We start from the raw sequence: 144,179 nt of genomic DNA, 5'->3' as shown, positions 1-144,179 counted from the left end.
CAAAATGTAATCTGTGGTACACAAAAATGCTGGAGAAACTCAGCGGGTGCAGCAGCGTCTATGGAGCGAAGGAAATAGGCAATGTTTCGGGCCGAAACGTTGCCTATTTCCTTCGCTCCATAGATGCTGCTGCACCCGCTGAGTTTCTCCAGCATTTTTATGTACCTTCGATTTTCCAGCATCTGCAGTTCATTCTTAAACAAAATGTAATCTGTTCTGAGTGCAGTTCCACTCCATACCAATGACATAATTGCTCTGCAGACAAGATTCACCAGGACTTTGCCTGGGATTGAACATTTCAGCTATGAGGAGGAACTATTTAAAAAAAAAAAGAGAAGTCTGAAGCTAACCTGAATGAGGTGTGCAAAATTATGGGACATCATAGGACAGATAATGAGAAACCTTTTCCTCTTAATAGAGGTGTCTATAACCTGAAGGGAATAGATTTGAAGGAGAAAAAGAAGTAGAGAGGACTTGAGGAAGGGTTTTTATCCCTCGGAGGGCGATTGCTGCCAGTTGGTTGAATGCTAGACTTGACAGTACTCTCACAACATTCTCAATGTATTTAGAGGAAATGCCACAGCAGAGAAGACTATCGGCAAAAGTATTAGAAGAATAGCTGCTCAATGCATGATGTACAATGTTCGATGCCCAACAGGCCGCATCTGGAGTAATGTGTCCACAGTAATTGGTCTCCTAATTTGAGGAAGGCCATTCTTGCTATTGAGGGAGTGCAGCGTAGGTTCACCAAGTTAATTCCCGGGATTGCGCGACAGACGTACGATGAAAGAATGGGTCGACTGGGCTTGTATTCACTGGAATTTAGAAGGATGAGAGGAACTGTCCCACTTGGTCGACCTAATTGGCGAGTTTAGGAGAGTTTGGAAAAATATCATGTTGAAGACCTCCTTCGAACATGTTGAAGACTAGCTACGGCTAACTTCGGGAAAATTGGACACCGAATAGTGGAGAGTGAAGGCGACCTCCTTCGATCTCCTTTGACCTCCCTTCGACTATGATGAAGACTATCTACCACTACCTTCGACTACCTTCGATTACCTTTGACTACCCTCGATTACCTATGACTAACATGCCGACCTACTAAGACCTACTATGACTAAACTTACCAGTAAAAAAAAGTATCGATTTTTTTCCATGACAACTTTTTTTTACTTGCGGGCATTTTTCAACATGTTGAAAAACACGCCGTGACCTAGCTGAGGCCTTGAGTACGCGGAGACCACTCTCGAGCATGAAGGAGAGTTACAAAGACCTCCTACGACCTTGTGTCGACCATGCTGCGAGTATGAGTCAAGGGCAAACTCGCCAGAACTCGCGGATTAGGAAGCCCAAGTGGGACAGCCCTTTTATAGAAAAATATAAAATTCTTAGAGGATCGGACAGGGTAGATGCAGGAAAAGTGTTCCAATGCTGCGGGAGTCCAGAACCACGGGTCACAGTTTAAGAATGAGGGGTAGGCCATTTAGGACTGAGATGAGGAAAAATGTTTTCACCCAGATAGTTGTGAATCTGAGGAATTCTCTGCCACAGAAGGCAGTGGAGGTCAATTCACTGGATGTTTTCAAGAGATAGTTAGATTTAGCTCTTAGGGCTAAGGGAATTAAGGGACATGGGGGAAAAGCCAGAATGGGGTACTGATTTTGGATGTTCAGCCATGATCATATTGAATAGTGGTGCTGGCTCAAAGGGCCGAATGGCCTACTGCACCTATTTCTTATGTTTCTAGGTACAGACAGTAGCCTGAATGGCCACTTTCTATCCAGAAGATCCTGCTAAGACTATAATTCCCACTATTTTCCACAAGGGTAATTTAAGATGTTGAAGCAAAAGGATTTAGGTTGGCCAATGGTTGTATGATGCACTGGCAGACTGAAAGATAGCGTTGTGGCACAGCCAGGAGACACTGCCTCACAGCTTTGACTATCCAGGTTCAACGTCCGGTGTTATCAGTGTGGAGTTTGCAAGTTCTCCCTCCAAAAAGCCTGCATCTCAAAGGTGTGAAATCGGTGGCTTAATGAACTACTGTAAATTGCACATAGAACATAGGTGAATGGTGCTGTCTGCAGGGGTGGAAAGGACAATCTATATAGAAACATAGAAACATAGAAAATAGGTGCAGGAGGAGGCCATTCGGCCCTTCGAGCCAGCACCGCCATTCATTGTGATCATGGCTGATCATCCCCGATCAATAACCCATGCCTGCCTTCTCCCCATATCCCTTGATTCCACTAGACACTAGACCCTAGAACTATCTAACTCTCTCTTAAATCCATCCAGTGATTTGGCCTCCACTGCCCTCTGTGGCAGGGAATTCCAAAACATTCACAGCTCTCTGGATGAAAATGTTTTTTCTCACCTCAGTCCTAAATGGCCTCCTCTTTTTTCCTAGACTGTGGCCCCTGGTTCTGGACTCATCCAACACTGGGAACATTTTTCCTGCATCTAGCCTGTCCAGTCCTTTTATAATTGTATATGTTTCTATAAGACCCCCCTCATCCTTCTAAACTCCAGTGAATACAAGCCTAGTATTTTCAATCTTTCCTCATATGACAGTTCCGCAATTCCAGAGATCAATCTCGTGAACCTACGCTGCACTGCCTCAATCACAAGAAAGTCCTTCCTCAAATTAGGAGACCAAAACTGTACACAATATTCCAGATGTGGTCTCACCAGAGCCCTATACAACTGCAGACGAACCTCTCTACTCCTATACTGAAATCCTCTTGTTATGAAGGCCAACATTCCATCAAGGACACCCAGCTGTCGCTGTAACTCCCCCTTACCTAACCTAACCCCATTGAGATAATAATCTGCCCCCTTGTTTTTGCCACCAAAGTGGATAACCTCACATTTATCTATATTATACTGCATCTGCCACGCATCTGCCCACTCACTCAACTTGTCCAGGTCACCCTGCAACCTCCTAACATCCTCTTCACAGTTCACACTGCCACCCAGCTTTGTGACATCCACAAACTTGCTAGTGTTGCTCCTAATTCCCTCTTCCAAATCATTAATATATATGGTAAACAGTTGCGGCCCCAACACCGAGCCTTGCGGCACTCCACTCGCCACTGCCTGCCATTCTGAAAAGGACCCGTTCACTCCTACTCTTTGCTTCATGTCTGCCAACCAATTTTCTATCCATGTCAACACCCTACCCCCAATACCATGTGCTCTAATTTTAGTCACCAGTCTTCCGTGCGGGACCTTATCAAAGGCTTTCTGAAAGTCTTGATACACTACATCCACTGGCTCCCCTTCATCCATTTTACTTGTCACATCCTCAAAAAATTCCAGAAGATTAGTCAAGTATAGAAACATAGAAACATAGAAATTAGGTGCAGGAATAGGCCATTCGGCCCTTCGAGCCTGCACCGCCATTCAATATGATCATGGCTGATCATCCAACTCAGTATCGCGTACCTGCCTTCTCTCCATACCCTCTGATCCCCTTAGCCACAAGGGCCACATCTAACTCCCTCTTAAATATAGCCAATGGACTGGCCTCGACTACCCTCTGTGGCAGGGAGTTCCAGAGATTCACCACTCTCTGTGTGAAAAAAGTTCTTCTCATCTCGGTTTTAAAGGATTTCCCCCTTATCCTTAAGCTGTGACCCCTTGTCCTGGACTTCCCCAACATCGGGAGCAATCTTCCGGCATCTAGCCTGTCCAACCCCTTAAGAATTTTGTAAGTTTCTATAAGATCCCCTCTCAATCTCCTAAATTCTAGAGAGTATAAACCAAGTCTATCCAGTCTTTCTTCATAAGACAGTCCTGACATCCCAGGAATCAGTCTGGTGAACCTTCTCTGCACTCCCTCTATGGCAATAATGTCCTTCCTCAGATTTGGAGACCAAAACTGTACGCAATACTCCAGGTGTGGTCTCACCAAGACCCTGTACAACTGCAGTAGAACCTCCCTGCTCCTATACTCAAATCCTTTTGCTATGAAAGCTAACATACCAATGATATGATATTCCATTCATAAATCCATGCTGACTTGGACTAATCCTTTTACTGCTATCCAAATGCCACATTATTACCTATTAAATAATTGACTTCAGCATCTTTCCCACCACCGGTCAGGCTAACTGGTCTGTAAATCCCCGTTTCCTCTCTCGCTCCTTTTTTGAAAAGTGGGATAACATTAGCTATCCTCCAATCCACAGGAACTGATTCTGAATCTATTGAACATTGGAAAATGATCACCAATGCGTCCACTATTTCTGGAGCCACCTCCCTGAGGACCCTGGGATGCAGACCATCAGGCCCAGGGGATTTATCATCCTTCAGTCCCATTAGCCTATCCAATAATATTTCTCGCCTAATGAAAGTTTATTTCAGTTCCTCTCCCCCTTAGATCCTCTGTCCTCCAGTACATCTGGGAGATTGTTTGTGTCTTCCTTAGTGAAGACAGATCCGAAGTACCTATTTAACTCTTCTGCCATTTCCTTGTTGCCCATAATAATTTCACGCGTATCTGCCTTCAAGGATCCCACATTTGACTTTGTTAGTCTTTTTCCCTTAACATATCTAAAGAAGCTTTTACTGTCCATCTTTATATTTCTGGCCAGTTTCCCCTCGTACTTCATCTTCTCACCCCGTATTGCCCATTTTATTTCCTTCTGTTGGCCTATGAAAGCTTCCCAATCCTCTGGCTTCTGACACTTCCGATTTATGAATATGGGCAGAGTAAAACTGGATTAATGTAACTGGGTGCATGATGGTTAACGCAGGGCCTGAAGGGCTTGTTTACTTGCTGTTTGAAGTGAACAAAATAGCATTCTTATTAAAAAAAAACAAATGTAATCTGCAACTCTAGTTCTTTATTTTATTTTACATTGAACTTGTTACTGCTAGTTCACAAGTTATAGGAGTAGAATTAGGCCATTTAGAAACATAGAAACATGGAAAATAGGTGCAGGATTAGGCCATTCGGCCTTTCGAGCCTGCACCACCATTCAATATGATCATGGCTGTTCATCCAACTCAGTATCCTGTACCTGTCTTTTCTCCATACCCCCTGATCCCTTTAGCCACAAGGGCCAATCCTAGCTCCCTCTTAAATATAGCCAATGAACTGTCCTCAACTACCTTCTGTGGCAGTGAATTCCAGAGATTCACCACTCTCTGTGTAAAAAATGATTTTCTCATCTCGGTCCTAAAAGATTTCCTCCTTATCCTTAAACTGTGACCCCTTGTTCTGGACTTCCCCAACATTGGGAACAATCTTCCTGCATCTAGCCTGTCCAACCCCTTAAGAATTTTGTAAGTTTCTATAAGATCCCCCCTCAATCGTCTAAATTCTAGCGAGTACAAGCCGAGTCTATCCAGTCTTTCTTCATATGAAAGTCCTGACATCCCAGGAATTAGTCTGGTGAACCTTCTCTGTACTCCCTCTATGGCAAGAATGTCTTTCCTCAGATTAGGAGACCAAAACTGTACTCAATACTCCAGGTGTGGTCTCACCAAGACCCTGTACAACTGCAGTTTGGTCCATCGAGTCCACTTCGCCATTCAATCATGGCTGATCTCTTCTTCTTAATCCCATTTTCCTGCCTTCTCCCCATAACCCATGACACCAGTTCTAATCAAGAATTTGTCTATCTCTGCCTTAAAAAAAATATTCACAGAATTGGCCTCCGAAGCCCTCTGTGGCAATGACCTACAGATTAACTACTGTCTGACTAAAGAAGTTCCTCCTCACATCCTTTCTAAAAGAGTGCTCTTTCATTCTGAGACTATGACCTCTGGTCCTAGACTCTCCCACCAGTGGAAACATCCTTACCACACCCACTCTATCTATGCCTTTCATTATTCTGTGAGTCTCAATGCCCCCCCTCGACCTACTAAACTCCAGCGAGTAGAGGCCCAATGCCATCAAATGCTCATCATATGCTAACCCACTCATTCCTGGAATTATTCCTGGAATCATTCTTGTAAACCTCCTCAGGACCCTCACCAGAGCCAGCACATCCTTCCTCAGATATGGGATCCACATTTCCTCACTGTAGATGGTTTATGCATGCAACCTATAATGTAGCTACCTCAATACCACTAACCACGCCCAGTCATCTCAGTATAACTGTGATATCCTCCCCTTGTTCCTCCCTGTTTGTTCCGGTACGCCTGAAGACTAGATGCAGTCAGTACTGGGACGTGTGTAACATGTGCCTTAATTAAAGACTCAGTAAAGATTACAGTGTGTCAGACTCCATGACCTTTACATGGTGTCAGAAGTGGTGTCAGCAAGTTAAACGCGCGCCTCCTGTTTATCGGGTTTTATTTGTCCCTAGTCCAACTAGTGTTTAATTCCCTATTCATCATGGCATCCTCATGCCGAAAGCCCTCTCCCCTTGTCTTTGACGCTGACATTGCGGAACGCTGGGCTATTTTCGTGATGGACTACAACCACTTCATCAACATCGTGCACCGAAATGACCCTGATGCGGTCAAAGCCTCGCTCCTGTTGAACCTTGCCGGTCCCGATGTTATGAAACGAGCCCAGGCTTTCAACTATAATCCAGCGGTCCTGGATGACAACGGCCAGGTCGTCGAGCTGGCGGAATCTGCAAATGACCCGGTATGTCTCTTACGCAAGTTTGTGGAGATTTGTGACTTGCCCTCCAACCGCATATTGGAGCGGGCTAGATTTTTCACACGGAAACAGCAGCCTGATGAGCCTGTTGAATGTTTTATCGCCGACCTGCGCAACCTTGCTCAGCGGTGCCGTTTCGAGACCATGCGTGATCAGCTCACCAGAGATATCCTTGTCACCGGCATGCTAGATCAGAAGCTACGTGCAGATCTGCTGCAGAGACCAGACCTCACCCTGACTCAGGCAATGCATGCATGCCGCATAGCTGAAGTAGTTGCCCTGCCACATGGGCAGAGGGGATCTGACAATCGGGCTATTAATCTGACTGGGGTTGCTATGCCCCGTCGCAAACAAGGCAACTTTCGCCCTACGCCACGGCCATGGAGCAACTGTTTGCTGGTCTGCCGTGTGCCATTATTGTGGATGATATCCTGGTCTATGGGAAAGATGCTGCTGAGCATGACCACCATCTCCGACGGATTCTAGACCGCGCTCGCCAGATCAACTTAAAGCTTAACCCGACAAAGTGCAGGTTCCGTGTAGCTGAAGTACCCTATGTTGGCCACATCTTCACGGCCCACGGGCTGAAACCTGATCCGCAGAAGACCAACGCTATCTCCGAGCTGCCTGCCCCGACAGATGTTGCCAGCCTGCAGCGCTTCCTGGGCATGGTCAACTATTTGGGGAAGTTTATCCCCGACCTCAGCGAGTTGAGCTCACCCGTGAGGCAACTGACGAATAAAGACATTGCCTGGTCCTGGTTTCCCCAACACCAGTAGGCTTTCGACTTCCTCAAAACAAAGCTGATCAGCACGCCGACTCTCAAGTTTTTCGATCTGCAGCGTCCAATTGTGGTAACGTGTGATGCTTCCCGTTTCGGGCTAGGTGCTGCTTGCCTGCAGCTCTATGATGATGGCTCGTTGCAGCCCGTTTCTTATCCCTCGCGAACCATGACGGACACTGAGCAGCGCTATGCACAAACCTCGAGAAGGAGCTTCTTGCGGTTGTATTCGCCTGCTCCAAGTTCAAGGACTTCCTTTTCGGTACCAAGTTCACCGTCGAGACGGATCACCAACCCTTGGTGACTATCCTCAATAAACCCGTCCACATCGCTCCAGCCAGACTACAGCGAATGATGCTACAGCTCCAGCGGTTCGACTTTCAGATCGTTTACAAGAGGGGCACTGAGATGCATGTGGCCGATGCGCTGTCCAGGGCCCCCCGGTCCTCCTGCGATAGACATCCCTACGAACAGGGGGATCTGCAGGTACTCAATGTCAACTTTGTTCCCTCTAAGCAGCTGCAGTGCCTGGTTGAGCACATTGCCAATGACCCAGACCTGCAACAGCTCGCAGCTGTCATCAAGCGGGGGTGGCCAAGCAAACGCACCTCGCTGCATGCTGGTGTCCACCCTTTCTTTCTGGTTCGAGATGAACTAGTGCTCCGGGACGGGATCATCATCAAGGGTCACAAGGTGGTCGTCCCTGCCTCCCATGTACGACTTGTACTACAACGCTGCCCACATGGGGCATCCCGGAGCCGATGCCACTGTCACACATGCCCAAGAACAATACTATTGGCCCGGCATGGCAAAGTACATTAAGGCCTGAGTAGCCTCCTGTCCTGATTGTAACACTCTTGCCCCACATCAGCAGCGCCAGCCACTTCTGCAGCAGCCTGCCCCTGCCATGCCCTGGTCATCGCTGGCTGCCGACATATTCGAATGGCGTGGAAAGCAATACCTAGTGTTGGTCGACTCTTACTCGAACTGGTTCGAGGTGGACCTTCTCCCTGCTATCACCTCTGAAATGGTCATCAGTAAGCTGCGCCGACACTTCGCCACTTTTGGGTCCCCGGTCCGCTTGCAGACCGACAACGGCCGTCAATTCACCAGTGCTGAATTTAAAGCTTTCGCTGTGAAGTGGAACTTCACTCACTACACCAGCAGCCCTGAATACCCGCAGAGCAATGGCCTGGCTGAACGTGCTGTCGGAAGTGCCAAGAATTTGCTCGAGCAGTCTCGTCTCTCCAATGGTGACTTCTACCAGGGTCTGTTAAACCTTCGTAACATTTCCAGGGACAATACCATGCGATCCCCTGCCCAGCGTCTGATGTCCCGCGTTCTTCGCACAGTACGCCAAATGCTGCCTGACCAATGCCTTATAAGCCTCTCTGTTATTTGTATTCCAGCCCTCTTGATATAAATGCTAGCATTGAATTTTCCTTCCTACTAGAAATGAACAATTTTGGGGAAAATGAAATTCAGCAAATGTGATAATTCATTGATCAAGTAGGAAATAATAAACTGATAATGACACAGAAGTTAAAAAAGTTAAGAGATATCCTGCTGCCCTAACAAGAAATAGGTTGGAACCTGCAAAGGGTTAATTCCTTCATCCACTCTTAATAGACAGTCAAGTTCATCAAATGATCAAGACTGCAGAGAGACGCACAACCCTTCGCCACTCTCCAATTTTACAAATTCATTTTCAGAGGAAGACAAGTCTTGACTTTCAGTACGCAATGTGTTTGCACACACAACAGTGGTTTTGCCGGTCTTGGTAATGAAAAAGGGAGACAGAACGAGGGACAGAGTGCAGACAGGCACATTGGCAGTAGACTGTTCGAATAACCAGCAGCTGACTGTGAAGCCTAGTAGAGCCTTCATGGATTATTCATGTGTAATTACAGATAGCTTTTGTGCAGGTTTAAATCTTCCCCTTGGCCCATTACAGCCCATAACAACTGAAATAGCAATTGTCATAGTGTGGTTTGAGTGTGCAGTCTGATCAATAATGATGAATGGTGAAATTTAGCGACAAGCAGCACAAATTCTTCTTGGCATGATCCATAAATCTGAACAAACAGAGAGTGCTTCAAATGTGCGTGGATTTCAGATGTGTTGGGACTCCTCCCCCACCCCTTCATGATCACTTCCCCCACCATTGCATAAAAAGTAGTCAAAGGAGAAAGCTCAATGTGTCAATTCCAATAATGCCAATGCTGGTTGGACGGCCTTTGTTTAAAAAAAAAAAAATGAGTATGAACTCTGGGTTGCTTTCAAGGTCAATTTCAGGTGAAAGGGAGGTCATGGAGGGGTCATTAGAGCTCCCAGGCAGGTCAATAACGCCTCCTAGCTTGCAAGGAAGACAGGACGTTCACTCCCAATCAATTCGCTGAGGCTGAAGAACCGACCGTAATGAGCGGTGAACAAATGTACACTATCTGCACAAAACATGCTTTTTCCAGTATCTTTCCCCTTTTCATGTAAAATCATGTGCTGTCAAGTCCGACATTCATCCAGCTGCCAGCAAACAGTAAGAGCAAGAAATCAGGTTCTTGTTGGGGTTGGCGAAAGGTCACAATTGACAGGCATGGAGGTTAAACTGTCGACAAAAAATACTGTTCTTCGTCGACTGCAGCCTTTTACCAAATTCACGCCTTTGTGTTAGTCAAGCAGTCCATCAATATGCTCCACCTTCTGTTTTATTATGAAATAATGTCATGGCCGGTAGCTTTTACTGGTTTAAAAACACATGCTCCCAGACCTTTTATTGATATGGAACTTGGATTATGCATTGCTTTCTTTAAATTAACTTCTATATTATAGCATCATTTGTATTAAAGCACAAATAAATGCTAATTTGTTCAGAAAAATTAAAAAAAAATTGGTTCAGAAATGTCTGACGTTTTAACTCTGAATCATTCTACCAATGTTAACTTCAGGGTTCTCTTTTATATACATATCTTGTCCTGTGCATATTGAAATATCTGTGCCTCATTGGGCAAAGGTTTTATTAAACTGTTAAAGGATTCTGTTGATGTTTGTCTGTCTCACCCACCAGGTTTAAAATACAATGTTCTGCTCCTTGTATGTATCATATCCAGTGGGCTCAAATAGGACAGTATTTGAGACTTTAGAAACAGTCTTACCACTTACCTGGTATTAGTGGTGGAAAGAAGTATGCGATCGCAATCCAGCAACTTTTGATAAATATTTGCCAATAACACAGTTTGGCATGGACTGCGACCTGCCTGATGGTGACAGCATTGTGAATTGAGTTTAACTGTTGAAGTACACTGACCAGACTCACAAACAAAGACTGGATTTTCCAGTGGCCGCAAAAAGCCTTCTACTACCTCATGGAGAAAGTAGTGAAATGACAAGAACGTTGTTTTGGAAATTATGTTATAGAAGTGAACAGTTCAGCTCAAGACCTACGCCCCATAATGTCTGTGCTGTCCATGATGTCAAATTAAACATATCCCATCTCCCTGCACATGATCCATATCCCTTCATCGCTACATATTCATGCAAATGCTCTTAAATGTCACTAATGTATCTGCATTCCAGGCACCTAATACTCAGTATAAAAGAATAAAAACACCTGAGTCTTTTAAACATTCCTCCACTCACCTTCAAGCTGAGCCCTCTCTTATTTGACATTTCCACACCCAGGAAGACTCTGACTATATATGCCCCACAGAAACTTTGATCAGGTCTCCTCGCAGTTTCTGACTCTCCAGAATGTTAATCCAAGCTTGTCCAACCATTCCTTGTACAGGTGCACAACCTTTTATCCGAAAGCCTTGGGACCAGACACTTTTCGTAATTCAGAATTTGTCGGTCTTCGGAATGGAATTTTTTTAGCGTAGATTTTAATGGCTGGCTCAGTGGTAGAGTGCTCGGCTCATATCCGCAAGGTCGCGAGTTTGCGCCTTGATCCCGGCAGTAAACTCGGTCGCGAGTTTGAGTCTTCAATGTAGTTTTTTCTTGCAGAATAAATGTTTGTATGAAATGCAGTGTAGGAGAGGTGTACTGACTGTGTGGGCAGAACTTTGGAAGTGATTGCCCACCAGTCTAAAAAGCCGCTGTGTCTCCCTGTCCCTGGGATAGCAGGGGGCGATCAAACAGCACAATACCTCCCTCCCCCTCCAACTCCAGAGGAATCCGCTCCCTAATGGGCTGCTACGGCGACAAGTGGCAGTATGCCCACAGCCCGAGCTGCGCCCCCTCATCCGCCACCCCAAGAACAAGACGTACCTTGCACACCATCAGCTTCTGCCCCTACGTGTTCCTCTGGAGTTGGAGCGGGGCTGGGCTGGAGTTGCTGCTGGCTGTGCGTCTCTGGGATCTCCGTGCTTGCAGTGGGCCTGGGGGTCGGTGTCCCGTTGGTCCTGACGTCTCCGGCCACCCCCCTGGACTGGAGCTGAGACTGGAAACTGTACCGCCCTTGCCCCCTCCCTCTGCAACTGCAAACAACCCCACTCTCCTGCAAGGGCGGTACGGTTCCCGGAGGATGGCAGGTGGCCGGAGACGTCAAGACCAACAGGAACCCGCTCCCCGATGGGCCCCTACGACGCCCCGAGCTGCGCCCCGTCATCCGCAACCCAGGTTCCTCTGTAGTTGGAGCGGGGCTGGGCTGCTGCTGGCTGTGGGTCTCTGAGATCTCCGTGCTTGCAGTGGGCCTGGGGGTCGGTGTCCCGTTGGTCCTGACGTCTCCGGTGACAGTGTAAAGCCCCCGCGCCGGTGCAATGGGCGGGGAGCTGGAGAGGGGAGGGAAGGGGTCACACACATGGCCGGGAAGCAGAGGGGTGTAGGTGGGGTGAAACTGAAGGGAGCGACAATCTGCTGCTGCCTGCCCCGCTGAGTTAAAAAGTTCCCACGCAAGACTCACGAAACACTGTGTATCGTGAGTCTACCGTGGGAACTTTTTAACTCAGCGGGCAGGCAGCAGCATATTGTCAATTATTAACCCTCCCGCGCAATATACCCTCACCTTCTCTTTTATGAATGGGGATTTAGTTCCCCTTTCTTCGAGGACCGACCGGAGGTTCCGCTGTCACCTCTGCGGGCCGCCCTCGGTGAACGTTTTCAAGGACCTTTCTTCAAGGACCGAAAAAATGGCCGCTATTCGGAGGTTTTCGTTATTTGGATCTTCGGATAAAAGGTTGTGCACCTGTAGCTAAAAGATAAACAAATCTTGCATTTACATAAGGTCTTTTGCATCTCTCTCTGGATGCCCCATACCACTATATACCTAATCAAATGTAGAGATTGAAGTGCAGTCACTTTTCTAATTTTGGGCTTGAGATATAATTACCTTCTTGAATAATATGTCCCCGATGTTAGGGGAGTCCAGAACCAGGGGCCACAGTTTAAGAATAAAGGGTAGGTCATTTAGGACGGAGATGAGGAACAACATTTTCACCCAGGGAGTTGTGAATCTGTGGAAGTCTCTGCCTCAGAAGGTAGTGGAGGTAAATTCTCTGGATGCTTTCAAGAGAGAGTTAGATAGAACTCTTAAAGATAGCAGAGTCAGGGGATATGGTGAGAAGGTAGGAACGGGGTACTGAATGTGGATGATCAGCCATGATTGCAGTGAATGGCGGTGCTGGCTCAAAGGGCTGACTGGCCTACTCCTGCACCTATTGTCTATTGTCTATTGTCATCCATTCCTTCTCTCCAGAGATGCTGCCTGTCTTGCTGACTTACTCCAGCATTTTGTGTCTATCTTTGACCTAGTCGAGAGGTACTTTTGCAGGGTCAGGTGGACCCTGCATTGAAGTTACTCTCCAGCCAATATCAAACTGAAGCATCATGCGGCTGCTCTCTCCGCGGAGTCTCACCCTGCTTCATTCCTGACCTGACTCTGGATTTATAACGCTGCATTAATGTCGATATGAAGCTGAAATCACTTTGCACTGATACTAAGCTTGCAGTGTAAATGCACCCTGAAAGGTTTCCTGCATGATAACATCATACTATACTGTATCAATGTCTCTATGGGACAACATATTTTACTGGAAATGAAATGTGCCATAAACCACAAGAGGCTGCGAACATTTATAGGGAAAAGGCGGCAGCAGTTTCAAGCCAATGAGTGATTAGGTTCAACTAAAATATCTCCATTTGGTCTGAATAAGGTGTATAAATAATTTACTGTAAATCCCTGTAGGTGGGAACAGGAATTGTAAATATATAGTACATCACAATGTCCCCAAACAACATCATTAGATCTCTTAAACATCTCATAACAGTCCACAGTATTGCTCCAATCCAGGATTTCCAAAAAATCATTAACTCTTGAAGAACCAGTAACCCATTGTATTTCATACCTTATGCAATGTTTTAATTTCAGCTGCAATAATGAAATATTATTTGATTTTCATTCCAGAAATGGTTATGATGATTGAAAAGTTACCAATCGCAATGATGATGACTTGCTAATGTTTCATTATGATCAACATTGGTTTACAAGACATTGTATGTGTGTATGGTTGATGACTAGCAGGGTTGAAAATAGCATCAGTGCATGTGGTATGGGGCATCCAGAGAGAGATGCAGTAAGAAGAGACTGGTCTAGCAGCTTCATTGTCCAAAGCAACATTACTGATACCAGCAGGGTACCATTTTTTAATCAGGAAACTGATTGCTGAAAGCAACCAGGTAGTCCCTGTCCTTTTCACTCCTTTCTCTGCATCTTACATCATATTTAATAACTCACCTTTTTCACTTTTACTGAAAGGTCATTAACCTGAAATGGCTTCGCAGATTCACACAAAGTGCTGGAGTAACTCAGCAGGTCAGGCAGCATCTCTGGAGAAAAGGGATAAGTTAAGTTTCGGGTCAGGACCCTGCTTCAGATCACAGATGCTGCCTGATTTGCTGAATGTTTCCAGCACATGAAGTGAGAAAATCGTATAGCAGAGTAACAGGCCCTTCAGCACACCATCTCCATGCCAAGCTTTTTGCCCATTTACATTGATCCTAATTCCTAATTCTTCTATGCCTTGACTATTTAGGTGCCTGTCAAAACTTCTCTTAAACATAGTGATTGTATCGGACATCTGCATTGCCTCTGGCAGCGACTTCCAGGTATCAACTCTGTGTTAAAAACATTCTCCGCACTCCTTTCTCTCACCTCAAACTAATGCCCCCTAGTTTTTGATACTCCGACTAGTAAAATAAGATTCCATTTACCCTATGTGTCATGTGTTTTATATATACTACCAGGTCATTCCTTATCCACCTTGTCGGGAACAAATCTGCACACTCTGTGGTCTAACCAGTGCTTTGTAAAGTTGCAAAATAATGTCCCGGTTTTCATACTCTAATGCTCCAACCTATGAAGCCCAGTATGCTATATATGACCACCTTCACCACTCCATCTACCAATATTGCCGCTTTCACGGAACTTTGCAGGGAATCCACGTCCTCTCCGATAATCCACATTCTTTAACATTCTACTCTGCCCTGTTCCTATTTGACTTCCCGAATGAATTGCCGTGTACTTGTTGGGATTAAATTTAACTGTCATTGTCCCACCCAATTTTCCTTCTGATCGATATCCTGCTTAGACATTGGCAAACTTCCATCAATATCCACAACATCGCCAACTCTTGTACCATCCACTAATCATATCACCTACATTCACATCCAACCCGTTAATGTATGAGTTCTATGTAATATGAGTTCTACCTCCGATCCCTGTGGCATACCACTGGTCACAGACTTCCGATCAGAGAAGTATCCTTCTACCACTACCCCTTGCCACTTATCAGCCACCATATTTTGGATCCTATTAGCCAGGTCACCTTGTCCTCATCCATGTGCCTTCTCCTTCAGCACCAGTCTGCCTAGCGGGACCTTGCCAATGGCCTTAGTGAAGTACATACAGACATCTACCAACTTGCTTCAATCAACCTTCTTTGTTACCTCCTCAACAAACATCACTCTAATTAGTGAGTCAGGATTTCTCCCAAACAGACCCTTGCTGACTCACTGTCTTTCCAAATATTCATAAATCTTATCACAATGAAGTTTCTCCAATCATTTAATTCTCGCAAAGTAAGGCTCACTGGCCTGCAGTTTTGTTTTACTTTGCGTACATATGTTGAACCATTTTTCTTAAACCTATAAGAATTTTTCAAAATGTGTTAAGATGTTCTCAGGCCATAGGATGTGGTAACATCCAAAGACACCTCGCAACACACATCTGGATGCTGGATCTGGGATTTCAATGAGACGGGGCAGTACGTAAAAATGAATGTGATCCTGCTTCACTCAACCATGACAGAGATTACCAACACAACCCGCATATCACCTGCAGCTAACATGACACCAAGCCAAACCTTGATAGAATGACCCCACTTACTTTAATGCTCTAACCCTCCCCCTATCCCTGCAGGCCTCTCTGTCTGCAGCAGCATATTTTGCCCTGTAACCCCAGCCTTTCTGCCTTCTTGTGCACATTTTGTCATTGCGTCTACTGACCACGTGAGGCACTTGGGACTTTGCGCTTTCCCTTCAGCAGAAATGTTCCTGCTCGCTGGTGATTCCATGTACCTTTCAGAAGTATTTTTAGATTATTATCAGAAATATCAAACAAGTTTTTCACAGCGCGTGTAAAACATATGCAAGCAATAACTTTTTTTTTTGAACTTCCTCCTCTGATCTCCAGCCTCCTTTCTGGCGTTTGAGTAAATCAGGAATTTGAACACTTCCTGCAAAGCTTGTTTACTTTAGGAGTGTGGATTTGTTCAATCACCCAGAAGAGACTCTTGTCAAACAAATTTATCCCGGCAATCATTATGAATCCATAACAGCAGTGTCTGCTTATTGAGAGTGTCACAAATTTACCCCTTGGATCAAGTGTAGTGCAAAGGTTCATGATCTGTTCAAGGGTTTTAATTTGATTAGAGAAGCACCTCAGGTGGCTGTGTAAACTGCATGATGTGGTGCAAGCTCTCTCAACTGAGAGAGGTTCTCATCTATTCTGAGGAAATATATCAGGATTATCATCATTTCTGATAACTGTGCATGAGAACAACGTTATTGAGATTCTACGGGGATATTTATTATGTGCCAACTCTCACCAGAGAAGGAATTGTTCTTAGATTACAGAGAAAGAAAAGTGAAAAATTAATTTAAATGAAATTAAGGTAACATACAGCGTTTGGAACGCCGAAGACATGGGTTCGATCCCGACTACGGGTGCTGTCTGTATGGAGTTTGTACGTTCTCCCGTGACCGCGTGGGCTTTCTCCGAGATCTTCAGTTTCCACCCACACTCCAAAGACGTACAGATATGTAGGTTAATTGACTGGGTATAAGTGTAAATTCTCCCTAGTGTGTGTAGAATAGTGTTAGTGTTAGTGGGGATCGCTGGTTGGCGTAGGCTCGATGGGCCGAAGGGCCTGTTTCCACACTGTATTGGAGTTGGATGATCAGCCATGATCATATTGAATGGCGGTGCAGGCTCGAAGGGCCGAATGGCCTACTCCTGCACCTATTTTCTATGTATCTCTAAACTGAACTAAAAAAATATAAAATATGATTAGCATCAAAAAATTGCCTTTCTGCTCGTGAACAATTTTTACTGCTTCTGTTTAGAATGCAGATGATTTACCATTTAATGATACCTCTTTCGCCAATTGTTGAAGTATTGCAATCATTCACAGCTCATGTCTGCTGCTATTTTAATGTCATAATTAAAGAGCAGAAATAGCAAAACCTGAAAACATAGGTTGGAATGTTTACATGGAAATCTGTCACTTTTTTTTAATAATGGAAGGGGTTGCCTACGACTAAAATCTACTGCTCATAATTATACATCCAGAATTACAAGCTGTGGCTTCGTGCTTCTGACCTACGTCAGCACATCTTTAATTTCGCCCACAACAGTGAGCATATCCTGCCGAATCTTTGGGTTTGTGGACAAATGAAGGCTCATAAACCAGCAAAGGCATCATAGGAGAGGAATAATCTGCAGAGTAAGTCATCCTCAACTATAAGATTCTTCCCTTTCTGTATTCCTTTACAAATCGTGTTGCTTGCACTCTGATATAGGCCCAATGGCTAAAGGGAGTTCTATGTTACATAAAAAAAACATAAGAATTAGGAGCTGTCTACCCCTTCAAACCTCCTCTGCAATTCAATAATGGCATGGTTGATCCAGACTTGGCTTTAGCTCCACTTGTCCATGCTCTCCCCATATCCCTTTGCCATCTTGTAGGTGAAATATTTGACAATCTCAACATTGAACAAAATCAGTGATGGCCTTCACAGCTCTCAGAGGTATAGGATTCCAAAAATTCTGGACCCTGTCAGAGAAGAAATTCCTCCTCATCACTTCCATGTGAGTTTAGGAGTTAGGAGGTTATACTACAGCTGTAGAAGACACTGGTGAGGCCACATTTGGAGTATTGTGTTCAGTTTTAGTCACCCCAGTTATGGGAAAGATGTTGTTACGCCGAAAAGGGTGTGGAGAACATTTACGAGGATATTGATCCAGGAATCAAGGGCCTGAGCACTCGGTTGAGCAGGCTAGAACTTTATTCCATGGTGTAGGACCATAAGGGGTGATCTTATAGAGGTGTATAAGATCATGAGAGGACTAGAGAGGGTAAATGCACGGAGTATTTTACCCAGAGTAGGAGAATCAAGAACCAGAAGAAGGTACACAAAAATGCTGGAGAAACTCAGCGGGTGCAGCAGCATCTATGGAGCGAAGGAAATAGGCGACGTTTCGGGCCGAAACCCTTCTTCAGACGCCCACCACCACAAACCCCCCCCCCCCCCCCCTACACATCGCCCCGTCCCCAGTCCACCCACCTGCCTTCCTCTGGCCCCAACTCCCATCCCTGCCGGGTGTTCACCATCCCCCCGACCTCCCCCTCTCCCACACCGAACGGTCTGTCCTCAGCAGAGGTCTCACCTTTGTCCCCCTCCGTCCCCATCTCAATGAGTTCCGCGCCCACCATCTCTCTCCCAAGAACCAGAAGATGTAGGTTTGTTCATAAGTATGTCATAGGAGCAGAATGAGACCTTTCAGCCCATCGATTCTACTCCGCTATTCAATCGGCTGATCTATCTTTCCCACTCAACCCCATTCTCCTGCCTTCTCCCCATAACCCTTGATGCGCTTACTAAACAAGAATTTGTCAATCTCCATCTTAAAATTAGTCTGTGGAATTCTTTGCCTCAGAGGGCGGTGGAGGCCGGTTCTCTGGATGCTTTCAAAAGAGAGTTAGATAGAGTTCTTAAAGATAGCGGTCAAGGGATATGGGGAGAAGGCAGGAACGGGGTACTGATTGTGGATGATTAGCCATGATCACATTGAATGGCGGTGCTGGCTCGAAGGGCCAAATGGCCTACTCCTGCACGTATTGTCTATTAAATACCCAATGATTTGGCCTCCACAGCCGTCTGTGGCAACGAATTCCACAAATTCACAATCCGTTTAAGGTGAGATAAAAAAATATTTCATAGGATACTGAGGGGCAATGTTTTCACACAAAGGGTGCTGGGTATATGGAATGAGCTGCCAGATGAGGTAGTTGAGGCAGGTACTATCACAACATTTAAAATATATTTAGGTATGAAAGGTTTAGAAGAATATGGACCAAACGCAGATAGGTGGGACTAGTGGAGACGGAGCATCTTGGTCGGCGTTTGCAAGTTGGGCCGAACGGCCTGTTTCCCTGCTATATGACTATGATTCGATGTATGGGCAGCTCTTATTCTGAAGTTATATACCCAAGATCTGTATATTTCCATTTGGGGAAGCTTCCTCTTAATTACCTTCAGAATATGATATGTATAAATAAGATCACCATTCATTCTTCCTTACGCCAATGAGTTTGGGCCTAACCATATCAAACTTTCTTTACACTTTATCCCAGGAAGCAACCAAGTGACCTTTCCCTTATGACTTCCCATCCTTCCTGAATTGTTGAGACCAAAACTATACACAATATTCTGGGTGCAATCTCATCAGTGCCCTATAAAATTTAATCAAAAATGCCCATCCCTTTTGAAATATAGGGTCAAAATTCCACAAGCCTTTCTAATTGTATTCTGTACCTACACAATAACCTTTTGTGTTTTGTGACCTACAGATTCCTGTGCAGCACAACATCTTCTAATTGCCTTCTGTTGAAATAATGTTTGGCTTATTGGTCACCTTTGTGAAGCCTAGATTGTTACTGTCAGTTGATGAGTTTCCATGGAGTTTTCACAGCTAAATCTGAGCCTTTCCATCTAAGCCTGTGTTATCCACATATGAAGAACAGAGATCTTTTCTTTTTGCTCCAATTTTCATGACATCGCAACATCCTTTAACATTCTCATTATGTAGCAGGTTTAGTTCGATTAATTCAGTACTAAAGATCTTCTTGATCAAGATAGTAGCCACACTTACCTGCTTGGTATTGGTGAATGAACAATTCCTCTTTAAGCTGATTTTGCATATAGATTCAGGTAGTTCTTAAATCCAGCACTAATTGAAGTCACGTGTTAACAGTTTGTGTTCAGCTAGTGCAGTGATTCCCAACCTGTGGCCATGGCAAATTTCAGGGGGGCCACAGAAACATTTTGGGATTTAAGGGGCCACATGTTCATTGAAGGGGGCCACAGAGCTACCACCCTGTTGCCTCCTAAATTTCAGTTCTAATAAATTTAAATCTATGTAGTTGAAATATTTTTGATGTTTGTGGAATAGAATAAAAGAGAATATATGTGCAATTAGTAGACAATTATATTTTTATGGTATGTATGGTATTATAATATTGAAGTACTTTTTTTTCCACTAATAATGTCAAGGGGGGGGGAGGGCACAGAAAAATTAAAAGATCCCAAGGGGGCCATGAGCTAAAAAAGGTTGGGAACCACTGAGCTAGTGGATAGAGATGCAAGTAAATGTGGACAATCTGAAACACTGACTGGTTATATCTCCTGCTTTCAGTTGGGACACATCATACTCTTCTTGTCAAAAAATAAAACACAGGATCATAGTAATTTGAAATGAAATCTAAACATACTTTTACAGCAAGCTAATTTAATAACTGAATTATGTTGAAGAAGATGAAAACATATAGCGGTGTTATACCAATGCTTCAATACTGTAGCCTGTAACTATAGATTAAGGTTAAATAACAAAAAACGACAGGAAGGAAAAGCCTGACTTATATTTGATTGATGCACTCTAATATTTGAAGTTCACTTACAGCTTTGTACTATAAGGCCTCAGGTCACTAAAGCCAGCACTCTAATGAGACCATGTGTGAACACTTCAGGTTTATATGACTCACTTTAATCAGATTGGGAAAGCTCGTCTGACTGATAGGCTCAGGATTCAGATCTAAACAGAAAATGGTATGCTTGATTTGCCCAGCAAATTTGGGTTGAGCAAATCTCTGTGATATATTGAAGCATTTGCTGGCTGAAAGTACACATGGTGCGGTTTCCTATTAACAATGGCAAAAAAAAAGAGTTTTGTGCTCAGCAGGCACAGTCACAGCTAACTGGGAAAAATCTAGGCTGCAATAATTAAACTTCAGCTGCACCTTCCACTCAGATCAGTACACAGCAGACTGCAAAGTGCAAGATTTGCACATGCCTTCAAAAAAGGAAAATGAAAAAAGGCACACAGTTTTTGCAAATAAAGAACACATGAACAAACGGAATTATACTTTGATGAGTCAACATATAATTTAGATCATTCCTCCAAAGATTTTGACACGTATCTACGATCATTTTCAAAATCGTGGTTGGCCCCTTGATTTTAATGCTGTTGGGTCTTTCTTTCTCACATAATAGGAAAAACATGATGGTGATTTTGCAAATTCTTTTAAAGCTGCAGCTGGTTAAAGGCAATCTCCCTCAGTACTGCATACAGGCAGAAAAGATAAAATGTAGTGGGTAAAGTGGGCTTAAAGTTTGCAGGTAATTGTATGTAAGCATGCAGATGGAACTTGATCTCTAGTTTTGTGTCACAGGTGGACTGGGATCATGTCAGAGGTTAAACACAAAAAAATTGAAGAAGGGTAAGTATCAACTATGAGCCCCCTTCCTCTTCGGGGTTTTAATAGAGGTGGGACAAAGTCCAGGCATGTATTTGGATGGAGTAGATTGATTAACTAAATACTCTAATGAGACTGATTATTTTGATTTTAGCAGGCATTTTCTTTTTTTTTAAGTAAAGATGGTTAATGTTCAGTTCAGTTTATTGTCATGTGACGCGAGGAACAGTGAAAAGCTTTTTGTTGCGTGCTAACCAGTCAGCGGAAAGACAGTACATGATTACAATCGATCCATTTACTGTGTACAGATACATGATAAGGGAACAACCTTTAGTGCAAGGTAAATGACTGAAATAGAGTCACAGAGTTATGGAGCATGGAAACAGGTCCTACAGCTGAATGTATCCATGCCGCCCTCTAAACCATTCCCTTCCATGTACCAGACCAAGTGTCTTAAATGTTGTTATTGTACCTGCCTCAACTACCTCCTCAGGCAGTTAATTCTACGTAGCCACCTCCACATATCCTGAGTGAAATAGCTCAGTTTAGTTTAGTTTAGAAATATAGCGTGGAAACAGGCCCTTCGGCCCATTGAGTTCATGCCAACCAGCGATCTTCTGTACACTATGTCTATGTGCCACACGAGTGACAATTTACAGAAGCCAATTAACCTAAAATCCTGCACGTATTTGGAATGTATGAGGAAACCAGAGCACTCGAAGAAAACCCACGCAGTCACAGGGAGAACGCACAAACTCCATGCAGACTGCATCCATAGTCAGGATCAAACCTGGATCTCTGGCGCTGTAAGGCAGGAATTTACCCCTGCACCATAGCAGTGGCGGAAATCCCGGGGGGGGGGGGGCAGGGGGGACACGTCCCCCCCTCTGTTTTGAGAGGTGGGGAATGACCCCCCCCCCCCCCCACCCATTTCTTGTAATCCGGATTTTAAAACCTGGTGAAATCTCCGCCTTCCGCGAGACAGTGGGGGTGGGATTGCTGATCGAGGGTGTTGATTGGACGAGAGAGACGTCGGTGAGCAGGCAATGGGGGTGGGACATGATGATTCAGCGTGATCATTGGCGGAGGGAGATGTGCCCAGGTCTTAGCATCACAACGGCAGCCCTGGACACAGACCTGAGCCTCATCTGCAGCCAGGATCGATCCCGGCCAGCTCTCCGGCGCTACAATCACTGCCGAACTGCCACTGGACCATCTCCGTCCCCACCCAAGTGCCCCCCTCCCCCACGCCCGGGAATGGCCAGAGACGTCGGGAGTCAGATGGGCACGGTGCCCCCAGGCCCACAGCCAGCGCAGAGAAACAGCGTTAAACCCAGCTCAACTCTGCCTCTCCCGCCGGGTTAACCTACAGCCCTGCCTGAACTTAAGGGAAATATGGCCCAGGCTTACAGCCAGTGTGGAGAAGCAGCGCTGGCTCCACGGCTCCGGACTGGTATTCCGTCAGTACAGGCAGGGCTGTAGGTTAACCCGGCGAGACAGGCAGAGTTGAGCTGCATTTAGCGCTGGATTGAGCTGTAATTACCGTTCACAGGGCCCACGGCAGAAGCCTTCGAAGCCTCGCATGTGTGTGTGTGCGTCTGCGCATGCTCGCGCAGCCGCCAAGAAATCGTGTCCCCGCTGTCCCCTGGTCCCCCCCATATTTTGATAGCGATTTCCGTCACTGCACCACTGTGCCTTTCTTTTGCTCCCCAGGTTCCTATTAAATCCCTTCTCACCTTCACCCTAGGTTGTCTGGTTCTCCAACCCACGTGCTTTTCCAAAAGTATTTTAAACATAGTAATTGTACTTGCCTCTACCACCTCCTCTGGCATATAATTCCATGCACCTATCATCCTCTGTGTAAAAAATCTGATCATCAGATCCCCTTTATATCTTTCCCTGCTCACATTAAATCTGTGCTCACTATTTTTAGACTTCCTTTCCTATGGAAAAAGACTATCTACCCTAGTTATCTCTCTCATGACTTTAGAAACCTCTACAAGGTAACCCTTTAGCCTCCTTTGCTCCAGGAAAGTTAGTGCCAGCTTATCCAATCTCTTTATATAACTAAAAGCTTCCAGTCCAGGCAACATTCCTGTGAATCTGAAGCATGCACATTTGGCCCGTGATGTTGGAATCCCTCATCGTAAATGTGCTTTTATACACAAAGGTCCTTGTTGTGTTTTATTGTGCACAATGAAGGCCTGGAAGCTGGTTCATTTCAGCAACCAGGACTTCTACAAAACATTTGTTTCCCTTTGGTTTGATTAACAACTTTGAAAACAAAATGATTGATGAAGCAATTCATTGCAAAGTATTGGAATATACTTGGTGCCATATATGCTCTATACAAATACAAAATCCAGGAAATATTTCAGTCTATTAAAAGCTTAGCTCATTTTTTTCCGTTTTAATTACAGACCCATTCACTTGTTTAGTTTAGTTTAGTTTAGGGGGAAACTTTTTTTCAATCTCTTACCTTGCCGGAGATGCGATTGTTTTCTGGATCGTATCTCCGATTGCTCTGCGGCCTAACATCGTGTAGCTGGAGGCCTCGCTCAGGACTGACTTTGAGCCCCACCATGGGGCGGGAACTTTGCCTGGGATCGACGCTCCAACCACGGCCTGCAGACTTTAACATCAAGGAGCTCGCAGTCTTGGGTTGAGACCGATGTCGGGAAGCCTCAAAAGCCGCACCACGTTCGACTAGCCCCGACCCGGGGTAGATCACCTGGGGCGGGGAGCTGAGATTCCCCCCGACGCAGGAGCTTGATCACCCCGGCGAGGAGGCCCGCCACCAGCTACAGGATTAAGATTCTCCTGTTAACGGAAGGTTAGAGGCCCCCGACGGCTGGAGGATAAAGATGGAAAGAGATTGAACAATTTTTCGCCTTCATCACAGTGAGGAATGTGGAGGAGTCACTGTGGTGGATGTTTATGTTAAAATGTATTTTGTGTGTTCTGTTGCTTTTTATTGGTATGACTGAATGGCAAATGAAATTCCTCGTATGTTGCAAAACATACTTGGCTAATAAAGTTTGATTACGATTATGATTATTATGATTTAGTTTAATAATAATAATGGATGGGATTTATATAGCGCCTTTCTAATACTCAAGGTGCTTTACATCGCATTATTCATTCACTCCTCAGTCACACTCGGTGGTGGTAAGCTACTTCTGTAACCACAGCTGCCCTGGGGCAGACTGACGGAAGCGTGGCTGCCAATCTGCGCCTACGGCCCCTCCGACCACCACCAATCACTCACACACATTCACACACATTCACACACAGGCAAAGGAGGGTGAAGTGTCTTGCCCAAGGACACAACGACAGTATGCACTCCAAGCGGGATTCGAACCGGCTACCTTCCGGTTGCCAGCCGAACACTTAGCCCATTGTGCCATCTGTCGTCCCAAGTTTAGTTTAGAGGTACAGCGAGGAAACAGGCCCTTCGTCCCACCGAGTCAGCGCCGGCCAACGATCCCTGCACACTTGCACTATCCTACACACTAGGGACAATTTACAATTTCCCCAAGCCCGTTAGCCTACAAACCTGTACATCTTTGGAGTGTGGGAAGAATCTGGAGATCTAGGAGAAAACCCATGCAGGTCATGGGGAGAATGTACAAGCTCTGTCCAGACAAGCACCTGTAGTGACACGAAGATTGAACACGGGTCTCTTGCCCTGCGCCACCGTGCCACACAATTTTGTTTAACCTGGAAAAGAAAAAGTCCAATATCAGTGAATCATCTATTCATTCTCATTGTTCACGTGGAATTCTGATACATGTACACAAAATATTCAAGCCTTTGTGGAACATAATATTTTCTGCCAATAAAATATTCTATCAGCATATATATATATATATTGCACAATTTTGGATATATACATATTGTAGTGGCTCCTAAAGATTATATTACCAGCAGTAGAAAAATTATCTGCCCCCTCCCCCTAATTTCTCAAATATTTCCTTATGCCATAAGAGAAGTCCATTCAATCCATCAATGCAATGCTAGCTCTCACTCCTATTTCCCCACTTCTAAGTGGTCTTGGAAATTCGGGTCTTGAAACCAAGATGCAAAGTATCAAAAGTTTCCCCAGTGCTTTGGCTGCAATTTCTTTGACAACCCCAGAGTGGAAAGCGAATAAAAAGATCAGATCAGTAGATTATGTAGTAGCCATTATTTTAAGATTTTAATGTCTATTAGTAATTGCCTCGTTATATACTCAGAACAATTAGAGGCCAGTATACAATAGCCATTTAGCTTAACTCAGTATGTTATAACTATAACCGGTTACCTTAAATATCTTACTATTTTTACTACAATGATAGTTGGGGGGCAGTGTTAGCTGTGAGGAGGATGTTAGGAGGCTGCAAGGTTGGATAGGCTGGGTGAGTGGGCAAATGCATGGCAGATGCAGTATAATGTGGATAAATGTGAGGTTATCCACTTTGGTGGCAAAAACAGGAAAGTAGACTATTATCTGATTGGTGGCTGATTAGGAAAAGGGGAGATGCAACGAGACCTGGGTGTCATGGTACACCAGTCATTGAAAGTAGGCATGCAGGTGCAGCAGGCAGTGAAGAAAATGAATGGTATGTTAGCATTCATAGCAAAAGGATTTGAAAATAGGAGCAGGGAGGTTCTACTGCAGTTGTACAGGGTCTTGGTGAGACCACACCTGGAGTATTGCGTACAGTTTTGGTCTCCTAATCTGAGGAAAGACATTCTTGCCATAGAGGGAGTGCAGAGAAGGTTCACCAGACTGATTCCTGGGATGTCAGGACTTTCATATGAAGAAAGACTGGATAGACTCGGCTTGTACTCGCTAGAATTTAGAAGATTGAGGGGGGATCTTATAGAAACTTACAAAATTCTTAAGGGGTTGGACAGGCTAGATGCAGGAAGATTGTTCCTGATGGAGGGGAAGTTCAGAACAAGGGGTCACAGTTTAAGGATAAGGTGGAAATCTTTTAGGACCGAGATGAGAATTTTTTTTTTCACAGAGAGTGGTGAATCTCTGGAATTCTCTGCCACAGAAGGTAGTTGAGGCCAGTTCATTGGCTATATTTAAGAGAAAGTTAGATGTGACCCTTGTGGCTAAAGGTATCAGGGGGCATGGAGATAAGGCAGGTACAGGATACTGAATTGGATGATCAGCCATGATCATATTGAATGGCGGTGCAGGCTAGAAGGGCCGAATGGCCTACTCCTGCACCTATTTTCGATGTTTCTATGATAAAGAAACTGTTAATCAAGAGACTGTGTTTTGAAGATTTATCCTTGGACGGCTTTGAATGTCTTGTGGAGAGCTTGCATGCGTAACAAAACTATCTCCTTACCCCTGTCTTCAAACATAGTGGCTAGTGGAGAAATTCCTTGAACGGTGTAATAATCTGCCACGACATCTAATTTTAAGATTTTAATTCTTCTGCTTTGTTTCCAAAGTGAATCAGATGATGGGATACTGCTGCTTGCATTTTCCAGTGGGAGTTTAACACTGCAACTTACTCTCAAAGCAGCGGCGTTGCAAAATGTACAGCAGTTACCCAACTTGGAGCAGTCTTTCAAAGCCCTCGCTGCGAACACGAAGCAAACACAAACTGGCATCTAGGTTTTGACTAGTGACATCCTCACCACTTAGACCTACAATTGAAACTACAATTGAACCTACAATTGCCTCAAAAAGGCTGGCAGTATCATCAAAGACCCACCCCATCCTGGCCACACACTCATCTCCTTGCTACCTTCAGGTAGAAGGTACAGGAGCCTGAAGACTGCAACAACCAGGTTCAGGAATAGCTACTTCCCCACAGCCATCAGCTATTAAACCTGGCTCGGACAAAACTCTGATCATTAATAACCTATTATCTGTCATTTGCACTTTATCAGTCTATTTATTCATGTGTTTATATTTATATAATGGTATATGGACACACTGATCTGTTTTGTAGTAAATGCCTACTATGTTCTGTTGTGTTGAAGTAAAGCAAGAATTTCATTGTCCTATCCGGGACACATGACAATGAACTAACTTGAACTTGAACTTGAACAACCATGCTGTTGGACTGACAAACATTTCCCTGGGTCTGGTTCTGTGCAATGCATTGTCATATTCGAGGAAATCACTTGACCCTGAGGTTTAGCAAATCAATCCAATTTTATGTAAACTATCCTGGCTTGCTGCACAGCACTAAAATTTATTGTGATATTCACTGATTGTTTTGAACATTGTACATATAAATAGAAAAATATGTTTCTTCAAATTGCAACTTCCTCATTGTAAGCATCATTACGCACACCAGACTCGTCTGATCAAAGTAAACAGCAGACATTGAATTAGTATACAATTTACTGTACTTTTATAGAGCAATTCCGACCTCTAACCCCACAGACATGGTTTTTATGGCAAACATAATTGCTTGAAATGAAATCCAAGTAGATTAGCATTGTTGGAAGAAAATGAATATACTCCCTTCTGGAAGAATGGACGCTGATTTCTTTTGTTGCTCATCATGACTAGGTCTGCACATGTTGGATGGTGTTTTGTGTGCCTGGATCACTTAAACGCTAATAAAGGGAACAGGTCTTACATTGGACTTGCAACCATATCTGTACTAAAAATCACAAACAACTGGTTTGACTGTGGACACCTGTTTACATGGTCAGCTGATTAATATTTGATCATGACTGAAAGGTTCTTGATATGGATTCTTCAGCTATTCTCAAAATGATGTTGATTTCCGAGTGGGGCAATTTATTACAGTAAACCTTGGCAATAACGGACCACGGTGTCCATTTTTGCCAAATGTCCGTTATAAGCGAGTGAGGGGGGGTTAAAGTTTAACCCAAGGCTAAAGGCAGCCATGAGGGGAAGTTAAACAAGCAGGAATTCATAGGCGGGGAGCCGCAGAGCCCCCGGCCCCACGCATGGTGCTCCACGGACAGGCCCAGTACTCAACCCTGCCTTCATACTGCTCACTCTGTCCGCTCCCGCCACCAGAAGTACGCCACCCACTGGCAGATGTGAGGGAGTGCGGTGCAACGGGAGCCTAAGTCCGCTATAAAGAGGCCCATTATTCTGAGGGTTTAATGTATTCCCTGTTCCTCGTTTTATTTTTAATCGGTTCTGAACAAAGTTTGAATTTTGGCAATATATGAATCGCCTTGCCACATTCATCCACAATTGTAAATTTGAACGGAGCGTTTTGCAAGTGTGAGGGCAAGACATGCTGCAGTAGCCATTTTTACTCATTCTCTTTTTGTGAAGAGAGAGCAATGTAAAATGCTTGGATCATTTACATTTAGGAAGGGATAGCTAGGAAACAATGTGGTGGAGGCTGTTAAAACCTGTGAAGCTTAAGGGCGGCATGGTGGCTCAACGGTAGAGTTGCTGCCTTACAGCGCAAGGGACCCCGGTTCAATCCTGTCTACGGGTGCTCCAATCTGTATGGAGTTTGTATGTTCCCCTGTGACCACGTGGGTTTTCTCCGGGTGCTCTGGTTTCCTCCCATACTCCAAAGACGTACAGGTTTGTAGGTTCATTGGCTTCGGCAAGAATTGTAAATTGTCCCTAGTTTGTACAATAGTGCTAGTGTAGGGGGGTTGCTGGTCAGAGCAGATTCGGTGGGCCGAATGGCCTGTTTCTGTGCTGTGTCTCTAAACTTAACTAAACCAAAATAAACTAAACATAGGGAAAAGGTTAAAGACCCTTTTCTTGGAGGTGTTATGGTTGTGGGCAGTGACAACAACTTTAAATTCATGAATATAAAGTTGTGCCAGGAAAGTGAGAAACATAGAAACATAGAAAATAGGTGCAGGAGGGGGCCATTCGGCCCTTCGAGCCAGCACCGACATTCATTGTGATCATGGCTGATCATCCCCTATCAATAACCCGTGCCTGCCTTCTCCCCATATCCCCTGACTCCACTAGCCCCTAGAGCTCTATCTAACTCTCTCTTAAATCCATTCAGTGATTTGGCCTCCACTGCCCTCTGTGGCAGGGAATTCCACAAATTCACAACTCTCTGGGTGAAAAAGTTTTTTTCTCACCTCAGTCTTAAATGACCTTCCCTTTATTCTAAGACTGTGGCCCCTGGTTCTGGACTCGCCCAACATTGGGAACATTTTTCCTGCATCTATCTTGACCAGTCCTTTTATAATTTTATAAAGCAATTAAAAGAAGTTTCTTTACTCAGGAAGACAAAGGAGAATGGGGGTGAGATCATATTTGAGGGGATGACAGGGTAAATATTTAAAGCAGAAAAAGATACAAGACCACAAAACAAGTCCAGGGTAGTGGGATTATTTCTTGCTCTGGTGAAGTGGACGGCAGATGGCACAATGGGCTAAGTGTTCGGCTGGCAACCGGAAGGTAGCTGGTTCGAATCCCGCTTGGAGTGCATACTGTCGTTGTGTCCTTGGGCAAGACACTTCACCCACCTTTGCCTGTGTGTGTCCTTGGGCAAGACACTTCACCCACCTTTGCCTGTGTGTGTGGATGTAATTATGTGAAGCACTTTGGGGTCAATGCAAGTTGACTAAAACTGTGCTATAAAGACAAAGACAAAAAAAAAAAAGGGCCCACATTGATACGATGGGCCAAAGAACCTCCTCCTGTTCTGCAAATATTTACTGTTATATTATGCCTAGTTTATGGTCCTGAACATAAGCAGAAGCATTCCTCGTGCACGATTTAGTCGTTCACCTGTTGCACAGAAATTATTTGCAGCATAAGTGCACACATTCTTTGCAAACACTGTGTTTCCAATTTCTTCTTTCTGGGTCATTTACTGCCATCTCCCACAGCCACACTTCCTCTTCACCATGAAGGCCAAGATGATCTGGTTCACTGACTCCTTCACAGCGCCCATTAATCACAAGTAGGATGTGATATCATGCACAGAAGGAGGGGCCCCCCGATAAATAACTGTGTTAACTGTGGCTTCTTTGGAAAGTAAAACTCAAGGCAGGTTTGAATGTCACAGAAAGCTAGTATTTCTACTCCATGTTGACTGAAAATCTAATGCTTGCCTTTTTTTTGTATTTTTTCTATTGTTTGCAGTCTTCTCCCATCTTAAGTTAGAAACTTACAAAATTCATAAGGGGTTCGACAGGCTAGATGCAGGAAGATTGCTCCCGATGTTGGGGGAAGTCCAGGACAAGGGGTCACAGCTTAAGGATAAGGGGGAAATCCTTTAAAACCGAGATGAGAAGAACTTTTTTCACACAGAGAGTGGTGAATCTCTGGAACTCCCTGCCACAGAGGGTAGTCGAGGCCAGTTCATTGGCTATATTTAAGAGGGAGTTAGATGTGGCCCTTGTGGCTAAGGGGATCAGAGGGTATGGAGAGAAGGCAGGTACGGGATACTGAGTTGGATGATCAGCCATGACCATATTGAATGGCGGTGCAGGCTCGAAGGGCCGAATGGCCTACTCCTGCACCTATTTTCTATGTTTCTATGTTTCTATGTTAATGAACAAACCCTACATTGTATGATTTTCAATAGGTTATATGTGGCCCTATAAAAAGGGCTCATTTTGTGTATGAAACATCTGTAATGCAGTGCCATTTCTCTTAGTACCCTCACTTAAAATGTTGTTTTAAGTGAGTGAACTAAGAGAAACAATTTAAAGCAATTCACAGGCTTAAATCTTTGAAGAGACACACCAAATCTCTTGCTTGATCCTATTGGAGATTAAATGTAATTGGTTAAGGTGATATTGAATAATGCAGGCAAATATGCATATGCCTTAGTTCCTATGTTTATGTTGTATTCTCACTCATTTTTGGTTCAGTAGTTACACTATTTCTTGCGGGTTTAATAATAAGTGTACAATTAAAGTATCAAATTGTAGTTTAAAACATCCAATAATGGGGTATTTTATTCCCCTAATGGCTCTGTGCTTTATGATAGTTTCTCCTTTTTTTTAAATGCTCAAGTAGCACAGAGTGGAAACCTGATAATCCCACTCTTCACCTTGAATAACTTCCAAAGGGGCTTAATAATAATACTTCACATCCCCAACGACGCAGAGGTAAACTTCTCAGTTCCACTCATGATTTCCGAACCCATTCTGAAAAAACAGTAATAAATTGGCTCTCAACTCTTCTTGACCTCTTGACTTTTCAACCACTGCTACCCAACCACTAACTTTTGCTCATTTAATCCAAACGCCATATGATCACACTGATCCTGTCCCAGTGGGACAGAAGTTGAACTCCTGTGAACGGTTTAGCTCCCCCTCTAGTGTTCATTGTTCTTCACATTATTCCACTACAGTTCTGTTTTCTAAGCACTGGAGATGGCACTTTTCGAATCTCGAAGGAGACTTCAGCCTCAATGGCTGAAGATTAAAAAAATAAACCATTGCCATGCCTTCATGCAAAATATCGTGCATTTCAATGTCCATCCTCTGAGACATTGCTTATTGAGAAACAAAATACATTTACTAACACACTAGCATTATCACTTTTTTAACTTTTGAAAGAAAAGCCTCCCATATTGCTATATTTCCTGTAGTTTAACAGCAAATTGCTGCAAATGAGGAATAAGCTCAAATAGTAAAAAGTAGTAAAGTAAAAAAATGAATGTGTATTTAACATATGAGATTTAAAGATTCCTTGCAATTTCACCCAGGGAAAAAAATGCAGCCTTTAAACAATCATGCCTAAGAAAGTATAGTGTTTGTTTTATCATCTGTTTGAGTTGCATTTTAAATGTGTGTGTGGAAGGGAGAGAGAGGAGACAGGGAGAGCAAGGGAGAGAAACATAGGAAGAGAGAAAGAGACATAGAAATAAATAGAGAGAGACATAGAATGAGAGGCATAAAGAGAGAGTGAAAGAGAAAGATAGGATAGCAAGCGAGAGAGTGAGAAAAACATAGAAAGAGAGAGAGAGAGAGACAGAGGCAGACAGAGGCACAGTCACAGACACGGAGAGACAGGCAGAGAGACAAAGAGAGAGGGACAGAGATAGAGGGAGAGGGAGAGGGAGAGAGAGAGAGAACAGAGGCATTCTTGATCTGTCCATGCTCTAAAACTGAGTTCTGAAATCGTTTAGATCATTAACTCACTGCACTTATGTTGGACAGGTGAATAAATATTGCTAAATAGAGGCTACATCACGAGAAGAAAATTGAAAAAAGGTCATCACTCTCGCTGGTGTTTGAAAGACGTCTGGTTGTCTTGCTCCATTTGCTGATGATGAGAATTTTCCACACTGTGAAACACAATCTGAAACTGTTTTGAACCAGGTTACTCATTCACAACGAAATGTGTTGTTTTAGCTGTAGGACGGACTCACTAAATACTGATGTGAAAATATACAATTAACATATCACTAGTGATGATAGTTGACATATGTCGTTAAACCCTTAAGCCAAAATGAAAATTCAAGCCATAAGTAAAGGATTGTCCAGGCAGGGATTCCTTTAAATAATTTAAGTTAATGAAGAAACTCTATTTATTTTTGATTCAAACGGTTCTACCAAGAGCAAAATGAAGGAACAGGTCTAGAAACTGGATTGGTCATGTCTCAGTATTGATCGTGTGAAATGAGTCCAACATGAACAGGGTTGTTAACTTACTTATTAGGGATCTATCTAGGGCAATCAGGGCATGAACTGGAAGTCAGCATTAGGCTAATTGTATAGGTGAATCGGGGAACTAAAGGGCCTGTCCCACGAGTAATGCGACTGCATGTGGCAAGCGCGACCAAACCGGAAGCGGGGGCCGCGCGGAGGTCGAGTGATCCCGTACGAGTTGACGTGAAGTACGAGCGAAGTCCGCGGGAAGTTCGCGCTAGGCGTACGCCGTCAAGACGCTGCGTATGGCGTCGAGATGCTGCGCACGCCCGTCGAGGCGGTGCGTACGGCCTCAAGCGAAGCGGGACCAGCCCCGCGAGGCCGTATGGCTCAAGCGACCACGTTAGGTCGCGCTTGCCGCATGCAGTCACATGCTCGTGGGACAGGCCCTTAACGCTTCTTTCAATCCCTATTTCCAAATTAGTGACTGCAGTACAAGCTGTATATGCTCAGATAAATCCTGTTTTAAAATTGATCTTACTGCAAAACAAGAAAAATAAATGAGGTCCGAGTTTAGTTTAGTTTAGTTTGGAGATACAGCGTGGAAACAGGCCCTTTAGCCCACCGAGTTGGCGCCGGCCACCTATCACCCATATACCAGCACTATACTACACACACTGGGGACAATGGACCATTTACAATTTTTACTGAAGTCAATTAACCTACAAACCTGTACGTCTTTGCAATGTGGAAGGAAACCGATGTTCCTGGAGAAAATCCATGGAGGTCACGGGGAGAAAATAAAAACTCCGTATAGACAATACCTGTAGTCAGGATCGAACCCGGGCCTCCGGCGCTCTAAGGCAACAACTATACCGCTGTGCCACCAAGCCGCCACAGCTAACTGCTCCAGAATATATACAGTAAGTTGCATTTGGTGCCGACATCAACCCAATGTTATAGACAATAGACAATAGACAATAGGTGCAGGAGTAGGCCATTTGGCCCTTCGAGCCAGCACCGCCATTCAATGTGATCATGGCTGATCATCCCAAATCAGTACCCCATTCCTGCCTTCTCCCCTTATCCTCTGACTCCGCTATCTTTAAGAGCCCTATCTAGCTCTCAAGTCAAGTGAGTTTATTGTCATGTGTCCCTGTATAGGACAATGAAATTCTTGCTTTGCTTAAGCACACAGAAAATAGTAGGCATTTACTACAAAACAGATAAATGTGTCCATATACCATGATATAAATATATACACACATGAATAAATAAACTGGTAGTGCAAATAACAGAAAGTGGTTGCTAATAATCAGAGTTTTGTCCGAGCCAGGTTTAATAGCCTGATGGCTGAGGGGAAGTAGCTATTCTCTTGAAAGTATCCAGAGAACCGGCCTCCACTATCCTCTGAGGCAGATAATTCCACAGACTTACAACTCTCTGTGTGAAGAAATAGTAGCCAATTACAATATTAGCCTTGTAATTGTTTTAAATGATTTTGCTCATCACTGATGTTGCTGCGAATGCATCCAGAATCTGGTCTGAATCCAGAAACATCACCACATTGTTTTTGGGTCTGTTGTAATCTTTGCTTCATAACCACAGTGTGATCACTTCTTGATTCCATCGCTATTAAGGAATGATTGTCCCAAATTCCTTCCCGCATAGTTCTGCATACACATCTCCCCACACGTATCCCCAATCCCCAAACTCCAGAACAGATCACGGCGGCATCTATACCAGCAGAGAGAGGAAATAATTCTTTAGAACAAATTGTTCACGCAACACACAGGACTTTCCCGGAGAAGTGCACAAAATGCTGTCAGGATTGATTCTCCTGCTTATTTATCCTCAGTTCCCTGGGGAGATTCAGATCGCTGCTCAGTGCTTCTTGGACCAAAGAGTTTAAAATCCCCTGAAGCTATTGGCATTGCAACAGTTAAAGCACCAAGTGTAGTCAGGTCACTTGTATATTTTTATTTTAGATTTCAGTTGGCTTGAAGAATTTTCACAACTACTTTGAAGAATCTCTAAACCGTTCAATGAATGGTTTACCGATTGTATCAGAACTTAACCGTTCCCAGGAAGTAATGTTTGTTCAGCTGTGAGCCGCCACCACCAGGTAAACATGCAAAGCCTCTTTTGGGGCATAATGATTATCCATAGGCATGTACAATATAAAAGACAGTCAGAAATGTTGGTTACCTTGCACGGGGGACATTAACAAACAAGGAGAGAATGATTACAATAAATTCCAGTCAGGCAAGGTTCTCATCGCCAAACTGAATACGTCATGGTGGGACTGGGTATGGAATTTACCAAAATGCCCTTTGCAAAGCAATCGCATGAGACGGGGCAAGAATGTGGAGTTAGAGAAAGAGAGACAAATCGCAACGTTGAGCAGGAGCTGCATTCTAAAATAAACTGAAGAAGGATAGTAAAAAAAAATGTTTAATACTGGTTTTTCCCTCTGTCTTTGCTTCTGTTGTCTAACCCCAGGGTAGCATTAACTCTATGCCATGCTCAAGTTACGTTTACGGCTGATAATTACCTTGTCTTCAAAGTGACAGAGCACGTACGTGGCGTAAAGACTGCTGAAAAATGGGCAGATGTCCCTTTTCCCCTTTATTATTTGGTTTAAAAAAAATAAATCATTATGTATAATTACACAAAATAAGGCAATCTGAATGTCTAACTTATTAAACCTTCAGCACATACATTTGTGTCTAATGTATTTTCCTCGTTGTATTTGAGTTACACATTCCTGTGGTCGCACACTTGCCTGCCTTTCCCAATAAGCTGGAACCCAAATGAGGATGTGTCCAATAGTCTCTGAAAGATAAATCACAACGCAAACCTTTTAAATAGTTCAATCCTGTGGTGTATACTATTCTGCAGTGTGAATGACTGTTCCTTGTGCACGATATAATCAATGTACAGATTGTCATCTGCATTGTGATTGCAATCTTTTCACATGTGGCTCAAAGCAAGAACAGAGTGATCACTGAAGGTTTGAGTCCCCTGCCACTCAGGGCCTAATATGAACTGACTCCAACTTGAAAGTATTGCATTTACCTGGAGCAAGGGGAGGAGAAAGGGGGGGGAGATTGCAGCCCTGGGTGGATGAGGGGCACGATAGCTGTGTAGCCTCATCCACAGCAGTCATAGATGGCAGGTACACAAAAATGCTGGAGAAACTCAGCGGGTGCAGCAGCATCTATGGAGCGAAGGAAATAGGCGACGTTTCGGGCCGAAACACTTCTTCCACTTGTGTGCGCCAAACAAATGGTTTAAAAAGGGCCAAAAGAAACATATAAAATTATTAAGGGATTGGATAGACTAGATGCAGGAAAAATGTTCCCCATGTTGGGGGAGTCCAGAACCAGGGGTCACAGTTTACGAATAATGGGTAGACCATTTAGGACTGAGATGAGGAAAAACGTTTTCACCCAGAGAGTTGTGACTGTGAAATTCTCTGCCACAGAAGGCAGTGGGAGCCAATTCACTGGATGTATTCAAGAGAGAGTTTGATATAGCTCTTAGGTCTAAAGGAATCAAGGGATATGGGGAAAAAGCAGGAATAGTGTACAGATTCTGGATGATCAGCCATGATCATATTGAATGGCGGTGTTGGCTCGAAGGGCCGAATGGCCTACTGCTGCACCTACTTTCTATGTTTCTATGTAAAAGATACAAAAGGGAAGACATTTCAAAACCATTAGAGATTAATTAATGGAAATATTTTTTGGTGGATAATCTACCTAAAAGGGAAAACTGCGCATATCTTTTGAGTTCATGTTGACTAAAGTGTCAGTGTAAAGTTCTAAATTGTCAGCTACCGAAAAGACACAGACTCCAAAAGAGTCCAACCAAATGGCAGGAATTTGTTTGTCGGGAACTCTCCACTGACTTGTCATTTTAATGACAGCACTGGTGAGGTTTCAATGCTACCTCCAGGCTGTTGAAGCATTGATCGAACCAACATTTACTTTAGTAGGATGGGGGCCTAGCTTCTCGATCAGAGCGTTGTACCAGGTACACAACATACTAACACAGCGCGCAATCCCAAAGGGCCAACTAAAAATCATGTGCAGAGAGATCATCAGTTATTTTCACTCGAGATTGTTGTACGGCATTGGTGGCTTGCGCAAGACATAAAAATACAGTTTGCATCTCAAAAAAATAAATTCATTCCCAAAGTGGCAATGGAAGGTAAAAATACCAGCATGAATTAATCTGCAGTGTCATTATGGTGGACAGGTCTGAGAGCATTGTCGGTTATATCTGTTCTTCCAGCTATGATCCTGTTATCCATTCATGAAAAGAAAATTTCCAGAGTCCCTTTGGTTCATGAAGCCAGGAGCATACCAAAACTTGCAAATAAAGCATATAAATAGTGACCCATTTAACTGCCCCAGCCTTCTCCACAACTTATCATAGTCAATAAAAACACGAACAGGGTGCTGCAGGAGTTCACTGTTACTTTATTTGAGACTTCTCTGATGCTTGCCTGAAACAATAAGTATATTGAGAGGGTTTGGTACAAAAAGGCAAATTATTTAATGAATGTATTAGTTACAAGGTAGCGGAATTTTAACCACATAAAATCCTTTCAGTTATTAAAATGCATTGTTTGCGGACTGACTCAAAGAAAAAATGCTGGTGGTGCTTTAAAATAAAACAGTACTTCTACAATTTCTGTATTTATTTGATGTTTAATGAGAAATCTTCTACTGTATTAGCTCTAAGCTGTGATGATCCAAATGCTGACAGTTGAACATATAGAAGCAGACAATACGAATTGAGTGAAATTTATCTTTTGGAAGGTTGTGTTCAACACCTTCATATCTGAAGTGTACAAGTGTAAGACATGTTCCCTCGCATGTTTTGTTTGTTAACCTAATTCTGAATTCAGATTCATGGAGGCAACAATTAAAAATCAGGTAGACGTTTTTCACTCAAAAGATTACGAGAAAAGCAGCCATGAATTTGTTTGCATTGACATGAATAAATGCAACTTTTAAGTTGCAGCCTCTTATCTTTATTATGAACAGTTGCAACAATGGATCTTTAGCTCTATCAAATATGAGTGTGCATGGTAACAACATAGAAACATGAGAACTCCTATGAGACCTTTATTTTCCTTGTCAAGAAAAACTTCTCATGACAATTCAGTGCCAATTTGAAATGAATGCTGGCTAAATACAGAGAAAGAAAGCTGAATCGCAAAGCCTAAAGGAATACGAATTGCTTGTTTTAATTACCCAGTAACTTTTACTTACGTATAATCTCCCTACAGGCCCCTTTTGGGTAGGTGTAGAAAAATGATGTAGAAACAAACCAATAATCTCTTATTTGCTCCTAAATGAGGGCTGTGCTGTGGTTCTAATGTAGACAAGTCATTTTGTACAAGCCGCTAAACCCGCAGGGAACAGGGGCCTGTGTAGTAGGCTGTTCAATTCAAAGATCTTTGGCAATCAGTCACACAATAGAGCCCCTCATTTTATGCTGCTACATCATAAAAGTGCTCCTTTTGTTACATTTCCATCCTTAAAAGGGTCTTAATCCCTTTCTTTTCAGCTCAGTCTATGGTAAATTCCACAGGGACATCCCATTCGCCGCGAGGAGTGAAATGACCCACTCAGAAAGCAGCATGTGAAGCTTTGAGCCTTTCTTTCTCTGCCACTCTCTTAAGAACATTAAATCGTACTTTTCATTCCCCTCACCATAGGGGTAACCCCTTTAATGATGCTGGAGAGAGAAAAAAATTCCTGCACTCTTTCCTATGATACCATTCTGCTGTCAAGCAGGCAGCTCCCTGGTTAGAAAATCAAACATGGCTTCCAGCAGGTGGATAGTGCAGAAGGTCAGAGACTGTAAGGAGTTAGGATACAGATCAGAGGAAACCCAGGTTCCCACAGCAAATTAAGTCATCTGTAAAGCCTTTATATTTATCTGCTAAATCATTGCATTATTTACGATCTGTAATGGCCTGTTCTTTTGCTGGCTGCACCCAGGTTTTTGAAAAAGCCTAAATAAAATATTGAAAATAGAAATTCTGCAAATTGGTTAAATATTTGAAGATAAATACAGCTGGCTCATAAAAATTTAGAGCACTGATCCAGCCCTGAGAATTATTTTTTATCAGTATTTAATATATGTAAGAGGAACCCTTTTTTCCCCCACTGTGACCTACTTTTCTGGAATTGGTTGTGTGCAATTTTATTTAAGAAGAGACTGGATTTTGATTCAGCAGTGTAACTGAACGTGGGCTGCTGTTTACTGGTTTAAATGGCATCAATCTCAGCTGCTTGAATATGATTTACAGACTCGTGGCCGGGGCAGCAAACACTCTCGATAGCAGGACACTTCACCAGAGGAGAAATAACATGGACACATGCATCTCATTGACAGATCAAGTGGTATATTACCATACCGTTTCCAATACCTGGGCTAAATTATTCTGCTTTAGGTAAATGTAAGGCAATAACGATAACATCAGGGCCAGGAGAGCATGCTTTACAGAAACATTAAAAAAAGAATAGTTATGCCCCTGTCCCACTTAGGAAACCTGAACGGAAACCTCTGGAGACTTTGCGCCCCACCCAAGGTTTCCGTGCGGTTCCCGGAGGTTGCAGGTGGTTGCCGGAGGTTGCAGGTAGTGGAAGCAGGTAGGGAGACTGACAAAAACCTCTGGGAACCGCACGGAAACTTGGGAGGGGCGCAAAGTCTCTAGAGGTTTCCGTTCAGGTTTCCTAAGTGGGACAGGGGCATAATTACTTATTTCTATCAAATTATCTATTGTTACCTACCTCGAGGTAGAGTCCAATAAAGAAATATGATAAAGATTGATTTCTACGCACTCATTGGCAACATATTTCTGTTGTCTTTCAATGACATGGATTTTTAAGGATAAGGGGGAAATCCTTTAAAACCGAGATGAGAAGAACTTTTTTCACACAGAGAGTGGTGAATCTCTGGAACTCCCTGCCACAGAGGGTAGTCGAGGCCAGTTCATTGGCTATATTTAAGAGGGAGTTAGATGTGGCCCTTGTGGCTAAGGGGATCAGAGGGTATGGAGAGAAGGCAGGTACGGGATACTGAGTTGGATGATCAGCCATGATCATATTGAATGGCGGTGCAGGCTCGAAGGGCCGAATGGCCTACTCCTGCACCTAATTTCTATGTTTCTATGTTTCTATGACCGATATGTGCTTAATTTAGATTTTGCAGAGTTTTACAACAGTTTCAGGCCACTTACAGCACCATTTGTTCAGTCCACATACAACAACAGATTTCACCAATGCGGCTGTGAGACTCACCTCTCACGTGCAGGAAAGGTGAATGTAAACATTGCCCGTGAAACGGACTAAACACTTGCCATTGAATAGGAAGCGTGGCACCAGTTAATATCTTTATAATAAAGAAAGAAAGCCCAACCACGAAACTCCACCAAGCATATGGATAACAAACGCGTGTACAAATGTAGGTATCATTAGAGACCTTTGCACATTTCTGATCTCACAAAAAGCTCCAAGTGTATGCTGCACTTTGTGAACTAAGCAGCCGAGAGAGTGATATTTCTCATTCTGAATGATGTATTCATGACTGGCATTTCAAACATGGAGACAGCTAACACCCTCTCACCAAATGTAACACAGGTTGATCAGAGCTAAATATTTTCTGACACAGTACCCACTTGTTAATAGTTTCACAGTAAAAGTTGCTGGCTATCTTTTATAGATGACTTTTATTTCTATGACATAATATTAATAGTATAATGTAAGTTATCTGATGAGCATCCAGATTAATTCTCATGTAAAAACGTTAGAATATAGATATGAAAGAACAGAGCTTTGACTAACTTCTGGTTATTTTCAGGGAGATACAGATTATATTCAGACTTTAGTGAGTATGGTACATCTGCAGGTCTTTAGAACATCTTTGTTGTCCCAATAGCCATTTGTTGGCTGAAGCTTTGTAACACCCGCTGACCTATGACATTTGTGACAAATTAGTCACCAAAGTGCTAGATATGGCCTGTTAAAATGAAGCCTAAGGCCTGCCAGTTCTCAGCCTTCCACTCAGTGAAGGTGTGAGGGAAATAAGGAAGAAGCAGCCCGGACAGAAAACAGACATCGCAGTAAAAAAAGGAAATTAAATGCTAATCCTTTAACCCTTGGCTTTTGTGGCTTGCTGCACACCAATGAGCTCTCAACCATGTAACTACTTTAACCTTCTAAGGTGCTAAATTCTACCTAAGGTTTGACAGAAAATGGTCACATTTCTTGCACAGCGAACTCACTTCCTTGTGAAATTTGTAAAACAGTAATCAGTCTCTGTTATATTCTCATCATATGCTATTGTAATGATTTTAAATTATTGTTGCTGGCATCAAGAGTCCTTAAATGGAAAGAACGAACACTAAAAAATCAACAAAATCTTAAGCTATAGAGTACGATTGTACAATTAAATTGACGGTGATGCTGTGATTACAATTGTTACGTAGTTGCAGACCAGAATTATTTTAAACGGTAATTTTAAACTAGACTGGAAGCTGTTGAGAAAAGACTAACAACTGGAAAAATAATAATCCTGTCAGCATTCAGCATCGGCACGTGAATATTTATTACACAAACTGAAAATCCCAAACCATCATCAGCGATGAGCTAAACTGTTTACCACTTCAATAATTTATTTCAATTTGTATCATAATATATCCCCCTAAGAAGTAATTTACCAGTCATTTGAGCCAGTAAACATTCAGGTAATGTCAGTAAATGGTTAAAGAATAACGAGCATGGCGTCTGGTCTTTCATTTGCAACTGACTTCACTTCAATTTAAGGCCAAAGGCTGGTGGAGACTAAAATCCCAGGGCACAGGATGCAGTCTCTTATCCCCAGTGGTCCAAAGGTCAAAAGCCACATTTCTCACAAGGCCGCAAAGATGACAGTTAAATCTTGCTTACCATTGATATTTTAAGCATTGAGTTCAGTCTAAAACAGAAGGATTGGATAAATACTTTGGTTGGCAATGATGAGTGTCAATGAAGAAGGATGAAATAACTATTATTTGTTACAATGCACAATGTATTCCTACAATCAGAAGTCCAGTTAATACTGATTGTGGTACCATGTATCTAACATCGTGTTTTATACAGTCAGTAACATTAGGACCACTTGCCACAGAATAACTTTGGAGCCAAGATGTTTATAGCCATTGCCATCACAAACCGAGCCAGCACATCCATTATGTAAATATCCCTGACTGAGGCATCACAGGTGGACACGATGGTGAAGAATGCCTTTAGCACGCTGGTTTCATCATTAATGGCATTGTGTATAGAAAATGGGACATTTTGTTGCAGTTGCACAAGATGTTGGTGAGGTTACACCAAGAGAATTATGTTCAATTTCAGTCACACTGCTGTTGGTTTGCATTAAGTTGGAAAGAATGCAGGAAAGATTTCTGAGGCTGCTGCCAGGACTCGAGCCTTGAGCAGGGTAGGACTTTATTCCTTGGAGCATCTGAGACTGAAGGGTGATTTTACCAATTAATGAGGGTCATAGTTAGGCAAAATGCACATGGTCTTTTTCACAGGGTTGGGAAATCGATAACTAGAGGGCATAGGTTTAAGGTGAAAAGGGATAGATTTAATAGAAACCTGAGGGACAACTTTTTCACACAGCGGGTGTTACATTATATGGAATGAGCTGCCAGAGGAAATGGTAAAACAAGGTACAATAACATAATTAAAAGACTTTTGAATGGGCACATGGATAGAAAAGGTTGAGAGGGATATGGATCAAATGTGGCAAATTGAACTAGTATAGATGGGGCATCTTAGTTGATAAACATAGAAACATAGAAAAAAATAAGTGCAGGAGTAGGCCATTCAGTCCTTCGAGCCAGCACCGCCATTCAATATGATCATGGCAGGTACAGGATACTGAGTTGGATGATCAGCCATGATCATATTGAATGATGGTGCAGGTTCAAAGGGCCGAATGGCCTATTCCTGCACCTATTTTCTATGTTTCTGTTTCTATGTTTCTATTCAGTCCTTCGAGCCAGCGCCGCCATTCAATATGATCATGACTGATCATCCAATATCAGTACCCCATTCCTGATTTTTTTCCCCCACATCCCTCGATGCCTTTAGTCCTAAGAGCTAAATCTAACTCAAGGATGAGCTGGGCCTGTTTTCATACTATATGATCACATGACTCCATAGCTCTAATATCATCCCCATTCATGGCCCTTTAATGATTTCAACAAAAACCATCACTGCTACTGATGCTTGTCAAACTTCTTCAAGTAAAACAAAATGAAAGAACATATTATCCTTCAACACAGTAAAGAATAATATCTGATACAGTTTAAAGTTAAACAAAACTTGAAGTCATCAACATACAGTAACTTTATTAATACCATGGAGCAATGAATCCATGGCAACATAGTCCCTTATGCAAAAAATATTCCAAAAGATGTAAAGATGATGGAGGCTAAGGCACCGAATAGATAGAATAAATGCTGAGGTACAGGGAGGCTCTTAAAAGTGGAGATAGAGAGGTGGAGGGCCTAAGTGACAGAACATAGTAATGGTGGAGTGATGTGGTTATGAGGGTGTGGGAACCTTAAGAAGCTTCAGTCAAGAGTTTGAAGAGAAAATGAGATAGACCTGATAAATGACACAGGGCAAAGCCATAGAAGATTTGAAACATAAGAATTTTAATCTGAGATGTTATGGGACCAGGGTCTAGGAGGATGAGAGGTGTGATCTATAAGATGGGCTGTGCGTGCAGAGCAACCTTTTGGATGAACTGCAGTGTGTGGATTACAACAAAGCGCTGGAGCATTCGGAGGCTGATAATGACCAACGTAGGTATAATGGATGGGCTTAAGTCAGGCAGATGTGGACATTTATGGATGTAGGCAGTCATCTCACTAGAGCTGACCAGAGAAAAGGCAATTCTGGATTTAGTGTTGTCTAATCAACCAGATTTGATAAGAGAACTCGAGGTAAAAGAACCGCTTGGAGGTAGTGATCATAACATGATTCGTTTTAATCTGAAATTTGAGAAGGAGAAGGTTAAATCGGAAGTGGCAGTGATGCAGTTGAACAAAGGGGACTATGAAGGCATGAGAGGGGAGCTGGCCAAGGTAGACTGGAAAGGGATCCTAGCAGGAATGATGGTGGAACAGCAATGGCAGGAATTTCTGGGCATAATCCGGAAGACGCAAGATCATTTCATTCCAAAGGGGAAGAAAGATTCTAAGGGGAGTAGGTGGCAAACATGGCTGACAAGAGAAATTAGGGATAGCATAAAACTAAAAGAAAATATGTATAACACAGCAAAGAGTAGCCGGAAGCTAGAGGATTGGGAAACTTTCATAGGACAATAGAAGGAAACAAAACGGGCAATACGGGCTGAGAAGATGAAGTACGAGGGGAAACTGGCCAGGAATAAAAGATGGACAGTAAAAGCTTCTTTAGATATGTTAAGCGAAAAAGACTAACAAAGTCAAATGTGGGTCCCTTGAAGGCAGACACGGGTGAAATTAATATGGGTAACAAGGAAATGGCAGAAGAGTTGAACAGGTACTTCGGATCTGTCTTCACTAAGGAAGACACAAACAATCTCCCAGATGTACTGGAGGACAGAAGATCTAAGGGGGTAGAGGAACTGAAATAAATTTTCATTAGGCGAGAAATAGTATTGGGTAGGCTAATGGGACTTAAGGATGTTAAATCTCCTGGGCCAGACGGTCTGCATCCCAGGGTCCTCAGGGAGGTGGCTCTAGAAATAGTGGATGCATTAGTGATCATTTTCCAATGCTCAATAGATTCAGGATCAGTTACTGTGGAATGGAGGATAGCTAAAGTTATCCCACTTTTCAAGAAAGGAGTGAGAGAGAAAACGGAGAATTACAGACCAGTTAGCCTGACGTTGGTGGTGGGAAAGATGCTGGAGTCAATTATTAAAGAGGTAATAATGGGCATTTGGATAGCAGTAAAAGGATCAGTCCAAGTCAACATGGATTTATGATAGGGAAATCATGCTTAACTAATCTTCTGGAATTTTTTGCGGATGTGACAAGTAAAATGGATGAATGGGAGCCAGTGGATGTAGTGTATCTAGACTTTCATAAAGCCTTTGATAAGGCCCCGCAAGGGAGGCTGGTGACTAAAATTAGAGCACATGGTTTTGTGGGTAGGGTGTTGACATGGATAGAAAATTGGTTGGCAGACCGGAAGCAAAGAGTAGGAGTGAACGGGTCCTTTTCAGAATGGCATGCAGTGGTGAGTGGAGTGCCGCAAGGCTCGGTGTTGGGGCCGCAACTGTTTACCATATATAATAATGATTTGGAAGAGGAAATTAGGAGCAACACTTGCAAGTTTGTGGATGACACAAAGCTGGGTGACAGTGTGAACTGTGAAGAGGATGTTAGGAGGTTGCAGGATGATCTGGACAGGTTGAGTGAGTGGGCAGATGCGTGGCAGATGCAGTATAATATAGATAAATGTGAGGTTATCCACTTTGGCGTCAAACCAAGGGGGCAGATTATTATCTCAATGGGGTTAGGTTAGGTAAGGGGGAGGTGCAGTGAGACCTGGGTGTCCTTGTACACCGGTCACTAAAATTTGGCTTACAGGTACAGCAATCAGTGAAGAAAGCTAATGGAATGTTGGCCTTCATAACAAGAGGATTTCAGTATAGAAGTAAAGAGGTTCTTCTGTAGTTGTATAGGGCTCTGGTAAGACCACATCTGGAGTATCGTGTACAGTTTTGGTCTCCTAATTTGAGGAAGGATATCCTTGTGATTGAGGCAGTGCAGCATAGGTTCACGAGATTGATCCCTGGGATGGCTGGACTGTCATATGAGGAAAGATTGAAAAGACTAGGCTTGTATTCACTGGAGTTTAGAAGGATGAGGGGGTATCTTATAGAAACATATAAAATTATAAAAGGACTGGACAAGCTAGATGCAGGAAAATATTCCAATGTTGGGTGAGTCCAGAACCAGGGGCCACAGTCTTAGAATAAAGGGGAGGCCATTTAAGACTGGGGTGAGAAAAAACCTTTTCACCTAGAGAGTTGTGAATTTGTGGAATACCCCGCAACAGAGGGCAGTGGAGGCCAAATCACTTGATGGATTTAAGAGAGAGTTAGATAGAGCTCTAGGGGAGATGGCGGGTACGGGTTATTGATTGGGGACGATCAGCCATGATCACAATGAATGGCGGTGCTGGCTCGAAGGGATGAATGGCCTCCTGCACCTATTTTCTATGTTTCTATGAGAAGGGATGGGAAAGGTCTAGCTGGATTGATTAGTCCAACATGAAAGTGCAAAGGGAAGAGCTTACATCCAGGGGCAGGACCTGAAGGCAATATTTCTTGTCTTCTCAGTGTTTAACATCAGGAATGTAATATTAAACACAAGATAAGCTTCACAGTTTGGAAGCAGAGGAGCTCCAAGTGCCAGGCATGAAGGAGGCCTTAATGTCATTGGCTTAGTGTCATAGTCATAGAATGATACAGTGTGGAAACAGGCCCTTCAGCCCAACTTGTATTCACCAGCCAACATGTCCCAGCTACACTAGTTCCACCTGCCTGCGTTTGGTGCATATCCCTCCGAACTTGTCCTATCCATGTACCTGTCTAACGGTTACTTAAACACTGGGATAGTCCCTGCCTCAACTACCTCCTCTGGCAGCTTGTTCCATACACCCACCACTCTTTGTGTGAAAAAGTTACCCCTCAGATTCCAATTAAATCTTTTCCCCTTCACCTTAGATTTCCCATTCACCTTGCCTTATGTGTTGGAAAGAAGCGCATTAAGGAGCAACATACAAATACAACAATGGGAAAGTCATGATTTGGATTGTTCTAGAACAACCCTATAAATGAGGACACAGTGTGAAACAGGAAGACAATGAGCATTCCACGTCCTGAAAAGTCAATGACTATTTTTTGACAGTGAAAACTGTCATTGTGTTAATTGAACTGGATACAATTGTCAATATCAATCATAATGCTCTGAGAGTTACACATTTATGTGTCTGGAAATTGATTTCCTGTTGAAATTGTTATTTGTCACAGAATAGGTAAGCGACAGATGGCACAATGGGCTAAGTGTTCGGCTGGTGACCGGAAGGTAGCCGGTTCGAATCCCGCTTGGAGTGCATACTGCCGTTGTGTCCTTGGGCAAGACACTTCACCCACCTTTGCCTGTGTGTGAATGTGTGTGAATGTGTGTGAGTGATTGGTGGTGGTCGGAGGGGCCGTAGGCGCAGATTGGCAGCCACGCTTCCGTCAGTCTGCCCCAGGGCAGCTGTGGCTACAGAAGTAGCTTACCACCACCGAGTGTGACTGAGGTGTGAATGAATAATGCGATGTAAAGCGCCTTGAGTATTAGAAAGGCGCTATATAAATCCCATCCATTATTATTATTATTATTATTATTATACTCCTGATATTGTACAGAAAGGAACTGCAGATGGGTAGGAAGGAACTGCAGATGCTGGTTTACACTGGAGATAGACACAAAAAGCTGGAATACTCAACAGTTCAGGCAGCATCTCTGGAGAAAAGGAATAGCTGACATTTTGGATCAAGACCCTTTTCCAGACTGAGAGTCAGTGGAAAGGGAAACGAGAGATATACAGGAGAAGGTGATAGTACAAATGAATGAAAGGATACTTGTTACTTGTTACTTGTTACTTGTTACTTGAATGAAAGATATGCAAAAAATAATGATGATCAAGGAAAGGTAGAGCCCACAATAGTCCATTGTTGACTGTGGGGTGGGTGATAATGAGTTATACATACAGTGAGACTTAACAGGATGACAGTGAAACTAGTACTATGATTAAGGTGGGGGAAAGACAGAGGGAGAGGGGATTCAAGGGTTACTTGAAGTTAGAGAAATCAATATTCATACCGCTGGGCTGTAAGCTGCCCAAGCAATATATGAGATGCTCTTCCTCCAATTTGCATTTAGCCTCAAGGGCCTGTTCCACGAGCATGCGACTCCATGCGGCAAGCGCGACCTAACGTGGTCGCTTGAGCCATACGGCCTCGCGGGGCCGGTCCCACTTCGATCGCCGGAGCCGTATGGAGTTGTGCAGAGCTGGTCCCGACATCGCGCGGGGCTCCGAAAAACTGTCACTCTTCAAAAATTCCGCGCGGCAATGGCCTGCCGGCCCGCAGCCGCCACGACGCCGTACGCACCACCTTGACGGGCGTGCGCAGCGCCTCGACGCCGTACGTCAGGCGCTAACTTCCCGCGGACTTTGCTCGAACTTCACGTCACTCACTCGACCTCCGCGCGGCCCCCGCTTCCAGTTTGGTTGCGCTCGCCGCATGCAGTCGCATGCTCGTGGGACGGGCCCTTAACTCTGACAATGGAGGAGGCGCAGGGCAGAAAGGTCAGGGTGCGAATGGGAATGGGAGTTAAAGAGTTTGGCAACTGGGAGATGCTGGTTTATACCAAAGATAGACACAAAGTGATGGAGTAACAGTGGGTCAGGCAGCATCTCTGGGTGACTTTTCAGGTCGGAACCCTTCATCAGACTCCTGATATTGTGCCTGGATTCTCATTTGAAAGGAGGTCAACAACAGCTGCCTCAAGCTGTGTATGTTCAGATGGCATGTGAATAATGAAAAAATCCAGGTTGTATGTGACTCCCCTCAGGTACCTCTTGTAATTTGGGGTTGGGGGATAAGGATGGGACAGGTACTGTTGACAGATAAGTCAGTTGAGGGGGGTGGGGTGGAGGAGAAAGAGTATTGACCAGAGGTTCCTGGGGGATAAGCGGACAATTGTGGTCAGCACTTGGGCACCTCCTCTCAGATGGTTACCTTCATTGCTCTCTTTAAGAACAATTACTCAGGTCACATGCCAACTGTGGTCCATTTAAGACATTCAATAAAAGCTTGCAACAACTCAGGCATTTGTAACATGAACTTTTCATTTTGGGGGCTTTATTGGACTGCAAGAAACCTTTGGTGAATTTCTCACCTCCAACTCATATGCCTTTGGTCAAATATAAAAGTACAACTGATGGTATTTCCTTTTAGTTCTGAATGCACCATAAATGTACACCAAAATTTTTTTGGCAATTGGGTGGATGGAGGTAGATGGGCGGGAGTTGTGTGGAGGGTAGGGAGGGGGCGGGGTGGGAGGGGCGGGCAGGTTGGGGGGGGGGGGGGGGGGGGGGAACAATGGAAGTGATTAATGAAAAGTACATCCAGAACTCTCTAAACACCTAAGCATTTTGTATTGTATTGTATTGTATTGTATTCAAATTTATTGTCATTGTCTCAGTTAGAGACAACAAAATGAATTTCCCTTACAGGCAGTATCATAAAAATAAAAATAAATAAATAATAAATAATAAAACATATTAAAAATAAAATATAATTTAAAAAAAAGCACAAACACTGAAAGTCCACGACACAACATAACACAGTGGCACCAAGGTGAGGAAGGCACCATAGTCCAGCCAGCCTCCCCTCCGTTCTTCCCAGATGTTCACTCGTGGTCGAGGCCTTCCTAGCACCCGCAGTCGCCGCCCCGGGTGGCCCGATGTTCAGGCCCTCACGCCGGGCTGGTGGAACGCCGGCGCCGAACCCCGACGGTGAACATCCTCCTCCTCAGCGGCCCGGACCTCCTGATCAGCCGTCTCCCGCAGCCGGAGTCCGCAGCTCCCGAGTCCGCAGGCCGAGCTGGGCAGAGTCGCAGGACCCCGCGCTGTCCATCAGAATTTTAATATCTCGCCATTTAAAAAATATGGTGCATTTCTACTCTGTTTACCATATGTTTGCACATCTTATTCCGACAGCCATGTCCTTGCCTTGGTTACATAAACATGAAGCCTCTGTACATTATTTTCTCTGCCTCAATTTCCACCTAGCTCTTGTGTCATCAGCAACTTGGATACAAGGCCCTTCATCACAACTTCACAGTTTTTGAAATGAATTGCGAGTAGTTTGGATTTCTGTGGTAGCCCACCAATTGCAGCCTCCCAACCCAAACTGACTTGTTTATTCCTAGTGTTTAAGAAGGAACTGCAGATGCTGGAAAATCGAAGGTAGACAAGAGGGCTGGAGAAACTCAGCGGGTGCAGCAGCATCGATGGAGCGAAGGAAATAGGCAACGTTTCGGGCCGAAATCCTTCCTTCAGACTGAAGAAAGGTTTTGGCCCGAAACGTTGCCTATTTCCTTCGCTCCATAGTCTGAAGAAGAGTTTCGGCCCAAAAGGTTGCCTATTTCCTTCGCTCCGTAGATGCTGCTGCACCCGCTGAGTTTCTCCAGCACTTTTGTCTACCTGTTTATTCCTAGTATTGACCTTCCCATTCGAACCATTACATTACCACCTACATGTTGTACTCTAATTTCATAATAAAATATTCACATGGCACATTATTGAAAACGTTCAGAATACCTTTAAATTTCTCTGCTCGTACTTTAATCCACTACCCTGTCATTCTAGCCCCTCCTGCCCTGGGAAAAAATAATATCTCTATCCTATCTATGACCTGCAGATCTCTATAAGATTATTCTCCAGCCTCCTTCATTCCGCAGAAAATAAACCCGTCCTATTCAATCCCTCCTCATCAGCTGGTATGCCCTTGAATATTCTGCAAGATGCCACCTCAAAAAATTCCAACAGATTTGTCAAACATAATTTTCCTTTCCAATGTAGATCCATGTTGTCTCTGCCTAGTCATATTATTGTTTTCAGTGCCCTGGTCACCACATAACTTTGGAATCCAGCATTGTCCCTGCAGGGCTCGTCAGACGAGATGCAGGAATAATACTTCCTCCAGCTGCAAGTTCAAGTTCAAGTTCAAGTTCACATTTATTATCACATGCACCAATTGGTGCAGTGAAATGTGAGTTACCGTACACCACACAAATAAAAAGAACACAATGTATAATAGAATTCAACATAAACATCCACCACAGTGAAATCAACATGCCTCACTGTGATGGAAAGCAATAAAGTTCAGTCAATCTTCCTCTTTTTGTTCACCCGTGGTCGGGGCCTAGAACCCTCGGCAGTCGCCGCTAGGGACGGCACAATGTACAGACCCTCTCGCCGGGATGATCGGAACTCTGACTTCGGGACAGATTGGAACACACTCAGCGGCATGGAGTTCCCCATTCGGCTGCATCGTACCGGAGACTGCGGCTTCCGAAGTCCACGGGCCCCGCTGGATGGAGCTCCAACACTGGCGATCCTCGGCAAAAGATCCCAGGCTCCGCGATGTTAAAGACAGTGCCGCGCGCACGGCTAGAAGCTCCGCAGACCACAGCTCCACGATGTTAAAGTCACAGGCCCCGCGATCGGAGCTCCAACACTGGCGATCCTCGACAAGGATCCCAGGCTCCACGATGTTAATTCCACGCTGTGCCTGATGCTGAAGCTCTGGGCCAGTCTCCGGTCGGAAAGGCCGCGCCAACCCAGTAGGTAGGCCGCGAAGGGGGCGAAGATACGACGCGGAGAAAAGACGCATCTCCTTCCAGGTAAGTGACTGAAAAAACGGTTTTCCCCTATCCCCCCCCCACCATACCCCACATATGACAGACTGAAGAACAGTGGCTGTAGCTGGAAGGAGCTGCAAGGTCTGGTGGCGGAGGCAGAAACAATAGTAGTGTCTAAGAGGCTTTTAGATAAGCATATGGATGCACAGAAAATAGAGATTCAGCACAGTGGTGGAGTTGCTGCCTTACAGCGCTAGTAGACCCAGTTCGATCCTGACTATGGATGCTGTTTGTATGGACTTTGTACGTTCTCCCCGTGACCACGTGGGTTTTCTCTGTGATCTTCAGTTTGTAGGTTGGATTAAGTGTAAATCGTCCCTAGTGTGTGTAGGATAGTGTTAATGTGTGGGGAACACTGGTCGGTGCGGACTCGGTGGGCCGAAGGTCCTGTTTCCGCGCTGTATCTCTAAACTGAACTAAACCAAAGATATGGATCATTTGCGGGCAGATGAGATTCATTTATCATGGCATTATATTTGGCATAGACATTGTGAGTTGAAGACATTGTGAACACTGTGAACTGTAAAGTGCTTGAATTACCGATCCCCTTTACAGGACCACGCGCATTACTTAAAGAGATGCAGCCATTCAAAGAAAGATTTACATTACATAGAGACAGAACTGTCTTCTTCTTTTCAGAAGGCTGTAAAGATTTCCAGCATAATTTTAAGCCATTCGAAAGGTGGGGGGGGGGGGGGGGGGGGGGGGGGGGGGGGGGGGTGGGGGGGGGGGGGGGGGGGGGGGGGGAGGGGTTGTTTGAGGGATGAAACATTGCCAAAGGAACATAGTGTGTGAAGCATGATTAGCAGAATATGTGTAACATCTTAATGGTCTCTTCAATGATAAAGCTGCTGTACTGTACAGTTGTGTCGGAAGGAATTGCAGATGCTGGTTTAAAGTGAAGATAGACACAAAATGCTGGAGTAACTCAGTGGGACAGGCAGCATCTCTGGAGAGAAGGAATGGGTGACGTTTCGGATCGAGACCCTTCTTCAGACTGTTGTTGTGTGGATGTGCGTCCAACTAACAACATGATAAGGCTGGTCAATTGCTTGCACAGCATGATATCATCCAATACAAGGAAGCATAACTGAAGCAGGCACTCGTGCAATATTCCAGAGAAACCATGGTGGGACTGAAGGTCATTCCAAGTGCATGGCATCATAGTCATACAGCGCAGAAACCAGCTATATGGCCCAATTTGTCCATTCCGAGCAAGGTTTCCCATTTACGCTACCCCCATCATCCCACATTTGGCCCACATACCTCAAAACCTTTCCTATCCATGTATTGGTCCAAATGTCTTTTAAATGCTGCTATAGTACCTGCCTCAACTACCTCCTCTGGCAGTTCATTCCATATACACATCACCCTTTGGAATAAGCAAACCTCATGTAACAATGTTTTTACATTTTATACCCTCTGGCTATTATGTGCAAAAACATAGATGAAGAACTGCCGTTTCAACAGAGACAGTTAATAACCCTTCGATTGAGGATGCTCTTCATTGACTAGAGCTCTGCATTCAATACGGTCACCCCCACCAAGCTCACCACCAAACTCCACCAGCTGGGCCTCAGCTCACCGATATGCAATTGGATCCTGAATTTTCTGACGGAGCGACCGCAGGCAGTGAGACTGGGCCCGCACCTGTCCTCCACCATCACCCTGAGCACCGGCACACCACAGGGCTGTGTACTAAGCCCCATGCTCTACTCCCTCTTCACTCACGACTGTGTTCCTGCATTCGACACCAACACCATCGTGAAGTTTGCAGACGACACAACAGTGATTGGGCTGATCACCAACGGTGATGAAACAAAATACAGAGCGGAGATGCAAAACCTGGTGGACTGGTGCGCACGTAACAACTTGTCACTAAACACCTCCAAGACCAAGGAGCTGATTATTGACTTCAGGAGGTCCCATAATGGAGAATACGCCCCAATCTCCATTTACGGGGAAAGTGTGGAGAGAGTGTCCAGCTTTAAGTTTCTGGGCACTCAGATTTCAGAGGACCTCACATGGTCCACCAACACCGCTGCGCTGGTCAAGAAGGCACAGCAACGACTGTTCTTCCTGAGGAGATTAAAAAAGACTGGTCTGCCCCAACAGCTGCTGACAACGTTCTACCGCTGCACCACAGAGAGCATATTAACATATGGCATCTCTGTGTGGTATCTCAGCTGCACGGAGGCGGAGAGGAGAGCTCTTCAGAGCGTCGTCCACAGAGCGCAGAGGATCATTGGGACACCGCTACCAGCCTTGGAGGGCATCTACCACACACGGTGCCTCAGGAAGGCCGTCAGCATCCATAAAGACTCCTCACACCCTTGTAACGGACTGTTCGAACTACTTCCCTCCGGCAGACGTTACAAGGCCTTCTATGCCCGAACCTCCAGACTCAGAAACAGCTTCATTCCCAGAGCTATAGCGGCTCTGAACCAGCCCTGCTGAGTGCCCCCCACCCCCATGGACTGTCTCCCTCGGATGGTCACGTCGCACAGCTTATTTATTTATTTTCTTTTTCTTTTACATCGGTTGGAAGCTGCATACTAAATCTCGTTGCACTGATGTGCAATGACAATAAAAGATATTATTATTATTATTATTATTATTATTATTATTATTATTATTATTATTATTGGAGAATTCATTTTTGGACATTTTATGCGTTATTAGTCATCGCGTACCTCCACGACAGTCTCAGTTCCAGAATAAAGCAGTATCATGTCTGCTGCTCTCTCCTTCAATGTTTGCAAGTAGCAGTAGGTCCTTGTAAAATTTGAAGGATATTGCGATAGAGCTTGAGGAGGTTGCACCAGTGAATTAGAACACTAATTGGATTAAGCAAACGTTGGTGCTGATGGAAGAGGAATGACAACAAATGACCTGGATTGTCAGGCTGCTGCCAAATCTAGCAGTGCAATGACAATGGGCAGCTGCCCGATTCTGTTGTTCTGTTGGGAAGACAATTAATATTTTGTAGTTGCATTGGTGAAATGCCTCTATGTCGTTGTGGAATTGATAACTTGAAAAAAGTGTGGAAGTGTTGAAGAAAGTGGTGGCAAGGAACTACAGATGATAGTTTAAACCGAAGACAGACACAAAATGCTGGAGTAACTTAGCGAGACAGGCAGCATCTCTGGAGTGAAGGAATGTTTCGGGTCGAGACGTTGAAGAAAGTGGTATCCTGATTGATGTTGGCAGGTGCAGCCAAGTGAAACAGGTTAGCAGCAGCAATGGATGGTGCTCCACAAAACCTTCTCATTCCTAATGTTCAGTGTCAGAAAGATCTAGCTTGGTCCATACATATCTACCCCAAACTATCACACAGAGCAGACTACCCACCACTGACTTCATCTACACTTCACACTGCCTTGGAAGAGCATCCAATATAATCAAAGACTTGTCGCATCTCGGTATTCTCTCTGCTCTTGTACAGCAGAAGTTACAGAAACCTGAAAGCACACACCACCAGACTCAGGAACAGCTTCTTCCCCTGTCTTATCGGGCTTCTCAATAGTCCTTCATAAGCTAGGGTACTGTCCGATTCACCTCTACCCCATTGTGGACATTGGACATTATCTATGGAACTAATGTACTACAATGCGCTACGATATTGAGAACTATATTCTACACTCTGTATCTTCCCCCTGCCCCATCTATTGTATTCGAGTATGACTTGCTTGTATTTATTTATGGTATAGCTGACCTGATTGAATAGCAAAGCTTTCCACTGTACCTCGGTGCTCATGACAATAATAACCCAAACCTCAACTTGTTAAAATGCAGATGTGAGCCCACGGCCGATAGAACCTGGGTCGGCGGTGCCCGCGGCTGGGGTCCGTGTCGGCGCCACGGAGTCCTCACGAGGGGACCTGGTCGCGATAGCGGAGAGGTTGATGTGGAGTGCTGTCTGTATGGAGTTTGTATTTTCTCCCTGTGACCTGCGTAGGTTTTTTCCGAGATCTTCAGTTTCCTCCTATACCAAAGACGTACAGGTTTGTAGGTTAATTGGCTTGGTATAAATGTAAATTGTCCATAGTGTGTGTGGGCTAGTGTTAGTGTGTAGGGATCGCTGGTCGGATCGCTCTCGATGGGCCGAAGGGCCTGTTTTTGCGCTGTATTTCTAAACTACACTAAACTGGTGGACTGAGCTTTCAACCATTTCCTGCATTTCTGCTCTCATTGCTTCTCTTGGATGGGAAGAGAACAAACATCCTCTAGTTCTTACCTTCCACCCCGTCAACATCCACCTTCAACATCTGCCAACAATAAGATTCAACCACCAGACACATATGCAACCCTTTCCCATCAGCATTTCAAAGGGATTGCTCCCCTTGTGAACCTCTGGTCTACTCTCCTGTTCCAATGCAACTGCTGAACCTTCATCTCTTTATGTCTCACCATCCAACGACACAGACAATCTTTTCAGATGTAGTTGCGGTTCACTTGTATTTCTTTGCACCTAATGAACTGCATTACATGTTCACAATGTGTCTATAGCACACTGGAGAAACCAAAGACAGACAGGGTGATCGCTTTGCAGAGCACCGGCATTCAGTACACAGGAGTTAAACCTGATCTTCCAGATGCTTGCCGCTTTAATTCACCATCCCATTCCCCCACCAATCATTCTGTATGTGGCACTTATGTTTCAAAGCAGTAATATAACCTGTGCTGTTACACAATGAAAGCTTGAAAAACATCTCATCTTCTGTGTATGCACATTGTAGCCAGTAGTACTGAATATTACATTTTTCAACATAGGGTAATTGCCTCTTTCTGTCTGTCTGTTACAGAACTGGCCATTTCTGTCTGCCATCATTTTGAATCAGATTTATCTTTTTTTGTACATTTTGGCCTTCCACTTGTCCCGCAACCTTACATGAACAACGTAGACCTGCTGCCTCAAACGCAAGAAGAAGAGGACATGAAAAGCACATCCGATGCCCGATACTATATTTCTTCTTCTCCTAGTACTTCTTTCAGTTGGCCATTTTGATATTTCTCAACCGGCTGAAGGTTGCTCTGTAGCTTTGCATGTTTATAGGATTAACTCTGCTGCTATTCTGTTAGGCTGGATTGCCAGATTCCACAACTAATCCAGTCTTGGTCAATTTCTGCAGATATCTGGTGAAAGCCATGGCAACTGTCTGAAAGTATCAATGGATTCTCTCTTCTGATTCTCTCTCCCTCCCTGGATAGAGTGGACGTGGAGAGGATGTTTCTACTAGTGGGAGAGTCTAGGACCAGAGGCGATTATCTCAGAATAAAACGATCTATCTTTAGAAAGGAGATGAGGAAGAATTTATTTAGTCAGACAGTGGTGACTATATGGAATGTATTGCCACAGAAGGCCAAGTTAATTGAAATGTTTAAGGCGGAGATTGACAGATTCTTGATTAGTATGGATGTAAGGGGTTATGGGGAGAAGTCGGGAAAATGGGGTTGAGAGGGAAAGAGATCAGTTATGATTGAATGGCAAAATGTTACACCTAAGGTACTGGAAGAGAGAAGGTGGGAGACAGTGAGAACGGGAGGGAAGCATGGAATGCCAACGTCCCCGGGTGTTGTACCTCTTGTGAACAGGTTCACCCACTTAGAAGCTGTCGGGACAGAAGAGGTGTTTACACTGGGCGGCGGACTGGCTTGTGATGCGAATATGGCTGTTGAGCCAAAACCAAAAAGGCCTAAGGCAGGCAACGCCATTGTAGTGGGAGACTCCATTGTGAGAGGTACGGACAGGGGTTTCTGCGGCAACAGACGGGATGCGAGGATGGTGTGCTGCCTTCCTGGTGCCAGGATCCAGGATGTCACGGACAGAGTGCAGAAAATCCTCAAGGGCGAAGGTGAACATCCGGAAGTGGTAGTGCATGTCGGCACAAACGATGTCGGAAAGAAGGGGATGAATATTCTGCAGCGTGACGTTAGAGAGCTTGGAAAAATGCTGAAAAGCAGGACCTCCAGGGTTGTTATCTCCGGTTTGCTTCCAGTTCCTCGTGCTGGCGAGAGCAGGAACAGGGAGATACGGGACCTGAACGTGTGGCTGAGGAACTGGTGTACGGGGCAGGGATTTAGATTCTTAGATCACTGGGATCTGTTTTGGGGTAAGGGGGAACTGTACAAAAGGGACGGATTGCATTTTAACAGGTGTGGGACCAGCATTCTGGCAGGCAGGTTTGCCACTGCTACACGGGTGGTTTTAAACTGAATAAGGGGGGTGGGGTGTCGAATGGGCTAGTGGAGGATGGAGATAAAGGGAAAGGGTTTCTTAAATGTGTGAGCGTAGAGACAGAGGGGTGTAAAATGAGGGTAGAAGCAATAGGTAGCAAGGTGAAAAGTAAAAGTGGCAGGCCGGAAAATCCAGGGCAAATATCAAAAAGGGCCACTTTTCAACAAAATTGTATAAGGGGTAAGAGTGTTGTAAAAACAAGCCTGAAGGCTTTGTGTCTCAATGCAAGGAGCATTCGTAATAAGGTGGATGAGTTGAATGTGCAGATAGCTATTAATGACTATGATATAGTTGGGATCACGGAGACATGGCTCCAGGGTGACCAAGGCTGGGAGCTGAACACCCAGGGATATTCAATATTCAGGAGGGATAGAGAGAAAGGAAAAGGAGGTGGGGTAGCGTTGCTGATTAGAGAGGAGATTAACGCAATGGAAAGGAAGGACATTAGTTTGCAGGATGTGGAATCGGTATGGGTAGAGCTGCGAAACACTAAGGGGCAGAACACGCTGGTGGGTGTTGTGTACAGGCCACCTAACAGTAGTAGTGAAGTTGGAGATGGTATCAAACAGGAAATTAGAAATGCGTGCGACAAAGGCAAAACCGTTATAATGGGTGACTTCAATCTACATATAGATTGGGTGAATCAAATTGGCAGGGGTGCTGAGGAAGTGGATTTTTTGGAATGTATGCGGGATAGTTATCTAAATCAACATGTAGAGGAACCAACGAGAGAGCAGGCTATTTTAGACTGGGTATTGAGTAATGAGGAAGGGTTAGTTAGCAGTCTTGTTGTACGTGCCCCCTTGGGCAAGAGTGACCATAATATGGTTGAGTTCTTCATTAGGATGGAGAGTGACATTGTTAATTCAGAAACAATGGTTCTGAACTTAAAGAAAGGTAACTTTGAGGGTATGAGACGTGAATTGGCCAAGATTGACTGGCAATTAATTCTAAAAGGGTTGACGGTGGATATGCAATGGAAGACATTTAAAGACTGCATGGATGAACTACAAAAATTGTTCATCCCAGTTTGGCAAAAGAATAAATCAGGGAAGGTAGTGCATCCGTGGATAACAAGGGAAATCAGGGATAGTATCAAAGCGAAGGATGATGCGTACAAATTAGCCAGAAAAAGCAGCATACCGGAGGACTGGGAGAAATTCAGGGACCAGCAGAGGAGGACAAAGGGCTTAATTAGGAAAGGAAAAATAGATTATGAAAGAAAACTGGCAGGGAACATAAAAACTGACTGCAAAAGTTTTTATAGATATGTGAAAAGAAAGAGATTAGTTAAAACAAATGTAGGTCCCTTGCAGTCAGAAACAGGTGAGTTGATCATGGGGAACAAGGATATGGAGGACCAATTGAATAACTACTTTGGTTCCGTCTTCACTAAGGAAGACATAAATAATCTGCTGGAAATAGCAGGGGACCGCGGGTCAAAGGAGTTGGAGGGATTGAGTGAAATCCAGGTTAGCCGGGAAGTGGTGTTGGGTAAATTAAATGGATTAAAGGCAGATAAATCCCCAGGGCCAGATAGGCTGCATCCCAGAGTACTTAAGGAAGTAGCTCCAGAAATAGTGGATGCATTAGTAATAATCTTTCAAAACTCTTTAGATTCTGGAGTAGTTCCTGAGGATTGGCGGGTAGCAAACGTAACCCCACTTTTTAAGAAGGGAGGGAGAGAGAAAACGGGGAATTACAGACCAGTTAGTCTAACATCGGTAGTGGGGAAACTGCTAGAGTCAGTTATTAAAGATGGGATAGCAGCACATTTGGAAAGTGGTGAAATCATTGGACAAAGTCAGCATGGATTTACAAAAGGTAAATCATGTCTGACGAATCTTATAGAATTTTTCGAGGATGTAACTAGTAGCGTGGATAGGGGAGAACCAGTGGATGTGGTGTATCTGGACTTCCAGAAGGCTTTCGACAAGGTCCCACATAAGAGATTAGTTTACAAACTTAAAGCACACGGCATTGGGGGTTCAGTATTGATGTGGATAGAGAAGTGGCTGGCAAACAGGAAGCAAAGAGTAGGAGTAAACGGGTCCTTTTCACAATGGCAGGCAGTGACTAGTGGGGTACCGCAAGGCTCAGTGCTGGGACCCCAGCTATTTACAATATATATTAATGATCTGGATGAGGGAATTGAAGGCAATATCTCCAAGTTTGCGGATGACACTAAGCTGGGGGGCAGTGTTAGCTGTGAGGAGGATGCTAGGAGACTGCAAGGTGACTTGGATAGGCTGGGTGAGTGGGCAAATGTTTGGCAGATGCAGTATAATGTGGATAAATGTGAGGTTCTCCATTTTGGTGGCAAAAACAGGAAAGCAGACTATTATCTAAATGGTGGCCGACTAGGAAAAGGGGAGATGCAGCGAGACCTGGGTGTCATGGTACACCAGTCATTGAAGTGAAGAAAGGCAGTGAAGAAAGCGAATGGTATGTTAGCTTTCATAGCAAAAGGATTTGAGTATAGGAGCAGGGAGGTTCTACTGCAGTTGTACAGGGTCTTGGTGAGACCACACCTGGAGTATTGCATACAGTTTTGGTCTCCAAATCTGAGGAAGGACATTATTGCCATAGAGGGAGTGCAAAGAAGGTTCACCAGACTGTTTCTATGTTTCTAAAATGGACTTGATGGGATAAATATCCTCATTCTGCTCTTATAATTTATGAATTTATGAACTTCTGAACTTCTCCAAATTATGTGTGAAGGATTCCTTCGGTGCATGTGACAAATAAAATTGACTTTGACATTGACTTTGGTAACAGTCAAATATTTAATCTCTAGGCTAATTGCACTGTGCTTGTAATGCATCAGAACATGTTCCTGAGTTTCAGTTGAGAACTTTGCAGTACACTATAGGCCTCTTCCCTTGTGTCCAAAGAGTACAATAACATTCAAACATTCTTCTAGTTTACCACTGTAGCTCAGGTAATATAGACTGCAATCTCATATCTTGATCATCTTCATTTGTTAGACAAGCTACTTTACTGTAAAGATACCATCTCAGTTATAGAGTCATAGAGTCATAGAGTGATACAATGTGGAAACAGGCCCTTCAACCCAACTTGCCCACACCGGCCAACTAGTCCCACCTGCCTGCGCTTGGTCCATATCCCTCCAAACCTGTCCTATCTATGTACCTGTCTAACTGGTTCTTAAACTTTGGGATAGTCCCAGCCATAACTACCTCTGCTGGCAGCATGTTCCATACACCCATCATGATCTGTGTGAAAAAATTACCCCTCAGATTCCCTTTCACCTTGAACCTATGTCCTCTGATCCTTGATTCCCCTACTCTGGGCAAGAGACTCTGTGCATCTACCTGATCTATTCCTCTCATGATTTTGGGCATAGTCAGCATGGTTTTGGAAGTGGGGGGTCGTGTCTCACTATTCTGATTGAGTTCTACGTGCATCTACATGCTGGCCCCACTACAAGTATGCGAGATGTAACACCCAGGAGAAATTTACTGCTATCTCACTGATGGTGGAAGGTTGCTTCTCCGACTGGAGGCCTGTGACTAGTAGTCTCAATATCAGTAAAACCAAGGAACTGATTGTGGACGTTGGAAGAGGAAGGATGAGGACCCATAATCCTGTTTATATCAATGGGACGATCGTGGAGAGAGTCAAAAGCTGCAAATTCATGGGCGTGCATATTTCTGAAGAACTTTCCTGGACCCAGCACACTGATGCAATTATAAAGAAAGCACATCAGCGCCTCTACTTCCTGAGAAGATTACAGAGATTCGGTTTGTCAAAGAGGATTCTCTTGGCATTCTACAGGTGCACAGTAGAGAGCATATTGACTGGTTGCATTGTGGCCTGGTTTGGCAACTTGAACGTCCGGGAGCGGTAAAGACTGCAAAAAGTTGTGAACACTGCCCGGTCCATCACCGGCTCTGACCCCCCTACCATCAAAGGGATTTATCAGAGTTAGTGCCTCAAAAAGGCAGCCAACATCATCAGAGACCCACAACATCCTGGCCCCACACTCATTTCACCACTGTCATCGGGAAGAAGCCCTGCTATAGGGACCGCGGAGTTAAAGCTCGGGGGAGAAATACCCGACATGGAAACCTTTCTACAAGGACCACAGAGGGAACCCCAGCTGCAACAACTAAGACCAGGAGACCAGGCTCAGGAGGAACGTTGCCCCTGCAGCAGAAGGTTTAAAACAGGACATGCAGGTAAAATCCTAACTCAAAGCTTGTTTTGTGCTATCTTATGAGAATGTTACAGGAATGTACGGCATCCAGACTGACTGCGGAGGACCGCGGAATTGCGGGCAGTCAGCAGCGGTAGGCTGCACCTGGATCGCTATTGATCAGCAGTCTCCGACCTGGCACCTGCACAGTCGGAATCGACGCCATAGATTGGCGGGAAAGCCATGCAGAAGTCGGACAGGCCTGAAGACTCGGACGAGTCGGGCTGTGAAGACTCACCGCCGGCGGGAGCAACTGTGATCGCATATCCCGCATGGAGCGGTTGATGGAGCAGATGCTCCAATGTGACATGCTCCGGTATATGGAGTTCTAGTCACCATGGGATCCTAGGACGCCCATGGTAGCACCTTATCGAGGGCTGCATAATGCATCTCCCTCGACAGAGGGGAGCATTAGGAGTCACTTCTGGGCTGACTCTGAAGACAGGGGTTTGGCTAAAGATACCACAAGTGTGCTCAGGGTGCAGGAACAACACAACCAGCAGTAGGAGAAGGCTGTGAATAACAACTACCAAATACCCAGCACCAGGGAACTGTATTTCGCTCAGTTTCCCTGTGGTGAACAGCTATCAGGGGGATACTGCCATTTGGGCAATCTGATGAAACAACTCAAGAAGCTCAACAAGGGCCGTTGGGCTCATGAAGGCCACATCATCACGCAAGACCTCACATCTCCAGCAGCAGCACCCCTACACACCCACCAGCAAACCACGATACACTGAAGCTGGTGAAAGCTTGAAGGCCGTACAACCAGGACAAAGGTCTTTTTAGGCCACAGCCCAGAACGGCCTTCCTGGAAGATGCGCCAACCCCGTACTCGAGCTCCTCTACCTCCCAGGAGCAGAAGTGCAAAATCATGCACACATGGCTGAGGCAGCTCCTGGGTCGGGTTGCATAAGTCCTCCCATTCGGATGTGGAAGGATGAAGCTGATTGAGGCAACTCCTGGAAGTTCCCCATCCGGCGGTGTGAAGGTAGGGAGCCACATCATGATGTCTCCTGTCACGGATACAAGTTGGTAATATTTACACTGGTTTGAATATTTACCCTAGTTTGGGATAACATAAGATTAGTTTATACTGCACAACAGGTATGGTTGGAGTAGCCTTTCAAGGCAGGCTCACAATTATGGAGATGTGGACTGATCATTGTCAACAGCCTCAAACCGCAAGTGCAGTATAGACATTTCTGAATAACTTCCATGTGATCATTTCCGCTCATAGGGTTCGGAGATAATTGAAATTTAACTGGATGAGGCAATGAGACACTCAGTCGCGTTGCAAAATGGGCTAACTTCAGTTTCCAGATTATTTACCAAATCACTACAATCAGTGCTTTGACTGCACAGAGCTAACAAATAAGTGTTATGGCCAATCTGGATGATATTGAACATACTGAATTTTACTAAATTAGCCTATCAGCCACATAGCTATATTTGTTAAATTGGGGTTCTAACCCGTCCAATTTAAATCAAGCTGATACCAACTGAAACTATTGTTTATTGGAATACAATCAATCCATTTATTTGTCTGGGATTCGGCTCTGAGACAAAAGATTAGACATCTGCTATTCGCAGCTGAAACTATCAAAGTCACAATGGTGGACGAACAGTATTCAGCATTGCTCCACTAAACATCCGTAAATCTTCAGTCATTCACAAACTGATGCTATTGCTCAAAGATGGGGAATTTACTAATACCATCTCTAGTTACGGAGGCAGATGAGATTAGCACGAGTTATCAATTGTTCAATCATGGTATCAACTGCCAATGGACACCAGGTGCGTTCTGTGCATTAAAGGATGCGTGAATATGCATAAGCTGCATGCACAAGTCCTAGGTCATACACTTTGTTGGTGGAATATGTTAATCACTAAGGTACAATCAAATCAAAGTATCCAGTGATAGTTTTACCTAACTGCATTTAGCACTGGTGTATTATCATGCAAATCAATGACAACACAGAATGAATGTGCGATCACAAGGTATTTATTGACATTGTGAATCAATGGAACACTAACGATCGAGATGCTTGCATCCAGGCTCAATCACCAGTTGCAAAAATACGAGGCATATCAGTGGCGAAGGGTGCATTCTCGCTACACAAGGGAGGAATGGTCTTTTATGTCTTCCTCCATTTGGCCTCATAGGACGGGTCTTGCAAAATTCCCGCTTCCGGCTTTTTCATAGTGCCTGCCTGGGTTATTTACCCATGGTTCCCGCTAATGTGGGGAATGAGCATAAAACCTTACATGGTTATTTCTGGGCACTAAGATGCTGGTTCAGTTGTGATGTTGAAACCATCCTCTGCATGATATAATCAATTCATTGACTTACAGACTCTGAGAGACCGTTCCTGCGGCTCGGGTTGTCAAACCTAAAGCATTGGGAGTGCTCACTGCAGATTGCAGGAATAGCATCAAATAGCAGCATTCCTCATAGGAGATGGGAAGTATTGTTTATGCTTCTTTACGTTTAACTCGGCACGGATGACTGACATCTTGAAATTCAGTCTTATGGGATTATAACATTAAGTTAATATTCCATTTACTGCGCCTGAAGTACCTCCTCATCATTTGGCTGCGGTGAACATAAACCACTCTGTCCGGTCTCACCCTCTGACATCTAGATTATGAAGGATATCATCAACTTAAAACCTCCCAGGTCTAGGGACGCAGAGATATGGGTTGTTAACATTGTGCTACGTCACTTCGCCGATGGGCACCAGCAACATCCCTGTCCTTGGTCAAACTCACTTACTAGTGGTTATGCCATGGTGCTGAGTACAGCGCTACAGGTCCAGTCATTGCTGCACTGGATAGAATGATCATATCTGTGGGCTATAATAAACATGTTTTGTTTATGATTAGTCAAGCAGAGTAGACAGGGACATAAGACCAAACTAGATGTTGCATATCCCATGGACCTTGGGTTGCGTGTAATCACGCATCTACACCAGTATGTCAAGGTCCTTAAGAGTCTTATAGACTCTGACTAGCTATATTGTTAGTTACATAAACCTCGTTAGAAGGAATCATTACAAACCTTCTCCAGAAGATTAAATGGGTCTGGCATATACTGGAGTGAACATTGACATTTTGAGTTTCACTCCACCAGGACCGCTATACCTCAGCAGCAGGGTTATGGACCACATCCTAGCAGCTGCAGGATGGTCAAACTTTTGATCTGTCCAAATATTCAGATCAAACTCATTGCCAGATTGGGGGTATTTGCAAACTCTATGTTAGGTATGTTTCCTCCCGGTTGAGGGAGGTTACTATTGCACTATTGTTCATTAATAGCATCAACATGTCTATATCAATGTCTGAATGCAATATTAATGTTCACTCATCATTGGCCTACTGATGCAGTGTATGACGCCTGGACTCATTTTCCACGGCATGAAATCACAGAGCTTTAAAATCTTCACGTAGTCACTCACGTGACTCCGCAGTAAAATAGTAAGATTAAACGAGAACTTACCAGTTTGAAGTTTGATCTTTATTTTATGCTGAGTAACGTTGAGGGATTACGTGCCCTCCGCTCCCAGCCCTCTATCATAAAGGTCAACTGGTATTATGGTTCTCTTATCTTACTATGTTCAGTTCAATAACTGTTGTCTGTGATTTCACACCGCTGCTTTGAAGATTGACACGCATGCGTACTGGCGGGGTCTTCACGTAATCCCTCAACGTTACTCCTCATAAAATAAAGATCAAACTTCAAACTGGTAAGCTCGTTTAATCTTACTATTAAACACTACAACCTCATATAGACTCTGAACTACAATAAACTATTATTTTTATTGTTGCACTGTTTTGTTTGCTTTTTGAGTATGTGTGTATATGTGTGTGTGTGTATATATATATATATATATATATATATATATATATATATATGGGTATGTTGTGAGTATGTGTATATATACACTGAGCTTTTCTCTCTCTCTCTCTCGTTTGTCATATCATCCTATGTTTTCATATTCTGTTGTGCTGCAGCAAGTAAGAATTTAATTGTTCTTTCTGGGATATGACAATAAAACACTCTCGACTTGAGCCCCTATCGAACATGACACTAAGACCATGATACTTATCTACCTGTGCATAATCCATATCCCTCCATTCCCTGCAAATACAACATAGAACATAGAAAATAGGTGCAGGAGTAGGCCATTCGGCCCTTCGAGCCTGCACCGCCATTCAATATGATCATGGCTGATCATCCAACTCAGTATCCTGTACCTGCCTTCTCTCCATACCACCTGATCCCTTTTGCCACAAGGGCCACATCTAACTCGCTCTTAAATATAGCCAATGAACTGGCCTCAACTACCTTCTGTGGCAGAGAGTTCCAGAGACTCATCACTATCATATCTGTCATCCCTTTACCTACGTGTATCATTGGTAGAACTGCTTTTTTTCGTCAGAATTTTTGGCCACTACTCAAGACCCATATTCTTTAAAATTTTTCTTTCTCATGTATCTGCCCAATTGCCCTTTAAATGTTATTATACCTGCTTCAACCACTTAACTTGGCATCTTGCTGCAAATAACCACCGTGGAAAAAGTTGTCCCCAGATTCCTATTAAATCTTTCCGCTTTCACCTTAAACTTACAGTATGCTTTCTAGATTTTGAGTACACAAGACTGGGAAAAAGATTGTGTGCGTTCACCTTATCTATGCCCCTCGTGACTTTACACAGTTTTATAAGATGACATCGGTGCACCCATGCAGAACTTGTTAATTTAATTAACTTTACTATTAACTGAAACTGAATAGTTTCAGGCTTGAAATATATATATATATATTTTTAAAAGTTTTTAAAAAAAGAAAAAAAAGGGCTTGGACACACTAGAGGCAGGAAACATGTTCCCAATGTTGGGGGAATCCAGAACCAGGGGCCGCAGTTTAAGAATAAGGAGTAAGCCATTTAGAACAGAGACAAGGAAACACTTTTTCTCACAGAGAGTGGTGAGTGTGGAATTCTCTGCCTCAAAAGGCGGTGGAGGCCGGTTCTCTGGATACTTTCAAGAGAGAGCTAGATAGGGCTCTTAAAAATAGCGGAGTCAGGGGATATGGGGAGAAGGCAGGAACGAGGTACTGATTGGGGATGATCAGCCATGATCACATTATATGGCGGTGCTGGCTCGAAAGGCCAAATGGCCTGCTCCTGTGCCTATTGTCTATTTTCTATTGTCTAAATTCCACCCTGCCCTCAAATTCACCTGGACTATCTCTGACACCTCTCTCTCTTTCTTGATCTTTGTCTCCATCACAGGGGACAGACTATCAACAGACAAAATGATAAGGAATTGTTTCAGCCATCCATGATACACTTGTATAATGTTCCTTCTACAAATTTCTACCCCTTCCCATCCCCTTCAAGAGCTTCAATACAATCTACTTTTAACAAGCAAGTTGTTATGCTTCTTAAATACTTTTTTTTGAAGATAGTTCAATCTTTGCTTTAATTGCTGTACAGTAATTCTGTGAAACACACTGGAATATTTCCTGAGATGAAATATACCAAACAAGGACAGAAGTAATCCACTTATCCCCTTGAGCATGTTCCACAACTTAGTGAGGTCATGACTGATCCATGATCTAACTCCACTTACTTCATTACTTCATAACTTCATTTAACAGAAATCTAAGAATCTCACATTTAAAATTAATTATAGACCAAGCATCAATTTCCATCTATGGAACAAAATTAAGAATTCCTCCACCCTCCACGTACAAACTGCTTCCTAATTTCCCTGATGAAATATCTGGCTCCAATTTTAATATTTCCCAGCCAAAAACTTACTAAATATTTGCGATATTAGGCATCTTTAGCATATTGAAAATATCAGTCAAAGCCTCTGTGGAATGGTAAAAACTATGGGGAGTTTGACCTTGGTTGGTTTAATCTTTCATCATAATTTATTGTTAGTAAAACCCCACTGGACTTCTTGCAAAGCCAGTATTTCCTCTCAACAGTGTGGTGCCCAGAACTCTGCTGTAGTTCAAGTGTGGTCTAACCAGTGTTTTTATCACTGCAACAGAATTTCTATCTACTACTCGAGTTCTCTTAATATGTGTCAACGCTCAATTTGCCTTTAGAAAATTATATTCTGTAACTGTCAATGAAAATGTGATAATCTCCTCCCTACATGGATCTATTTTCTGCTTGGATCTGCACTGTTTCTAAAGGGCCTGTCCCACCAGCATGCGACTGCATGCGGCAAGCGCGACCAAACCGGAAGAGGTGGCCGCGCGGAGGTTGAGTGATTCCGTACAGGGCCTGTCCCACGAGCATGCGACTGCATGCGGCAAGCGCGACCAAACCGGAAGTGGGGGCCGCGCGGGGGTCGAGTGATCCCGTACGAATTGACGTGAAGTTCAAGCGAAGTCCGCGGGAAGTTCGCGCTAGGCTTACGCCGTCAGGACGCTGCGTACGGTGTCAAGACGGTGCGTACGGTGTCGAGATGGTGCGTACACCCATTGAGGCGGTGTGTACGGCCTCAATGCGGCTGCGGGCCTGCAGGCCGTTGCCACGCGGAATTTTTTGAGCCCCGCGCGATGTCGGAACCAGCTCCGCACAACTCCATACGGCTCCGGCGATCGAAGTGGGACCGGCCCCGCGACGCCGTACGGCTCAAGCGACCACGTTAGGTCACGCTTGCCGCATGCAGTCGCAAGCTGGTGGGACAGGCCCTTAACTTGCCACCATTTATATGGTGTGATTTTATCCTTTTATGGTTCAAGTTGATGATTTATAGTTTTATTATTGTCACATGTGCCGAGGTACAATGAAAAGCTTTTGTTGCCTACTATCCAGACAACAGAAAGACAATACATGATGCAAGTTTACAATCGAGCCATTTACATGATAAGGGAAAAGTTTAGTGCAAGGTAAAGCCATCAAAGCCTGAGCAAGGATAGTCCGAGGGTCACCAAAGAGGTAGATAGTAGTTCAGCACTGCTCTATTTTCCCATTTGCTTTTCCCCTATTGAAATCTTTGCTACAGTTTGGCATTTTACTTTAATGAGTCAACATGGATTTACGAAGGGGAAATCATGCTTGACTAATCTTCTGGATTTTTTTGAGGATGTAACTAGGAAAATGGACAAGGGAGAGCCAGTGGATGTCGTGTACCTGGACCTTCAGAAAGCATTTGATAAGGTGATGTTATCCACTTTGGTATCAGAAACAGGAAAGCAGATTATCATCTAACTTGCGTCAAGTTGGGAAAAGGGGAAGTACTACGGGATCTGGGGGTCCTTGTTCATCAGTCTATGAAAGTAAGCATGCAGGTACAGCAGGCAGTTAAGAAAGCGAATGGCATGTTGGCCTTTATAACAAGAGGAGTCGAGTATAGGAGCAAATAGGTCCTTCTGCAGTTGTACAGAGCCCTAGTGAGACCACACCTGGAGTATTGTGTGCAGTTTGAGGAAGGACAGTGCAGTTTTGGTCCCCTAATTTGAGGAAGGACATTCAATGGGATCATGGCTGATCATCTCCAATCAGTACCCCGTTTCTGCCTTCTCCCCACATCCCCTGACTCCGCTATCTTTAAGAGCCCTATCTAGATCTCTCTTGAAAGTATCCAGAGAACAGGCCTCCACCACCCTCTGCGGCAGATAATTCCACAGACTCACAACTCTCTGTGTGAAATAGTGTTTCCTCGTCTCCGTTCTAAATGGCTTACCCCTTATTCTTAAACTGTGGCCCCTGGGATGAGAGGGAATCTTATTGAAACATATAAGATTATTAAGGGTTTGAACATGCTGGAGGCAGGAAACATGTTCCCGATGTTGGGGGAGTCCAGAACCAGGGGCCACAGTTTAAGAATAAGGGGTAAGCCATTTAGAACGGAGATGGGGAAACACTTTTTCACACAGATATGTGAGTCTGTGGAATTCCCTGCCTCAGAGGGCGGCGGAGGCTGGTTCTATGGACACATCCAAGAGAGAGCTAGATAGGGCTCTTAAAGATAGCGGAGTTAGGGGATATGGGGAGAAGGTAGGAACGGGGAACTGATTGTGGATGATCAGCCATGATCAGATTGAGTGGCGGTGCTGGCTCAAAGGGCCGAATGGCCTACTCCTGCACCTATTGTCTATTGTCTATTTAAAGCATCTATTTTTGATTTGGGAGGAGCTGAAGAGAAGTATTCATCTTATCTGATTTGAAATGTTTAATTTTAACAGCTGTTGTCAGGACTCCTCCATAGAAATGCTTACAGTTGAAAAATCTATCAAGTTTGGATCAAGACCATGATAGATTGGAAATAAGCTCTGCAATGTGGGTGGGCTTGTCCAAGTTGGAAATTGAACAACCCATGTGATCAATTAAATCTTAAGCTGTACTCAAACTTATTTTTGTTAAATGCACTGAGAAACTGCAGAGGAAATAAAACTTTACTAAACAAGTGAAAGCATCTGGGGAATAACCATCAAAGTACAAGCAGTTACTCCAGTACAAGCAGTTACTCAAGTACTCCAGTACTCAAGTTCAAGCAGTTACTCCACAGATAGTTTTGCACCTATTCTGTGATCCTTGCAATCTTTCCACTGGACAGTAAAAAAATGTTTTCTATGAATAGTTTTCTGCTATTATTCAAAATTGCACTTAATTGATTGTGATACTCTCATTTTGATTTAGTGGGAAGAGAGAAACAACTGTTTCTGCAATTGTGCAAATTATTCCTTGAAGATTGTGAAGGTTGACTTTTAAAAATATTGGCCAATATAAAAGTTTACTATGTTTACCTCCAACCTCATCTACTGCATCCGCTGCTCTAGATGTCAGCTGATTTACATCGGTGAGACCAAGCGTAGGTTGGGCGATCGTTTCGCCGAACACCTCCGCTCAGTCCGCAATAACCTACCTGACCTCCCGGTGGCTCAGCACTTCAACTCCCCCTCCCATTCCCAATCCGACCTCTCTGTCCTGGGTCTCCTCCATTGTCAGAGTGAGCAACAGCGGAAATTGGAGGAACAGCACTTCATATTCCGTCTGGGGACCTTGCGTCCTTATGGCATTAACATTGAATTCTCCCAATTTGGCTAGCCCTTGCTGTCTCCTCCCCTTCCTTAACCCTCTAGCTGTCTCCTCCCACCCTCCCATCCGCCCGCCCTCGGGCTCCTCCTCCTCCTCCCCTTTTCCTTCTTTCTTTTCCCCACCCCCCATCAGTCTGAAGAAGGGTTTCGGCCCGAAACGTCGCCTATTTCCTTCGCTCCATAGATGCTGCTGCACCCGCTGAGTTTCCCCAGCAATTTTGTGTACCTTCGATATTCCAGCATCTGCAGTTCCCTTTTGAACATAAAAGTTTACTGATTTGCCAAATATTTCAATGACTCCCAATCCTTCGTTGTTGGTAAGCACATGCTTTTGTTCGACATTGGCTAATCTAAAGCAAATGTGTTTGTTTATGGCTAAAGGACAAACTTTACTTTGCAGATCTTTAATTTATTTCTCCTTGCATAATTATTCAATAAAATTGTCTGTATTACAATCCACAGAGAGTGTAAGCATCCAAGCTACCCATACTTCACCAACACTTTACCAACATCAACTCCGCTTCTCTCAACTCAACCCTATTCTGCTGCCTTTGTTGATTCTGGTATCCAAGAAACCAGATGATGATAAAAGAAGATAATAAAAGAGCAAGTGGGAATTGTACATACTGCCAAACAGTCACCAGACAAGGCCTTCTAAACCATCATCATAGGCACTAACTGGAGATGAAAGCAACACTGTGGTGTGCATGTGACTGGTATATGCATGTGTGGCATTCTGAGATTATTGTTCAACATGATCTGATGGACTTGGAGAGAAGATTGAGGGGGGATCTTTTAGAAACTTACAAAATTCTTAAGGGGTTGGACAGGCTAGATGCAGGAAGATTGTTCCCGATGTTGGGGAAGTCCAGAACAAGGGGTCACAGTTTAAGGATAAGGGGGAAATCTTTTGGGACCGAGATGAGAAAAACATTTTTCACACAAAGAGTGGCGATTCTCTGGAATTCTCTGCCACAGAAGGTAGTCGAGGCCACAGTTCATTGGCTATATTTAAGAGGGAGTTAGATGTGGCCCTTGTGGCTAAAGGGATCAGGGGGTATGGAGAGAAGGCAGGTACAGGATACTGAGTTGGATGATCAGCCATGATCATATTGAATGGCCGTGCAGGCTCGAAGGGCCGAATGGCCTACTCCTGCACCTATTTTCTATGTTTCTATGTTTCTAAAATTATCTCAGTTACTGCTTTTTAGGGGCTGCTAGCCCTCATCAGTGCCGCTGTCAAAGTTTCAATAATGGGAAGCCAACAAAAGATTGGCGAGCATGTACCATGGCGAGATTGGTAAGGCCCACCTTTCATAAGATATCAACAAACGTGGGGGAGGGTGGGGGTCCAGTACAAACAATGCATAGGGTACACCTGCCCACTACAGCGATGTTAAAACATCTGGGCTTGAGAGAGGACATCAGCAATAGCCAGAGCCCCATTACAGTCCCAGCCTATTTGTAACCAATTGAATATTAGCAGCCTTCCATGAGATACTATGCAGCAAGTGGCATGATATGTTGTAGGGAAACAAGGGCATAAAGTTAAAAAAAAAATTAAATAGTGAAAGGCTTGGAAAGAATGGATGTGGAGAGGATGTGTCCACGAGGGGAAAAGTCTAGGACAAGAGGTCTTAGCCCCAAAAGTAAAGGACTTTCCTTGAGGAAGGAGGTGACGCGGAATGTCTTTAGTCAGTGGTTGGTGAATCTGTGGAATTATTTGCCACAGAAGGCTGTGGAGGCCAAGTCAGTGGATATTTCTAAGGCAGAGATAGATAGATTCTTGATTATTACAGGTGTCAGAGGTTATGGGGAGAAGGCAGGAGAATGGTGTTAGGGGGGTTAGATAGATCAGCCATAATTGAATGGCGGAGTAGACTGGATGGGTCGAATGGCCTAATTCTGCTCCTATCACATGAAAATGTGTAAGGATTGAATGATGCATTTCACTCAGTAAGCTGTGAATAATAAAATTTACTTGTAAGATGATTCTGTGTTGGGGTTATGATCACTCTACCCGTTAATAACAAGGGGAAGATTGGCTGGAGACAGCTGGTGAGTGGAGGCATAGGGTCGTAATGCAATTGAAAGTATTTGTAAAATAATTTCTTGGATACCTGGTTCCTGTTCACTAACCTTTCCCCTGGATCTATTGCAGGTGTGCACAACTTAAAATGATGCCATGGTCGTTTTTTTTTAAATATAAAATTCTGATGAAAGATCTCTGATCTGAAACTTTAACAGAGTTTCTCTTTCCACAGATGCTACTTCACTGCTGATTGTCCTGAGCATATTAAACTTTTATTTCATATTTCCACCATTTGCAGCTTAGATTTCCACCATTTGCAGCCAGGTAATTTAGATTTTGATTTTCATTTTTATGATATTGGGGTACTAAAGATGACAGGGCAACAAGTCAAGTTGAGATTATTTTCATATGCACAAGTACACTGACGTTCAGGTACAATGAAAATCTTGCTTGCAGCAGCATCACATGCAGCTCGACTCAGACAACATAATAAAAACTTAAATTATATTTAAATTACACATAAATTCTACATAAATTAGTGAGTAACTCCATCGATATTCTTTAAAATAAGGCCATGGAATCTTTTATGTCCACCTAAAAAGGATAATGGGTCTCAGTTTAACATGCCTCCGACTGGAAGTTCGTGCAGAGAGTGGTGAGGATGGCTGAAAAAATCATCGGGACTTCTCTTCCCTCAATCGGGGACATTGCGTGCAAACGTTGCTTGTCTAAGGTCAGCATTATTATAAAGGACCCCACACATCTCCATCAAGGACTGTTCACTCTGCTGCCCTCGGGCAAATGATATCGTAGTATTATGCCCCTGTCCCACTTAGGAAACCTGAACGGAAACCTCTGGAGACTTTGCGCCCCACCCAAGGTTTCCGTGCGGTTCCCGGAGGTTGCAGGTGGTTGCCGGAGGTTGCAGGTAGTGGAAGCAGGTAGGGAGACTGACAAAAACCTCCGGGAACTGCAATGAAACCTTGGGTGGGGCGCAAAGTCTCCAGAGGTTTCCGTTCAGGTTTCCTAAGTGGGACAGGGGCATAAGGAGCAGAACGTCAAGGTTTTGCAGCAGCTTCTTCCCCCGATCCATCAGACTCTTGAATGCCATGTAATATGCTGCCACCATTATGTATTTAATTTTTTTATCCATTTTATCTTTTTATCCATTTTATCCTTCTGATATTTTGTGTTGCACGGGGAGCCAGATGCAACAAAATTTCGTTCAGAATTGCATTTATTGATGTATTTCTGAATGACAATAAAGTTTTGATTGATTGATTGATTGATTGATTGAACATGAATAGCTCTAGGTGTGGTTTAGATTTATTATTATTGCTGCCTGTACCGAGGGACAGTAAAAAACTATGTTTTACATGCTGTCCTATCAGCTCACATAATACTATATATAAATACAATCGTCAAATCTAAGTACATCAGATAGAGCAAAAGGGGAGAGACAGAGTTCAGAATATAGTTCTCAGCAATGCAGTGCATCAGATCCACAGGCAAAGCCCAGTGTTCGCAATGGAGAGGAGGTGAATTGGACAGTACCCTAACTCATGGAAGGACTGTTCAGAAGACAAATAACATGGGGAAATAAGTTGTTCCTGAGTCTGCTGGTGTGTGCTTTCAAGTTTCTGTATCTTCTGCTGGATGGGAGCAGGAGGAAGGGGGGCAATCTTCTCTCAGTAATACACAGTCTAGAATTCTGCCCTCGTGAAAAAATATATACAAGGATATCAAAAAGTAACTCCTGACTTATTGGAAGAAGCAATGAATATTGAAGCTGACTCACAAAAATTAATATCATATTTATATAATAGTATTCTAAATATAGACCTACCATCGACAGAGGTACTTAGAGAAGAGTGGGAACGGGAACTAATGATAAAAATTACGAAGGTTAAATGGGAAAAATACCTGATATATATTCACAAATGTTCAATTAATGTAAGACATAATCTAATTCAATTTAAAATTGTACATAGATTATATTATTCAAAAACAAGATTGAACAAATTTTATCCAAATATATCCGCCACTTGTGATAAATGTCTAGCCCAAAAGGCAACTATAACACACTCCTTAGTTTCCTGCATAAAACTTTATAGATTTTGGAATGATATTTTTGAAATATTTACAAAATTATTCAAGACAAGAATGGAACCTAATACTGAAATGATTATATTTGGCGTAATGGAAGATGGGAATAAATTGAATACATCTCAAAATCTATTCCTTAACTATGGTTTAATAATAGCAAAAAAATTAATTCTTAAATTTTGGAAGGGTACATCAATACCAACGCTTAAAATGTGGATTGCAAGTATGTTGGACACCGCTCATCTTGAGGAAATGCGATTCCTCCTAATGGATAAATCAGACCAATTCATAACGAGTTGGTCTCCATTCGTCGTTTTTTTGGAATCATATGGTGCAACACAATTGTAAAAAATAACTGTTTCAGGACTGGACGAGGGTTGGTCAAGACTATAAATAATGATCTCCTTTTCTTTTTTTCTTTTCTTTTCTTTTCTCTATTCTATCTCTCAACTTTCTTCATTTACTCGTTTTCTTTTTTCACACACTATATATTTCACATCTTTCTATCCTTTACTATCTAACTTCTTTTTCTTATTCTAATCTTTTTTCAGTGTAATAAAAAAAAAAAAAAAGAAGTTGTACATAAAATGTATTATGAAAATATATATTAGGCACTTTGGTGCCATATGACTGTACTTACTTCTAATAAAATAAAATATAAAAAAAAAAAAAAAAAAGAATTCTGCCCTCTGAATTGAGAGGTGCACCCCTGACCTGTTAGTGCGGAGGTGTGAATGCCACCCTTTGCTCGGCAGCCACCAGGCCAGGCAATCAGAAACTTTCATGAACATATTCTTTCCATTTGCAATATAGGCCTTTGCAAGAGCTTGCATGGAGAAACTTGCAGAGAGCATCACATGGACACGAAGAAAATAATTTCCAACATGTCAATCTGCTCCTTCGTTGTGACAACTGAGTGAATTGGCATGGAAGCCAGAAGAAAGATTGACACAGATTGTGGCCATTGCTGTTCTTGCTCATGAAAAAGGCTTGACCTCCTATCCTATTATTTTCCATTGGTAGAATGCATATGAACCGGAAAGTCAGCAGAGTTCTGATATCCTACGATAATAATTGAGATCAGGTAGAAACTGGCTCATCTAATGGCACATCTGATGTGTGAGTTCACACCCTGACAGCTACCAAGAATCTCAAATTGTGACAGTGACAGATAAATACCATCCTCCTGACTGGTTCTTGTCTCCGGAGAACCAGTTGGATGGAGTACCAGACTAGTTAGGCAAGCGCACATGTCTGTCCCTTGTTAGAAAAAGGAAAACACTCTACTGGAAACAATTATGTTTTGGCCACAAATTATCTTTTAGTTCATGTCTTGTAGATGTTAATGCCATGTGAGATTTTTTATAATAATTTAAATGGCGGAGAGATCGGCAATGGATAGATTCAAAGCAGCAGGGAGAAAATAGAAAAAAATAAACAAACATATAGCTTGCAAGTTTTCACAAGAGCCCAACTTTTTGCCATGTATTATTCTTTGACTTTTAAAAATTAATGCATAGATGCAAGTAACACAGACAAGACCAGAGTCACTAAATACCCTTGAGAAGAGACAACATATTCTTGAAACAAACCAGCCACAGAGACAATATATGTTCAAGAAGGAACTGCAGATGCTGGAAAATCGAAGGTAGACAAAATTGCTGGAGAAACTCAGCGGGTGCGGCAGCATCTATGGAGCGAAGGAAATAGGCAACGTTTCGGGCCGAAACCCTTCTTCAGACCCAGAGACAATATATATGCAACGAGACCTGGGTGTCATGGTACACCAGTCATTAAAAGTAGGCATGCAGGTGCAGCAGGCAGTGAAGAAGGCGAATGGTATGTTAGCATTCATAGCAAAAGGATTTGAGTATAGGAGCAGGGAGGTTCTACTGCAGTTGTACAGGGTCTTGGTGAGACCACACCTGCAGTATTGCGTACAGTTTTGGTCTCCTAATCTGAGGAAAGACATTCTTGCCATAGAGGGAGTACAGAGAAGGTTCACCAGACTGATTCCTGGGAATCATATGTCAGGACTTTCATATGAAGAAAGACTGGATAGACTCGGTTTGTACTCGCTAGAATTTAGAAGATTGAGGGGGGATCTTATAGAAACGTACAACATTCTTAAGGGGTTGGACAGGCTAGATGCAGGAAGATTGTTCCCGATGTTGGGGAAGTCCAGAACAAGGGGTCACAGTTTAAGGATAAAGGGGAAATCTTTTAGGACCGAGATGAGGAAAACTTTTTTCACACAGAGAGTTGTGAATCTGTGGAATTCTCTCCCGCAGAAGGTAGTTGAGGCCAGTTTGTTGGCTATATTTAAGAGGGAGTTAGATGTGGCCCTTGTGGCTAAAGGGATCAGGGGGTATGGAGAGAAGGCAGGTACAGGATACTGAGTTGGATGATCAGCCATGATCATATTGAATGGCGGTGCAGGCTCGAAGGGCCGAATGGCCTACTCCTGCACCTATTTTCTATGTTTCTATGTTTCTATATGGAGCTGAAAAGAATGTTAAAGCAATCTGATTGTTTTGTGTTTACCATTACTGATTTTGTTTTACACATAAAAATAGTCTATTAATTTAAATTTAATCCCACATCATTTTATGACTGCAGTATTGTGGATTAGTTGTCCAGTATTGCAGCAACTAAAATATTAATTCCTTTTAAAATGGAATCAGTAGCAAACTAAGAGTTATTTTACAAAACAAAAATGTTCTACTTTAAACAAATGTTGTCAGGGTGTCAGGGGTTATGAGGAGAAGGCAGGAGAATGGGGTTAGGAGGGAGAGAAAGATCAGGCATGATTGAATGGCGGAGCAGACCTGATGGGCCGAATGGCCTAATTCAGCTCCTATCACACAAGGCCATATGACCTTTTAAAATTCTGACTTAGAACTCATGTGTGATCTTGCAGATGAAAGATGATTATCAAGAATTACAGCACAATCTTGGTCAGTTGGGTAAGTGGGCCAAGGAAAGATAGCTACGTGTGGAGCTGTGGGAGATGGGCAATGTCCTCAATGAATATTTATCCTCTGTTATAACTGCATAGAAAGGCATGAAGAGTTGTGAAGAAGGAACTTCGGAAACTTAATGGAGATGTCTGGAGCAGAGACTGTATTACTGTTGAGGAGGTGCTGGATGCTATAAGACATATAAAGGTAGATAAAACTTCTTGGTAATGGATCAGATATATCCAAGGACCCTGTGCGATATAGAAAAAATATTGCAGGAGTCCTGGCTGAGATCTATAAATGAATGTTAGTCATGGGTGAGGTGGCTAATGTTGATTCTCTATTTAAGAAGGGCTGCAAAGAAACAAATTGGGAACGATAGACAAGTAAACTATAGGCCTGTGGTAGCCAGTTGCTGGACAGGATTTTGGGGAAAAGATATCCATGCATTTGGATAGGCAGTGGTTGATTAGGAATAGCCAACATGGTTTTGTACGTGGGAGATCACATTTTCAGTTTGACTGATTTTTTGAACAAGTAATCAAGAATGTTGATGACTGCTGTGGACTTAATGTACGTGGGTTTCATCAAAGCCTTTGAAAAGGTTCTACATTGAAAAGGTTCTACAGGACGACAGATGGCACAATGGGCTAAGTGTTCGGCTGGCAACCGGAAGGTAGCCGGTTCGAATCCCGCTTGGAGTGCATACTGTCGTTGTGTCCTTGGGCAAGACACTTCACCCACCTTTGCCTGTGTGTGAATGTGTGTGAGTGATTGGTGGTGGTCAGAGGGGCCGTAGGCGCAGATTGGCAGCCACGCTTCCGTCAGTCTGCCCCAGGGCAGCTGTGGCTACAGAAGTAGCTCACCACCACCGAGTGTGACTGAGGAGTGAATGAATAATGCGATGTAAAGCGCCTTGAGTATTAGAAAGGCGCTATATAAATCCCATCCATTATTATTATTATTGTTGGCTGGTCTGGAAGGCTAGATTGCATGGGATTGAGGAGAGGTTCACGGTAGGACAAAACAGGTCATGGTGTGATGTTCTTTGGACTGGAGGACTGTGTTGAGTGATGAAACTCAGGGATTGGAGCTGCACCCATTGCTGTTTGTCATCTACATCAACAATTTGGATGAGAATGCATAAGATTAATAAGTTTGTAGAGGCCATGAAAATAGGTGGTATTGTGAGAGTGAATATGGTTATCAAGAATTGAAGAGCTGTAAAAGAGGGCTGAGGAATGGCTAATAGAGTTTAATTCAAATAAGTGAGCAGTTTTACATTTTGTGAAGTCAAGCCAAGGCAGGACCTTCACAGAGAATGAAAGGGCCCTGGGGAGTGTTGTTGAACAGAGGTTTATAGGAGTACAAGTGCATAGTTCAGTGAAAGAGCATCACAGGTCGATAGGGTAGTGAGAAGCCCTTTGGCACATTGGCTGCCGTCAGTCACGGAAATTAATATAGAAGATATGACATTATATTACAGTTTGTACGGGACACTGTTGAGGCCACACATGGAGTAGAGTACGAGGTTTTGGTTGTACTGCTTTAGGAAGGATGCCATTAAGTTGGAAAGAGCATAGATAAGATTTACAAGGATATGGCCAGGACTCAAACATCTGAGCTATAGGGAGAGTTTTGCTAGGACTTTATTCCTTGGACAATAGACAATAGACAATAGACAATAGGTGCAGGAGTAGGCCATTCGGCCCTTCAAGCCAGCACCGCCATTCAATGTGATCATGGCTGATCATCCCCAATCAGTACCCCGTTCCTGCCTTCTCCCCATATCCCCTGACTCCGCTATCTTTAAGAGCCCTATCTAGCTCTCTCTTGAAAGCATCCAGAGAACCGTCCTCCACCACCCTCTGAGGCAGAGAATTCCACAGACTCACCACTCTCTGTGAGAAAAAGTGTTTCCTCGACTCTGTTCTAAATGGCTAACTCCTTATTCTTAAACTGTGGCCCCTGGTTCTGGACTCCCCCAACATCGGGAACATGTTTCCTGCCTCTAGTGTGTTCAAGCCCTTAACAATATTATATGTCTCAATGAGATACCCTTTCATCCTTCTAAAATCTAGAGTGTACAAGCCCAGCTGCTGCATTCTCTCAGCATATGACAGTCCCACCATCCCGGGAATTAACCTTATACACCTACGCTGCACTCCCTCAATAGCAAGAATGTCCTTCCTCAAATTAGGGGACCAAAACTGCACACAATACTCCAGGTGTGGTCTCACTAGTGCTCCGTACAACTTGGAGAGACAGAGTTTGAGGGGTGACTAATTAAGGTGTATATTATCATGATGAGAATGGATAGGGTGTATGCACAACCTTTTAACCAGGGTGGGAAATCAAGAATTATAGGTCATAGGTTTATGGTGAGAAAGGAAAGATTTAATAGGAACCAGAGGAGTAATGTCTTGACACAGAATGTATATGGAACGAGCTGCCTAAGTCGTTGAAATGAAATCCATAGCAACATTTAAAAGACATACATGGATAGGAAAGATTTAGAGGAATATGGGCCAAATGCAAGCGTGGGACTAGTGTAGATAGGGCATCTTAGTCGACACGGATGAATTTTGCCGAAGGGCCTGCTTATGTGCTGAATAACACTTACTGTCAAAAATGTTTAATATATTTGCACGCTGTTACTGTGAGCATAGTTTACATTGGAAACCTGGTTGGAAGCCATTTTTGGGTCACAAAATAAGTTTAGTTTTATTATTATCATAAGTACCAAGGTACAAAGAAATGCTTTGTTTTGTATTAAGGGGTTGGACAGGCTAGATGCAGGAAGATTGCTCCCGATGTTGGGGAAGTCCAGGACAAGGGGTCACAGTTTAAGGATAAGGGGGAAATCCTTTAAAACCGAGATGAGAAGAACTTTTTTCACACAGAGAGTGGTGAATCTCTGGAACTCCCTGCCACAGAGGGTAGTCGAGGCCAGTTCATTGGCTACATTTAAGAGGGAGTTAGATGTGGCCCTTGTGGCTAAGGGGATCAGAGGGTATGGAGAGAAGGCAGGTACGGGATACTGAGTTGGATGATCAGCCATGATCATATTGAATGGCGGTGCAGGCTCGAAGGGCCGAATGGCCTACTCCTGCACCTAATTTCTATGTTTCTATGTTTCTATGTATGCTATCCAAACAGATCAGATATACCAGCCATAAATACGGTCATCAAACTCAAGTACTATAGAAAGAGGAAAGGGGAAGATACAGAGTGCAGAATATATAGTTCTCAGCATTGTAGCACATCAGTTGCATAGACATAATTGAATGTTCACAATTGGGTAGAGATGAATCAGGCAGTATAGCTCATGGAAGAACCATTCAGAAGTCTGAAAACAGAGGAGAAGAAACTATTCCTGAGTCTGGTGGTGCACACCTTCAAGCTTCTGTACCTTCTGACAGAAACAAGGAGAAGACTGAGGTGGGACAAGTCTTTGATTATGCTGGCTGCTTATCCAAGTGTAGTGTGGATGGAGTCAGTGATGGAATTTCTGGTTTGTGTGATGGACTGGGTTATCCCCCCCCCCCCCCCCCCCCCCCCCCCCCCCCCACACCTCCCTAAACATTAGATTGCATCAGAACCCCTCCTTCAGGATCATGTTGATACAAGATAAGAAGTTCAAAGGCAATGGAGTGTGAATGATGAGCCTACATTGGAGATATCATCATGTTGGATGACTCCCAAATTGTTGTGCCCAGGAACAAAGTTTCATTCAATTTTCCACCTGCCTTTTCAGCTAAATCTATCAGCACATTCCTCGATTCGCTTCCTCCCTCATGTGCGTGTCCAGCCTTTATTTAAAAACATTAAACACTTCCCGTGACAGGAACTTTTACATAATCACAGCTCATTCTTCTAAATTCCCTGGGAATTTCTCAGTGACCAGCTTATATTTATGGCCTTTAGTTTACACCATGTTACCCACTAATGGAAGCATGCGTTCTGCATCCACTTCATCAAATCCGCTCATTATTCTAAAGACCCGTTTAGCTCGTGCTCACTTTTTTATTTATCATCTATTCTTTCAGATTCAGATTCAGATTCAGATTCAATCTTTCTTGTCATTGTGCAGTGTACAGTGTACAGTACAGAGACAACGAAATACAGTTAGCATCTCACCCAGAAGATCGAACATAGAATAATGTGTTGTAGCTGCAGGAACCGAAGTTCAGAAGTTGAAACAAGTAAGTAAATTAAAGTAGTTCACAAATTCTCGTGAGACACGGGGCGTCGCGATGTGCCCGTGCCGCCGCCATTTTATGAGAGACATTTTCCTCGTATGTGCTCACATTTCTGACATCGTAAACCATCTTTTTTTTTTTTTTTTTTTTTAATTAGGTGCAGGAGTAGGCCATTCGGCCCTTCGAGCCTGCACCATCATTCAATATGATCATGGCTGATCATCCAACTCAGTATCCTGTACCTGCCTTCTCTCCATACCCTCTGATCCCCTTAGCCACAAGGCCACATCTAACTCCCTCTTAAATATAGCCAATGAACTGGCCTCGACTACCCTCTGTGGCAGAGAGTTCCAGAGATTCACCACTCTCTGTGTGAAAAAGTTCTTCTCATCTCGGTTTTAAAGGATTTCCCCCTTATCCTTAAGCTGTGACCCCTTGTCCTGGACTTCCCCAACATTGGGCGCAATCTTCCTGCATCTAGCCTGTCCAACCCCTTAAGAATTTTGTAAGTTTCTATAAGATCCCCTCTCAATCTCCTAAATTCTAGAGAGTATAAACCAAGTCTATCCAGTCTATCTGCACATCTCCACTGCCTCTGCATCCTTCTTATAATGTAGAAATCAAGAAAATTACACCAATCTCTAACATTACTTCTTTGCAACTGTATCGCTCCAGGGATAAACTCGAGAGCTTAGTTTGTGTTGTTTTTCATGCCTTTGCTAATCTGTGGCACAACCTTTACTCAATCAGAATGATCCAGATATTCAAAAGCACCAAAAACATATCACAGTTAATAAAAATATGATCATGTTTAATTTCTTAACATTTTAAAATAGGTTTAAAATTTCTTAAGCAAACCCAAGCAATGCAAAAAAAAAAAATCAAAAAAATCACCATTAACAAAATCTGAGCAAATGGCATGCAAATTAATAATCCAGAAGGTTGCAAACTGGCTTGAGAAAGATAAGATACTGTTCTTATCTGAAGAAGGGTTTTGGCTCGAAACGTTGCCTGTTTCCTTCGCTCCATAGATGCTGCTGCACCCGCTGAGTTTCTCCAGCATTTTTGTGTACCTTCCATTTTCCAGCATCTGCAGTTCCTTCTTAACCAAGATACTGTTCTTCTAGTTTACCAAGGGTCTCACTATAGCCGTGGAGGTGTCAACATTCAACGGATCGGCCGGGTTTGAGATTGAGAATAAAGAGGCATGCAATGGTAACGCAGCGGTGGAGTTGCTGTCTTGCAGCGCTTGCAGCGCCGGAGACACGGTTACATCCTGACTACGGGTGCTGTCTGTATGGAGTTTGTACGTTTTCCCCTTGACTGCGTGGGTTTTCTCTGAGATAGTCATAGATTGATACAGTGTGGAAGAAGGCCCTTCAGCCCAACTTGCCCACACTGGCCAACATGTCCCAGCTACACCAGTCCCACCTGCCCACACTTGGTCCATATCCCTCCAAATCTGTCCTATCCATGTACCTGTCTAACTGTTCCTTAAACGATTGGATAGTCCCAGCCTCAACTACCTCCTCTGGCAGCTTGTTCAATACACCCACCACCCTTTGTGTGAAAAAGTTACCCCTCAGATTCCTATCACATTTTTTCCCCATTCACCTTGACCCTACAGTATGTGCTCTGGTCCTTGATTCCCCTACTCTGGGAAAGAGACTCTGTGAATCTTCCCGATCTATTCCTCTCATGATTTTGTATACCTCGATAAGATCTCATCTCATCTTCCGGAGCTCCATGGAATAGAGACCCAGTCTACTCAACCTCTCCCCATAGCTCACACTCTCTAGTCTTGGCAACATCCTCATAAATCTCTTCTGAACCCTTTCAAGCTTGACAATATATTTCCTATAACATGGTGCCCAGAACTGAGCACAATATTCTAAATGCGGTCTCACCAACGTCTTATACAACTGCAACATGACTTCCCAATTTCCATACTCAATACTCTGACCGATGAATGACAAAGTGCCAATAGCCTTTTTGATCTACTTATCTACCTGCAACTCGACCATCAAGGAACCATGCACCTGTACTCCTAGATCCCTCTGCTCTACAACACTACCCATAGGCCTAACATTTACTGTATAGGTCCTGCCCTTGTTTGACGTCCCAAAATGCAACACCTCACATTTCTCTGTATTAAATTCCATCAACCATTTCTACGCCCACCCGGCCAATCGATCCGGATCCTGCTGCAATCTTTCACAACCATCTTCACTATCTGCACAACCACTCACTTTTGTATCATCAGCAAACTTGCTAATCTTGCCCTGTATGTTCTCATCCAAATCATTGATGTAGATGACAAACTGTAACGGGCCCAGCACCGAACCCTGAGGCACACCACAAGTCACAAGGATTTTCGGTTTCCTCCCATACTCCAAAGATGTACAGGTTTGTAGGTTAATTGGTTTGGTATAAATGCAAAACGTCCCTAGTGGGTGTAGGATAGTGTTAATGTTCGGGGATCACTGGTCGGTGCGGACTGGTTCGGTGAGTCGAAGGGCCTGTTTCTGCGTGTATCTCTAAACTAAGTGTGAACTGTGAGGAGGATGCTATGAGAATGCAGGGTGACTTGAACAGGTTGGGGTAGTGGGCAGATGCATGGCAGATGAAGTTTAATGTGGATAAATATGAGGTTATCCACTTTGGTATCAAAAACAGGAAGGCAGACTACTATCTAATGGCGTCAAGTTGGGATAAGGGGAAGTACAACGGAATCTGGGGGTCCTTGTTCATCAGTCTATTAAAGTAAGCATGCAGGTACAGCAGGCAGTGAAGAAAGCGAATGGCATGTTGGCCTTTATAACAAGAGGAGTCAAGTATAGGAGCAAAGAGGCCCTTCTGCAGTTGTACAGGGCCCTAGTGAGACCACACCTGGAGTATTGTGTGTAGTTTTGGTCCCCTAATTTGAGGAAGGACATTCTTGCTATTGAGGGAGTGGGTTTACAAAGTTAATTCCCGGGATGGCGGGACTGTCATATGCTGAGAGAATGGGAGAGTCCAGAACCAGGGGCCACAGTTTAGGAATAAGGAGTAAGCCATTTAGAACGGAGACAAGGAAACACTTTTTCTCACAGAGAGTTGTGAGTCTGTGGAATTCTCTGCCTCAGTGGAGGACGGTGGAGGCGGGTTCTCTGGATACTTTCAAGAGAGAGCTAGATAGGGCTCTTAAAAATAGTGGTCAGGGGATATGGGGAGAAGGCAGGAATGGGGTACTGATTGGGGATGATCAGCCATGATCACATTGAATGGTGGTGCTGGCTCGAAGGGCCGAATGGCCTACTCCTGCACCTACTGTCTATTGCCTAATTTAAACTAAACTTAACTGGAAGTTTGGGATCATTTCCGTGGATTAAGCTCAGGTGCTCCAGAAAGATTACCCAATCTACATTTTGTTTCCACAAATGCAGATAAAGCCACATTCTGAACACCAAAACGCAAGGGAACACATTGTGTAAGTGAACTGCTGCCTCATCTGAAACATTTGTTTGGGCCCCTCCACCCTCAAGTTCAAGTTCGAGTTCAAATGTATTTGTCACATGCACCACAAGGCGCAGTGAAATGTAATTTGGCATCAATTCAAAGCTGAATTAATGAGAGAAACTCGTTCAATTACAGTAACTGGAAAATTCCATCTACCAACCACACCCCAGAAGTGAAATGTTTTTCTTTCTTTGTCATTGGCAAAGATAATTGGAAACGAATAGCAGCATAAACAAAAGTTTGAAGTATAATATTGAAGCATTTGTACTGGTGTAATCTTACTACTGGGAACTGCATTTAGTTTATTGTTTCAAAAACACATATGTATTACTTCCATCAATATAAGTGACTAATTAAATTCTCACAGAGCTGCATAAACATCTCCAAATGTAACAAATGCAAAACAACTGGAAAATGTAAATACATATACAGCAATATGTTGCTCATTTGTCCTTATTTAAGTTAATGAATGCTCTCCCTCTCCCTGTCCCTGTCCCTGTCCCTGTCCCTGTCCCTGTCCCTGTCCCTGTCCCTGTCCCTGTCCCTGTCCCTGTCCCTGTCCCTGTCCCTGTCCCTGTCCCTGTCCCTGTCCCTGTCCCTCTCCCTGTCCCTGTCCCTGTCCCTCTCCCTCTCCCTCTCCCTCTCCCTATTCCCCCCCTCCCTCCCTCCCTCCCTCTCGCTCTCTCCCTCTCTCTCGTTCTCTCTCTCTCTCAAATTAAAATGTTACATTGCTTCATGTACACATGTAAAAAAAATGGTCCAGATTTTGAGGAAAGATATCAGCATTTCTCCAAATAAATGCCAAAAGTCTACAAAACAATGAGTAATAGCTGGATTAGTGCAAAATTGCTTCCAAGTCAATTGCATCCAGGGAAAAGTTTAAAAGAGATATGCAGGGCAACTTTATTTACACAGAGAGCGGTGGGTGCCTGGAATGGGCTGCCAGGGGTGGTGGTGGAGGCAGATATTAGAGGGATATTTAAAAGATTCTTCGATAGGCACATGTAAGGAGATATGTAGGGAATGGAGGAAAATGGAAAATTTGCAGGCAGAGGAGATTAATGGCGTAATGTTTGGTGCAGACACTCTGGGTCGAGGGGCCTGTTCATACGCTGTACTGTTCTATGTTCTATGTTCAAAGTCAAGTATTTACTGCCAAGTAGTTATTGACATACACATAAGTACAGTGAGGTACATGATCAATGAACAATCTTGCTTGCAGCAGCATCACAGGTACATGGAGCCAGACAACTACCGACCGGGAACATAAACCATACAATAATTATCCAAGACAGTGAAAAGAGAAAAGGCTGTGTGAAACAAAACGAGACGTTATTGCAAAAACACAATTAGAAATCCAGTCAATGTTAGTGCAAGAGATAGTTTTGATGCTAAGGTAGGTTGAGCATTGTGCAAGTTAGTGCAAGAACTTGATAGTTACAGGAAAGTAGCTGATCCTGAACCTGGTGGCGTGGGACTTCAGACATTTGAACCTCTTGCGCAAAGGTAGCTGTGAGGAGAGGGAATGGCACGGATGGTGGGGATCCTTGATGATAGCTGCAGAATTCTTGAGGTAATGCCTCTTGTAGATGCTTATGATGGTGGGGAGGGCTGTGCTCAATAGACAATAGGTACAGGAGTAGGCCATTCAGCCCTTCGAGCCGGCACCGCCATTCAATGTGATCATCCCCAATTAGTACTACGTCCCTGCCTTCTCCCCATATCCTCTGACTCCGCTATCTTCAAGAGCCCTATCTAGCTCTCTCTTGAAAGTATCCAGAGAACCGGCCTCCACCGCCCTTGTTCTTGATTTCCCCACTCTGCCTAAAAGACTGTGCCTTAACCCAATCTATTCCTCTCATGATCTTGTACACATCTATAAGTTCACCACTCAGTCTCCTGTGCTCCAAGGAATAAAGTCATAGCCCGCCCATCCTCTCTCATATAACTCATATTTCCAGCATCTTGTGCTTCTACCACCATCCTCTTTTGCCCGGCTGATCTTATTTTCATGGGAAATAATTGCTTTAATGCCACTCACATTCTCCAATCACATGTGATGATTGGGTCTACATTTTAACATCTATTTTTGGATATATGTTACAATCTGTGTCTCGTTTCCATTTGGCTGTTCAACCTCAACCTCGCCTTTTTTCCCCAATATTTATATCAGCCTTGCTTGCTGCTCTTGTAGAAAATTCAAAAACATGTTGTGACTAATTTCTTCCAGTATTGTACATTTAAACATAGATCTATGTATGTATACGAAACAAGATACATAGATCTTATGTATGTATACGGAACAAGCTGCAGAGCAAGAGGTTGAGGCAAGTACAATAATACAATTTTATAGACATTTCTATAGTACATGAATAGGAAATGTTTAGAGCGATACATAGCCAAATTGGGCAAGCTTAGATGGATATCTTATTCAGCATGGATGAGATGGGCTGAAGGGCCTGCTTCTCTCTGACGCTAATCCATGTATATGTTCATACTGTGATCCTGATTCAACAGGAAAGTGACATAATAAGCCTACTTTGCAGAAATATAACAGCAGAGCTGGGTTTCTGGAACAATTTAGTTTGCACTTACATCTTAAAGATTCGACTTGTAAATAGTTTAAATGTGTTGCCTTGCGAATAACCATTACTTTTGCTGGGATAATATATCTATATTATGCCTTTGTGCCTTTATGTAGATATTGGAACATTTTGTTCTCATTTTCGCACCGTTAATCTCTAAATATTTCCTTCTTTTTTTCCAAGTTGCCTCTTTCCAGTTCAGGAATTAGATGAAGTAACTCTGATAAACCCACTGTCTTTCCTTGCTACCCTGCCTATACTTGTTCACATTCTTAATCCCATTCTTCCATTTTATTTTCATCGTTGACATGTTTCTCCTTTTCAAATATGTTTCTGATCTGTTGAACTTTTCCAGCACCTTTTGTTTTTATAATGCATTTATCAAGATTTTTCATGAAGACGATAAGATTGGTGGACAGAATCTCCAAGACCAGGTGCAGTAAATATTTTTCATCCATGCTTCTAAATGTTACCTGTCGCGTGTTAGACATGATACAGTATTTCATAAAGGTAAATGTCACATCATGGATTATGTGTTAAACAAATATTGAAATGAAAAGCAAAAAATGTTCTTCGCAATGAGATAGATTGTTTAATGTGGAACAATGTGAATTGTTGCATCCTCTTATTTACAGGTTGGTTGCATTGAATTTGTGGTAAAACTAATTTCCCCCCCCGTTTCCTGGTGAGAGACTGTGCGCTCTTATAAGGCATATAAATGAACTTCTCAACATCACTAGTGGCAGTCAACAAACTGGCAAAAAAGAATTATGCACATTAATGCCCTTGTCCCACTTATGCCCCTGTCCGACTTAGGAAACCCGAACGGAAACCTCTGGAGACTTTGCGCCCCACCCAAGGTTTCCGTGCGGTTCCCGGAGGTTGCAGGTGGTTGCCGGAGGTTGCAGGTAGTGGAAGCAGGGAGGGAGACTGACAAAAACCTTCAGGAACCGTAAGGAAACCTTGGGTGGGGCGCTTAGTCTCATAGAAACATAGAAACATAGAAATTAGGTGCAGGAGTAGGCCATTCGGCCCTTCGAGCCTGCACCGCCATTCAATATGATCATGGCTGATCATCCAACTCAGTATCCCGTACCTGCCTTCTCTCCATACCCTCTGATCCCCTTAGCCACAAGGGCCACATCTAACTCCCTCTTAAATATAGCCAATGAACTGGCCTCGACTACCCTCTGTGGCAGGGAGTTCCAGAGATTCACCACTCTCTGTGTGAAAAAAGTTCTTCTCATCTCGGTTTTAAAGGATTTCCCCCTTATCCTTAAGCTGTGACCCCTTGTCCTGGACTTCCCCAACATCGGGAGCAATCTTCCTGCATCTAGCTTGTCCAACCCCTTAAGAATTTTGTAAGTTTCTATAAGATCCCCTCTCAATCTCCTAAATTCTAGAGAGTATAAACCAAGTCTATCCAGTCTTTCTTCATAAGACAGTCCTGACATCCCAGGAATCAGTCTGGTGAACCTTCTCTGCACTCCCTCTATGGCAATAATGTCCTTCCTCAGATTTGGAGACCAAAACTGTACGCAATACTCCAGGTGTGGTCTCACCAAGACCCTGTACAACTGCAGTAGAACCTCCCTGCTCCTATACTCAAATCCTTTTGCTATGAAAGCTAACATACCATTCGCTTTCTTCACTGCCTGCTGCACCTGCATGCCCACTTTCAATGACTGGTGTACCATGACACCCAGGTCTCGCTGCATCTCCCCTTTTCCTAGTCGGCCACCATTTAGATAATAGTCTGTTTTCCTGTTTTTGCCACCAAAATGGATAACCTCACATTTATCCACATTATACTGCATCTGCCAAACATTTGCCCACTCACCCAGCCTATCCAAGTCACCTTGCAGTCTCCTAGCATCCTCCTCACAGCTAACACTGTCTCCAGAGGTTTCTGTTCAGGATTCCTAAGTGGGACAGGGGCTTCAGTCCAAAAGAACAGCAAGATGAGGGGGATATGCTCTCATATAGGTGGAGGATCTATATTAGTATATAACTGCTCACTGGGAAAGTATGTAAAAGGCTAAGCTTAAGAACAAATTAATACCTCTGTCAAACAGCAAATAATTGCATGATAGATCAAATAATTTCCTTCTGTGTTTTAACATTCTATGTTAGCAACTTGAGAATTATGAAAGTATTCTAATTTCCAACGAATTATAATGGAATCATTCTTACATTTCAATTCGTAAATCTCCATTCTCAGGCAAAAACATATTTCTAAACTGTGACTATACAAGTATTCTAGAATAATGATGAAAATTCGGTATTTTTTGCACAATTTCTTTTCTCGGCCATGCGCAAGTGAAATAAAATTCAGATCATGACAATAGAACCACTAAAGCTTATAGCATGTAACAATTAAATTGGTTTTTACCAGAGGATGAAATGGAAAAGGTAACCTGATTTTTTCAGATATAAATCATCCCTAACCACCTTGTCCCATAGGGTTAGGAACACTGATTGCAGCATTTGTCTGGTGATGCCCTTTGGACCAATGTGAGGAAAGGGCACCAAAAACAGAACAGGAACACTATGAAGCAATATTGTAGAAATAAAAATAAATCTCCAGTGCCGGATACAACATTGAAAGGCAAATATCTGGTCAGTCAGTTAATGTGACGGAGTGGACAAAATATTATTTGTGCTTTATATAAACAGTTGATATCCGGTGCAACTATCCAGAATTCAGACTCATGATTATACTTCACATTCATCTTGAATCCGTAAAACATATGAATTCAGAAGTGTGAGACATAAACTGCCGTGCACTGTGGAGCCAGGAGTGAGTGAGGATTCAGATTAGACTGTTTAGTCCAGGAATAAGATACCAAAGTGCTTTCTCTAATTTGAACGGATGCTAGCTAGATGGTGTACAGTTATTTCTTAAAATGGTGCATTTCAAATCTGAGTGCCAGTAAATCTGATTTAAATGTATTTAGATTCAAATGTGTAGTGTAAATGAGGGCTGACACAACCAATATATCTTGTGATAAAGCCTTTAGCATTGCAACTGAAGAAAGTAAACCTGAGTCACCAGCAAAGTTTTACAAAATGCTTTTGTATTAGAAATGCATGTTCGAATCAAGTTATCATAATATTGGTGAAAATTAACATTGAAAACATTGCAATTATCAATATGATCATTAATCTAATTTTGCCGCCGTAAGATACAGAAATAATACGAAGTCTGCTCTGTATCATTAATTAATTTTGTTTGAATGAAATCTTTGCAACTTAAATTATCAATCAGAAAACATAGCCTGGTATACGTACCAGATTTTTATGAATCTGTTATTAAAACAAAGCATGTTCTTTGAACTGGGGGAAACCAACTTATTTTTCTTCATTATCCTCACTGAATTGATTATATTTGGGTTTTTTTTAATTTACAGAGAGCTTGCATGAGTTCCCAAGAGGAATCCTATGATATATTATGCTTCTTATGGAGGATATTATTAAAATATGTTTTACTAGTACGAAACATTTCAGCACAGGAAAATACATTGCAAACCAGATGGAGCTAAAAGCATAGACCATTCCCAGTGTTTGAACTGTTAGATGTTGGATCATCTGTCTTCCTAATTGTATATTTTGTATTCTATGGTGACGTTTGTGCATACAAACATGTGTTATACCACATAATGAAATGTAATTAATTTTGGTGTTAAAAATAGCAAATGGGATTACACTGGAGGGATGCATCATTGAAGAAGATGGAGGAGAAGAAAGGTCAGGATGAGATAATTTAACAAATATTAAAATGTGTCACAGGGTACAAAAATAATTGACAAAAAATGCCAGTGTATAAAAGGGTGAAAAAAAGTGATATTAATACTTCACATTAATAAATAAAATAATGAAAGTGCTGGTACATGCCCTTTGAAATATTATTTCAGTATGACAGATTGGTAAAAAGGAGAAAACATACATTTAAACCATGTAAATACAGCATTTGGCTGTATGTTAGGTGACTTTCATTAATTCCCCAGAGAGCACTGAGCCTCTGAAATGTATTGTTGCCCCACTATATCCTAATTGTTGCTTCTCACTATGAGTCACCAGCTTGATTGTGGACATTGGAGGTGTAGAGGTGGGCTGTTTGTGGGGAATTGTACTGATTCGTTGTACTTCTCCATATATATATATATATATATATATATATATATATATATATATATATATATATTATATAGGTGTATATATATATATGTATATATTCTATGTATATATGTATAGAAAATAGACACAAAAGTCAGGAGTAACTCAATGGGTCAGACAGCATCTCTGGAGAAAAAGAATAGGTAACATTATGGGTTGAGAGAGATAGAGAGAGAAAGAGAAAGAGAGAGAGAGAGAGAGAGAGAGATAGAGAGAGAGAAAGATAGCACAAGTAAGATAGAGAGAGAGAGAGAGAGAGAGAGAGAGAGAGAGCGAGGAGCGAGATCGAGAGAGAGAGAGCGCGAGAACGAACTGAGAGCTCTCAGCGCTTCGCTCTCGCCTCGCAGCTCTCTCCTCGCCTCTCGCTGCGCCTTCTCGCTCTCTCTGCTCTCTCGCTTCTCGTTTTTGTCTCTGTTCTCGCTCCTCTCTCCCCCCGCTTCCTCGCTCTCTCATCCTCTCTCTCGCTCTGCGCTCTCTCTCGCTCTCCTGTTTTTGTGTATCTGTATTGTGTGTGTGCGTTTATCTATATGCACATATATATGTGTGTATATATATGTATATATGTTTTCTATGTGTGTATATATATGTATATATAAATAATATATTCAGTAAATCCATTGCATGTTCTTTTTTGTATCCAATTGGGCACGGTGACCAAACAAATGGTCAGCAAATAGCTTTCAACAAATTTATGCTGACTGTTTTATGATTTAACAGCAACATTTTGAATGTTGACGAACATACCACTTTAAATTGTAAGAGGGTGTCTTGAAATGATTTCAGAGTGAAAAATATATAACGATGGAGCACAAAGGTGCTCGATTAACCATTTCCTTGTACCACAACTAAAATGTACCAACACAGAAGAAAATGCCCAACAATGTAAATATTGTTTTTATTTGCCCTTTCATTAAAACTAATTCCAAAAAGTTGGGTAAAATAAAAATAAATTAATTTAATGATGAACAGAGCAGGTAATAAACTCTGACCGGCAAGGATGTTGTATTGCTCAGCTTTATCAGGACTTGTGTGCCTCTTTTACTTGTAATAGAACGCAACATGCAGCCACTGCAGTAATTACGCAACCCTTTCCCAAGTCACAGCGTAACGCTATCCAGACAGTTATTTTTCTCCGCCTCATGAGCATGCAATATTGACAGCTTTTTTGTTGGGACAATTGGGACAGTTTTACCTTGCCTCCACGGAATCAATCTTGCTTTTTCTTTCATTTACTTCACCATGAACACAGAATTCTTGCATTGAGAGTACTTGTAAAATAAGCATTAACTAGTTTAATTGCTGGCAATGGTTATAAACCTATTACTTATTAATATTGCAAGTTGTGGTGGCACACTATATCCTAAAGATGATACATATCATCAAAAATAATTTCTTCTTTTCCAATTGATGGGATTTCAATATGGTACTGTAAATGCAGTCCCGTATTCCAAACGTCCTCTTGCTATTTGTTGATGATACATAACCCTACTTTGTCTTCTGAAGGGTACTGGAAGGATTCAGTTACATCCCAATTAAATGTGACGATTGCTTCCATTACTGCTACTGTCTGGGTGCTGCACATACTGTTTCGGGATCTGACAAAGCTTATTTATTCAATTTCTTACGTGGCACAACTTTGATGCACATTGCTCCAATATATGAGCTTTTTGAGGCTTTTTGTATCTGGTACTGAGCCTCGATTGGTACACAATACAATACAATACGTTTTTATTCGCCACATTGCACATAAAGTGCAAGTGAAATGAATTCAACAACTTAAAGTTTTCACGTGTGCCTTTTTTTTCATTCATCCTACAAAATATGCATTAAAAGCTAATTTGATACTAATTCCAAAAATATTCAACGGCAATTATGGGAAATTAATACAGAGCCACATAGCACAGAAACAGGCCTCATGGCCCAACTCGTCCATGCATACCAAGAAGTTCATCCCAAGCATGTTGCCAGGACTCGAGAGCCTGACCTATTTCCTTCGCTCCATAGATGCTGCTGCACCTGCTGAGTTTCTCCAGCATTTTTGTGTACCTTCGATTTTCCAGCATCTGCAGTTCCTTCTTAAACAGCTCATCCCATTTGTCTGCATTTGGGCTATATGCCTCTAAACCTTTCCTATCCAAGTATCCTCAAGTGCCTTTTAAAAGCTGCCTCAACTACTTCCTCTGGCACCTAGTTCCACATACCCACCACCCTCTGAATGAAACATTGCCTCTCAGGTTTCCCCTCTAACTTTAAACCTATGTCCTCTGGTTCTTTATTCCCCGATCTTGGGTAAAAGACTATGCATATGCCGTGTCAATTCCCCTCATGATTTTTTACACCTCGATAAGATCACCTCTTAGCCTCTTGCGCTCCAAGGAATAAAGACCTAACTTGCCCAACTTTTTGCTATAGCTCAGGCTATCGAGTCCTGGCAACATGCTTGTATATCTTCTCTGCATTCTTTCCAGCTTAATTACATTTTTCTCATAGCAGAGTGACCAAAACCGAACACAATCCAACCTCACTAATGTCTCGTATATCTGTAACATAATGTCCTTATACCATAGTCAATATCCTGACTGACTAAAGCAATCTACCGAAATCCTTCCTATTTACTTTAAGTGCCACTTTCAGAGAATCGTATAGCTGTACGCCTCTGCTCTACAACATTCCACAGGGCCCTATCATTCACTGTGAAGGTTCTGCCCTTACTGGACTCCCCAAAATGTTACACAAATTAACTATACATTGAACTAATTTTCACATTTTCCATTCATCACCTATGAAGAAAAAAGTCTAGTGTTTTAGGTAGAGCTTCTACACACATTGTTTTTCTAAGCTTCACGAGTTCACAAGATATAGGAGTAGAATTAGGCCATTCGGCCCATCGAGTCTACTCTGCCATACAATCATGCTGATCTCTGCCTCCAAATCCCATTTTCCTGCCTTTTCCCCATAACCCTCATCACCCGTTCTAATCAAGAATTTGTCTATCTCTGTCTTAAAAATATCTGCCGACTTGGCCTCCTCAGCCCTCTGTGGCAATGAGATCCACAGATTAACTACCCTCTTGTTAATTCTGGCCAAATTGGAGAAGCCAGGGCACTAAACGTGAGTATTGAGGGAGTGCAGCGAAGGTTTACAAGGTTAATTCCCGGGATGGCGGGACTGTCATATGCTGGGAGAATGGAGCGGCTGGGCTTGTACACTCTGGAGTTTAGAAAGATGAGAGGGAATCTTATTGAAACATATAAGATTGTTAAGGGTTTGGACACGCTAGAGGCGGAAACATGTCACCGATGTTGAATGAGTCCAGAACCAGGGGCCACAGTTTAAGAATAAGGAGTAAGCCATTTAGAACGGAGACGAGGAAACACTTTTTCACACAGAGAGTTGTGAGTCTGTGGAATTCTCTGCCTCAGAGGGCGGTGGAGGCTGGTTCTCTGGATACTTTCAAGAGAGAGCTAGATAGGGCTCTTAAAGATATCGGAGTCGGGGGATATGGGGAGAAGGCAGGAACGGGGTACTGATTGGTGATGATCAGCCATGATCACATTGAATGGCGGTGCTGGCTCGAAGGGCCGAATGGCCTACTCCTGCACCTATTGTCTACTGTCCATTGTCTATTGTCTATAAAGGCTTCTGGGCTGCTAGGCCATTTGGTCAATTTAAATGTGCCTTCTCCAGAAATAGGACAAGCTGCAGAATGGTGCCAGTTTGTCTCGAGCCTCGATAAGAGCTGCAGGAAGAGAATGAAACATCTGCAGATCCTGACAATTAGGTGCAAATTGCATGGAATGGATTGGATGAATGCAAATCAGACATACATGTAGATTGACTATTGCATGCTAGCCAATCAGAGTGTTTGTTAGTAGTAGCCCCGCCTAGTACATGCTTTATAATATTAGGAACTCGCCTACATCAGGTAGTAGATGTAGCAGCATGGACATGTAATGTGCTGCATATCCAATACTGTAAGTAGTTAAATAAAGATGTGTTGTATTTTTAAATGGGTACGAGTCCTGAAATTACATGGTGTCAGACAAGTGCTTCGTCCCATTCCGCTGTTTACCGCGATTCTTTTCTTTTATCATTTTTATTTTATCATTTCTTCTCCCGCAAAAGAAGGTGAGGCGGCTCCCTACTGCATGAGGGCTGGACGGGTTTGCAGGCCTCCCATTAGATTTGGTGATTTTGTATAATCTAGCTAGCATGTTCCCCTCGGTACATTGTTTAAGGTACCATAGCTATTTTTACAGTGATTCCAGGTTTTACCATAAGCTACACAAAACTGGCGACTCCTCGCATGGAAATAGTTACAGTTCTGACACCGCGCTGAGCTGAGCTCCTTCGCAACCCCGAGCTGACTTTGGAGCAAGCTATCCATTCATATCATATGTCAGAAGCTGTTGCACCATTTGCAGACCCTGTGTCTCCCAGCCCACGACAGATGTGTTGTATCTTAAATGTGTACGAGTCCGGCAATTATAATACACATTGTACATATTGTTGCAAAGCTTTACTTTGCTAGATGTTGATTGGATTAAGTGTTGAGCCTTGTCTGGGTTTTTTGAATATCTGGGGAAATGTTGCTATGTTTGCTTCCTTTCAGAAGCTCCATTTGAATATATTGTACAGGTGCACAACCTTTTATCCGAAAGCCTTGGGACCAGACACTTCTCGGATTTCCGAATTTTTCGGATTTCCGAATGGAAGATTTTTAGCGTAGATTAGGTAGGTAGCGCGGGCGGCTTGAAAAGTCTGGAGCGGCTGCCTCCTCCCCGGAGACCGGGGAATCATTGCTTAAATGTTAGTCAGTTAGTTTGGAGGGATTTTATGTGGGGGGGGGGAGGGGGTGAAGGGGGAAACTTTAATTCTTAGTCCCCTACCTGGTCGGAGAGGCGGGGAGCGGACAATGCCTTACCGGGTCGCCGTGCAGTAAGCTCCGGAGCGCTGTGGCCACCGACTCCCAACATCGCGGAGCTGGGGCTGCGGGCATCCGGCCGCGGGCGGCGCCGGTTGGAGCTCCGACCCCGGCAACTCTACCCCTGGCAACTCTACCCCTCTACGACCAGGTAGGGGATAAAGTTTCCCCCTTCACATAAAAGCCCTCCAAACTAACTGACTAACATTTAAGCAATGATTTACAGATGTTAAGTGTCTCCCCGGTCTCCGGGGAGGAGGCAGCCGCTACAGTAGTACAGACCTGGGTTGACCGTGGGTCGTTTCGGGTCAAGTTTGGTGCCAAACGCGAGCTTTGATGTGCAGACGTCATCCTGGAAAAAATGTCCGGTTTTCGGAGCTTTTCGGTTTCCGGAACTCCGGATAAAAGGTTGTGCACCTGTATTAGTTACTGTATTTTTGGGTTGGGGAAATGTTTATCATGCACTGGGTTAATCGATATCTGTTATTGGACTGTATAGACTGGGTACACTGTATGGACTTGAATTTAGAAAATTGAGGGGGGATCTTATAGAAACTTACAAAATTCTTAAGGGGTTGGACAGGCTAGATGCAGGAAGATTGTTCCCGATGTTGGGGAAGTCCAGATCATGAGGTCACAGTTTAAGGATAAAGGGGAAATCTTTTAGGACCGAGATGAGAAAAACATTTTTCACACAGATAGTGGTGAATCTCTGGAACTCTCTGCCACAGAAGGTAGTTGAGGCCAGTTCATTGGCTATATTTAAGAGGGAGTTAGATGTGGCCCTTGTGGCTAAAGGGATCAGGGGGTATGGAGAGAAGGCAGGTACAGAATACTGAGTTGGATGATCAGCCACGATCATATGGAATGGCGGTGCAGGCTCGAAGGGCCGAATGGCGTACTCCTGCACCTATTTTCTATGTTTCTATGTTTCTATGTCAGGTGAATGGGGTTGACAGGGAAAGATAGACCAGCCGTGATTGAATGGCAGCATAGACTTGATGGGCCGAATGTCCTAACTCTGCTCCTACAACATATGAACATACATCTTCCTCCTGCACCTATTTTCTAGGTTTTCTATATTTCTATAGAGCCCATCATGTGGTTCAGCCCCTCAAGGTTCAAGGACCTATAAAAGACAGCTCCCATGACCTTCTGGGAGAACGCTTAGGACTGCATGACCTTCTAGAGTGTCTCTGCTTCATTCAAGATTCAAGATTCAAGAGAGTTTATTGTTATGTGTCCCTGATAGGACAATGAAATTCTTGCTTTTTAGCACAACAGAACATAGTAGGCATTGACTACAGAACAGATCAGTGTGCCCATATACCATTATGTAAATATATACACACATGAATAAATAAACTAAACTGATTAAGTGCAAATAACAGATTATTGGCTATTAATATTCAGAATTTTGTCCAAGCCAAGTTTAATAGCCTGATGGCTGTGGGGAAGTAGCTATTCCTGAACCTGGTCGTTGCAGTCTTCAGGCTCCTGTACCTTCTACTGAAGGTAGCAGGGAGATGAGTGTGTGGCCAGGATGGTGTGGGTCCTTGATGATACTGCCAGCCTTTTTGAGGCAGCGACTGCGATAGATCCCCTCGATGGAAGAGAGGTCAGAGTCGATGATGGACTGGGCAGTGTTTACTACTTTATGTAGTCTTTTCCTCTCCAGGGTGTTCAAGTTGCCGAACCAAGCCACAATGCAACTGGTCAGCATGAACGAGGCTAAAGAGGACTGGGCCAGGCAGATACGAGTGTATAATCCATGGTGGTTAGGTAGAGTAGTAGTAGTAATTGTGTTTTGTCAAAATAACGATTAGCTGCGCTAGTGCTTGACTCAGTGATTTTTGACTGAAACTAGACTGGGGGAACGCTTAGAACGAGCTATTTCCACTCTGACTAAAGAAGTTCCTCCTCACTTCCTTTCTAAAAGAGCGCCCTTTAATTATAAGGCTCTGACCTCTGGTCCTAGACTCCCACTAGTGGAAGTCCACATCCTTTCCACATCCACTCTATCTATGCCTTTCATTATTCTGTAAGTTTCAATGAGATCCCCCTCAACCTTCTAAACTCCCACGAATAGAGACCCAGTGCCGTCAAGCGCTCATCATATGCTAACCTACCTGGGATCATTCTTGTAGACCTCCTGTGGACCATCTCCAGAGCCAGAACATCCTTCCTCAGATATGGGGCCCACATTTGCTCACAGAACTTTAAATGTGGCCTGACCAGCGCCTTACACTCAGTATTACATCTCTGTCTTTGCATTCCAATCCTCTTGATATAAATGAGGATTATTTACTACCCTTATCTACTACCAAAATGCATGACTCCACACTTTGTAACACTGAATTTCATCTGCCACTTCTCTGCCCCCTCTCCCAACCTGCCCCAGTCCCTTCTGCAGTGTTCTTGCTTCCTCTACACTGCCTGCTCCTCCACCTATCTTAGCATCATCTGCAAACTTGGCCACAAAGCCTTCAATCCCCTTATCTAAATTATTAATATACATGATAAGATTCTATAAGCTACTATTAAAAACTTTTATAATAAAATCGGTATTATATAAACGGTAGTGACAATTTGATCTAGAGGAGGTGCTGGATGAAAAAGTCAGCCAGCATTATCAAGGACCATCACCATCCTGGCCATACTCTCTTTTCACTCCTGTGATCGAGAAGAAGGAATAGGCGTCTGAAAACAGTGATCTTCCGGTTCTGGAACAGCTACTTCCTAACAACGAACACGCACTAGATTACTACAAACACAAACTAAACCTTGAACTACCTTGGTTGCATTTGGGACTTCAGCCTCTTGTTTTGTGCTGATCTTGTGTTCTATTCAGTTATTGATCTTTCTTTTGTTTATTGTGAGCACTATGTTTACAATCCTGTCTATGCTGCTGCAAGATGGAATTTCATTGTTCTGTTCTTGGTACATGTGACAACCATATAACCATATAACCATATAACAATTACAGCACGGAAACAGGCCATCTCGACCCCTCTAGTTCGTGCCGAACACATAATCTCCCCTAGTCCCATATACCTGCGCTCAGACCATAACCCTCCATTCCTTTCCCATCCATATAACTATCCAATTTATTTTTAAATGATAAAAACGCACCTGCCTCCACCACCTTCACTGGAAGCTCATTCCACACAGCTACCACTCTCTGAGTAAAGAAGTTCCCCCTCATGTTACCCCTAAACTTCAGTCCCTTAATTCTCAAGTCATGTCCCCTTGTTTGAATCTTCCCTACTCTCAGTGGGAAAAGCTTTTCCACATCAACTCTGTTCCACATCAACACAAATTACTCCTTATTGGCTGTTTCCCTGGAGTTTCCATTGATTATGTTCTGGCAGGAAGTTGTGAGAATCTCCAAAGAACATTGTGCTGTAGTCATAGTCATACAGCATAGAAACAGACCCTTCAGCCCAGTTTTCCCATACCAATCCAGATTCACCTTCTATTCTATTCACCTTCTATTCTGTGTCTAGGTGGCGCGACTAACGTTGCAGCGGCCTCTGCAGTCCGTCTGTCCGCTTTAATGGCCGCGGGACTTGCTAGCGCCCACCGGGGGCTCCAACATTTAGACCCGGAGCAGGGCCTTTCATCGCCTTAATGGCCGCTGGACTTGCCATCGGCTGCTGGAGGCTTTAACATCAGGAGAAGAAATGGAACACAGGGGAAAGACAAGACTTTGCCTTCCATCACAGTGAGAAGGAGATTCACTGTGATGGATATTTGTGTAAACTGTGTTGGCTGTGTGTCTTGGTTCTTTTCTTGTTGTAGAAACCAAATTTCGTTTGAACCTCTTTTGAGATTCAAATGACAATAAATTTGTATTGTATTGTATTGTATTCCACACTATTGGAACCTCCCCACCTTTGTCCTATATCTTTCTAAACGTCTCCTATCCATGTACCTGTCCAAATGACTTCTAAATATCGTTATAGTTTCTGCCTCAACTACCTCCTCCAGCAGCTCATTCCATATACCCTCCACCCTCTGCGTGAGAAGGTTACTCCTCAGATTACTACTAAATCTTCCTCTTTTACCATAAACCTATGTCCTCTGGTTCTTAATTCCCCTACTCATGGTAAAAGACAGCATTTAACCTATCTATTTCCCTCATGATCTTATACTCTATAAGTTGTGGCAGGACTAGGCCATTCAGCCCACCGAGCCTCCTCCACCAATAAATGTAATCATGGTTGGCCACCCAAATTCAATACGGTTTCTAGCTTTGTCCCCACTTTCCTCGATTCTTCCATGCCTAAGAACCTGAAATCTATCTTCTTCACGAATATATGTAATAATTTGACTTCTACTGCTTTCTATGCAGGGGAATTCCACAGGTTATTTACTCAAAAAAGGCTGGAACCTTATTATCAAACTGGGGTCAATGACAGTGTTTCTCACTCTCTTGCATTTTTAAAAGGTTTTTCACTTAGTACAGGTACAAAATATCTTTCTGCCTGGCCCTGAACATTCCATTGTAGTTTGCTCAGCACACCTGGAACTTATCCTCCATCCTGCCACCTTCTGCTTAGAATGACTAGGGATTCACCCCATACACATCTTTATATTTGCACACCAACCTGCCTAAGTTTTTATTTTGCTATGTGAAAAAAAATATGATGCAGCCGTTTAGAAAGAGGTCCCTTTCTATCCTTGTCCCTTTCCCCCACAACTTACATCACTGAGTTATGTGGGAAAGGGACAAGCAAATAAGTCAAAGTAAAATACACCGTTAATCGTGTGTAATTAGGATAAGAATAATAAATAGCAGACAGCATATACGCTGTTGCCTGGCATTGATCTTTGATGTCACCCTATACCTGGATTTGGAGCGCTGCGGAGCCTGGGATCGCGTTCACCGGGGTCGGAGCTCCAACCGGCGCGGCCTGAGGTCTACGAGTGCCCCGGTCTCCGGGGAGGAGGCAGCCGCTCCAGACTTTTCCAAGCCGCTGAGGAATTGTTTCACCCGGCGCCGGAGTTCCATCTTCTCGGCAAGAGGGCCCTGAAAATCATCGGACTTGGCTGCAAGGCCACAAATGGGCCCCGACCTCAGGTGTTTCAGAGGAAGAGGACTTAACTTTCTGGTGCCTTTCCCCACAGTGGAAATTTTGATTCTGCTGTGGGGGGACGTTTGTGTTGAACTCTATAATGTGTTGTGTCCATTTTATTCATTTTCTTAACCTTTTTCTATGGTATGGAAACTTATTATCTATTTTTTGGTGTCAATGCGAGTTGACTTAAAACGTGCTATATAAATAAAACTTACTTACTTACTACTTACCCTTGCATTGTTCGCTGACAATCCCATTTATCGCTAGGCTTCCACCTACATCTGACTGAGGGTTTGTATTGAACCAGAGCGTTTCTGAGTAGAACACAGTGCTGGAGGAACTCAGTGGGTCAGACTGATGTTCTGACCCAAAATGTCATCAGTCCATTTCCACCACAAATGCTCCTGACCCGTTGAGTTCTTCCAGCACTTTGTGCTTGGCTTTAGATTCCAGCATCTGCAGTTTCTTGTGTCTCCTTGCCCAGAGGAGCTTGTTTCTCTGTTGTGGTGATTTGCTGGGGACGTGGAAATGCTGTGGTTTGTGATTTGTGCTAACGGATTGAGCAGAAGTGTGAGGCAGACATGCTGGGAGGGCAAGAGGAGGTGGGAAGGTCGAGTATCAAAGATGTTATCAAAAGAATGAAATGGTTGTGAATTGTTAGCAGGTGATATCAGAACTTTTGATTGGGATGAGGAAAGTCCGTGAAGTGCCTATCATGGTTGAATGAGAAGTCGGAGAAGTCAGGATAGAAATTTTGGAGGTGATCAGAATTGGGGGAATTAAATTGTTGAAGTAAATTTTCATGATTAATCCCCACCCTCTATGCAGAAATTTGCCCTTCAGGTTCCTGTTGATTTTTCCCCCTTTCATCTTAAACCTATTTTGCCTACTCTGAGTAAAAGTATCTATGTATTTACCCTATTTATTCCCCTTATGATCTTATAAACTATATTTACCCTATTTATTCCCCTTATGATCTTATAAAAGATCACCTCTCATGCTCCTGCGCTCCAAGGAATAAAGTCCCAGCCTGGCCAATCTCTCACTATAGCTCAGGCACTCAAGTCCTGGCAATATCTCCGTAAATTTTCTCTGCACTCCCTCCAGCTTAACAACATCCTTTCTGTAACAGGGTGACCAAAATTGAACTCAATACTCCAAATGTGGCCTCTTCAACATCTCATACAATTGCAACATACTGATGAAGCCCAGTGTACTGAAAGCCTTCTTGACCACTCTATCCACCTGTAATGCCATTTTCAATTAACTATGTACCTGGACCTCTAATTCTTTCTGCTCAACAACACTCCCCAGTGCTTTGCCATTCATTGTGAAGGTCCTGCCCTGGTTTGACTTCTTAAACTGCAACACCTCACACTTATCTGTATTAAATTCCAATAACCATTTCTCAGCCTCCTTGCCCAAATGATCAAGATCCTGCTGTAACTTTTGATAACCATCTTCACTATCTACAATACCACCTGCTTTAGTGTTATCTGCAAACTGATCATGCTTTCTACATTCTCATTTAAATTATTGATATAAACCACAACGTCAATGGGCCCAGCATGATCCTTGAGGCATACAACGAGTCACAGGCCTCAATAGACAATAGACAATAGACAATAGGTGCAGGAGTTGGCCATTCGCCCCTTCGAGCCAGCACCGCCATTCAATGTGATCATGGCTGATCATCCCCAATCAGTACCCCATTCCTGCCTTCTCCCCATATCCCCTGACTCCACTTTCTTTAAGAGCATTATCTAGCTCTCTCTTGAAAGGATCCAGAGAACTGGCCTCCACCGCCCTCTGGGGCAGAGAATTCCACAGACTCACAACTCCCTGGGTGAAAAAGTGTTTCCTCGTCTCCGTTTCTAAATTATTAAACTGTGGCCTCTGGTTCAGGACTCCCCCAACATCGGGAACATGTTTCCTGCCTCTAGCATGTCCAAACCCTTAACAATCTTATATGTTTCAATAAGATTACCTCTCATCCTTCTAAACTCCAGAGTGTACAAGCCCAGCCGCTCCATTCTCTCAGCATATGACAGTCCCGCCATCTCGGGAATTAATCTTGTAAACCTACGCTGCACTCCCTCAATAGCAAGAATATCCTTGAGTCCAAAATGTCCTCGAGTCCAAAAAAACAGCCTTCAACCACCACTCTCTGCATCCTTTCATGAAGCCAATCCCCTTTCCTGGATCCCATGCAATCTAACAATCCAAAGAGGTTAAACACTCTTGGATTATTGGGTCTCAACCCCAAAACGTCACCCATTCCTTCTCTCCAGATATGCTGCCTGTCCCGCTGTGTCTTTCTTTGGATTATTTTCTCTCGAATGGTGGACATTGAGAGTGGACCTGACAGAAGTATGTAACATTATGGGAGGCAATCGGAAACCTTTTTCCCCAGAATGAAAATATCAAATAATAATAATAATAATAATAATATCTTTTATTGTCACTGCACGTCAGTGCAACGAGATTTAGTGTGCAGCTCCACTGATGTACAAGAAAGGTAAATAAATACAATACATAAATAAGCAAGCTGAATTGATTGACGTGACCATCTGAGGGAGACTGTCCAAAGGGGGTGAGTGGGGGGGCACTCATTAGGGCCGGTTCAGAGCCGCTATAGCTCTTGGGATGAAACTGTTCCTGAGTCTGGAGGTTCGGGCGTAGAAGGCCTTGTAACGTCTGCCGGAGGGAAGTAGTTGAAACAGACCGTGGCAGGGGTGTGATGAGTCCTTATGGATGCTGAGGGCCTTCCTGAGGCACCGCGTGTGGTAGATGCCCTGTGGTGTGCCGGTGCTCAGGGTGATAGTGGAGGACAGGTGGCACGGCTTTAACGTGAATGAGGGGAAATTTAAAGGCGATGTGCAGGGCAAGTTTGTTTGACACAGAGGGCGGTGAGTGGGAGGAACACGCTGCTAGGGGTGGGAGTGGAGCCAGCTAGCATAGTGACATTGAAGAAACTTTTGGATAGGCACATAAATATGCAGGGAATGGAGGGATATGCATTATGTGCGGGCATCATGTTCAGCACAGACATTGTGGGCCGAAGGGCCTGTTCCTATGTTGTACTGTTCCATGTTTTTTACTGGAGACCTAACTGCCCGCTGAGTTCTACCCATCAACCTGCTCCACACCAGTCAACAAAATCCAATGCATGTTAACAATTAAAATAGTGCAGATCATATTGAATGGCGGTGCAGGCTCGAAGGGCCGAATGGCCTACTCCTGCACCTAATTTCTATGTTTCTATGTTTCTATGTGAACAATTACAAGAAATACATTCAACAATATTGTACAAACCTTACCTGTGTGTAATAAAATAATAATAATTTCAAGCCAACAGGCTGGTGAAGATCTATTAAGATACTCTAATATCTTCTCTCATGGAATAAAACTATGCTAAAGATGAATAATATATTTCATGAGGAAAATTAACATTTCTCCTCAAATTCTGAAATCGTGATACCTTTCCTTTGAAGAGAAATCATTGAGGAGAAATGGAAGCTTTTCATTTCTGTGCAGACTCAGGCCGCCTTTAGATGAACCTCAAATTATAACACGTTTCCATTATGGAGTCAAATATTAAAAAATTCTATTCTATGGACAATTAATTATATCACAAAATGGCAAATGTGCATCCTTGTCGGTAGAGTGTTCTCCGATGGCCTTTCCTCAAACAGTGAATGCAGAGATTTGATCTGTTCTAATGGCAGTGCAGAAAAAGGGTAATTACACCATGGTCAAAGCTAATTTGCTTTCTGCCAGATGAACTGTTGTATTTTATTGTACTCTGACATTTTAAAGTAATTACGGCACTGTTGACCTCAGCCAATTCTAGTTGTATTGCCGTCTACAGCAGCAGATTTGAAACTCTTGGCTCCCAGTCACAGACAGACATGGCTGTAACGAGATAATGACATAGACACAGAGCACCATATGTGTCTCTTTTGAGCGGCGCGGAATACAGTGAATGAAAACAAGGAAAATTACCATAACATCAGTACAGGCAGACGTTTACCAAGGAATAAGCCAACACCTTACAAGAGAAAACAAATCCCGGATCATAAAGAGTTTCTACAGATGTAAGTCGCAATTTCCACCCAGGAGAAAGCTAGATACTGTTAAATGCGATGGCTATTCCAAGATCAACATCAGTTCAAAGACACCAAACTATTGACCGAGATGAAAATCCGGTTTCCCTCTAATGGTCAGGCTTTCTGATTCTTCAGTGGGCCATTTAACTGAAGAAGAAGCAGTGTACTTTTTTTTAAATAAGCCTATCTGCTAACCGAGAAGTTGTTACCATTTCTGGCAACATGAACAAAAATAATGGTGATGCCATCTGGTTTCTTTTGCTTTGCAGAAGAATTTTGCAGTTTCATTGGACTTGTTAGGATAGTTTATATTATCTGAATATTGCTTGCAGCAAGGAACAAATCAGCTGGTGCCCTCTATCTTCCCCACTCAACATCTACTGGCTGTGTCAAATATCAACAAATCATGTAAAACTAAAAACATTCATGTAAGAGAGAAATGCTTGAGGCAAAGCCAGAGATGACTCAATCGTTCAAAATTAAATTTCTCTGAGTAAGCATGTGCAGGTGCGGTTAGATACAGTAGATATTCATACTGTACTTCACAATAAAACTCAGTCTTACCCCTATTCTGAGTGGAAAGTATGCAAAGAAATTAAAGTAGGTGTCATAGTGACATGCAGCACAGGAAGAGATTATGCACAGGAATGCAAATTTAACTGCATTTGCTGGAGTGGTTTAACCAGATGCATTTAATACACACTTCCTTAAATTACTTGATTTAGGTGTGGGAAAGGGACCTTTTCCTGTTGCATCCCCTCCCCCTCACGCACACACCCTTGTTCATTCACATGACTACACCCGTCCTGCTGTGGTAACACAAATATTTTAAGAATATGAAGGACGTAATCGTGTAATTGAAAAGCACTTGCCAGATCTATTCGCTTAATTATAGCGATTACAGCTTTACTTGAGGGCTGTGCAATTTCTATTAAAAAAAAACCCGAAGAACAGCTCACTCAATAAAAAAAAGATGCCCAGAATAAGATGTGTACATTACAAGAGATGGGGTATTGGCAATACCGAGGAGTTACTGTTGGATGAAGAGTGGTCCACTGGTACCCAGGACTATCAATTAATTAACATTTCTCCTCAAATTCTGAAATCTTCAAGCAATATCATTGAGGAGAAATTGAAGCTTTCCATTTCTGGGTGGGCTATAGATGAACCTCAAATTATCACATGTTTCCATTATGTAGTCAAATATTTCAAAGATCTATTCCAAGGACAATTAATTATATCACTGTGTCCGGCACGGACTAGAGGGGTCGAGATGGCCTGTTTCCGTGCTGTAATTGTTATATCACAAAAAGGCAAATATGCATCCTTGTCAGTAGAGTGTATTCTGATAGTCATTCCTCAAACAGTGAATTAACAAGGCTTAGAAAATAATCAACAAGGAAGCACATGCGATGAAGAATTGTAACTTGAGAATATAAAGGCGATGAAGATAAAGGTAGTCTGCCAACTGTGAAGATTGCAGTATAACAAGAAATAATAGTGGGAAAAGGCCATTTGGGCCTTCAGGTCTGCACTATCACTGAAAACGGTCATAGCTAATCCTCTGTCTCAAACCCATATTCCCACTCTCTCCCTAAACCTCTCCTAGAAATCTATCCAGCTCATTCTTCAATATATTCAGTTTCAGTTTAGTTTATTGTCATGTGTACCGAGGCACATCTAAAATAACACAGGTAGGATAAATAACACATGGTCAGCTTTCAACATATTTTAAAATCTGAAGCCCAAGATATATATATTTCAGTCAGTCATACATAAGGTTAATAAATTGCTCCGATGTGGAATACAGAATAAAAAATAATTGCTCACGCAGTGTTTATTTCTAAAAAAAAATATTGACAGAAGGTACACATGCAGGGGGTGGAGAGACTCAGCAGGTTAAACCTCGTAACTGATGAAGATATTTCATGATAATAAAAGCTGAACACAGTTTCCCTGTCACCAGTCACCATGAAGTGTGGATGACATGCATGTTGGAGGAAATGAACACACGCTAGCAGGCCATTTTTAACTAATTTGGAGGATAGATTCTCAATAGTGTCTCTGTGTGGATAGACCAATTGATTCCTGGCCTGAGAGGATTGTCTTGTCGGGAAAGATGACCTTTACTCTCCGGAGTTTAGAAGAACAAGAGGTGATAGCAGTAGTGTTGAAAACCTGCACGCCAGAACCAAATGTGCTGCAAGCCAATCTGCTCCAGTGCTATGGCATGTACCTGAAAATGTGGAAAATTGCCTGAGTCTTCCCTGTTCACAAAAAAAGAATTTGCATCCTATCCAATTAACTATAGCCCAATCAGTCCACTCTCAAGCATAAGCAAAGTGATAAAAGGCTTTTGGCACTTTGGCCTTCATCAGTCAGAGTATTGAGTATAGAAGTTGGGAGGTCATGTTGCAGTTGTATAAGACGTTGGTGAGGCCGCATTTATCGTATTATGTTCAGTTCTGGGCACCATGCTACAGGAAAGATGTTGTCAAGCCGGAAATTTACAAGGCTATAGGGAGAGGTTGAGGAGGCTGGGACTCCATTCGTTGGAGCACAGGAGGATGAGGGGTGATCTTATAGAGGTGCATACAATCATGAGAGGAACAGATTGGGTAGATACGCAGAGTCTCTTGCCCAGTGCCGGTGAATCGATGACCAGAGGACATAGGTTTAAGGTGAAGGGGAAACGATTTAATAGGAATTTGAGGGGTAACTTTTTCACACCAAGGATGGTGGGTGTATAGAACAAGTTGCCAGAGTAGGTAGTTGAGGCAGGGACCATCCCAACATTTAAGAAACAGTTAACACGTACATGGATAGGACAGGTTTGGAGGGATATGGACCAAACAGGGGCAGGTGGGACTAGTGTAGCTGGGACATGTTGGCCGGTGAGGTCAAGTTGGGCTGAAGGGCCTGTTGCCACACTGTATTACTCGAAAACTGTGCTATGAAGTGGAATTTACATGCCATAAGACCTTAAGACCATAAAACATCGGAGCAGAGTTAGACCATTCGGCCCATTGATATTCTACTTACAAACGAATAGTTTCGGTTTCACCATGGCTATTCCACTCCAGACCTCATCACAGCTAGGACCCAAACGTGGACCAAAGAGCTGAATTCCAGTGGTGACCTGAGAGTGACTACCCTTGGCATCAAGGACGTTTGTCATTATGGAGTCCTGGTAAATCTAAAATCAATGGGCATTAAGGGAAACCACTCCAGTGCTTGGCGGTTGGGTGATAGCGTTTGAGTTAACGATGCTAGCCAGACCTTTGTAGGCACATGGCCACAGATGGTTAATGCAACTGCTGTGCTAACTTGGGGCAATGATCATAATATGGAGGTCAGAGTGAGCGCAATCCGACACACTGTGCTCTAAAATATAGAACAAAATCACACTCCAATTAAGCACAATTCTATCAGTTGTTGGGGGAGGGTGAAATAACCTCATTACATTTAGTGTTTTAACAGTGTAAAACTCATGCCATGCACCGACTGTGAAACACACCAACATGACTAATTACGAATGCTGACTAATCTATCATGTGGCATTGAAATGGATAAACTGTAGTTCTGGAAGAAGCTTAGCCACTCATGAAAATAAAATCTCAAAATAGCATCCTGCATCATTATCACACAGAATGACATGAAGGGAAAGGAGATTATACCGGATAATTCCTGAAAGTAGGCATGAAGATTGTGATGTTTATTAACCCACGTAAGGAGAAAAATATCTTGGCCTTGGAGGAAGTGTAGTGTTGATTTAACCGGATGATACCAACTCAGGGGGGGGGGGTTGTTGCCAGCAAGCAATTACTCAAATTAGCAAAGTATTTGGAGACATTTTGAAGGCTATAGGTAATTGGATCAAAGTTCTCCAAATATACTTTGTGACTGGTCATTTCAATCTTATTTCTGCCAGTTGGGGTGTCTATGATCAGGAGGCAAAATCTACAAATGTGTCTCCTCCTTCTGCTGCTGCTTACTGATTGCTTTTCTTTACTTGAACTCCCAATTGAATCTCCCAATTGTACTCCACTCCAAAAGGAAGTTTTATTTGTGCACCCATTTGCACAGAGCTTGTAGTCAAGGCAAAGTCATTTAGTATCTGGCATGTGGCATAAAATCTGTCCAGTATTTAACAACTTTAAGGAATGGAGGTGGGGGACGGGGTGTGGGGGAGGGGCGTGTGGGGGAGGGGCGTGTGGGGGATGGGTGTGTGGGAGGGTGGTGTGGGGGAGGGGTGTGTGGGGGATGGGTTGGGTGGGGGAGGGGGAGGAGGTGTTGGGTGGGGGAGAGGGGTGTGTGGGAGGGGTGTGTGGGGGAGGGATGGTTTGGGGAAGGGGGTGTGGGAGAGGGGGGTATAGGGGAGGGGTTGTGTAAGGAAAGGGGGTGTGTGGGGAAAGGGGGATGGGGAAAGGAGAGGGTTGGGGGGGAGGGGGAAGGGGGGGGGTGTGGAGAGGGGGGGCTCGCACTCTGCTCACCCAGCACCTTCAGCTTTCGGCCTCATGCACAGATCCCGGTCCCACTCCGGCCACTCAGATACTTCTGGTTCAACTCAGCCTGTCGTGCTGGTTGCCGCAGAAGCAGTCTGCGAACCGCTGACTCTCCCGCGAGCTGCTGACTCTCTGTGATCTGCTCAACACACGCGCCCCTTTTTATTCTCCTCGCCGCGTTATTGACAGCGGGTTCCAAAAGGAGCGGTTTTTACGATTTTTAAACCTTCATAACATTAGCGATTTTTAACCTTCAAAGTAACATTAGCAAATTTGCAGATGACACGAAGCTGGGTGGCAGTGTGAACTGTGAGGAGGATGCTATGAGAATGCAGGGTGACTTGGACAGGTTGGGGGAGTGGGCAGATGCATGGCAGATGAAGTTTAATGCGGATAAATGTGAGGTTATCCACTTTGGTAGCAAAAGCAGGAAGGCAGATTACTATCTAAATGGCGTCAAGTTGGGAAAAGGGGAAGTACAATTGGATCTGGGGGTCCTTGTACATCAGTCTATGAAAGTAAGCATGCAGGTACAGCAGGTAGTGAAGAAAGCGAATGGCATGTTGGCCTTTATAACAAGAGGAATTGAATATAGGAGCAAAGAGGTCCTTCTGCAGTTGTACAGGGCCCATAGTGAGACCACACCTGGAGTATTGTGTGCAGTTTTAGTCCCCTAATTTGAGGAAGGACATTCTTGTTATTGAGGGAGTGCAGCGTAGGTTTACAAGGTTAATTCCCGGGATGGCGGGACTATCATATGCTGAGAGAATGGAGCAGCTGGGCCTATACACTCTGGAGTTTAGAAGGATAAGAGGGGGATCTCATTGAAACATATAAGATTGTTAAGGGCTTGGACACACTAGAGGCAGGAAACATGTTCTCGATGTTGGGGGAGTCCAGAACCAGGGGCCACAGTTTAAGAATAAGGAGTAAGCCATTTAGAACGGAGACGAGGGAACACTTTTTCTCACAGCGAGTGGTGAGTCTGTGGAATTCTCTGCCTCAGAGGGCGGTGGAGGCAGTTTCTATGGATGCTTTCAAGAGAGAGCTAGATAGGGCCTTAAAAATAGCGGAGTCAGGGGATATGGAGTGGTGGCAGGAACGGGGTACTGATTGGGGATGATCAGCCATGATCACATTGAATGGCGGTGCTGGCTCGAAGGGCCAGATGGCCTACTCCTGCACCTATTGTCTATTGTCTATTGTCTATAACTTTTGTACTATTTCACTGATCGGAACAAAACCTATTTGACTTGCAGCAGAGGAGAATTGTGAGTAAGGTGGCGAAAAATCGAAGCGCTATGGGGGATCGTTTTAGCGCAAATTTAATTACAACATTGACCGGAAGTGGTCAGGATGAGAGTTTTAATAATAGTATAGATACTCTGGAAGTGGCGACGCTGCCTAAGCAGCTGCGGCTCGCCTGCAGTCCGTTTGTCTTTTATCTTTTTGTCTTTTATTTTGGTCTTGTTATGGGTATGTTTTTGGTTCATTTTTAGCTGTGTATATGTGGGGGGGGGGGGGGGGTGGGGTGTGAGGGAAACTTTGTAATCTCTTCCTTGAACAGAGATGCGGCCTTTTCCTTGTCGTGTCTCCGTTTCTCTGGGGCCTAACATCGTGGAGCTGGCGGCCTCCAACTGGAATCGATCTGATGGCTCCGGTCGTAGAGCCTGTGGACTTACCATCACAGAGCTGGCTGACTTCGGAGGCTGTGGTGGCGCTGTGGCTGCGACCCGACTTCGGAGCTTCGGAGGCATCGGCCACAGGCCCTGTGGACGTTAACATCGTTAGCTCGCAGGTCCCTGGTAGGAGACCGAATTTTCGGGAGCTCCTGCAACGGCAACTTCACCCGCCCCGAATCGCGGAGTTTGAATCGGCCCGTCGCTGGGCTTTTCATCGCCCGGCGCGGCTTAATCGGCCGTGGGACTTACCATCGCCTGCCGGGGGCTTTAACATCAAGAGCCTCGATCACCTCAACACAGTAGTTTGACTGCCTGCCCACGGGAGTAGAACAAGGAAGAGATAAGACTTTTGCCTTCCATCACAGTGAGGCGGTGTTTGGAGCTTCACTGCGATGAATGTTTGTGTGAAACTGTGTTAATTGTGTGTTTCGGTTTTTTTTGCTTTTGTGACTGCAGGAAACTAAATTTCGTTCAAACCTTTGTTTGTTTGAATGACAATAAAGGCATTCTATTCTATTCTAGATAGAAGATAGATAGATGTGACCATGCTGGTCTTTAAATTGCAAGCTGATCTATGCATACTTCCTCTGTATTCTAGATTGGAGTTAATTAATGACAAGACATTTATCAACATGTTATCTATTTCCTTTCTCATCATACACTTTGGATGCCAGATTGGAACTGATATGGTACCAGTGATGCCCAGAAATTGTGCATTGCAGTTGATTTTTGCAGAGAAACTCGAGTAGCTTTTTAGAGATTAGAAAGGGAATTGCAAGATGATTCATATGTATAGGTTCAGCAATCAGAGGTGAGGATGAAGAAAGAATCCGTGAAAATAACAATCAAGAGATGTAGAAGAGCTGGTGATTGATATCAGCATTCTAATAGTATCAACAAATTACCTTTCATTGTGCATTCTCACATTCTCTACTCCTAAAAAAAGCATTATTTCACACTCCTGTATATTAGAACCATGTCCATAAGTTCATATATATTCTCCACTTTTTTTAGCAGTTCTCTTTGTTAGTTGACAGGCTGTATATTTTATAGTCTTCAGAAAATGGTGTTCATGTTCCTCATTCCCCTCAATCAAATATATGCAGGACAAAAAGGGATCTAGTACAAGTGGATGCATTACGCTGTTTTCAACCTCACACTATTCTAAGCTGCATGCAGCTCTCCTACTTGTTTATTCACCATTTTAAAAAAATGGTATCTATGTACCCTGCTATCTTTTATCTCACACCATAGATCTAAAGTTTTGTCACAACAATCCTGTGAAATATTTGACTCAGCTTGGACAGAATCTTCCAAATGAGTTTATTTAATGCCACTGCACCCTAGGGAGAAGATTGGTGTATATGTTATATGGAGAGAAATCCCAAAACCTCCATAAGTTTATAATGCTTTCATAATTTTGCCACATTTAGCCCAGATACCCCAGATTATTGCATATGAGTGTGATACTGGCTCTAATGTGGAATGATTTCATCCACCAAACCATGTTCAAATAAATATAATTTGATCACTTTCCCTCAATTAGTATTGACCACACAGAGAGTGGTGAATCTCTGGAACTCTCTGCCACAGAAGGTAGTTGAGGCCAGTTCATTGGCTATATTTAAGAGGGAGTTAGATGTGGCCCTTGTGGCTAAAGGGATCAGGGGGTATGGAGAGAAGGCAGGTACAGAATACTGAGTTGGATGATCAGCCATGATCATATGGAAAGGCGGTGCAGGCTCGAAGGGCCGAATGGCCTACTCCTGCACCTATTTTCTATGTTTCTATGTTTCTATGTTCATTTTTGTCAAAGGTTCTGTATAATTTGTTTTAGCAAGTTCACGCTAGATGATAACAGCATGGTTCCCCAGATTTGGACTTATTCATTCAATGGATTTAAAAAAAAGAGAAACAATTTTAAGATGTAATTTTTACTGTTAAGGGGCATTCTTTCAAACTCGCTTCTACTTTTTAGTGTAACTAGGCGTTCTTGTTTCATGCTGCTGACTGTAAATAACACATTGTAAGTGCAGTGAAAAAAATACAGGGGAAGTAATAATGGAAATGGCCGTACAAAGTATTGCACATGGAAACTATGATATACGAGTCACAACCCTACAATGCGTGGAAAGGACCAAACCGAAACTGGTATTTATCACTGAAAACAAACAGAACAACTTATCATTGCCAGCTCACAACTGTGTAACTTTCCACCACAACCCTTTGTCCCTTGCCTCCTGCATTATATTTTAACTAGATTACAGAATCTTATCTTATAATGTTGCTTAGCTTCTGTCTGTTTTATATTCCTTTTCAGAACTCCTAGTCAAGCAAACCTCATCTAAAAACCGATGTCCAATATCATATTCTGATATGTGTGTGAATTAAATTGTGAAGCTGTGCAACATTCTTATACAAGGCAGTCAATCATTTAGCATGAAAATCTTTGTCACAGACACTTAAGTTCCTCTTATTATAAACTCTAATCTCCCTTGCTGCACATGCAATCCATACAAGCACCAGGGCTGAAAGATTTAAAAAAAAGAAAAAATCCTGAAAGCGCTTGGAATAGAAGTGTTAACCATAATTTCTCTTTAATTTTGAATTATTTAGCTGAACGTATTCATAAACAGCTTCATCTATGAGTGTTAGCTCATTTACATACATCAATTCAAGTTTAAACTTGTTTCAGGGATAAGAAAACTGCTGGAGAACACAGATAAAGGAAATTGGAGATTTGGAGATCAAATCCAAGATACAAAAGAAATCCAGTTTATTGCATTTAAATCCCATTACTTATAGCACTATTGATTCTAGAAAGTACAAATAAGATTATGCAGAATCGTACTGCTCCCAAGCATATTGTAAATATATTTAAAACTATGCATATTTTAAATTATGTTAAGGAAAATTACTAAATTTAAAGATGTTTCAACATCTCAACTATTTCCCAAAACCTTTCATATAATTTTTTCCTCCTTGTGGCCCTTAATAAACTGTGGAAAAAGATAGAGCTAATAACCACACCATTACTGATTGCTAGGTTTATTACTTCCAAATGAATGCTGTATTTCAGATGCTCTAAGCTATTAGCTGAATGGATATCATAAGGTAATGTGATAGGAGCAGAATCAGGCCGTTTGGCCCATTAAGTCTACTCCGCCATTCAATCATGGCTGATCTATCTTTCCCTCCTAACCCCATTCTCCTGCCTTCTCCCCGTAACCTCTGGCGCCCGTACTAATCAAATATCAGTTATCAGAACAGCAACACAATGTAGCGTGTTGATCAAATATCTGCTCACAATTACCAGCGAACATTGATCCACATTGGAATGAAATGAAGCACGATACACATTTGTGAAGCTCAGAAAAAAAATTTGGAATATATATATATATATATTCTAAACATGCACATTCTCATGTGCCATGTGTAGGAAAGAACGGAGGATGCTGGTTTAAATCGAAGGTAGACACAAAATGCTGGAGTAACTCAGCGGGACAGGCAGCATCTCTGCTGAAACGTCACCCACTTTCTCTCCAGCATTGCTGCCTGTCCCGTTGAGTTACTCCAGCATTTTGTGTCCACCTTCTCATGTGTCACGATGGTCTGATTTATCAATATCAGGTCTTTCACTGTTTCACAAGGGACGTAAAACTCTTAAAATACATTGGCTTCAGGCTTTCTACTGACAGATAATCTAACTTCTTCCCCAAGTAATGCTCCAGGCTTTTGGCTTTCAAGCTCTCAACTCAACCAATATTCCAGGCTACACAAAATTGCTGGGGAAACTCAGCGGGTGCAGCAGCATCTATGGAGCGAAGGAAATAGGCGACGTTTCGGGCCGAAACCCTTCTTCAATATTCCAGGCTAATGCCTAGCAAGGACTCTACACCCTAGATACACCCATCTTATAGAAACTTACAAAATTCTTAAGGGGTTGGACAGGCTAGATGCAGGAAGATTGTTCCCGATGTTGGGGAAGTCCAGAACAAGGGGTCACAGTTTAAGGATAAAGGGAAAATATTTTAGGACTGAGATGAGAAAAACATTTTTCACACAGAGAGTGGTGAATTTCTTGAATTCTCTGCCACAGAATGTAGTTGAGGCCAGTTAATTGGCTATATTTAAGAGGGAGTTAGATGTGGCCCTTGGGGCTAAAGGGATCTGGGGGTATGGAGAAAAGGCAGGTACAGGATTCTGAGTTGGATGATCAGCCATGATCATATTGAATGGTGGTGCAGGCTCGAAGGGCCGAATGGCCTACTCCTGCACCTATTTTCTATGTTTCTATCAGAATTTCTGTTCTGTATTCCCATACTGCCTGCATGCTGTGAGACCTCTTGTGAAAATGTATGGATCCTGTAAGGTTACATCAGATTTATGCATTTAATCATGTCATTATTGTGATCAACTGATAAAATACCGACTGGACTTTTAACGTTACATAGCCTGTCAGACACACTCAACTCTGCTAAATTTTGGGGTGAGAAAATTAATAAAAACAGTAAAACAGGGAACAGCTCCATCCACGAATGCAAAAAATGGCAGGGAGTTGTGGATGTAGTCCAGGCCCTCAAACAAACCAACCTCCCTTCCATTGAGTCTAAACTTCACGCTGGCTCGGCAAGGCCAGCAGCATAATCAAGGATGAGTCTCACCCTGGTCACTTGCTCTTCTCCCCTCTTCCATCAGGTAAGAGGCACAGAGGTTTGAAACGCATATCTCCAGATTTAGGGACCGTTTCTTACCAACTGTTATCTGGCAACTGAACCGTACTCTCGCCAGCTGGAGTGTAGTCATTGCCTCCCATCTACCTTATTGGAGACCTTTGAGCACACAACAAAAGCTTTTCACTGAACCACGGTGCATGTGACAATAAACTAAACTAAACTCAACTTAAACTATATACCTGGAATACTGGATGTCACTCAGTTCAGTTCAGGTTAGTTTATTGTCACGTGTACCAAGGTACAGTGAAAAGCTTTTTGGTGCGTGCTAACCAGTCAGCGGAAAGACAATACATGATTACAATCCAGCCGTTTACAGTGTATCGATACATGATAAGGGAATAACATTTAGTGTAAGGTATAGCCATCGAAGTCTGATCAAGGATAGTCCCAAGTTCACCAAAGAGGTAGATAGTAGTTCAGGACTGCACTCTGGTTGTGGTAGGATGATTCAGTTGCCTGATAACAGCTGGGAAGAAACTATCCCTGAGTCTGGAGGTGTGTGTTTTCACAATTCTATACTTTTTGCCTGACGGCAGAGGGGAGAAGAGGGAGTGGCCAGCGTGCGACTCATCTTTGATTATGCTGCTGGCCTTGCTGACGCAGCATGAGGTTTAAATGGAGTTAATGGAAGGGAGGTTAGTTTGCGTGATGGTCTGGGCTGCATCCACAATTTGGTGCATTTTCTTGCGGTCTTTGATGGAGCTGTTCCAAAACCAAGCTGTGATGCATCCTGATAAAATGCTTTCCACGGTGCACCTGTAGAATTTGGTGAGAGTTGTAGGGGACATGCCGAACTTCCAAAGCCTTCTAAAGGCATTGTAAAGGCATTGATGTGCTTTTTTGGTTGTTGCTTCAATATAGAAACATATAAAATTATAAATGGACTGGACAAGCTAGATGCAGGAAAAATGTTCCCAATGTTGGGCGAGTCTAGAACCAGAGGCCACAGTCTTAAAATAAAGGAGAGGTCGTTTAAGATTGAGGTGAGAAAAAACTTTTTCACCCAGAGAGTTGTGAATTTATGTAATTCCCTGCCACAGAGGACAGTGGAGGCCAAATCACTGGATGGATTTAAGAGAGAATTAGATAGAGCTCTAGGGGCTAGTGGAGTCAAGGGATATGGGGAGAAGGCAGGCACGGGTTATTGATAGGGGATGACCAGCCATGATCACAATGAATGGCGGTGCTGGCTCGAAGGGCCGAATGGCCTCCTCCTGCACCTATTTTCTATGTTTCTATGTTTCTATAATATGGGCAGTCCAGGAGAAGTTGGTGGTAACATTGACTCCTAGGAATTTGAAGTCACAAGTTGTCAAAGAGATTGATAATGGACTAAAAAAAGTCTCCCAAACATTGCATTTTATTTGCAAGTTTGACAGTAACACTGTTCAAATTGTCAGGCTACCTTGTGTTGCAAACAGTCATCAACTCAGAGTGTATTCCAGCTTGGTATAAAAAAATATAAAATTGTGCCTAGTGTGTGTAGGATAGTGTTAAGAAACATAGAAAATAGGTGCAGGAGTAGGCCATTCGGCCCTTCGAGTGCGGAGATCGCAGTTTGGTGCGGACTCAGTAGGCCGAAAGGCCTGTTTCACCTCTGTATCTCTAAAACAAACAAAACTAAACCCTCTGCCTGATCTGGGAACTCAGCCTGAAGCTTGGGACTTCGGCTTTTGGACAGGAATGCTGAATTTTTACAGACAGAGAAAAACTATGGGGGAAGATGGTTTTATTCCAAAAGGCATGTTCATACGTGGCACATTCCCAGACCTTCTAAGCACCCATATTTGTAAGGGAGACTCATGAAGCATGATTACACTATAACTTTGTGGGAGTGCCCACCAGAATGAACATTGAAATTCAAGGAGCATAATCACCATATCATTGGGATGGACAATAAATACCAGTGTAGCCCGTGTACTGACAAATATAATAGCACCTCATTGAAAATAGTGTGTTGGCACTGGATGTTCTGCGAATGAAATTTGCACTTTAACATCCATGCACAATGGAATCTCCTTGGGAATTCACCAGCATGGGTAAGATGACAATATCCCAAGCTTCCCAGACCAATACTATTTCATTATGTGCAGACTTGTAACCAGAAGATGATGTTTCTGGTGCTATTTGTAAAATGTTGTGACAGAGTTGTTAATGCTCTTTTTCCTCCAGGATATTTTCTAATTCACAGCCTTTTCATGTTTCTAATTAGGTCAGTAATGGTCCCCAAGTTAAACCAATTAAAATAAAGTATTTACTGCAAACCTTTCTCTCATCCAGTACAGAGATAATTATCGGATATTTGAAGTCTTTAGCAGTTGCACAATAACTATATTATAAGGAATAGGAAAAAGCATTAGTGTATCTGCTGTTTCAGTCTCCTAAATAGCTTGCCCTATGGCTGAATACAGTTTAGTGACAGAATAACTCATTATAACCTCTCTAGGGCTAATCAGAAGACATATAAATTTATGCACATACAATCTTTCTTATGAAAAATTTAAAGTAGGTGAATATATTTTACAAAAAGAAAATGTAGACAATTTATTTTTGGCAAACTCCATCAAACTTGTTTCATAAAGTACAGCATCAACAAGGTCATTCCAACTAAATTAGAAAACTACAAACACGGGACAAATTAGGAGCAAATTTCAAATGTTGGCTGACCCTCTATGAACCAAAAATTGATAGTTTGTTAGTTAGTTCATGGAGAAGAGAGGGAATTGTATTCCAAATTCCACCTGATGCCATTTCAGATGGGACAATAAGTGAATAAGCTTGCTCAAAGTAGGGGAGAAGCTGTGTAATATTCAACTCAGGCCCATACACCAATAGAACATCCATAAACACAAAATGCAGTTGTAAACATATGTGGTATTTCCTACTTAGGCGTTGCTCATTTAGGTCATGCAGTGAGTACCTAACAAGTAATCATTAAAGAGGGATTGCTGGATGATAGTCTAAGCACGGCTGATGAGAAAATGCACTCAGGTTAGGGTCATGTGAATTTTCACCCCCTTTCAAGTGGCAAAGTCCCACAGGACCAAACTGGTTTAGGACTTCTCACACTGCCGAGCAGGTACTTTAAGTTTACGAATTATATAAATATTTGTGAGTCGGTTAGAAGTATATCAGAGGCTGTGGGGAAACCCGACATAAGTTCATAAAATTATGAGAGGCATATATATATAGTCAGAACCCTTTTCTAAAAGTGGAAATGTCAAATGCTGGAGGGCCTAGCTATAAGGTCAGAGGGGGAATGTTTAAAGTAGATGTGCAGGGCAATTTTATTTTATGCAAAGAGTCTTAATTACCTGGAATGTGCTGCCAGGCAGGGGATGGAAGCAAATATGATATAAGAAGCTTTTAGACAGGCAAGGAGATGGAGGGATATAAAGCACATACAAGTGGAAGGAATTAATTTAAGTAAGCTTATGTTTGGCCTACCATGTTTGGCCAAAAGTCCTGTTCCTGTGCCATATTGTTCTATCTTCTATCCTCCCCATTTTCTCATCAACTCCTCCCAGATTCTACAACTTACCCAGAGACTAGGGTTAATTTATAATGGCAAATTAACTATGAGCCTGCAAGCTTATGAGATGTGGAAGAAAACTAGAATCCCCAGAGGTAACTCATGCAGTTACATGGAGAAGATAAGGTCCCACATAGGAGATTAGTGGTCAAAATTAGGGCATGTGGTATTGGGGGTAGAGTGCTGACATGGATAGAAAATTGGTTGGCAGACAGGAAACAAAGAGTAGGGATTAACAGATCCCTTTCAGAATGGCAGGCAGTGATTAGTGGTGCACCGCAAGGCTCGGTGCTGGGCCCACAGCTATTTACAATATACATCAATGATTTAGATGAAGGGATTTAAAGTAACATTAGCAAACATTAGCAGATTAGCAGATCAAAGCTGGGTGGCAGTGTGAACTGTGAGGAGGATGATATGAGAATGCAGGGTGACTTGGGTAGGTTGGGTGAGTGGGCGGATGCATGGCAGATGCAGTTTAATGTGGATAAATGTGAGGTTATCCACTTTGGTGGCAGAAACAGGAAAACAGATTATTATCTAAATGGTGTCAAGTTGGGAAAAGGAGAAGTACAACGGGATCTGGGGGTCCTTGTTCATCAGTCAATGAAAGTAAGCATGCAGGTACAGCAGGCAGGGAAGAAAGCGAATGGCATGTTGGCATTCATAACAAGAGGAGTTGAGTATAGGAGCAAAGAGGTCCTGCTGTAGTTGTATAAAGCCCTAGTGAGATCACACCTGGAGTATTGTGTGCAATTTTGGTCCCCTAATTTGAGGAAGGACATTCTTACTATTGAGGGAGTGCAGCGTAGGTTTACAAGGTTAATTCCTAGGTTTGCGGGACTGTCATATGCTGAGAGAATGGAGCAGCTGGGCTTGTACATTCTGGAGTTTAGAAGGATGAGAGGAAATCTTATTGAAACATATAAGATTATTAAAGGTTTGAAACATATAAGATTATTTAAGGTTTGGACACTGCTAGAGGCAGGAAACATATTTGCGATGTTGGGGGAGTCCAGAACCACAGGCCACAGTTTAAGAATACGGGGTAAGCCATTTAGAACAGAGACAAGGAAACACTTTTTCTCACAGAGAGTTGTGAGTCTGTGGAATTCTCTGCCTCAGAGGGCAGTGGATGCCGGTTCTCTGGATACTTTCAAGAGAGAGCTAGATAGGGCTCTTAAAGATAGCAGAGTCAGGGAATATGGGGAGAAGCCAGGAACAGGGTACTGATTGTGGATGATCAGCCATGATCACATTGAATGGTGGTGTTGGCTCGAAGGGCCGAATGGCCTACTCCTGCACCTATTGTCTATTGTTTAAGATGCAAACTCCACATAGTCAGCACCGACCAGGATTGATCTCGTCATCGGAACTGTTGGGCAGAAACTCGACCAGCTGCAAAAATGTGATTCTAAAGGGTAATGGACCATGTTTGTAAAGTAACAAATCATCTGGATACAGATAGACCTATTAATGTGAGCAAAACCTGTATCAACTATACGCTTCTAAAATAGGTTTACAACCAATTCCAGGACATGATACTGGCAATCATCGAATATAAGATTGCATAATTAGAATGATTTAATAGAAAGCAAATCACAACATCTTAACAAACATAAAACATCAGTCATGGTCTTTGTCTAATTTTTGTAGTTCCAGCAAAGATCTTTTGGACAGTTGTAGATGTGAGCACAAAATGTACACAGAAAATGATGATGTGTAGACTGAACAGGTGATACTGTAGTTTTTTAAAAAGTGTGTGTGTTTATACTTACCCCTTATTTCAATTTAGAAGAGAGCCAGTGTTATGGATACGAGATTACATGGGGGAAATCTTTCATTTTCTTGGAGAATGTTGTGCAAAATGCTGGTTCACGTGGCTGAAGTTGATTTGTTCACTCGTTTCCCTCGACTGTGGGAACATTTCCAGGCAGAGGCAGGCATCACGTACCAGAGGAGTTCACTGAGGTATTAAATAATATAAATCATAATAAACATGGTACCTATTCTCCATGGATCACTTTAAGTGGTCAGGGAGGAATTTGCCAAATTATTCTCCACCAAATGTTGGAGAATTTAGATTTTCCCACTTTTCGGAGATGACGTGGACTTTGGTGGGTGGTGGGTATTTTGAATTAAGCTGCATTTTGCAGATTATTCTCATAAACCTAAATGTAAAAAGGACACAAGCAAGAGATAGCTGCTGGGTGGGGAAGTTGCAGAAGTTTAGCCTGCTGGAAATGAAAAGTCATTGCTCAGGAATCTCAAGTAGTTCTTGCCATGCCTCAGGAAACACGCGTGTTCCTACCTCACTACGAGGAAACACTAAGCAATCATTTCCCATAAATCATGCTCACTTTCAGGCACTTTATACTGTAGCTGCTTCTATGATTTGGCTTTTGGGATGGAGCCCATGGTAGTCTCAGAAGACCACTTTGCATCCTTTACTGGTACACGTTTTTCCATTTCTCAATTTGTCGTCCATCACGGCCTCAATGATTGAGATTGCCGGTGTATAGTTTTAATTTCCCTTGTGTACCGTTCAAACGGTTTGACAACTGTGTTATAATAGACCAGACTGAGGCACATGCAAAGTAAATCAAGAGTTGATAAGACGGAAAACCAGCTTCAGCAGTGTGTGGTCAGTTTAAAGTTGTGGCTTCAATCAGGTGTGGATTAGGCTGGGCTCTCACATATTGGATCAGAGTGACAGCTGGTAAGAAGTGATGAAACTTAAGACTGTACACTTGAACAAGATTCAAATTCAGCTTTCAGTGAATGAGGCACTGGTTCAATCAATCCCTTAAGTGTGTGTCAGTGATTCGCCTTACATTTAAGATTGCCGATTTAGATTTTATTGCATTTGATGTTACAACTGAAATGATACGTCATTCAAAGATAATTCAGCTTTAATTTAGCGTTTTTTCATTAAATTGACGTAATGGACAATGTCAAGAATCAGTATGCCATGCCAGCTTGTTTAAAATACACTAATGATCAGCACAAAATCTTAATGCAGATTATAGATATGTGTAGATTACAGGCTAGTTTACTGTCATGTACACCTGGGTGCAATCGAAATTCTCGTTTGCGTAAAGCTCCCAAATAATACGTACAACAATGCCACAGATGGCTGTGGAGGCCAAGTCAGTGAATATTTCTAAGGCAGAGATTGACAGATTCTTGATTATTAAGGGTGTCAGGGGTTATGAGGAGAAGGCTGGAGAATGGGGTTGAGAGGGAAAGATAGATCAGCCAAGATTGAATGACGTAGACTTGATGGGCCGATTGGCCCAATTCTTCCCCTATAACTTATGAACTGATGAGTCCAAAATAACAGGATGCTGCAAGATTGAAGTGCAAACATTGAGTAGTGCAAAATAATATTAAATTAAATTAATGGAATCATTGAATGAGGTTGAGGTAAGAATATGAGTAAGCGCGGCACCTCCACAAATGTGAAAGACGTGATTGGTTCAGGAGTCAGGCAGTAGTTGGGAAGAAGCTGTTCTTATGTCTGGATGTCTGAGCTATCAAACTCCTGTACCTTCTCCCAGAAGGTAGAAGAGAGAAAAGGGAATGGCCAGGGTAGCAGGTATCCTTGACAATATGTCCCATCTTCCTGTTACAATGCACTGTGAAGATGCACTGTGAAATGACACTGCTTTCTTGTAGAAAAATAAAACAAACCACTTCTATTGCATCCGAGAAAAAAATCTGATCATTTCACTTGCCCAATTAATATATTCAATAATAAAAATAGGCAGTAAATACTTATTTTTATGGACAGTATGCAGTGTGTCTTCTGGGAAACTAATAAATGGAGAGGTGGAAAGTGAGTTATAATATGTGCTCTCATAGATCATTGATCACTGGATTGGTACATTTAAGATTGGCCAAAACGAATGGGATGGCTTGGCATTGGAAATTAGTCTAAATACGCATCTTCCCAAAGATCTCTGGCTTCACAGAAGCGATTCTTCAGTCATTTCCACACACTCCACATTATTTCACGGATTGGCTGAGAGCACAAAGTGACTGTGGTGCTGAGGACTTAATCTCGTGAATTACCTGCCACCTTGAGCTGCTGTGAAGAGTGCAACTTAAACATTGGCATTTGATGGAGCAATGAGGAAGAAGATTGGACTCAATTGTCTTCCATCACAGTGAGGAATGTGGGAAATCCCCATGTGGTGGATGTTTATGATAACTTTTATGTAGTTGTGTGTCTTGTTGCCATTTTTTAGTATGGCTGTATGATGAATCGAATTTCACTGTACCTTAATCCGTACATGTGACAATAAACTGACCTTTGAACCTTTGAATGTGGAAAGATGTCCACGTATGCTCTCTCGTGTCAAACAGAACTCCAGCTTAGCTTATTATTGTTCACTTACACTCATTTGTAATTTGGCAAAAGGTGATCGTTGACACAATGTCAGCTCAAGGAACAGCATCTCATTTTCCCCGTCAGGCACTTTGGAGCCTTATGCCCCTGTCCCACTTAGGAAACCTGAACGGAAACCTCTGGAGACTTTGCACCCCACCCAAGGTTTCCGTGCGGTTCCCGGAGGTTGCAGGTGGTTGCCGGAGGTTGCAGGTAGTGGAAGCAGGTAGGGAGACTGACAAAAACCTCCGGGAACCGCACGGAAACCTTGGGTGGGGCGCAAAGTCTCCAGAGGTTTCCGTTCAGGTTTCCTAAGTGGGACAGGGGCATAAAGGACATCAATCATTTCAGATGAGTAACTTTTACTGCTTGTATCAAAACTGATCAGTTCCGCTATAAGATTAAGCTTATTAATTTTATCCCAATTTTTCCCTCCCCAAGACACTATCTGATCCATTGTGTATTTCCAGCAATCTTCTAAAAGGATAAAAATTGCTTGAATTGCTCATCAGGTTGGGCAGCATCTCTGGAGAACACTGATGGATGATGTTTCAGGTCGAGACCCTTCTTCAGACTGAAGTAGGGTCTCGACACGAAATGTCACCTCCTATCTTTGTTTTTCAGAGGAGCTGTCTGACCTGTTGAGTTACTCCAGTAAAATGAGTCATTCCAGGTTTCAGGTACACCACATCACAACTTTACATGTAGTTTTCTTTGCTTTCTCTCTGTCAAGAACTCTGTCAGCAATGGCAGAGGAGGACCATGGTTCACAAAGAATTAAGATGTCAGGGGCACCTGTGTGGAAGGTGTCATCAGTGGAGCAATTGCACCAGAGATGGTGGAGCTGAAAGAATGTCATTGACCAGATCTCATCCATTTCACTATCTCTCATCTTAACTCCTCACCCCCCCCCCTCCCCACCTCCCAGATGAACCAGCTAGGGTCCCCTCGGCCCTCGGTTTCCACCCCTGTCCTCCAACGGCACCCTGGCCAATATTAAACTCTCAACCAACAGAGAGAGGATCTTGCTACCCTAACATTGATACTTGTGGCAGTTTGGTGAGCGTAAATTAATTGCTGAGATCCTTGCATTGCAGTAGTGCCAATACTTTGTTCCCGATGTTGGGGAAGTCCAGAACAAGGGGTCACAGTTTAAAGATAAGGGGGAAATCTTTTAGGACCGAGATGAGAAAAACATTTTTCACACAGAGAGTGGTGAATCTCTGGAATTCTCTGCCACAGAATGTAGTTGAGGCCAGTTCATTGGCTATATTTAAGAGGGAGTTAGATGTGGCCCTTGTGGCTAAAGGGATCAGGGGGTAGGGATAGAAGGCAGGTACAGGATACTGAATTGGATGACCAACCATGATCATATTGAATGGCGGTGCAGTCTCGAAGGGCCGAATGGCCTACTCCTGCACCTATTTTCTATGTTTCTATGTTACTTCAAATGTACATGAAGATAGACACAAGAAGCTGGAGTAACTCTGCGGGTCAATCAGCATCTCTGGAGAAAAGGAATAGGTGACGTTTCGGGTCAAGACCATTGATCAGCCAACAAACGCTTCCTGGAAACAAACGGTTCCAATATACAGGTACATGTGTAGGAAAGAACTGCAGATGCTGGTTTAAAGCAAAGTTGCTCCAGTATTTTGTGTCTACCTTCAAATGTACATCATTGGCTGCAAAGCGCTTTAGGACGTCCTTAAAGTAATGACAAAAAAACTGTATGAAAGCAAGTTTTTTTTCTCTCCTTAGTTTAGGTCACCTTGAGGACATGAACCTTGCCACAGAAGTTAAAGCTTTCTTTCTTCTCCTTAGTTGTTGTTTTTTTCAAATTACAGTAATCTAATCGCAGCGAGTGCAATTAAATGATGTAACAATTTAGTGATTGCTGGAGAGGCACATTTTAGTGGCAACAATTTGAATTCATTATGAATCTCATCCTTCATCTTTTTAATTGCAGTTTTCATACAAATTGCTGGGAATCTCTTTTTGATGATAGCAAAGTAATGACAATATCGGAACTTTGTGAATAAAGACGCCAATTGTTTTTCTCCTGACCAATTATATTTGAGGATAGAGAGAGAACCAAAATGATGATGGAAAATAAAATTTGATAAATTGGAATTAATGGGCTCTGTTTGGCTTTTCATACCCAGAAAGTGAACTCAGAAATGGAAAAAAAGGTTAGCAAAAAGTTCTTGCACTCAATACTTGGATAGAATGGATGTGGAGGATATTTCCACCAGTGGGGTAGTCTAGGACTCGAGGTCATAGCCTCAGAATTAAAGGGCGTTCCTTTCGGAAGGAGGAATTTATTTAGTCAGGGGGTGGTGAATCTATGGAATTCTTTGCCACAGAAGGCTGTGGAGGCCGTCAATGGATATTTTTAAGGCAGAGTTAGATAGATTCTTGATTAGGAATGGTATTAGAGGTTATGGGGAGAAGGCAGGAGAATGGGGTTAGGCGGGAGAGATAGCTTAGCCATGATTGAATGGCAAAATAGACTTGATGGGCTTAATGGCCTAGTTATTTTTTATCACATGACCTTAAGACTGCAATTAGGGCATAGCTTTAAGTGATGAGGGGCGGAGTTTAAAGGAGATGTGTGGGGCAAATCTGTCTTTTGCACAGTGGGTACCTGGAACATACCACCAGCAGTGGTGATGGAGGCATATATGATTGTGGAATTTAAAAGGCTTTTAGATTGGCACATGGATATACAGGGAATGAAGCATGGATCACATGCAAGCAGGGGAGATTAGTTTAACCTGACATAGTATTCAGACATTGTGGGCCAAAGGGCCTGTTCCCGCACTCAACTGAACTACGTTTTATGTTATAGGAAAATAAAGTGGAACAAAAACAAGCTGAATATATTAACCTGTCCATGTTAGAGAGTTGTGGCATTGGTTTATCTAAAGTTATGAATTAGTGAACAGCAGGGTTGGATTGAGAAATGTGTAATTTTATATGCTTATGGTATCCCAAATTAATTTTTGAAAGAAACTAAGTTGCATTTCTCAATGTCAACACATTTAACTGACTTGGAAATTATTGTCTTCTGACATTAACAGTAGTATGAATAATACAACTGGCAAAAAAATAAATACCAAATACTTAAAAAAACTTTGCAACAATTCACTAGTTGATGGAGTAAGACTCCAAAGCTGGGTTTGTTCCATTTTTGGATCTTCAAGGTTGCATTTCATGTCAGATGCAGATATCACATAATTCACAGGGTCCTGGTGACATGGATAACTTGTTGTAAATGACACTGATAAGCTTAATTTGCATTTACAGCTAAATCTCCAGCATCCAATGTATTTCAATGGTGAGGATCATGTTGGGGCTACAGTTGTTTCAGTTCTGTCCAAGGTAATGATCGACTTGTCCAAATCAACCAGTAATTTGTAGTGAATCAGAACATGGTGCTTCTCCTTTCCCCTCACAAATTGCAAGACACTTTACAGACTAAAACTGGCAGGTGCCAAGTCACCATTATGTTTTCAAATGGTTCTGGAGCATTATATTTTAATTATAGTTCTTCAATACAGTATTTAAGTTAATGATGACTACCAGAAGGATAAAAAGCCTGGAATGTTACTGGAAACATTTCTATTCTGCCATTTCGATGGTTGTCATTTTGAGATTTAATAAAGCTGTGTTCATTATTTAAATTTGGAGCATCTCTAAGCAGGACATATCTGCCTTAAGAATCCAGAAAATATGTAAAATAACTCAGCAGTGCTGTGAAATGTGTGACACCTTGCTGATATAAAGAGGCTTACAGTCCTCTTCATTAATTTTATCACTACCATAAACTTTTAATATGCATATGATTGGTATATGGGACTTCCAGAGCAGCCTAAAATGACTAACCTGTAATTACTGTTCCAGCACTTGATTATAATAATCAGATTGCACTTATTCAGTGATTTTAATACATGCCTGGAGCTACATAACAATAATTCAAGTGCAGTGATTGGGAACATGTTTCTGTTTGGCTGCAAAATGATGTTTTAATCCGCACAGACTGAAGGATCTGACTTCAGCCTGACTCGTGTAATTAAGCTACATTTATGCAGCCAAGTAGAATGATTTAAGTTTGATGTGAATTAAATTGATGTGAAGTTATTTCAGAAGTCATTTATATGGGTGTTTGGATACTTCTGAGCTGACATCAGAGTCCATTCAGATCAGAGACTTGACTCACAAATATCATATGCATACTGACAGGGAAAGCAAATGCACCTCTCTGCAATATACTGAAGGGTTACACTGGAGACTTTCCAGCACAAGTTTTTTGTCTGATCTTATAATGCAGGCTGAAGGCTGGAGAAATTAGGCACAAGATTGCCCAACAAAATGTTGCTTCACATACTACAAGCTCTGAAGAATATAATGCACCATTGAACATTCCTGAGTTGTGATTTGTTTCATTTGGAGCAAGACCAGTTGCCATCGCCTGGTTTAAGAATTTCCCGTGTCTTCTCCGACAAATTCCCCAATGACTCTCATGTCATGTGGACAGCGGTCCTTTTGTTTTGAACCAAGATGGCACCCAACCCAGTCGGCTCTTTGGGAGCTAGTCACAGAAGTAGATCTGCAAACACACGTTACAATCGCTCCAATCTTCTAAATCTCTACCACTACGACATTTACCCATCAACTATCTTTGATTGGATTTTACTGGCTTTATCCTGCACTAAATGTTATTCACATTATTTCCTTGATCATGTATCTGTACACCATGGATGACTCGATTGTAATCATGTATTGTCTTTCCTTTGTCTCACCTACAAAGCCCTCCACCATCTGGCCCACCCATATCTCACTGACCTCCTCTCCCCCTACCAACCCTCACGGTCCCTCAGATCCACATCAGCCGGTCTCCTCTCCATCCACAAATACAACCTCCGCAGTTTTGGGGAGAGCCTTCTCCAGGGCAGCTCCCAGGCTCTGGAACTCCCTCCCCCAACTGATCCGCAATTCCGTGTCCCTCACCATCTTCCAGTCCCGCCTCAAGACCCATCTCTTCACCTCTGCCTATCCTTAGCCCCACATCCCCGTCCCTTTTCATCTGTGCATTAATTGCCTCATATTGTGTTTTGAATTGAATTCTGTCTTTACTTTGTGTACTAGTCATGTCTCTGCTATTTATTTCATTCCCCTTACATGTTTTTCCTCTACCTGCTAAATTTTTGTAAGGTGTCCTTGAGACTCTTGAAAGGCGCCCATAAATAAAATTTATTATTATTATTATTATTATTTCCACGACTGGTTAGCACACAACAAAAGCTTTTCACTGTGCTTTGGTACACGTGACAATAAACTAAACTCTAATTTAAACTTAATTTACGTTTCTCATTCATCAACTATATTCTACATTATAAACCCAACAGAAATAAAAATCTCACCATATTGGTATAGGAAGGAACTGCAGATTAAATGTGTCGGAAGGAACTGCAGATGCTGGTTTACACTGAAGATTTACACAAATTACTGGATTAACTCAGCAGGTCAGCCAGCATCTAGGGTAATCTAGGCAGCCCAGAGAAGGGGAATCGAGGACCAGAGGACATACAGTAGGTTCAAGGTGAGGGGAAAATATTTAATAGGAATCCGAGGGGTAAAGGGCCTGTCCCACTTGGCCGTCATTTGCGCGTCATTTACGCGACAGGCCGGTAGTGACTGTCGCGCGAAAATCGTCTAGCCGTACGACAGTCGCGTGCCAAGTGCTCTTGAGGGCCCTGCTTCTTTTTGGGAGCCATTTGCGATGTCGTTCGTACTTAGTCCGATCTCCATGGCAAGAATTTTCCCATTGAAAAATGTTTAAAAGGACGCACGCTTTATACCCGGTTGTCACATGGTGCGGCGTTCAAAAGACGCGCAAATGGCGCGCCGGCGGCATACGGGCGGCACATGGTTACGGACGTTGACGCACGGTGATGCATAATAGATTAGCATAGGCAATGTTCGTGCGTTACCGTGCGCAACCATGCGTCACCACGCGTACACGTACGCCGTCAGTTCGTCAGCATGCGCAAGGGATACGTCACGCAGGTGGCACGCGAGAATTTTGAGCCAACCAATTTTTAGGATGTCTCGTAAATGATGCGCAAATGACGCCCAAGTGGGACAAGCCCTTAACATTTTCACATAAAGGGTGGTGGGTGCATGGAAAGAGTTGCCAGAGGAGGTAGTTGAGGCTGGGACTATCCCATCGTTTAAGAAACAGTTAGACAGTTACATGGATAGGACAGGTTCAAGGTTCAGGACAGGACCAAGCATAGGCAAGTAGGACTAGTATAGCTGGGACATTGTTGGCCGGTGTGGTCAAGTTGGGCCGAAGGGCTTGTTTCCACACTGTATCACTCTATGACTCGATGATTATCTTTGGAGAAAAGGAATTGGTGATTTTTCGGTCGAGACTCTTCTTCAGACTGACTGATCTCTGTCTGAAGAAGGGTCTTGACCCGAAACTTCACCTATTCCTTTTCTATCAAGATGCTGCTTGACCAGCTGAGTTACTCCAGCATTTTCTATATATCACAATATTCATTGCCTCTCTATTTTGTTAGCATCCACACCTCTCAAAATAAGGTCCTTGATTTAAGTTATGCCAACTTAATTTTCAACTGTTATTTGAAATGTCTGACAACTTTTTAAGGCTGTGAATCCATTCCTGGGCAGCTAGTTCTTTTCCAAGTCCTGCAGATCCACAGCCATATTTGCAACAAGATTGCCACACACCTTTCGTCGGAGAAAGTGAGGCACAAGGATGTCTCCGATTTAGCGATGGGATGGTAGCAACACAAGGCATCACCTGCCACCAGACAGGAAAGTACATTGAAGTGTTACAAGGTCAGCTTTAAAAAAAATTCATATTAAGGACAGACTATGTCTTGGTTCCGGATGATCATTTTTATCCCACTTCCCCTAATCCACAGAGAGCAGTTAAGAAATCAAATATCTTAAGCAATATTTAGTCACAATAACACAATCATTTTAATGCCTCAAGCAGGCAAAACATCAGTTACTACAAATTATACATTAAGTTTAAAAATGTTAATTATTATATAATTTTGCATTAGATTAGATTGCATAACACTCCCTTTTTGTTGTCTCTGTTTAATTCATTCTCTGTCATGTATGAATTCTCAAGCCCAGGTGTGGTTGACTACTCCCAAGCCTCCACTAGTTTCCCCTGCAATTGATCATCAGAAGCATGCAAGGTCTGTAAGGAGCATGTGACCTCTGGGTAACCTCTTCCCACCATCCCACCTGATTTCAGACGCAGTCAGACCAGCAGCTCTGCGACCCACTTTTCCAATGACGCCCTTGTAAATGAGCATCACAATTACGATAAAGAATAAAATTAGTGAAGTGAAATAAGAACCAGGCAGATTCAGTAAGGGATGTACATCCTCCCTGACTCCTTCTGGGTGCCTAGCCAAGATAATACTTAGGTGATAAAGATGTACGAAATAAAAACTGTCGCCACAGAGAAGGAATTAGGAGACAGTGGAATCTATAGTTGGACACGGTCAGTTTACTATCATATATTTACGGAAACTGACAAAACAATTATAATACATGGTAATGCAAGGTTATTGTGCGGACCCATATATCCATAAACAATGAATATTTCAAAGGAAATTAATCACTGCATGCACTTGGCCATTGGGCGGCACAGTGGCAGACTTGCTGCATTACTGTGCCAGGGACCCAGGTTCGGGCACATCCTGATTACGGGTGCTATATGTACTGAGTTTGTACGTTCTCCTCGTAACCCACGTGGGTTTTTTCCGGTTGCTCCTGCTTCCTCCCACAATCCAAAAACATGCAGGTTTGTAGATTAATTTGCATGGTAAAATTTGTAGATTGTCCCTGGTGTGTGCGGGATGGTGGTAATGTGCAGGATCGCTGGTCGACGTGGACTCGGTGGGCCAAAGGGCCTGTTTCCACGCGGTGTCTCTATACTAAACTAAAAACAACATCTCTAATTATGTTTAGTTTGATCAATGATATTCCATACAGTTCCTCAGCCGCAATGTTCTGGTATCTGGTAGTTACAACGCATTCTGATTATTACTTCCAGCAAGTTGCACCAGTATTTGACCTCTGTCATATTAAAGAGGCAGACATATTGTATGGAATGTTATCATATTAACTAAAGCTAGAAAACATATTTTGCTCCCTTTCCTCAGCTACTAAGTTCTATCACCTGAAACCTATCAGCATAAACCTGACTTAGGAAGAATGGAAAGAATTAAATTGAAAAGATCTGTTATTGAAAAATCCTTATGGGCCTGTCCCACTTAGGCAACTTTTTAGGTGACTACAGGAGACTATGCGGTCGCCACATGTTCGTGGGTGAGTCATCTTCATGGTCGTGAGTAGTTCCCGCATTCTCTGAACTAGTCGCGGCTTCATCCTGGGCACTGCTAATTTTACAACATGTTGAAAAATTAGCGACGATTCTCATGCCATAGATGTAGTGGTAGTGGGTTGCCAGGAGGTTGTAGGTTCTCTCGTAGGTTCTCGTAGGTTGTAGCCGGTGAAGACCGGTGGATTTCATTGGGGGAAAAAAAACCGTAAACAGTAGTTTTCAGACCCAAGGATAACCGACTGGTAATGTTAATGTCCGCCGAGCTTCACAGCCGTGTATCTCTTAAAAGTTGTCTCCACTCCTTTCCCCCCTTCTCCCCCCTCGCCACCCCCCTCCCCCCATCTTTTAAAGGACTTGTGACCCTTCCCGAACACTGTAATTTCACCATTTCAATTACAATTACAGCGCCAGCCATCCTGTTCATTGTGCGATGTATCTGTATCACATTGGCTTTACACCGTGAATTTCACTCAGACAGCGCTCCCCCTGCCTGCCCTGTCCCTGCATAACTGGCTGGTGAGGAAGCGATGTGTATATATGTGTGTCAGGCACGTACCATGAGTAATTAGTCAGGGTAGGCAGTCAGTCGGCTTTTTAAAATCTTGAAAACCGCGAATGCGCAGATTGTTCTCCTCTCCGTAAGCTGTCAGTTGGCATTTAAAACATCTTTTAAAAGCCGCGCATGCGCAGATTGTTGTCTCCGGCAGGCAAGTCAATCGACTTTTATAAAGTAATTTGGCTTCAAAAGCCTTATCTCTTAATAACGTATTTAAAAACATATACCGTATTTCCCGGCAATGAAGACGCACCCCCATTTTGAGTTGCTAAATCTTGAAAAAAAAGGCTGGCGGGACATAGAATTTCTCACGCTCAAAAAAATAAAAACTTAAAGTCAAAAATAAAGAAAGTAACAATTCAATTTGCCCAAGGCTTCCAGATCTCCTTCATTCTGAATGACTGAATGGGTAGGGGTTGGAGGGTGATGGCAGGTGGAGAGATGGTGGGAATAACGGGAGCACACTGGGACAAGTTGAATCAGTTGTGATCTTATTGAATGACAATACTAGTTCAAGGGACCAATTGAGGTTACTCATCCACCGCCCGCTGTCCTGTTATCCATCGCCCGCTGACCCGCTCCGCTCTATGATCTTTGCTCTTGAGCTGGTCCCCTCACTGTCCGGTCTCCGAGCCAGGTCGAAAATAGGGATAAAGAGAATTCCAAAACTAATACCAACTGCTTTTGTGCGCGTCCGTTGACAAGACAGCAGTTCTCTCTGTTATTCACACTTGACCGACAACCGCCACACACCTCCAAAGCCGGCGAGCCACGGGACTGGCTGTAGCGCCCAGGTCTGGTGCGTGCCCGGCGAATGGCTGCAGTGCCCAGGTCGCCTGCGTGCCACGGGACTGGCTGTTGCACCCAGGTCGGTCACTTGCACCAAGTCTGGTTGTGTCACCCAGGTCGGCTGCATGCCCCGCAAATGGCTGCAGCTCCCAGGTCGGCTCGCTTGGGTTCGCTTGAGTTCAGGTTACGGGCGGGATCTGGGCCATTGGTTGCCGACTCCCGTATTAGGCCTCATTGTGTCCCCCCCCCCCATGTTTTAAAAGCGATTTGGCCCAAGTCTATCTTTCTTGGCTTACAATCTATCCTTCGGCCTCCAAGACGCAGGTACATTTTCGGGCCTTATTTTAGGGTAAAAAATAGCGTCTTCATTGCCGGAAATACGGTAGCTCAAAGAAATTTACTTACCACATTATTTGTACACCAACTCCATTCTTCTCTCTTTGTTTCTTAAGATAATGACAATCCATGTTTGAAAAACGTGCCACGAAACTTGCGCTGCGCATGCACAGGACATGCATGCAGTCCACGGTGCAGATGCAGAATGTCAGCTGCCTTTATAGGCCGTTGTCATTGAAGGCATGAAGGAGCGTCGATTGCAAGAACCAGGAGCCACAGTTTAAAATAAGGGATAAGCCATTTAGAACGGACGAGGAAACAGTTTTTCTCACAGAGAGTTGTGAGTCTGTGGAATTCTCTGCCTCAGAGGGCGGTGGAGGCCGGTTCTCTGGATGCTTTAAAGAGAGAGCTAGATAGGGCTCTTAAAAATAGCAGAGTCAGGGGATATGGGGAGAAGGAAGGAACGGGGTACTGATTGGGGATGATCAGCCATGATCACATTGAATGGTGGTGCGGGCTCGAAGGGCCGAATGGCCTACTCCTGCACCTATTGTCTATTGTCAATTGGCATGTGAGTTGCACATACTTTTGCATGTTACATGTACTGTGAATGAAAGGCATGGGAGTATTATGCCTACGTAAGAGATCGATCTCTTAGGTAGGCATAATTCTCCCATGCCTTTACTATTTATATTTAATAATTACCATTTTATAATTTTAATCAGGGTAGGTACTGCCTACCTTGCTTACCCTGATGGCACGTGCCTGGTGTGTGTGTGTTCCACTCTGACAGTCGCCGGGTTTTCAGCAACCTGCCTGACCTGACATTCACCGGCAGTCGCCTGAAAAATCGCCTAGGTGGGACGGGCCCATTAGTCTCAGGCCAATTAAAGTGGTATTATATTGGAATACCTAGGTACAACTTTGAATTTCCTAATTAGCAAGTTCCTTCAGATGGTTTAGGATATGAGGAGGAATTGCAAAGACATATTTCACATTTCTAGATGAAAGTTATATGTGTTCAGTATTGTCAATATACAATATACGGGCTGTTTCACATTCATTTCATCCTGTTACGAGTCACACCAATTATTTTCTGTCGGAGTAACAATACAGAAGCTCCAGAATAACCTTCTGAAATAATTCCTGTAGACTCTAAGAATTTGTGTCAGTCACAGTGAAGGATTCTCTCGCTGGCAAATTCCACTCTTCGCTCTCGAATGAAGTTCAGAATATTGTCAAACCTGCAGGTCAAGATCTTGTCTTTTTTCTCAATGATATGAGACCTGGAGAGAGCTTTGAAGAAAGATTGATACAAAATGCTGGAGTAACTCAGTAGGACAGGCAGCATCTCTGGAGAGGACTGTGTGACGTTTCGGGTAGAGACCCTTCTACAGCCTGCGAGTCATGTGAGAGGGAGTCTAGGAGCTATGGAAGGTGTGAAAATGACAGATCAAAGCAGACTATTATAAGGAAATGCAGAATGGTTCATTGTTACCCGAGGGGAAAGTGACAAGGAAGTATTTAAGAAGGAACTGCAGATGCTGGAAAATCGAAGGTAGACAAAAATGCTGGAGAAACTCAGCGGGTGCGGCAGCATGTATGGAGCGAAGGAAATAGGCAACGTTTTGGGCCAAAACCCTTCTTCAGACTGCTGGAGGGTGGGGGAGGGGGGGGGAGGTGGGGGAGGGGGGGGGAGGCGGGGACAAGGAAGTATACAATCAGTAAAATTAATCAGCAGGACAGTGAAACTAGTCAGAGAACTAGGTTGAGGGAGGGAAGGTGAGAGAGGAAAAGCAAGGGTTACTCGAACTTAGAGAAATTAATATTCATACCGTTGGGTTGTAAAATATAAGGTGCTGTTCCTCCAATTTGCATTGGGACTCTGACTGATTCCTGGATCAACATTTAACTGCATCCTATTTAACTACTGTGTTCATCATGTAACACTATACCTCTTAAATAAACTTAAACAATAAAGGTTGTCTCATTACTGGTGGCAGGAAACCGCCAGTTTGTCATAAAACCCTTTTATCATTCAACTAAAGTCCTTTTAGGTAAGGAATACCATTGGATTTACCCAGCAGGTGTTAAAAGTAACTCCAGAATTGTTTGAAGTAGCCTTTTAAACTTCTCTTAAAGATCAATTAGGGACAGACAACACATATTGACCTTGTCAGTGTCAACCACACCTTGTGAAATAAAATCTTTATTCACAAGAAGCATGACAGTCCACCATCTTTCTTCAGTGAGAGACATTTGCCTTTTATTTTTCACAAAGCTACCAATGAAATTACCCATTCTATTAGCGACTACTGGAACCATTGGATCAGTGCATTTATTGATTTAAATGCACTTATAATGAGAATCAAATAAAATTGCAAATGAAATTAGGAATGGAAACAGCAGATGGTGAAAAGAAACACGGCAGATCAGAGAATCATAGATCAGGCAGCATCTGTGGAATGAAAACCTAAAATGTTTATAAGGTCATAAGTGATAGGAGCAAAATTAGTCCATTCGGCTCATCAAGTCTGCTCTGCCATTCATTCATTGCTGATCCCTCCCTCCTAACCCCATTCTCCTGCCTTCTCCCCATAACCCCTGACATCTGTACTAATCAAGAATCTATCTATCTCTGCCTTAAAAATATCCACTGACTTTGCCTCCACAGCCTTCTGTGGCAAAAATATTCCACAGATTCACTACCGTCTGACTAAAGAGATTCCTCCTCATCTCCTTCTTAAAGGAACGTCCTTCAATTCTGAGGCTATGACCTCGAGTCTTAGACTCTCCCACTAGTGGGAACAACGTCTCCACATCCACTCAATCCAAGCCTTTCACTATTGGAACATTTCAGCAAGGTTTACACTATCTTTCCACACATGTTGCTGGACATGCTATTTTTTTCCACAGCATTTTCTGATTTTAAATGCTCTTACAGTTCGTAAAACTGAGAAATAATCTATTTTAACAACTTTAATATTTCTCTCCTCTTGGACCTGATGGAATCTGCAGTATATTCCGTGCACTGTGTGCTTCAACTTAAATGATTTGCATTTCTTTCTTCAGCCTACACTAAATTGTTTTTCCCAATGCTAATGGCAACAAGAAAATATTGCCTCCAATGTGAAACAATAAGTGAGTTACACAATGAACAACCTTTCCCTTGTTCACCTTGTAATGCCAACACTATCAAACCAAGACCTGATCTGTTGTCATGAAACATTCCCAAGATTTGCTTATACCACCCACCTCCCCACACACCCAAAATGAACGACTATCTACCTCTTTCATGACCCTCTGACAATTCTCGATTGGACTTTGCTGGCTTTGCCATGCACTAAACGTTATTCCATTATCATGTATCTATACATTGTAAATGGATCGATTGTAATCATGTATTGTCTTTCTGCTGACTAGTTAGCATGCAACAAAAACTTTTCACTGAACCTTGGTACATGTGACAATAAACTAAACTAAAATAGGAAAGGAGGTCATAATTTACACTTGCTGGCCTTGTTTACATTATGTTACGTCAAGACATCTATCTATAACGACGGTACAATATCAGAAGTTTCACACTTATTGTTATGCTGTTTACAGGAAAGCAAAAAAGTATTGTAATGCTGAAAGGCCTAAGCTGACACATGCTTTCTGATTGCAGATCTGTAACTATTAAATGTCAGTTCAAGCTGCAGGAACATTTTGCAAAAGCACAATGAATCATTATTGTGTATTTGGGCTAATGCTTTCAATGGGCAAATTCATTATTAATCTTTTTTTCCCCCAATGCATTGTATCACTTTTTACTTATTTTGTTTTTCTCTCTTAAATAACTCTCCTCGTGATTGTTATTCTTTGCTCCCCATTTATGAACATTTACCATTCAGATATTTAAGGTGTTAAAAGTTCTCTTAATACAATTAAGTATAAGAACACCAAAATCTGTGGTATTAATAGAGGTGTGAGTCCTCATAAACTATGCTGTGCTGTCTGTGACAGAAAAAGAATTGGAAATGTGATTCATGGCAGAAGACTTTTATCATTGAAGCTTGCTGTCAGGCAACAACTCCATTTGCAAAAATTAACATCATGGATTTGCCAATAAAAGATGATCCAGGAAAGAGATTTTTCCAATTTTCCTAAGCAATAATTTCTTTCAGTTCACTCAGATATTTTGCCATTCAGAATAAGAATGATGCAGAAGGGAATAAAGAAGAACAGTTATGTATGGAAGTAATAATGGATTCAATTCAGCATTAAATTAAGAGTGGGTGGGGGGGGGGGCGGGAAGAAGAAAGGATGAGGAGGACCTATTTGCCTATTTCGCTCCATAGATGCTGCCGCACCCGCTGAGTTTCTCCAGCACTTTTGCCTACCTTCGATTTTCCAGCATCTGCAGTTCCTTCTTGAACAGCATTAAATTAAGACTGAATAAGAAATCAATAAAGTTCATACCAGAATGGAAGACATCTTAGCTTGGGACAGAGTAACAGAAGTAGTTTTTAAATACTATTCCAGAAAATTAATTAAGGGTATTTCTTTTAGTGCTCAATGAGCGTTTGAGTCTTTATCAGGTTATTCTAGCCATTGATAGCTCAGATTTAGCAGTCAATGGCAAAGCAATAGTCTTCACCTCTCCACGTCATAAAAGTAGCCCATAATGAGTCTGTAATCTTTGCGACGCAGTTCCCATAGCATGTTAGTTGCTATTGGATCTCGGGTCTCAGGGAACACCTCAACCCAGAAATAATGATCTGTTGAAACGGACAACCATCCATTTATGTCAAAGAATTCTCAAAGACAATAAACTAGAGGGAACGAATATACTTATTGTTTTACCAAATTATTAAAGATTTCCGAGAGTAAAGTAGATTAAGATAGAAGAAGCATTTTTATCTCAAAATGTATTATTTTACAAATGGACATTTGATCTAATTATAAATATTAGTTGCACAGCACAATCAGCATCAAAGGTTTAGGAAATGCATTGGGTTGGATCGTGCTGAACCCCGCTCCCACCTCAATGTTGACCCTTCCTTGGCCGAACCCTCAATCTATGTGGCCACACCATTCCCTACAACCTCAAGGCCTCCATAACACAAGCTTAAGAAGATGGGGGTGGATTCCACATTTATCTCCTGGATATACGACTACCTGACGGGTCGACCACAGTTTGTCAAGCTGGGGGACAGTGTCTCTGGCACAGTGGTGTGCAATGTTGGAGCCCCACAGGGAACGGTTCTGGCCCCGTTCCTCTTCACCCTGTATACAGCAGACTTTAACTATAAGTCTGACACATGCCATGTACAGAAATATTCAGATGACACAGCGATTGTGGCATGTGTAAGGAACGGGCAGGAGGAGGAATACAGGAACTTGACCAGTGCCTTTTGTGCCTGGAGTGAAGAGAACTGTCTCATCCTGAACACAACTAAGACTAAAGAGATGGTGGTTAACTTTGGCAGGTCCAAGCTCCCCCTTCAGCCGGTCAACGCTGCAGGGGCTGACATTGAGGTGGTGCAGACATATAAATACCTTGGAGTGCACCTTGATAACAAACTGGACTGGTCTGTCAACTCTGACTCCCTCTACAAAAAAGGCCAGAGCAGACTCTTTTTCCTCAGAAGGCTCAAATCCTTCAATGTGTGTAATGAGATGCTGCACATGTTTTACAACACTGTGTTTCAAGTGTAATTTTCTACGCTGTTGTCTGCTGGGGCAACAGCATTAGTGCAAAAAACAACAAGAAGAAGCTGGTCAAACTGGTTAAACGAGCTAGCTCAGTGCTGGAGGGAAGAGTAGACTCTGGGATGGATGTGCTTGAGAGGCGTATGAGGCACAAGGTGCAGGCCATCCTGAAAAACCCCGGGCATCCCCTCCATGTAATTCTGGAGAGTCAAAAGAGCACTCGGAACAACAACCGGCTCCTCTCCCTGCCCTGTAGAACGGAGCGGTTCAGGAGATCCTTCACCCCTGCAGCCATTAGATTTTATAATTTGGACCGCTAGGCTGTAGGGGGATGCATTTTGCAATTTTTAATTTTTAATTGTTAATTATTGGTCTTTTTAAGTATTTATTGCTCTCAGGTAGTGTCCACATTGTATTCTATGTATTTTCTGTCTGCGTTCGTTTTGAATCTGTGGGTTTGTTGGTTGGGGGCTTCTGGACATCTGAATTTCCCTGAGGGGATCAATAAAGTATTTATTATTATTATTATTTTGGAAAGTGGAATGGGGTTGAGGGGAAAAAATAGATTAGCCAAGATCGAATGGCGGAATAGACTCGATGGGCTGAATGGCCTAATTCTGCTCCTATATCTTAAGGACCTGTCCCACTTAGGCAATTTCTTCAACGACTGCCGGTGACTGTCACAGTCATAGCAGGTCGCTGAAAAACCAGCGACTGGACCCCTTCTACGGCGATGTCTACGACAACCTACGACAACCTACCGCCTAGTCGACGGCAAGCTACCGACAACCGACGACCTATTAGGATGTCCACCCATGACCACACCTACGACAACCTACGACCACACAGGCGACAATCTACGACAACCAAAGTCAATCTACGTCCACCCACGACAAGCTACGACAAGCAACGGCCCAGTTGGTGACAACTGAAGACAACAGAAGCCGGTGCCTGTTGACGTAGGTTGACGTAGGTAGTCGCCAATGGAATTCACCGAAGTCAGCACCCGGCGACAACCAATGTCACCTGGCGACAACCTGCGTCATCCTGGCGACAACCTACGACAGCACCTATGACAGGAGACAACAAGCTACATCAAGCCCACAGTCGCCGAAAAGTTTTGAACATTTCAAAATCCAGCGGCAACCAGAAAAACATTACGACTCTTTAGGCGACTTGAGGAGACTACTCACGACCATATTGGCGTCACCCCGCGACCATGTGGCGATAGCCTCGTCGCCCCCTTAGTCGCCGAAAAAAATCACGTAAGTGGGACAGGGGCTTTATGCTCTTGTGGAATGGACCTCAAGTAGTATTAGGCTTCAGGTAGTGCATCCATGGTCTCAAGCAAGGACCAGCTCAACATCACTGTGATAGAAATCAAATATTAATATTTTGATGAACCTAATTACAATTAATTAAATTAATATATTTAATATTAATTGAGATAGTTACGTGAAAAGCAACCTCTGCTCACTTGGTTTAATAATGGACAGTTGACTCTGTCAAGTAGATGTGCCGGATGGCCAGAATCACTCAGCTCAAGTTGTTATGGACATAACAAGAACACATCGTTTCAACTTCCACGAGAAAATGCCAAAGAGTCCGCTATTTTTGGAGTGACAACATTTGTCCTGAGTGTGGCACATCAGTTGTGGCCATCAGTTGTGGCACACTCTTTTTTCTAAATAATAAAGGGACCCAGAGTCACTCAGTTCATACACAGAACACACGGAATTTGCTTTTCTTAAGACCATAGTAGATATGCTGAAGACTATGTGTTAGCAAAACCAATCCAATACAGATGTGCAATAAAACTGTTCTGAGACATACAATATGCTAGAAAAAAAGGCAGTTTGTTTAATGGGCTATGAATACATAACAGGATCTTTTCAATCCTATAATCTCATAAATTGTGGCAATCTAGAAATCATAGAGTGACAGGCTGATTCAACATGGAAACAGGCACTTCAGCCCAACTTGCCAAAACCGACCAACATGCCCCATCTACACTAATCCCACGCCTGCATTTGGCCCATATCCCTCTAAACCTATCCTATCCATATACCTGTCGAAATTTTTCTTAAATGTTATGATAAGTCGTGCTTCAACTTCCTCCTCTGGCAACTTTTCCATACACCTACCACCCTTTGTGTGTATAAAAAAAGTTACCCCTCGGATTCCTATTAAATCTTTGCCTCCCTAACTTAACCTATAGCGGCAGATTTTTATATCGTTCAAGAGATTACTCCCTCTAGCCACTAAAGTAGACCACAAGGAGAATGTCGTAATACGCATGTCAGCTCTCCGTGAGACCGTCAGAGCTTCTTCACAGATAAATCTTCATGACACAGTCTTTTGATTAATAGATTCTTTATTGTTGAAGAAAAACAATAAGGTATACATCCGAATTCTTCCGACTCGTACACTATAATCTTCGTCAAACTCCAGCATATCGCTTTAAACGTTAGAAATCTCCTCGTGTCTCCGTTACTCTTCACATGGTCGAAGGGTATGCCTTCCTCATATGTCCAAAACTAAACTAAAAACGAAGCTTCTGCCCCTGCACAAGAAACCTAGCTCCAAACATGCCCTAGAATACGTAATAAATCCCACTCACATAATAAATTTAAAGACACATGCCATAATTAATGACACACCAAATAAGCCAAATGGCCACTACATAACCTATGTTCCTCTGGTTCTCGATTCCCCTACTCAGGGTAAAAGACTACTGGATTTACCCTATTTATTCCTCTCATGATCTTGTACACCTCCATAAGATCACTCTTCATCCTCCATCGCACCAAGGAATAAAGTCCTAGCCTTCTCAACCTCTTCCTATAGCT

Source organism: Amblyraja radiata, chromosome 3 (assembly GCF_010909765.2).
Source record: "Amblyraja radiata isolate CabotCenter1 chromosome 3, sAmbRad1.1.pri, whole genome shotgun sequence".
NCBI lineage: Eukaryota > Metazoa > Chordata > Chondrichthyes > Rajiformes > Rajidae > Amblyraja > Amblyraja radiata.
The sequence above is the reverse complement of the archived record's forward strand: the minus strand, read 5'-3'. Positions refer to the sequence as shown.